Source organism: Lissotriton helveticus, chromosome 2_2, assembly GCF_964261635.1.
Source record: "Lissotriton helveticus chromosome 2_2, aLisHel1.1, whole genome shotgun sequence".
Classification (NCBI taxonomy): domain Eukaryota; kingdom Metazoa; phylum Chordata; class Amphibia; order Caudata; family Salamandridae; genus Lissotriton; species Lissotriton helveticus.
Genome location: NC_136060.1, coordinates 371,178,749 through 371,322,927, shown reverse-complemented (window position 1 = coordinate 371,322,927; position 144,179 = coordinate 371,178,749). Strand labels below are relative to the sequence as shown.

Here is a 144,179-nt window from a genome sequence, read left to right as displayed (position 1 = left end):
TCCTACGTGCCCTCCCTTCTGCATCCTCAGCGCGATCTTCCAAAAATTCCACTCTGTTGAGGAGGTCCTGCACATGCTTATCTGCCTGTGCGACCCGGGGCGCGAGGTCTGCGACCGTACCCTCTAAGGTGATGGTGCGGTCCGCCAGTTTCTTGTGATCAGCACGCAGATGCGTGAGATCAATAGCGACACCGTCTATCTTAGACTCCAGGGAGGTGCAGGTTATCTGGACCGATTCTTCCAGCCGCTCCATGGCGGCCAGCATCGTGTTGAGTTTGGATGTTGTCTGATCCATGTCTGCTGGCTTTGTTGCCTTGTCCATTCTGCCCTTCATCTGTGTGCCACCAGCGCCTGTTCTCGCCCTGGTACCCCCAGACATGAGTGGCGCAGCAGGCGACCAGCCGATGCCTCATATAGCAATGTCCAATGGTGTACGGGTTTCTGGCTAGTCCCAAGAACAATGAGAGAGGATGGGCTCCGGGGGGGGGGGGGGGTGTATCAGCAGGATGGAGCTGCCGCTGGATGGGACGGGTGGGCTGCGTCCCAGCAATCTGTAGTGAGGAAATGATGCAGCGTAAGGGGGGGGACAATCAACGCCACACCCCAAGTCATCTAGCGCTCCGCGCAGTACCGACCATGTATTGTTGACCATGCCACCGCAGGAGTCCTCAGCAGTCAGAGGCCATCGTCCGCAGAGAGTCGCAATATGTGGGGGCATAGGCAGTAAAGTGTAAGCCCTGCTCCCTCCGCACGGGCAGTAGTACAGCTGCGCGTGGTCCCAGGCAGCACCAACCTTATGCACGGTGCTATATCAGTGGCAAATCTCAATCCCGTCAAGGCGCCGCCTTTGGGAGCGCAGCGCCGCAAGCCAGGGGGCACACTGCGCGCAGCCCCCGGCACAGCCGAAAGTGTTACATCGGTCCCAGACTCGGTGCGGCGGCAGGCAGCAACTCTCCGCGGCTCCGCTGTTGTTGGCTGGTTCCGGAGAAGTGTGGCGGATTTATGGCCTGAGGAAGGGGAGCTTGGGCCGGAGCTCTACCCCAGTGCTTCCATCACCATCGCGTGCTTAGCCACGCCCCATCGATAGCATCTGATAATGGCGTAATCAGGAGGGATTAAGATGTCGAGAACAGGGGAGGAGGCATCATTGAGACAGGTTTCAGTGAGACTCAGTAAGTCTAAGTCTTGCGAAATGATGGGTTCCGAAATATCCGCTGCATGATTCACAGCTGATCTACAGTTGAGTAGCATCGATTTGATGTGATGGTTGGAAGTAATCACTTCATGATGCGAGGTAGTTATTTGAAGTAGGTTTCCTTTGTTAACCGATCTGTGGTTGACACTCGGTTCCCTGTCAGGGTTCCGAGGTGATGGTAGGGATGTTGAGAGTAGAGTAAGAGGAGGAGAAAGTCCTCGAGTCACTGTACGAGCATGAAAGAGCGAGAATGTCCTCCTCCGATAGCTGGGGCAGGAGTCTATAGGGCCTAGAATGATGGTTGGTTAGAGGCCTAGAATCCAGCTGGAGCTAATAGGGAGTAGAAAGAGGAATGATCGTTAACCGCGAAGAACATTTTCCGTGGATTGTATTTATCAGTCCTCTGGGAGGGGTGTGTATTCCAGAGCTTCTCCATATTCAAGGAGAACTGTAGTAGGTTTTGTATGATCTCTTTGACAGCAAGGAGATCCTGCTTGAGGTCAGCAATCTTCTCCTCAAGGCAGGGCCTGATAATGCCCTCTTCCGCTGAACCAGAATGATACGCTGGGTCTGACTCAGCTGTGAGAGGGGTATTAGAGGTTAGAGTAAGACCCTTACCACAGTAACAGGGGGAGATAAAGACCTGCTTGAGCCTGGTCTCGCAGTCCCCCAAGGTAAGAGGGTTAGCATGACGGAGCTTAGGATTAGGTGCAATGGTGAGCTGAGCAGATCCTGGAGTGGGATTAGAGGCAAGCAAGGTGAATTTAGCAAAGGCGATAGGGGAAGCACAGTAGGAGGAAGAAAGTGTGTGATGGTTACGGGTCGACGGACTGGAGACAGCAGATAGATCCAAAGCCCTTGAGTTGGTATAACCAGAGTCTACGGGTAGAGTAGCAGTGTTATCATGGTTGTTAGCATTGGTGTAGTGCCCAGCTCTCCTGTTGTTGAAGCGTGCAGTGGGTGACGAAGGTGACGTGAGATTCGAGGGAAGGAGGAGCATTACTGGGGACAACAGCTTGGTGGAAGGCACTCAAGTCCGACATACCATAGCCCAAGAGAGGCCTAATAGGGTGTAACCAGGTTAAGGGTGTGGGTTATATTCACATCCTCCGAGTTGTTGGAGAGCACAGTGCGGTGAATTGGTACAGATGGGGACACAGCCTTGGGGGAAGAGGAGGGGTAATGCACAGAGTGTAAAGATATTGTGAGTGGACAACTCTGATGGCGAGTGGTCAGGTTAGAGTTATTAAGTGTGTTCTTAATCCTCAAAAAGACAGAGTCAAAGCTCTTCAGGTTCATTTCCGAGGCTTGAATAAGGATGTTCCCATTATTGTATAAGGAGGCGGTCAACTCTGTCTTAAGGGCACAGGAGGATAGTGTGGTTAAGCAGAAACCGTGAAGTGTTTTGGTCAGCTGTTTGGAGCAAAGCTCGGAAGTTAGAGACTGTAGGAGAGTAGGGTCTGCTTTCCTATGGTCACCCCCACTTTTTGCTTCACTGGTTTTCGACTTAGATGTGGCTGTGGGCCTGCTAATCAGACCCACAGCCCTGCTGTTCTCTCTCTAAATTCACACCATGTACTTTAGGTACATCACCAATTGGGAATTGGGTCACTCTTGTGAGTCCCTGTACAGTGTACCATAGGTACCCAGGGCATAGGTGCACCCAAAGCCTACCAGGGGCTGCAGCATATCTTTTGCCACCCCTGGCTGGCCATCCAAACTGACACAACTGGCTGATCACTCAGCTGGGGCAAGGTCATGTAATTACCCCTTGCTTAGATATAGTATTCCTATATCTAACTTTATATCTAGACACATATACACCTATAAGTCACTCCTATGGCAGGCCTTAACAATCCTGAAGGCAGAGTGCTTGGTTTTATGTGAGATAGTGCTCTAGCATGAGCTGAGCCTGTCTGCAGCTTTCGAAACCATGTCCTTATAGCTGTTCTAGGATATAGCCATACCATATACTCTTAAGTGCATTATGAACCTCGCGGTTAAATGCTAACTTTGGTTTGGCTTTAACATGTTGTGTAAGGTGTCATGCGCTTTGGAATACTACCCCCTCGCCAGTTCTGGCGACGGGGGTAGCATTCCACCCTTCTAGAGGGAGAAGACATGTTGTTCCTACTAATCCCGGTTAAAGTTAACCAGAGCCTCAGCATCACAAAATGGTTGCTGCTGCCACAGACACAAGTCTGACCTCCTGCTGCTGGGAGTCCTTACAGCAAGGTAGGCCTGGACAATAGGTTTCCTGTCTTGGGAGGTGCTAGCACCACCCCAGACAGGCCATAGTGTATTGGGGCAGGGAGGGCTGAATGAAATGAGACACTGCCTGGGGTACACAAGGTGTCCCATGCATAGTTCAGTTCAAACCGGTGCTGGGGCACTCCAGCCCCAGCGCGAAACTGGACAAAGGGGAAGGGGTGTAACCACCCCCTTCCTGGGTCCCACCCATAGGAGGGACCTAGCAGGTAATCCAGCCCCTAAATTTGGTATATAGGTAGGAGCTGAGTCCCAAGACTTTAGATTTATCCTGACTGAAACTCTGAAACGAAACTCTGGACCTTCGACGATCTACTTTGCAAGAAGACGACTGAAGTATCTCCCCTGTGGTCAAGGAGTGACCACCCTGCACAAGCAGGCACCATCAAGCGATCAACGGTTTGCTTTGTCGATGCTCCCGCCGGAGCCCGAGCACAGAGCCTGACAAGACCCAGACTTCCAGACATCCAACAGTCCGATCCACAGTCACAGCAGAGCTGAGACCCGTGGAGGTGACGAGAGATGTGGGACTGGCCATCTTGGAAAGCCAGCGAATTGCTTTCCGTGCAACTTCTGAGGCACCCTCGAAGTTGTGCATTGGGGATTGAGAAGCCCTAGCCCCGAGCACCAACTGGGCCGAAGATCAGCCCTCCACGAGTTCTGCGTGGGGCCCTTCTGCATTTTCCTGCTTGACGCGTCTGTCCGGTCACTTGCCCGTTGGCTAGTGGCCTCTGTGACGACGAAACCTTTGTTTTACACTGCTGGTCTGGTTGCTCCAGACTGGCCCTTGCTTCCCTGAAAAAGAGAAGCCCCTCAGACCTTGCTGGTCTGACCACGAAGCCATCTTTGATTCCTGCGTGGGTTGCCTTTGCCAAGGCTTGTTGACTCCAATCCGGAAGCAGACACCGCCGACAGCGAGAGCCTTTGTGGGCCAGTCCGTATCCAGCTCCTGGTCATCGTCGGCACCTCTTGGTCCACGTGGCTGCAGAGACAAGCTCCATGACATCACCTGATCGCATCCCGACATCGCCTGGTTCCTTCCTGGTTCCTTCCTGGTTCCTTCCTGGTTCCATCCTGGTCACTGGCTAGTGATCCCAGACTCTGTCCCCTTTCAGGTACTCTTCATCCTCGATCCGCCCTTGGATCCAACCGGACACTTCTCTCCTGGTCGCCTGCAGCATCTTTCTCCAAGGCTCCATAGGAATCAGCGATGAAACCCGACAGACTTTGACACCTATGCACCCGCTTCCTGTGGGTGAGGTAACGCGAGTATTTTGGTACTCCTGTGGGTATTGACTATCCTAGTGTCCTAGTTTCAAGTAGCTTTTCCCTAGTCCATCCGGAAGTGTCCTAAAAGAACTAGTTTCCATTTCTTTCATTCCCATTCTAACTCTATGGTAACTCGCGTGCGTGTAAAGACACTGCATGCTGATCCCGTGGGCCCCCTGCTCCCTATCCTTTGGTAGTACAGTGTAGCCCTAGCGATTCTACAGGCCCTAGGCCTCTTCTTTGTTTGTGACGTGGTTCTTATACCACTATTTTAGTATATGGTTCGAAGTGCCCCTAGGGCATTACTGTATTTTGTGCAACTTATTGGATTTTAATTAAGTATCTTGTTATGTGCTGGTGCCTCTGATCTCATACAGAGCTCAGAGGATTGTGTTAGAAATAAATACATATATATTTTGATATACAACCGGTGTGGTGTCCTTTCACTTGGTATTAAAGGGATTGCATATGGTAAAACAGCTGGCTTCACATGCCCTCTTGAGTTTAGCCTAAGACTGCTTTGTCCATGCTACCACTAGGATAGCTGGTCTATAAGGTTGACTTTACAACCATCACCATAAGGGTTGTTTGGACTGGTGCAAGGTGCTCACTAGAATAGTGAACATCATATACCAGGCCAACTTCTCACAGAGACTTTCTCCACTGTGCTCAACAGGTTGGGGGAGGGGGGAGTTGATGATCTTAAAAGAGTTCCTGTGATGTATTCCTATAGGTACTGTATCGATTCCCCTATTCCTGACCCTGGTCTGGTTAATAATTAACTAGCAGCCATCTAACGGTGCAAAAACCGTTATCTGATTAAGCCACACCACGGCACAGAAGCGCGTTATCTGATTAGGTCATAACGCATGCCATCTAATTAGACAAGCGATATTCCTCCAGCCCCTGATAAGGCATAAGGAGTTCTCAAAACAAATCAAACCTACAGCGACCTGGGAAATTCCCATACCCATTGTTTTGATTTCGCAGAGAACTTCAGCAAAAGAATGTGCGAACGAGCCCGTTCATATGACATCCTTATTGACGTATATATGTCCATCCTTACGTCAATCTCTGCACCTTTCAGGTATAAATATTACCGACATTGCCTTAAGCAAACACATGCGGTGGTGACGAGATCGGAGCAGCGAGACGTGCCGAGGAGCCCAGCAGAGAGCGAAGCCCAAAGGCGCTGCCCCGCCTTCCTGACGCGCTGAGAACGAGACGCTGCCTTTCTCCTGCTGAGAAATCCAGCTCCGGCGCTTCCAAGCAGCCCTCGCAGGCAGCTGGAATATCAAGACCTGGGATAAGAGATACCAGCCCTCCATCATTCTAGATCTCAGGTACAGAACTGAATAACCCCTTGCAGAGAATTCTCGAGTCAGTCCCTTGGCAAACAAACTTAACTTAAACTGCTACTTATCTACTCCCGCCCACGTATTAGGCTTAGGTCAGGTACACTGGGGTAGGCGAGGTTAGAAGCACCAGTTGAGTATGATTAGTCAAATGTATATATGTATGTATCTATTTTATCCATTTTAAAGTATCATATGGCTCAGAAACCATATCAATGCTTTTACAGTATTATTTTATAATTCTGTCTTTACTGTATGCACTTTACTTAACTATAAGTATTACAATAATAGCGATTCATTTCTCTTGTATGAGAAAGGAGACTGATCAATAAATAATATCTTTTATTGAACACGCCCGTCTTTTCCTTTTCTCTACAATCTGGTGAAACTAAGAATGCACTGAACTGACTGAGTAAAATAAGTTGTCTTTTGTTTTCACACGACTCTAGAGATACACTCTTGATTAGGGGAGAGCAAAGTTGTCATGTTCTATGGTTGTCAGAAACTAAATCCCTTCTTGTCTATCCAGGGAGGTTAAAATCCTCCTTGCCTATTCGAGAAAGTTTCTAGTGAACTCTGAGCTAGCTGGCAAACACAAAACTTTAAGTCTAATATCGTCGGTAGAAGACCTAGTTAACCTCTACCCTAGGTCTATACTATTGAAGATATTATTCCAATGCGCAGAGCCTATTGGGATAATAGGCACTACACTACATGGCGCCCCATGTTGGGCGCCATGTAGTGTAGTTCCTATTATCCCAATAGGCTCTGCGCATTGGAATAATATCTTCAATAGTATAGACCTAGGGCAGAGGTTAACTAGGTCTTCTACCGACGATATTAGACTTAAAGTTTCTAGTGAACTCTGAGCTAGCTGGCAAACACAAAACTTTAAGTCTAATATCGTCGGTAGAAGACCTAGTTAACCTCTGCCCTAGGTCTATACTATTGAAGATATTATTCCAATGCGCAGAGCCTATTGGGATAATAGGAACTACACTACATTCCGACCTGCTTGAGCTAGAAGGTCAGGGGAGCAATAGGTGTGTTGGGCCATGATGTGTGTAAGATCAGAAGGAGAAGGTGAGAAAGACAGGTTCAGAGGAGAGCAATAGGAGAGAGGGGGAGGAAAGTTATTCCCGTAAAAGGGGGGCCCTAGGAAGTAGAGGGGGGAAAGTAGTCAATAAAAGGAGAGCACTTAAAGTGAAACAGAGGGGATGGAGCTCGTGATTCATTGAGTCATCAGCAGATGGCCCTAAGAATCCAAGAAAGCCAATTCATCCGAAATGGAAGATCTGCGTGCGGAATAGAAGGAGGGCCCTGGAGAAATACGTAGGCTTCCTGCACTACTTTAAACATACGAATCATGTAGGTATTGGTGCGCTGTCATTGCAAAAGCATTCAGAATTTAGACCTGCTTGTGCAAGGAGGTCAGGGAACGATAGGTGGGATGGGCCCTGATGTGGGAAGCTAACAGAAAGAGGAGGTGAAGGAGTCTGAGTTAGAGGAGAGAGCAGTAGGTATGGACCTAGTGATTCAGTGAGGCATCAAGAGAGTTCCCTAACAATCCAAGCTGAGCATCTCATCAGTAAAAGAAAGAGCTGAGCGCTAATTGAAAGAAGGCCTTAGAGATATCTGAGGGCTTCTTGAGCTTATTTAACAATTCATAATATGTAGGTATTGGTGCACTGTCATTTCAAGAGCGTAGAGGCTGGTCTCTGAACCATGCAGTGCAAGCATAGGAAGGAGCTGAGAAGATTGAATCACTGGTTCGAAGGTGATGTGCAAGTAGAGGAAGAGCGTGGGTCTTCTTCCCTGATTGAAAGTAATTTAAGGATCATGGATTCATCAATAGCGGCCATTTTGAGTAGGGACCAATTTGTACATAGATCAAGGATTGGGGATACATCCATAGCGGCCATTTTGGGTAGAGGCCAAGTCGGCAAGTCACGAGATGGTGGGCATGTTGGACGCTAAATCTGCGGCTTAAGTAGAAGCTTCCCAGAGGCAGCGAGGAGTTCCACCGTCGGGGCACCAGCGTCCGAATCAAGGGGGGGAGAACTGGGGCTCAGTAGGCCCTGCCCGCTGCGTGGAAGCAGGGCGCAGAGCCCCAACCCCACGATCCTGGATTCGGCAGGAACAGAGACCGATCCACACAGTCAGTCAGAAGCCAGCCAGATGCTTCTCTGGGGAGCCATGGTTTTGCCAAAATGTTACAAAAAGATACAAAAATGATTCTAGAATTTGTACCCCAAGAAACCAACTGTGACTCAGGGGGCAGATTCATAGTGGTCATATCAGGACACCTGCTATAAACAAAATGGGGGGACCACGCCCAACTTCAATGAATTTAATATTTTCTGTATTTATTATTACAGAACATGGTACACTCGGGGATAAGAAACCAAGCTCAAGTCTTCATTCCTTCTGTAGATAAAAACACTTTATTGTAGTAAAATCATAGACCGCGCATCCAAAGCATTTAGTTCTTTTTATAGGTATACCAGGGCTCAAATGATGTTGGCAATGAATATTTTATGATCTACACCAACTCTGAGATAAAGTCTTCATACAAGAATGTCCGTATAGACATATTCACAATGATTCAATCAATCAATCAATCATAACATTTGTATAGCGCACTACTCACCCGGAAGGGTCTCAAGGCGCTTGGGGGAAGGGGTCTGCTATTGCTCGTACAGCCAGGTCTTGAGTTGTCTCCTGAAGGCGAGATGGTCCTGGGTCAGCCGAAGGTGGATGGGGAGGGAGTTCCATGTCTTGGTCGCCAGGTAGTAGAAGGATCTTCCTCCGGCTGTGGCTCTTCGGATGCGTGGTACGGCGGCGAGGGCTAGGTTTGTAGAACGTAGCTGGCGGGTGGGCGTGTAGAAGGTCAGGCGGTCGTTGATGTACTTGGGGCCTAGGTCGTGGAGAGACTTGTGTGCGTGGGTGAGGAGCCTGAACGTGATCCTCTTGCTGACGGGGAGCCAGTGCAGGTCCCTCAGGTGGCCGGAGATGTGGCTGCGTCGGGGGATGTCCAGGATGAGTCGGGCGGAGGCGTTCTGGATGCGTTGGAGTCTTTTCTGTAGCTTGGCTGTGGTTCCGGCGTAGAGGGTGTTTCCGTAGTCCAGTCGGCTGGTGACAAGTGCCTGGGTGACCGTCTTCCTGGTTTCGGTCGGGATCCATCGGAAGATCTTGCGGAGCATGCGTAGGGTGTTGAAGCATGATGAGGAGACGGCGTTGACTTGTCTGGTCATCGAGAGGGAGGAGTCCAGGATGAAGCCTAGGTTGCGTGCGTGGTCTGTTGGCTTGGGAGTGGTGCCCAGGGTGGGGGGCCACCAGGAGTCGTCCCAGGTGGAGGGCGATGGGCCCAGGATGAGGACTTCCATCTTGTCTGAGTTCAGTTTCAGGCGGCTGTGCTTCATCCATTCGGCGACGTCCTTCATCCCTTCATGTAGGCTAGTTCTGGCGGTGGCGGGGTCTCTGGTGAGGGAGAGGATCAGTTGGGTGTCGTCGGCATAGGAGATGATGTTGAGGTTGTGTTGGCGTGCGATGGCTGCAAGAGGTCTCATGTAGACGTTGAAGAGGGTGGGGCTGAGTGATGATCCTTGCGGAACGCCGCAGATGACTTCGGTGGCCTCGGATTGAAACGGGGGAAGGCGGACTCTCTGAGTTCTTCCGGCAAGGAACGAGATGATCCACTCCAGTGCCTTCTCTTGGATACCGATGTTGCTGAGGCGTTGAGCTAGGGTGCGGTGGCAGACAGTGTCGAACGCTGCAGAGAGGTCCAGGAGGATGAGGGCCGCTGTTTCCCCGTTGTTGAGCAGGGTTCTGATGTCGTCGCTGGCTGCGATGAGGGCGGTCTCGGTGCTGTGGTTGGCTCGGAAGCCGGACTGCGAGGGGTCGAGGGATCCGTTCGTCTCGAGGAAGGCGGCAAGCTGTCTGTTGACGGTCTTCTCGATGACTTTGGCATTAAAAGGGAGAAGCGAGATGGGGCGGAAGTTCTTGAGGTCGGTGGGGTCCGCTGTTGGTTTCTTCAGTAGGGCGCTGAGTTCGGCATGCTTCCAGCTCTCCGGGAAGGTGGCGGTGTTCAAGGAGGTGTTGATGATGTTCCAGAGTTGGGGTGCGATGGTGGAGTCGGCCTTGTTGAAGACGTGGTGGGGCAGGGGTCGGTTGGAGATCCGGAGTGGATGGTGTTTATCGTGCGGGCTGTGTCTTTGGTGGTCACCGTGGTCCAGGTGCGGAGGGTGACGGTGGGGGTCGTTGGTTCGACGGTTGGGTGCGTGGATGGTGCGCCGAAGCTGTTGTGGATGTCGGTGATCTTGCGGTGGAAGAACGAGGCGAGGGAGTCGCAGAGATCTTGTGAAGGAGTGATGTCGTTGTTGCCGGTGCTGGGGTTGGAGAACTCCTTGACGATGCTGAAGAGTTCCTTGCTGTCGTGGGCGTTGTTGTCCAGTCGTTCCTTCAGAGATTTCTTCTTGGTGGTGCGGATAAGCTGGTGGTGCTTGCGGGTGGCTTGTTTGAGGGCGGTCATGTTGTCTGTGGTCTGGTCGAGGAGCCAGGCTTTCTCGAGGGTGCGGCAGTTCTTCTTGGTTAAATACATCTCGAATTGGTGTAAAAAGTCATAAATTAAGCGCAATAATAGGGAATACTCTTCTGCGTGATATCTTTCACCGCAACCAATCTGATCGCAGGTTCCTGTATGGATATTGAGAGTGTATAACGTGTATCCACACCCTCAAGCTCTTAAAGTGAATCTTCTCAGTAGAATTGTTGCATGACAGGCAGGCAGAAGAGAATCTGTTATTACTGATCTAAATGTATGAATCTTGACACCAGTTTGAGAAGTGTTTAATCATTGTGAATGTGTCTATAAGAAAGTATTTCTAAAATAAAGTGGCCCCACCAGAGGAGTGCAAGTCCTATACACCTACAGGTCTGTTGAATGCAAGCGTATGAACTTTCACCAAAGTACTCATGAAAATAGAAGATAAGATAATCCTAACAGTGGTGGAATTATCGAAGAGGTAGGCCATGTTAGGAACTAATTGGGTCCGGAAAACATAAGGAAAGTAGCACACTTGAGCAGAAAAACCAGGAGGAAGGAATCTTGCTCTCCTAGTGATCATAGCTGAGGGATAAGCATCTGAGAGGGTGAGCTGAGATTTCCTAACAGCAGTGATGATCATATTTGGAATGGAGGACACAATGTGAGTCTGGGTTATGGCTAACTATAAATCCCAGGAGGCGCCTAGGGTGAATGGGTCCTGCACAGACAAGATGAGATTATACAGATGAACAATACAGGGCTGGTCTCTGTTGTCTATTCTTTTTGCACTGAGCCCTCCTCAACATCATTAGGGCTGTGAATGGCATCATGGTGAAGGGATTTTATGATGGTAAATAGTATGATGATGTCTTTGCGGAAGAGAGCTTGGACTATAATTGACGTTTTAGGTGAGGTAAGTAGGTGTTGAAAGATTTAATCTTGGAGATGATTCAAGAGGGGATTGGGACTGGGTGTAAGTCTCTCGTATTGCCGCTATTGGTTCTTATCTTATTTACTCTCTTGAGGAAGAAGAAATTGATGGCACTGCACTTATCAACTGGGTGATCGATAGGGGGGTCTGGTATATGACTGATACAGGGTTTACCGGCATTGGAGAGTGCTTTGATTCTATTTGTGGCTTTTTTACGTTACTGTTGAAGAATGAGGTTTTGCTGAGGTGATGAGCGAAACTGCTTAGTGTAGTATTTTGAGTTGGGTGAGATCATCAAGGTCTTTGATCTATCTCCAATTTCTTCATGTCTGCACAAGGTAAATGTGTTCTTGATGAACTCCTAGGAGCACTAGGGTGCTGATTGTTTGAGTATGGAGAACAACATTTTTAGAGAAGTGTTTTTGAGGGTGGTGTGGAATATATTAAAGGATGAGTTGTCACCACTTGCTGCCTGAAGAGCTAGATGAGTTCATTCTGGAGTAACAACATGGCGAAAACTTTAAAGAAGCTATTGGTTTGTTTTTGGCATCTAAGTTGGCTTTGATGTTAGCTTTGTTGTGTTATTGTGGTATGGGGGAAGGTAAAGAGAATGGTGAGATGGTAAGTCCAAAACAAAGGGTATAATAAGCTTACATTGGCTTCAGCAAAGAGGAGATTGAAGTCCTTTAGGCATGTGTCGTAGGTGTGAGGCTTGGGAAAGAGGTCTGATATTTCCTTTGTGGAGTCCTTGTTTGGTCCATTGAGTCTTTAGATTAGATTGAAGATGGGTGATGATGAGAGTGGGAAGAGGCAGATTATGAAGCCCTCAACTGATGTTAGTGTTGTTGCATCATGTAGGGTACAGAGCCATGAGTATTTGTGAATAACAACAATGATATGGGAAGGAACCAGGGCTCAGGGATGAATAGGCGTTCCAGTTTGTGTTGAAATATAATGTCTGCGATGCCAGGTGTGTGAAAGAATGTTGACTGTGGCTTAATGAGTTGAATGGTGGGTGAGCAGTTTAGAGGGATCAGATTGGGCTTCTTGTTGTTTAATGTGCAGGTGTGGTGTGCGTGAGTTAATAGTCTGGGTAGGAGTATGAAAATGGGGAGTGGAATCGTGTGTGTAAGGGACATGGTAAGTCTCTCTTATGGGCAGGTCTTGGGCTCCAACTGAATGTCTTTTGCTTTCTTGCCCTAAGTGTGCCATGGGTCCCAGGCTCACTGTGACACTGGATTCAAGCTAGCCTGGCTGATAAGGGGTATTGCCCCAAAAGCAGTCCCAGGATGCTTATTGCCGGTCCAGGAAGGACCTGGCTTGGCAGTTTGGACTGGACTGTTCCCATGAGGTACAGGATCAAGACTGATTGCATATGGCTGGGTCTAAACTGGGGTGGCGTGGTGAGCAAAAGAATGATGGATTTAACCCAGATCTTTTGACTGGGGTGGTGAATGATTTTCTCTGCATTACGTCCATCATCTGTGTCTTTTACTTTCTCGCTCTAAGTGCGCCGGGTATGTCCAGGTGTGGGTCCCGGCTCACTGTGCCACTGGGTTCAAGCTAGCTTGGTGGATGAGGGTTGATGCCCTGAAACCAGACCCAGGACGCTAGTTTCCGGTCCAGGGAGGACCCGGCGTGGAAGTTATGCTGTGCTGTTCCCATGAGGACCAGGGTTAAGACTGATTTGCATTTGGCTGGGCTTAAACTGGGGTGGCATGGTAAGTAAATGAACAATGGATTTAAGCCATATCTATTGACTGGGGGTGAAAAGTTTGATTTGCTCTGCATTCCTTCCATCATCTGTGTGTCTTTTGCTTGATCACCCTCTGCCATGGTACTGGTGGTGGGATGCCCTTTTAGATCCACTGAAGAATGGAGTGCATCAGGTTAACAAGAAAAACAGACCAGACAAAGATTGGAGCTTTGTGGAGTGGCATGTACTGGGACCTCTGTCAGACGTAATAATGTATGGTCTCTAGAACAATGAATGGTCGTGTTTTGAGAGCATCTTATTGGTGGGAAAAGCAGGTTTGGCAAGGATTAGTTAAAGAAGTGGAAGGTCGAGCGACCTGTGCCTGCCATCACAACTTCTGGGGTGTTCTTCTAGCTTTAAAGATGATCATTGGCCTGGTTTTTAGTGCAGCTAGCTGGTGGAAAAAGTAGGTCAGACACTTATACATAAGATTTACCTACTCACTACCTCCCTTAAACCACCTCCTCATATGCAAACTCTTCTTATTAAACCAGCACCGTGTCCATTCCAATTAGGCCTCACCAAGCCACCATAAATTCAAAACATAACACATCTGTTGCCTTCCATGCACTATTCTTCTCCTTAAAGATCTCTCCTACCTGCTCTTTGATGTCCCTGGCTGCACTCCTGTCTTTTTCTAGTTGCAAGCATCCACCATGCTACTCCACAGTCCTTCCAGACCCGCAACACATGCCATTGCAATAGATACGTCCATGCTACATATGTACCTGACCACAAATGATGTCAAGATCAAACTTCATTACTTTCAAAAGCATCAGATTTGAAAGATTTACTAAATCATTTTCACCTAAGTGAATTAACAGGAGATTTCAGCATGCTCTGCAGGATGTAAAGTCCACTAACCTCTTTTCATTCCACTCTTACCCCACCATTCAACCAAAAGTCATCTGTTCGTAATCCAATGCATTTTTCATAGTCGTTTTCCTGCCTGCTTTGACACCCACTGAGCCAGTGAATGGACAGTAACGCAAATGGTCACCAACAATAGCCATAGCCCGCCACACTTCCTGAAAGAAAACAAAAACAGTAAAATTAACCTTGCAACTTTTATTCATCAACCGGTCTAATACACCTCATGCAACCACTAGATGACCATCTTCCAAACCTCTTTATACTCTCAATCGATACACCTATCCTACTGGCTTCTGTAGTAGCACCTATTTTGAATATCCTTCTCCTAAATTCACCAGCAGAGGGTTCAGAACACCAAAAACACTTCCCATAAAAAGGCAATTCCTGACATTTTCCCTGCTAAAGTTACTGCCGTCATATCTCTGTCAATCGTGACATAATTAACCATACTACAACTTTGCTCTACTCTCTGTTCAACCTTTCCTCTCAGTTCCCATATCCACATATTCTCTCCATGCTTGTCTGTATGCAGTGTATGCCATCCTAATAAGGAGCTCATAACCAAATGCAAGATCCTCACTCCCCTATTAAACAGACCTCCTGCAGCACCACTGTCTTCTAAACATCTTCTCCCGGTGCAAGTACACAGACTCTTTGCCTCTGTGAATGAGACAGAGAATCAGCTATCATTAACCATACTTGGCATGTGCAGTGCCTGAAAAGTAATCTTAGGCAGCAAGGACCACATTGTCACATAGTTAAAGTGTCTTACCCAGGCTGAAATACTCACCCTGTGGTGTGGTTGCTGTGCATGTGACATAGCAAAGCCAAGCCTTCTACTGGTGTTAACCATCCATACAAAATCAAGATGGCCCAGTAATCTCTGCACCTTGCACAGCTCCAGTTTGTGCACCATAACTGCTTCTTCCAACAAAGTAACCAATTGTTGCATGTTTGCCTGTGGCAATTTGACTTCATGGATATTGGGTCCAACTTGAAACCTAGAAATATTAATACAGTAGTCGGTTCTTCGGTCTTCTCTGACCCTAAAGAGGCACCCAACTCACCTTCCAAACTCTGAAAATGTGCAGTGCCTTACGCCTGTACCTGCCTCGCCAATGCCCACAATTTCGAGATCATCCAAATAATGTGTAATCCATTCATAACCAGAACTAGCCACAAAACACTACTGCAAAAATTTACTAAATGTTTCAAACAATTTGCAAGAAATAGCACAACCCACAGGGACACTTTGGCAACAAAGATCTGCCCTTGAAAATAAATCGCCAGCAAACCAAATTCCCCCAGGTGAAGTTGTAAGAGCCTAAATGCTGACTTAAAGTCGCACATTACCAATTCTTCCTTAACTCCTCAAAGCTTCACCCAATGCAGTGGGCCCATCCACTGATGCAGACTGAGCTATTGCATCGTTGCTAGCAATGAAATCATTCACTGGCTGCCCTTCTGTCAACAATAAATGGTGAATCATCCTAAACATGCTGGCCTCTTTCTTTGGAACAACGCCAACAGGGGAAAGTATCAAATCTTCCAATGGCCAGTACTGAAAGGGGCCTGCCATTCTACCTTCCATTACCTCTTAAACAGTGTTCCCATACACCCTGTGGTCATTCTTTGGATGATTATAGATTGTCCGCAAATTACCATCCCCTGGGACCCTGGTACCCTAATCTGAACTTCTCCTTAATCAAACATCTAATAACAAAGCAGCATCTTTGTCACTGGAGGAGCAGGGCCAATGAAACACTTTGAACCTTAACCAATGTAGTCGGCCTCACCTCCAGATTGTTTCTGCTCTTACCCTCTGCCCCAAGCCTGAAATCTGTCCAAAACATTGTGTAATTGAATACTTCCCCCAGATTTCGAATATTGTTTGTATTTACTGGGGTTTCTACTTCTGAATCCCTGTTAAAACCTCAATAGGTTTTGGAAAAGGGGGTGGTGATGGACAGAGTTTCTGAATGATGCAGAATACTCTTACCAAGTCAAGAGATCATGGTTTTAATCCATCACCTGTTTTTTAGCTCATTGCACCATCCCAGCTCAGAACCTGGCTATATGCAAATTAGTCTGTTCCTGTCCCAGTGCATGATGGGAACAGGGCAAACCAAACTACCAAGCCAATTCTTATACTGGGAAGGAGACAAGCTTCCGGGGAACGGTTTCTGGCATCACAGCCTTCGTCGGCCCGGCTTGCTTGAATGATTTAAACCATGATCTCTTGACTTGGTAAGAGTATTCTGCATCATTCAGAAACTCTGTCCATCACCACCCCCTTTTCCAAAATCGATTTTATCCACACTATGTGTGGGAGGGTATACTCAGACGTGAGTCCCTTGCTCATTGCACCATCAGGATTCAAGCAAGCCGGGCCGACGAAGGCTGTGATGCCAGAAACCGGTCCCCGGAAGCTTGTCTCCTTCCCAGTATAAGAATTGGCTTGGTAGTTTGGTTTGCCCTGTTCCCATCATGCACTGGGACAGGAACAGACTAATTTGCATATAGCCAGGTTCTGAGCTGGGATGGTGCAATGAGCTAAAAAAACAGGTGATGGATTAAAACCATGATCACTTGACTTGGTAAGAGTATTCTGCATCATTCAGAAACTCTGTCCATCACCACCCCCTTTTCCAAAATCGATTTTATCCACACTATGTGTGGGAGGGTATACTCAGACGTGAGTCCCTTGCTCATTGCACCATCAGGATTCAAGCAAGCCGGGCCGACGAAGGCTGTGATGCCAGAAACCGGTCCCCGGAAGCTTGTCTCCTTCCCAGTATAAGAATTGGCTTGGTAGTTTGGTTTGCCCTGTTCCCATCATGCACTGGGACAGGAACAGACTAATTTGCATATAGCCAGGTTCTGAGCTGGGATGGTGCAATGAGCTAAAAAAACAGGTGATGGATTAAAACCATGATCACTTGACTTGGTAAGAGTATTCTGCATCATTCAGAAACTCTGTCCATCACCACCCCCTTTTCCAAAATCGATTTTATCCACACTATGTGTGGCAGGGTATACTCAGACGTGAGTCCCTTGCTCATTGCACCATCAGGATTCAAGCAAGCCGGGCCGACGAAGGCTGTGATGCCAGAAACCGGTCCCCGGAAGCTTGTCTCCTTCCCAGTATAAGAATTGGCTTGGTAGTTTGGTTTGCCCTGTTCCCATCATGCACTGGGACAGGAACAGACTAATTTGCATATAGCCAGGTTCTGAACTGGGATGGTGCAATGAGCTAAAAAACAGGTGATGAATTAAAACCATGATCTCTTGACTTGGTAAGAGTATTCTGCATCATTCAGAAACTCTGTCCATCACCACCCCCTTTTCCAAAATCAAAACCTCAATAGGTGCCTCCATCAAGCCCTCACCCCTCCCACAGCTTCCATCCATAGGGCACTGGTAGACTGCTAGTAGTGTTCTTTGCTGATGCCAGTTAGGGGCCATCTATGGCAACCATAGCTTGCTGTCTACTTCTCCCCATGTCTTTTCTGGCTATTACTCCAATTCAGCTTTGAACTCCTCATGATACCATAGCCATGTCAAGCTACCAACATTTATTTGGGCCTTCCTAATTATGTCAACGTTTTTAAATATGGCCGCCGTCTACCCTGGAAACTTCTCATAGTCACTTGCATAGATAAGAGAGGCAGAACTCCAAGTCTCAATGTTAATGGGCACTTTAATCTTTTAGCCAATTCCCATTCCTCCTCATTAGATCCTTCAGTTCTGCAAACCCATGTACCTCCTTGCATCTTTCAACTCCAACCGCATTTGAAAACCTTTCCTTCCCATCCCTTCAACGCACGCTACTTTTTAGCTTCCAACCCACCTCACCATTTCAACCTTCCTTTGCTGGTGTTTGGTACCTACTGCTGTCATTTCTGCTGTCATGCAACCATTTCTCCAACTTGACTTCTCTGTTTTCCTTACTCTGCAAAACATCAGGGCTCTTGGCCAGTTTAGAGGTAAATCTCCCCCCTTTGTAGATGCCCCCGGCTTTTCTTATGCCGCTTGTAACCTCCTCACACAACATTTCTTCTGCATCTAGTGTAGAATATCATCCTCTTCCAAAACCTCCTCTTCATCCTCATAGTCTAATTAAATCTCTTCTTCATCAAATTCATCCAAGATCTTTATCTCTAGATCTTATCCCGAGCATTATCCATCCCCACCAGCACTGCTCCCCCTGATGAAGGTTTTACAGTACTAAAAAGTTGCTTACCCCCTGGCTCGCTGGTGAAACTGCTCTGTCATTTAAAAGTTTCTCATCTATACTTGTCACTAGTACGGTGCTTGGCACACCCCTTTTTAGGTTTCACCTGCACAGCGCTTGTCTTGTGCTTGAGAAATCAATTTTTTTTAATATAAACTTCAAAGGGACTTACTTCCCGTCTCCTCTCTTTCCTTGCTTCTCATTGGTTCCTGTGTATGCCACTTACCTTTCCTCCATTTTTATTTTATATCTATTTTTTTTTAATATAAACGAGATAGACCGAGCAAGGTAGGGTGAGGGGTAGCTGTAATATGCAAAGACCTGAAAAAAACGGCAGCATTAGATCAACTCAAGTGATAAAATTTAAATCTTAGTGTTCAGAATTGACCTCCACTCACAGCTGAGTTGGAAAGGAGCTCTTGTATACCGCCCCCAAGTCCCCTCCTCTACTCCATCACCCTATTCATGGACCTGATCTCCCCCTAAGATGATCTCATCTAATCAATTCCTACTTCTGGGAGACCTAAATGTCCACAGCGAGAACCCCGGTGACCCCGAGGCCTCCACCCTCCTGACAGAGCTATCTACACTCGGACTCACTAAAACCAATGATGCAGCCACGCATATTGCAGGTCACACCCTGGACTTAGTTTTAACCAATTCTCCTCACACGATATACAAATCTACCGGCCCTCTGTCTTGGTCAGACCACTCCAAAATGTTATTTTGCTTAGTGGGGCCCACTGAGCATAAATCCCAGGCAAAACTAACCCCACAATTCTATAGACAGTGGCACAAACTAACTCCTACGCTCTTTAATGATACTTTCAACTCCCCTCACATTTCAACCTCAGACACGGTTGAAAAGCGCCTAACTGACTTTCGGCATGCTTAAAAATCCACCATAGACGTGCTGATCCCCCTGAAAAGATCCCTTGCGACCCCCAAGTGCCCCCAGACTCCATGGTACTCAACAATCCTTCGGACAGAAAAGAGTCAGTGTAAGAAGTTAGAGCGACAATGGTGCCGAACCCATGCTCCCCTCGAAAAAGAAAAGTATAAAATTGCTAAGCCTCTTACCACAAAAACGTAAAACTCGCCCAGAAGAAATATATAGCCAACCAACTCGAACAGGCTGATAACACCCCTAAAGCCCTTTTTCAGGTACTCAACACTCTTATCAGTCCCAAAACCTGCAACCCGGAAGACGCACTAACTCAGTCTTTCTGTGATGGTATGGCAGACTACCTCTCTCAAAAAATTGATAACATTTACAATAAAATAACCACCAGCACACGCCCCAATCTCAGCGTCGAACCCCCGCCCCCCCCCCCCCATCACACCTAGCACTTTAACACATAAGGAATTTCCTTTGCTCACCATTCAAGACACTGAATCCCAATTGAAATCAACCAAATCTGGATCCCCTAATGATCTCATCCCAGCTAAAATTTCCAGAGGACTCGCAGCTCAGCTGACGGACCCACTCTGCTCCATTCTAAACAGTTCAATCAAGGAAGGCGAGCTTCTTAAGGAATAGAAAGCTGCCCAGATCATGCCTATTAGGAAAAACACCAAACTACCTCCTGACATGATTTCCAATTACCGACCCATCTCACAACTCCCTCTACATAGCAAAATACTTGAAAAACATATTAATACACACCTGTCTACTTTCATTGAATCCTCTGACTGCCTTGACCACTCACAGTCAGGCTATTGCCCGAGACACCGTACGGAATCAGCCCTGGTAAATGTTACAGATGACATTCGAATGCACACGGACGCTGGCCAAGCAGTAATACTCATACTGCTTGACCTGTCCGCAGCATTCGATACCATCTCTCACCAGATCCTGCTTGAGAGACTACAAGCCATAGGCATTCAGGACAATGCATTAAATTGGCTGACAGATTTCCTGAAGGAGAGAACCCAAACAGTAAACCTTAGTCCCTTCAAATCTTAGACCACCATGGTATCCAAGGGCATGCCACAGGGCTCTTGCCTTAGCCCCACAATATTTAACATATATGTTTCCCCACTCTCGTCACTTCTAAGGATCATTGGATTCACACCCATATCCTACGCGGACGACACTCAACTTCTCCTTTCCTTCGACAAAAACACCTCTAATAGCAAGAGCATCTTCGCGGAGGGTATGAAAACCATAACAAAGTGGATGAGCAGCAACTTCCTTCAGTTGAATGCAGAAAAAAATGAAATAATGCTATTCAAAGATGCAGTAACCAGTTGGTCACCCAACTGGTGGCCTGAGGAACCCCCAAAACCAGTGGTTAAGAATCTTGGGGTCCTAATGGATAACAAACTATACCTGGATGAGCATGTTGCGGCTATCACGCGGGTATGCTTCCATGCACTTAGCCTGCTTCATAAAGTCTATCACCTCCTCCCCTCTTCCACATGTAAAACCTTGGTTCATGATGTGGTTCTAAGCCGCCTGACTACAGCAATGCTCTGCTGATCTCTGCAAAGGAAAACTCCCTGAGCAGCCTACAGGTGGTTGAGAATACGGCTGCCTGCCTAGTAACTAGTGCTCCCCCAGAACACCCTCACTCCCCCTGCTCCGCAAATTACACTGGTTGCCCATATGCCTTGAATAAAATGGCACTGAGATATCTGGTGGACAAACTGGTCAGATATACTCCTTCGCGAACCCTCCGATCAGGAGGCAAGGATCTCCTTTCCGTACCTCGAATAAAACAAACCAGGCCAGGAGGCAAAGCTTTTTCCAAGCTAGCCCCTCAAATCTGGAATCAACTATGTTTGGACACTCGTCAATGCACTAACTTCATGACCTTTAGGAAAAAACTAAAAACCTCACTGTTCTGAGCCACCTACTTCGCTGTCTCGAATGCGGCCTTAGCGCGGAGATACCCCAACTGGGGTGATTCATGCGCTCTACAAATGACATCAATAAATAAATATTGGCTGTAGCATACATTCTTGCATTTACCAATGCTTGTTCCTCATCTGCTTCTCTTATCAGTTTCCCACCACCGAAATACTGTTAACATCTGATTTAAGGCAACTATTTTTCCATAAACATTTGCCTTTTACTCTTGCAGCATATTTATATTACAATTTACCACCCAGAGAGATTAAGTGATTTGCACAAAATCACAGGATGTTGTACAGCGCCGTTGAGACTCGAACTGGGATCCTCAGCTCTCAAGTCAGCAGCTCTGTCCGCTGTGCCACACCCTCACCACTCCTGTGGTATCTGTCAGGGAGCGCTTTCCTTCTCCCGGACGATGATTGACGAAAGCAGCTTTATATTCGTTTCATAGATGAAACCAATGCATTACCAATGCTCATTTAAACGGATAGCCACCCCAATTTTTTAACTGATTTGTCCCTATTTAGGCCTTCAGAATGCTCTTTGCAAAATTCAGGGATGCTCCTCAGTGGTATCTGCTGGTGGTGTACCCCACCGTGCATGTTCCTGCTGGCCCATTCCACTGCAGCTCCTTCCTCAATCTCTCTACAGCTATGCTCATACTTGTGACACAGTGGGCTCCTGCTGTCACACCAAATGGCACCTCAACAATAACTGCTCTGGTCCTATCCCCCCCATGGAAGCTGCAACCCCATTGGCTGGAAGACCAGACCTTCAAACCCACCATTCACGACACAATCAACTCCTATTTCACGCACAATCAATCAATCATTTGTAAAGCGCACTACATACCCGTGAGGGTCTCAAGGCACGGGGGGGGCGCTACTGATCGAACAACCAGTCTTGAGTATCCTCCTGAAGGTCAGCAGGTCTTGGGTCTGTCATAGGCTCAGTGGGAGGGTGTTCCATGTCTTGGCGGCGAGGTGGGAGAAGGATCTCCCACCAGTGTTTGTTTTTCGGATGAGCGGGACGGTGGCGAGTGAGAGGTCGGCGGAGCGTAGCTGGCAGTTGGGGATGTAGAAAGAGAGCCGTCTGTTGAGGTAGGCTGGGCCGGTCTTGTGGAGTGGCTTGTGTGCATGGGTGAGGAGCTTGAAGGATATCCTCTTGTTGACGGAGAACCAGTGCAGGTTTCTCAGGTGGGGGGTGATGTGGCCGTGGCGTGGTACATCGAGGATCAGTCGTGCCGAGGCGTTTTGGATGCGTTGTAGTCGTTTGATGAGCTTGGTTGGGGCTCCCGCGTAGAGGGCATCTCCGTAGTTGAGTCTGCTTCTGGCGAGGGCCTGTGTGACTGTCTTTCTTGTATCTGTCGGGATCCATCCGTAGATCTTGCAGAGTATGTGGAGGGTGTTGAAGCAGCAGGAGGAGGAAATGGCGTTGACTTGCTTGGTCATTGAGAGCGTTGAGTCGAGGATGATTCCCAGGTAGCGTGCATTGTCGGTGGGTGTCGGGGCTGCCCCCAGTGCCGTCGGCCACCCGGAGTTGTCCCAAGCTGAAGGGTTGAAGCCGAGGATGAGGACCTCAGTCTTGTTCGAGTTCAGCTTCAGACGGATGGTCTTCATCCAGTCGGCGACGGCCTTCATTCCTTCGTGGAGGTTGGCTTTGGCGGTGATGGGGTCCTTGGTGAGGGAGAGGATTAGATGAGTGTCGTCGGCGTAGGAGATTATGTTGAGGTCGTGCTGTCGGGCTACGTGTGCGAGCGGGCCATGTAAATGTTGAACAGGGTCGGGCTGAGGGAGGATCCCTGGGGTACGCCGCAGATGATCTCGGAGGCTTTGGAACAGAATGGGGGAGGCGGACGCTCTGGGTTCTGCCGGAGAGGAAGGAGGTGGTCCAATCCAGAGCCTTGTCTCGGATCCCTGTGGTGTGGAGGCGTGCACGTAGTGTGCGGTCGCAGACAGTGTCGAAGGCGGCAGAGAGGTCTAGGAGGATGAGGGCTGCGGTCTCGCCGTTGTCCAGCAGGGTCCTGATTTCATCGTTGGCGGAGATGAGGGCAGTCTCAGTGCTGTGGTTGCTGCGGAACCCTGACTGGGAAGATTCCAGGATTCTGTTTTCTTCGAGGTATCGGGTTAGTTGTCTGTAGATGATTCTCTCGATGACCTTGGCCGGGAAGGGGAGCAGAGAGATGGGCCGGAAGTTCTTGAGGTTTCTTGGGTCTGCCTTAGGTTTTTTTAGTAGGATGTTAATCTCGGTGTGTTTCCAGATCTTTGGGAGGATCGTGTTCTCCGGGGAGAGATTGATGACGTTGCGGAGGTGGGGTGCGATGGAGCTGTCTGCTCTGTTGAAGACGTGGTGCGGGAATGGGTCTGACGCAGAGCCGGAGTGGATTGTGCGCATGGTCTTGATTAGTGTCATCGATGCTCATGCTGGCCCACGGCTAGCAGGGGGGTCGTGGTCGATGGTGTGCGGAGGGTCTGTTGTGTTGCTGTCTGTTGGGGCTGTCTGGGTGTAGAAGCTATCCTGCGGTGGAAGAAGGTGGCAAGGGAGTCGCACAGGGCTTGCGACAGCGGGATGTCGTTGGTGTTGGAGCTGGGGTTGGAGAGTTCCTTCACGATTTTGAAGAGCTCCTTGCTATTGTGTGCGTTGTTGTCTAGGTGGTCTTTGAAGGAGGTCCTCCTGGCCGCCTTTATGAGATGGTGGTGGTTGCGGATGGCGTCCTTGTGTGCTTCATGGCTGTCCGGAGTTTGTTCACTGTGCCATTTCGTCTCTAGTTTCCGGCAGGCTTGCTTGGAGGCTAGGTGTTCTGGGGTGAACCAGCTGGCCCTCTTGCTGGTGTTCTGGGGTGAACCAGCTGGCCCTCTTGCTGGTGTCTCTGTGAGGGGGTTTCTTCAGCGGGACGAGGGTGTTGGCGCCGTCCTCGATCCAGCGTCTGAGGCTGTGGGCAGCGTCGTCAGTGTTGGAGGGTTCGGTGGGTGGGCTGAGAGCGAGGTTTGCGTGTAGTTGGTCTTCGGTGATTTTGCTCCAGCAGCGGCGGGGGATCGGTTGGGTGCAGTGGTGTGTGGTGGGCTTCTGGAAGGCGAAGTGGATACAGCGGTTGTCGGTGCAGAGGAGGTCGGTGGTGTGGCTTACGGAGACGTGCGTGCTTGAGGAGAAGACTGGGTCAAGCGTGTTGCCGGCATAGTGGGTGGGCGTTGTGACGAGTTATTTCAGTCCGAGGTGGGCAAGGTTATCAATCAGGGTTGTGGAGTTGTTGTTGGAAATGCATGTCAAAGCATGTGTTCGGCGGTGCTGAGCGCGTTGTCGGTGCTAGTCGAGACCCTGATGCTGTTCTTGTGGACGATGGCGATTCCTCCTCCGACTCTATTGGTGCCATCTCTGCGGGTGATCTTGTAGCCGTCTGGGATGGCTATGACGATGTCGGGTGCAGAGGAGTCGTTAAACCAGGTCTCTGTCAGGAAGGCGACGTCCGGGGATAATGTGTAGAGCAGGTTCCAGAGCTCGACGGCCTGCTTGCGTGCGGAGCGGGTGTTCAGTAGTATGCATCGGAGGTGGTTGGGGTCTTTCTTGACAGATGGTTCATCGGCTCTGAGGCTGGTGTAGCTGCAGTTCCGGCAGGTGAAGGGGCCGTGTGTGCGTTTCGGGGCAGCCTTGAAGCAGGTGTGGCTCCATCCGGAGTTGAGAGCGTGCAGAGTGCTGGCGTCGTAGTGGTGCGGTCGCCATGGCGGGTGCGTGGGCCAGGGGTTCTGGCCCTGGGCCTGAATATATGGGGAGGTGGGAGGGAGGAGCAGCTGGGAGGCGGGGGCAGCGGGTCGTCAGGGGGCGGGCCGCAGGAGACGCAACATCGAATTGGCGGTGAGGGACAACGAAGCTCTCTTATTTTTGACTCCTGGTGGCCCATAACATAGGCCGAGTCTCAGGGGTCATCAGGCCTCATTTTGTTGGAGTTTCCTGGCTGGCAGCAGTCAGGAGACTCACACCTGATGCAAATGCAGCAGAGGGGAAACAAAGGCTCGCACTTAAGAAAGGCATCTGTTCACTTTGTTCAGGCTCTGTTTAGGAGATATACGTGCACTGTTAGAACATCAGATGTGTTGATCTTTCCCAGTATTTGCACAAAATAAATAGCATTTATATACGCTTACTACCCTTGAGGAGGCGTTGTAATAATTTAAATATCACAATTTCTTTTAAGGCACTATGGCTAAAGAAAACTTAATGCCGACTAAAGGTAACATTGTTTTATGTGTAGCGTACAAAAGTGTGAATCTTCTGCCTAAATCAGGAGGGTTTGCAAATATACTCGAAATGTGCTCAAATGTACTCATGATAGACCTGCTAAACATATATGTGAGGGCTTAAGATCTGATATCAGTTCTTGTGATGCCAGTTCCTGTGATGTCACATGCTGTGATGTCATGCGCCATTTTGTCACACGCTGCAATGCCACGCGCTGCGATGACACTTGCATACTAATTATCTAGGTTAGTCCCCCACTTCTTTTTTGGACTTGTGACTTGCCTAGGGGCCTCCGAGAACCACTTGAAGGCCCCATTAAAGAACAAGAAATTAAGAAAGCAATGAGTGTCCTGCCTAGGGGCCAGGCCATGTTGGCCTACCCCATGACTTCTTTGCCAAAAACGCACCCTCCTTGGCCCTGCACCTGTTCCAGGCGGTGGGGGAGATGGGTGATCTTCCTCCTACCCAACAGGAGGCACAGGTCATGCCTATACCAAAACCGGGGTGCAACCCCGCACTCCCCTCCTCCTACAGGCCGATATCACTTCTCTCATCTAGCAATAAAATCCTCAGCAAAATCCTGGCGACCCGCATCCATCTCCTCCTCCCTGTCATGGTCCAAGAGGAACAAAATGGTTAAATGCCCCAACGCAACACTTCGCTGAACGTCCGATGCATCTGTGCCGCAATGGAAAGTGCCCCATCAATATGGCCCGAGTGGGTTGCCTGTCCCTCAACATCGAACAGGCCTTCAACAAATTGCCATGGAAATACATGTTCTGGATCCTCTGACGGTTTGGGTTCGTTCCACGAATGCTTGGCACTGGAACAGCTATTGGTGCAGATGCGCACTAAAGGCAAGGAAAGGGACATCCCCTTAGGCGACCACACTTGCGTCGTCTCCCTCTATGGCGACGATATGATTCTTTACCTCTGACACGTATATGGTGACATGACCGGTTCATCATCCATTCTGACTACCTTTGGGGAGCTATCGGGTCTCAAACTTAACTATGCTAAATCCCTGGTATTTCCATGCATGCAGCAGCTCCCAGAGAGACCGGTCCTGATTACAGTGGGATGCCTCATGAGGGCCCCACGCACCTTTTAATACCTGGGGATCCTAGTAAATCATGCATCAGGGGACCATCTGGATGGGAACCTTGGCCGAGCACTGAGATTCTTACGCTGTGACAGACCATATAGCCCTATCTTAAAATAGTGATGCTGGCTAGACTGCTTTATTACTTTGCCAACCTCCTGGTAACTGTAGTGAGTCCCACTCTGTGGCACTTCGATTCTATGCTCCTAGATTTAATCTGTGGCACCGGGTGGTTAGAGTAGCCCTGCACATGCTGCAAACACCCCCATTGGGGAAGGCATGGGAGCCTCAGACTTTACGGACTACTAGCTTGCCGCCCAGCTCCAATGGGTGGTCCGTAATTCTGGCGGGCCACCACACAGATGAGACCAGAGTCCCGAGAGTGGGTGTTCAGGGAGGCTCCTTGAGCCGGTCGTCCTCCCAGGATATGGTATGAGGGGCCCCTTGCTCCTCCACACAGCCCAAGAGTGTTTGCGGAGGGGCTTCATGGGGGCATCCATGGTGAGGCTCTTCACACTTTTCAACACTTACATGACGCCCCTGGCCAACATCACCAGAATCCATGGCCTCAACATCATATCCTACTTGACAGCATCCAGCTCATCTTCCTCAGGAGACCCCTCCTGCGCCAGGACAAATTTCCACCACTGCATGACGAGTGTCGCCAAATGGATGAAGTCTGCCTGAAGCTCATCATGTACAAGATGGAAGTGCTAATTTTTGGGAACAATTCCTCTCCGTGGAATGACACCTGGTGGCCTTCCAAACTCGTACCGGCACCCACTCCAACAGACCATGCCCGCAACCTCAGCATTATCCTGGGCAGCAAACTCACCATGAAACACCAGATCAACTCAGTCTCCTCTGCCTGCTTTCACACCCTCCACATGCTCCGAAAGATCTTCAGATGGCTCACTGTGACCACCAGGAAAACTGTCACTCAAGCTCTAGTCACCAGCCGGCTGGACTACAGCAACATGCTCTATGCAGGAATCACCACCCAACTCCTGAAGAGACTCCATACGATTCAGAGCGCAGCTGCCTACTCATCCTTGGCCTCACCAAACTGACCCACATGACCCCCCACGTCAGGAACCTCCACTGGCATGCTCCCTAGTGACATCAGGAATGGCGGGGCAATGCCTGGGGAGGTGGGAAGACACGGGTATGGCGAGAATGAGTGATCTATTTGCGGAGGGAGAAATGCTATCCTTCTGCAAACTCTGGGAGCGATAATACACAGGGTGTGCACTGTACGGAGCCTTCTCAACATCCACTCGTCCACACATTACATCTGTTGGGGCATGGGTGATACCTTGTGACATGAATCTACAGAACCTTCACTCTGGACAGACTGACAGTGCACACACGTCTGCCTTGCATATGGGAGGCCTTTATGGGGAGGGTGTTAAATGATTCAGACTGGCTCAAGGTGCTGGAATGCCCTAGCAAGTTGCCCAATAATCCCCTATTTTAAATACATAAACTTATTTCTCCTCCACAGGGCTTACCTAACCCCCCACTGGCTTAATAGCATCTATCCTGCGACCCCAGATGAATGCCTCTAGATGTAACATGGAGACACAGACGTGATCCACATGTTCTGATCCTGCGTACTCTTGCGAAATGTTTGGGTGCAGTACTTGCAGATGTAGCGAGAGCCACAGGCAGAGAGTGACTGACTACTGCTCAACACTGACTGTTGGGACTATACCCCTGCCCCGAGACAAGGAAGGCCACAACTCGTTTTAAGGACCTTTGCACTCCTCTTGGCCAAAAGGGCTATAGCGATGCACTGGAAATCCACTTGTCTCCCCTGTTGGACTTGGCCCTTCTGGCAGGTTCACCACTAAACTTTGTGCTTTTTATGGTGACCCAGTGTTAGTGATTTTTTACTTCTGCGCACCTTACCACTGTGTCCCAGGGTAAAGTGCGTGCGTGTAGTGAGGTTGGCCTGCCCTCCCATAGGAATGCATGGGGAATGTATGTGTCCATGTTAGTTCCTGATGCGTGGGGAGTGCAAGCTCGAGTTTGGTATGTGCGGACTCGTGTGATTAAATGTTGCGCGATGATGTGTGCGGCGTGAATGTGTCTAGTGTGGAAGTGCCACTTCTAGAAGTTGGTGTACCTGTGCAGTGAAGGTGCTGACTTGTGATTGGCTGAAGCTGTCTGGTGTGGCAGGCTCCAGGAGTCAGGTTGGGTCTGCCCCAGTGGTGAATGGGAGATCTGCATGTTGATGGCTGGGGAGGAGTGCACCTGGGACCTGAATAGGGCTGGGCTTTCCCCACACAATGCTGGCTCCGCCCCCTGTGGTGCGTCTAATGTGGAAGCGTGGCTCAGTGGTTAGAGGCGGCAGACCCGGAAGCTGAGATCAGCCGTGGACCAGGGTTCGATTCCCCGCCTCGGCGGGTCTCGGGCACAAAAATTCCACGGACTCCACAATTCTCGCTCCGGTGCCTACTCGACTCACGGGGTCACACTCTGCGACTCTGGGCAATAGCTTGCTTAATCTCCACTATGGCCCCTCGTGGCGGGATGCCTGGCTTTCACCTTGTGAATACCCTGCCGGGGTATCTCACAGGGGAATACCAGGACGGGTTCCCTAAGCAAGCGCCTTGAGACCCCTGGGTGATTAGTGCGCTATATAAATCGAAACACATTTACATTTACATAATGTCCCTAGCCTGGCCAGTGAATGGAAAGGGTGATTGAGCACAACAAAGTGCTCCAAAACTAGTTGCATCTGGTTTTACCTTCACCCTGCACCTGAGGACAAAGGAATCTTGTGTATAAGAAGGGGCTGTGACCCCATGTAAAATGTGCTCTTCTTGGATCCTTTCTGGAGGGGGGCTGCTGCTGCTGGGCGCCAGGAGGACCGCCACTGGGGACTGCCTCCCTGCCTGGAGGGCCCTGTGAGCTGGATCCTGGGCCCAGCCCCCCCCCCCCGGGCTCCCAGAAGCGATGGAGAGCCCTGGGGAGCGAGCGAGGATAGCGGAGGGAGAGAGCCCCGAGCAGCAGGAGCTCTCCTGCCGCCGCTGCAGCAAGACCCGGTGAGTGCCTACGTGAAGCGAGGGGGGCACCGGGGCACATTGGTGGTGCCCCCCTCTCCCCCCCCCCAGTGGTGCAGGCTTCCTTCTGGCTGCATTGTCCAGGGTAGAGCGGCCACGGCAGGCAGCGGGCCGCTCCCCTAGCGAGGCCCCATTTTAGTAGAGCCCACGAGAGGCTCAAGGCGGCATTTTGTATTTAGAGCCCACGAGGGCTACGGGGGCATTTCAGTGAGCTCGAGCCCCCAAAGGGGGGGCTCCAACGACGGGCCACCTGTTCATTTAGAGCCGCAGAGGCTCTTGGTGGCATAATTTCCTTTCGAGTCCCCCGAGAGGAACTCCGACGATTTGGGGGCATTTTGGCTGGTAGAGCGGCCCCGGCAGGCAGCGGGCCGCTCCCCCCACACTGGGCCTTCTTTCTTCAGAGCCCGAGGCCCCCCGCCCGCATTGTTGTTTGAGCCCACGAGGCTCCATCGGGGGCATTTTATCTACAGAGCCTGCCAGGCTCCCTGCTACAACTGCCCAGCACTTAGTGGGCAGCTGCTCCGTTTAGGCCCCTTGACATTTAGGGACACAGGGCATTTCAGCCCCAGAGAGGTCAGTTGGCCTGGGGACAGTCACAGGTTGTGGCCTCTGTGATTTTTGCACAAATGTGATACCTGCCTAATGTTATTTCTGCATCATGTGTAATGTTTTATACCTCTGAATGTATGTGATGCTTAGGAGGTTGTTTTTCCTAATATAGGTCCCACTAGTAAGTTCATGATTCCCTGCGTGATATTTTCCTAAGGTGGTTAGGGTTGCGTAGGTGGTACTTACCTTTCACCAGTGGTTTCTGGTTGTGTGCTACATTTTCTATTTGGTGCTACAGTGATTATTATTCTATGTTCTACAAAGTGCTATTTCTAACAAGCAAGTCTAAGTCCAAAAGTGCATATTCCTGAAAGTGGTCCTTGTGACCCTGTCCTGTACATATATCCCTTGTAAATTCTGCTTGTGCCTGTTGGCATATTGTAAAGTGTGTGTTTTTATCTAATGTGTTTGGTATAATACAAAGGCTATTTTTATACATAACCTTGTGTGGAGTTTCCTTTGTGGTGGGCCTTGGGTGTTGTTGCTGGGTGCGCGCGCAAACACTTAACTTACATAGCCTCCGGGATAAGCCTTACTGCCCGCGCCACGTTGCCTAGAGGGTGAGCGGGGTTTATCTTTGCCGTGTAACTCCCTTGCCCTGACTAGAGTGGTGGTTTCTGCCTGGCTTTGGCGCAAGCCTCAGCCAACTGGAAAGCCCATTTCTAAAATTGGTAGGCAGCGGAAGGGATCCGGATTTGTGTTTGCGCTGTACCACAGCAGCAGCTGACTGCACCACAAAGCTCTGCATTTTAGATAAATCACATTTTGGGGATTATTGTTTCAAAAGTGTTCTAAAAGTCATTTCTTGGGAAATGTGTTTCTTGAGCACTGTGAGTTAGGTGTCACTAGCTCTGGGTGGTTTCTATCCCCTAAGTGCAATTTGAATTTTCTGGATTTGCCAGAGGGTGGGATCCAGTGGTAGCAGCGTAATAGTGTCCAGTACATTTGTTCCCTACCCCGCTCCCAGAGTTTGATACCTGTGTCACGTGTGGTCAGGTTGAGAAATCAGGGGCGGTAGAAGCTGCCTTACCAGTCCGAGGGGGGGTTGTGTGTGGATGAATGGTGTGTGGCACTAGACTGGTGAGTGTGAGTTCTCTGGGATAGGGAGCTTGCTGAGTACTTTGTGAATTTTGTACTCTTGCTTCAGCTCAGACAGTTAAGTCCCCTGTGTTGCACGTGTCTGTGAGTATCCTGCCAAGATGGAGTCTGCTTTTAATGTCTGGGGTCTGTTTATGCATGAGTTGTTGGAGTTTTGCGAAGAGAGAGACATCGCAGTAAATGAGTCAGACATCCAGTCCCAACTTAGGGAAAACCTAACTCAATGGCAGAAGGATGACTGGGAGCGTGAGCACAGTGAGGAAAGGGCCCAGGCCACACACCAGGAGGGTGGTGGGTCTGAGGGGAGCCCTGAAGAGTCTGAAGAGGAGGGAGAAAATGATAGTACAGGGACGCCAGCAGATAGTGAAGACCTCATAGATAGGGAGTCCCTTGCTGTGTCCAGTGTAGGGGGCTGCACCTCATCCCTTTCCCGGTCCCTGTCCCCAGAGGAGTGGGTAGATGGGAGGGAAGAAAGTAAGCACCAGCTGGCTTTGGAGAAGCTCAGGTTAGAGCATACCAAGGAAATAGCGCAGAGAGGATGGCGGAGGCTGAGAGGGCCTTTGCCAGAGAGAGATTAGCTCAGGAGGGTAGCTTGTCCCCTGAGCCCGGTTATAATTTTCTGGACTCCCCAGGGAGGGTTGAGTTCAGTGGTGGCAGCTATAAAGAGCCCACTGCAAGAAGTCCCAACCCCAGTTCCCAGAGTATGGTACCTGTTTCCCAAGAAGAGGAGCATAGGTTGAAATTCAGGGGCAGTATGAAACTGTCTCACCAGTCTTGGGAGGAGTTTATGGATGACTGTGAGGATGCACTGACTGATTGGGTAAAGATTCACGCAGAATCTGATTTTGACAAACTGGTTGATCTGGTTCTCCAGGACCACCTGCTCAGTTGTTGTTTGCCGAGGTTGCGCCAACACCTGTTGGGGTGTGGATTGTCCGGGGTATTTGAGCTTGCAGAGGAAGCAGACCGCTGGGAGAAGGCCAGAGGTTCTGCAGAGTCATTGGTGAGTGATTCCAAGAGTAGTGGTTCAGGTAACTTCCAGTCCGGTGTGGGGGAAGAGTCTCAGTGTAGCCCAGCTAGGTCCCAGTATAGTGAGGAGGGGTGTAGGGGCTTACGGCCTGTGTCAGTGGAACGGGAGTGAGTGGGTTACCAAGAGTCTCCAGACGCCCGAAGCCCTGCCTCAGGGCCTGGATGGTTTCTTTAGGGAACACTAGGTTGGGGACCTAGGCTGTCCTGTTAGTCCATTTGAGGAGGATCTCCTAGTGTGTAGAGAACCTGGAGCATCTGTAAACAGAGCTCCAGTGGTTCTAGTGTCTGGCAGTGCTACTCCGGTTGGGAGGGCACAGGAGTCCGAAGTGAGGGGTGATTGGGGGATGAGTTCCCCAGTGGAAGAACCAGTGAGTCACGGACTACCCAGTTGGGCTAAGTTCCCGTGTAGTGACCATGGTGACACCACTTCTGTTCTGGGGGATCTTCGCGCACTGTCAGATGGACAGGGGACGGGAGATCTGCGCCAGACAGACAGTCACACGACATATGAGTCATATGTCAGCCTCAGGGGTATGGTGTGTAAATCCCCAGAAGTCCTGGAGTGCCAGGCAATTATTCCACCAAAGGTTCTAGACCAGAGGTTGGTAGGCCAGGTTCAGGATCCGCCTGACCTGAAGGGTAGGACGTCTGTAACCAGCGTCCTGACCGGTTCATCTTCCAGGGGTACCGCTCCAGTTGGGAGGGTGCAGAACTCTGGAAGGGGGTGCAGAGGGTGGGAGAGCCCGCCTCTGACCCCGGTGCAACCTGAGGGGTTAAACCCTAGGTTGGGAGAGTGGTGTTCTAAGGGTACCCCTCGCAGGAGGTGGAGGAACCCTCGAAGGAGATGTAGGGGGAGAAGAGCCTCCCCTGAGACGCCTGGTCCGCCTGAGGGTGTAGACGCTAGGCTAGAGAACCAGTGGCAGTCTAGCCCTGTCTTACAGACAGGAAGAGTGGAGAATGGCTACTATGTACCAGGGGTTCCTACCATCCACTCTGTGAATAGGCAAGGACCAGTGGCACCTGGGTAGCCTAGGGCCTGGTCCTAGCCGCGGACAACTTGGGAGTACCAGTGGGGTAGCCCAGTTGTGCCAGACAGTGGTTTTAGAAGGAACCCGATGGGTTCACCGTGGCGTAGAACAGGAGGGTGCCCCTTCAGTTGCGGGCCCGCGTCCGTGTTCTATCGCCCCAAGAAGGGAAGCCCATCACGGTGGTGATTGGTCTACCCTGCGTTTTGGCTGGAAGGGGGTTGTGTTGGACTTGGCCCTTCTGGCAGGTTCACCCCTAAACTTTTTGCTTTTTATGGTGACCCAGTGTTAGTGATTTTTTACTTCTGCGCACTTTACCACTGTGTCCCAGGGTAAAGTGCATGCGTGTAGTGAGGTTGGCCTGCCCTCCCATAGGAATGCATGGGGAATGTATGTGTCCATGTTAGTTCCTGATGCGTGGGGAGTGCAAGCTCGAGTTTGGTATGTGCGGACTCATGTGATTAAATGCTGTGCGATGATGTGTGCGGCGTGAATGTGTCTAGTGTGGAAGTGCCACTTCTAGAAGTTGGTGTACCTGTGCAGTGAAGGTGCTGGCTTGTGATTGGCTGAAGCTGTCTGGTGTGCCAGGCTTCAGGAGTCAGGTTGGGTCTGCCCCAGTGGTGAATGGGAGATCTGCATGTTGATGGCTGGGGAGGAGTGCACCTGGGACCTGAATAGGGCTGGGCTTTCCCCACACAATGCTGGCTCTGCCCCCTGTGGTGTGTCTAATGTCCCTAGCCTGGCCAGTGATTGGAAAGGGTGGCTGAGCACAACAAAGTGATCCAAAACCAGTTGCATCTGGTTTGACCGTCACCCTGCACCTGAGGACAAAGGAATCGTGTGTATAAGAAGGGGCTGTGACCCCATGTAAAATGTGCTCTTCTTGGATCCTTTCTGGAGGGGGGCTGCTGCTGCTGGGCGCCAGGAGGACCGCCACTGGGGACTGCCTCCCTGCCTGGAGGGCCCTGTGAGCTGGATCCTGGGCCCAGCCTTGCCCCCCCCTGTCTTGCTAAAAGACGTTTGCTGGACCTGGAGGGACTTGGGTGGTCTGCCAGTGCCTGGGGAGTGCTGGCCTCCCCCTCCAAATAGCGCGTTGCGCCGCTGGTTCAGGCGATTCCTCTAGAGGGATTTCCCAGCGTGGGGATCCCCCTTGATGCTGGTCTTCAAGGCCGGTGCCCACCCGGCATTTTCCCCGTGTTTTGCTGAGCTTTGCGGTGCGGGTACCCACCCCGCTCATTGCCGCATTTTTGCCGATACCACCGGTTGCCCACCCCGGATTCTGGCCATGACATGCTTCATCCCCCGTCCGGGCCGCCGCGATGCCCGCGATGACCCGGAAGTGCTCCTGCCCGACCCGGAAGCCCACTGGAGCCCACCCCACCCCAGGAGGGTGCTCTGGAAGTGGTGCTCTTGCCAGGGTGTTCACAGAGAAGTTCCGCTTCCCCCAGCGAGGTTCTCCCGAGGGAGAGAGCCCCGCCCGCAGCAATAGAGAAGCCGGTGTCGTCTCCCCCCACCCCCCGGGCTCCCAGAAGCGATGGAGAGCCCTGGGGAGCGAGTGAGGATAGCGGAGAGAGAGAGCCCCGAGGAGCGGGAGCTCTCCTGCCGCCGCTGCAGGAAGACCCGGTGAGTGCCTACGTGAAGCGAGGGGGGCACCGGGGCACATTGTCGGTGCCCCCCCCCCCCAGTGGTGCAGGCTTCCTTCTGGCTGCATTGTCCAGGGTAGACCGGATCCGGCAGGCAGCGGGCTGCTCCCCTAGCGAGGCCCCATTGTAGTAGAACCCACGAGAGGCTCAAGGCGGCATTTTGTATTTAGAGCCCACGAGGGTTCCGGGGGCATTTCAGTGAGCTCGAGCCCCCAAAGGGGGGGGGCTCCAACGACGGGCCACCTGTTCATTTAGAGCCGCAGAGGCTCTTGGTGGCATAATTTCCTTTCAAGTCCCCCGAGAGGAACTACGACGATTTGGGGGCATTTAGGGTGGTAGAGCGGCCCCGTCAGGCAGCGGGCCGCTCCCCCCACACTGGGCCTTCTTTCTTCAGAGCCCGAGGCTCTCCGCCCGCATTGATGTTTCAGCCCACGAGGCTCCATCTGGGGCATTTTATCTACAGAGCCTACCAGACTCCCTGCTACAGCTGCCCAGCACTTATTTTTATTTATTTATTTATTTATTTGCATACTTGTACCGCGCTGGGAATCGACTCCCGAAGGAGTATCTCCGCGCCTTTGGCAGCATCTGAGAAACAGAGATGGCCCAGTCATGTCACTTGATTACCTAACCGGGACATCTAATAATTGAAGAGGAAGGTTTTTAGCTTTTTCCTAAAGGGAAAATGTTCCCTACATACTCTGATTTCCTTAGGAAGTTCATTCCATAGCTTTGGGCCAGCTACTGATAAGGCCCTTCCCCCTTTTCTTGTCTTCATGGCCCTAGGGACACATAACAATTCTTGATCTCCCGATCTCAGGGATCTAGAGGGGACGTATGGGATGAATTTTTCGGTTAAGTAGCCTGGACCTTTTCCAATAAGACACTTGTGGATGACGCAGCAAGTTTTAAACATCACCCTCTGTTTCACTGGGAGCCAATGGAGTTTAGCCAGTAATGGTTTTGAGGGAGTACGAGCCGGGACATTAAGAACTAATCGTGCAGCAGTATTTTGCACAACCTGCAGTCTGGCAAAGATCCCCTCATTGGCAGCTAGCAGCAAACCATTACAATAATGCCCACTTAGTGGGCAGCTGCTCCGTTTAGGCCCCTTGACATTTTGGGACACAGGGCGTTTCAGCCCCAGAGAGGTCAGTTGGCCTGGGGACAGTCACGGGTTGTGGCCTATGTGATTTTTGCGCAAATGTGATACCTGCCTAATGTCATTTCTGTAGCATGTGTAATGTTTTATACCTCTGAATGTATGTGATGCTTAGGAGGTTGTTTTTCCTAATATAGGTCCCACTAGTGAGTTCATGATTCCCTGGGTAATATTTTCCTAAGGTGGTAAGGGTTGCGTAGGTGGTACTTACCTTTCACCAGTGGTTTCTGGTTGTGTGCTACATTTTCTATTTGGTGCTACAGTGATTATTATTCTATCTTCTACAAAGTGCTATTTCTAACAAGTATTCCTAGTCTAAAAGTGCATATTCCTGACAGTGGTCCATGTGACCCTGTCCTGTACATATATCCCCTGTAAATTCTGCCTGTGCCTGTTGGCACATTGTAAAGTGTGTGTTATTATCTAATGTGTTTGGTATAATACAAAGGCTATTTTTATACATAACCTTGTGTGGAGTTTCCTTTGTGGTGGGCCTTGGGTGTTGTTGCTGGTTGCGCGCGCAAACACTTAACTTACATAGCCTCCGGGATAAGCCTTACTGACCGCGACATGTTGCCTAGAGGGTGAGCAGGGGTTATCTTTGGCGTGTAACTCCCTTGCCCTGACTAGAGTGGTGGTTTCTGCCTGGCTTTGGCGCAAGCCTCAGCCAACCGGAAAGCCCATTTCTAACACCCCCTCTATCCTACACTGGCATGCTGAAGTATCCAAATGAGCACAGACAGAACAGAAAGCACTGCACTGCGCGGAGGGTATTACAGAAGTCTTGAAAATTCCCCATAACGGACCATTGGGATCTGACCATCAGGAACATGGCACCCTCAGAGTAACACCCACCCACCCCCCCGACAATCGCCCCGCACGCACCTCAGCCCCCTCACTACACACTGACATGGTTTTCACCACGCTATCAGCGTACTCCTACATTTGCTCTTCCATTTCCCTCCTCCTTGGCCGCCACCTTTATAACTTTTTCCCCAAAGAGTTTGATGGGGCATGGGGGAATGGGTTTTTACTTTCTGGGTTTAGTGTTCCTGTTACATCAGTTAGTACAAGAAGAAGCACTGAAGCGGACAACAACTGCTTAGTCTGGTGGGAATTGCACGGACGGTCCTTGCCCCGCCAGTGCAAAACTCTTCCCCCTTACATATTTTGTATAAGTGCATTTTTGACTGATACTGTCCTGTGTCTGCTTATTATTGTGTCAATAAAAATTGGATTGTCTCACAATGTGCTGCCATAGATGCCGCAACTTCACCTGCTGAGCCCCAGGTAAGCTGACCTCAATAGTCCCCTACATAGGCGCATGGAAAAAAAGTTGCACTTTGGCTTCAGCCCCCACACCAATGTCCTCAGCTGCCCTCTCCCCCTTGATTTGCAGCTAGGTGGAAAACAGGTCAGAACTGCGGCCGCCACTCCACCACCTGCAACTCTCCTGGGCCTAGCTAGGCCTCTCCATGATTTACTAAATAGTCACATCCTGCATTGCACAGTACGTGCAGGGACTCCTGAATTTCCATGCTGTCCTCCATCTTTTGCTAACTTAAATACACTTTACTGTCAAAATGTGCCGTGTTGTAAAACCAGTGGAGCAGCAGAACTCACTGGACCACACTGCACTTATGAATAAGGCTGCCCTACCCCTCACCCTTTCCCTAACTGCCATTAAAACCCAGCCCTTCACTAAAATCTTAATATCCCTGACCTACCAGCCCTGGGCTGCACCACTCACCCGAAATACCCCAGGTGAGATGTAATAGGCACCCCCCCTTTATCTCTCCCCCCAAATCCAAATATCCCTGACTACCATGTCCTAGACTGCTCCACTAACCCGAAATACCCTGGGTTAGTTGTCATAGGAACCCCCCTTTATCTCCCTCTCCCCCCCCAATCCAAATATCCCTGACTTCCATCCCCTGGACTGCACCACTCACCAGAAATACCCTGGGTGATAAGTCATAGGCACCCACTCTCACCTCCCCTGGTTACCGCCACTGGCATATATGCTGATGGACTTTGCCAACCTGCCTATGAGGAAAGGCTCTTGCATGTAGAGTGGGGTGGCCACTTATCCAAAAATACTGGGAGGAGGCCTCTGGGACCTTGCCTAAAGTAGATTTCTTTTGTAATTGAGGTGGACCCTCCCTAAAGCCACCTCAGTGGGCCTACTTAATGACTTGGGTCTTGCCAGAGGCGCTAAAAAGCCTCCTAACCTGGTCTTACTTCCAGCTCAATGATTCGTGGCTAAGCATTGCAGACCACTACTGCAACAATGTCTAAGAGGTATGGAGAAGTTGTAAATGCCTATGAACCAAATGAGGAGCTGCCCTCGTAAACACCAAAAGATCTGAGGTGCTTGGTGGGAATACTTTGGCATAGGATCACCATATTTGGCTCAGTTGGATGTGTGGTTGACTCCGATTGGTGTATGTACACCGCAATGATTTGTATTACTTGATAAATTACTGCAAGCAATGTCCGGATGTGACTGTGTGAGCTCTGTTGTTTTATTTTTTTCATTGTGTTTATAACTTGATTAAGTACAAATAAAGTCATTTATAAAAAATAAAAAAAATGAGAATATATAAGTGTTGCGATACAGCAGGTTCTGTATGTCATCTGATACATTAATCTAATGTGTGCTGGCATAATCTATATTAATTCTTTTTGTAGGTTTACATCTGGGTTTAGTTTCTATATTTAAAAGACTGCTTCTTGCATGCATCGCTTCTTGAAACAGACAAGGCAGCTGCGGGGGAGGGCAACTTAAAAGCTACCTCCCACCCCACCCCCATCCGCCCACAACAAGTTGTCTGCCTGAAAGGCAAGAGCAGGGCTGAAAAGAAATGGAACTTAAAAGTGGATCCTTGCCAGGCTGTAGAGACCTTTTTTCTATGAAACCTTTCTTTAAGTGTTTAAAAGCTTTAATATTGATGGCCTGTCAACTTTGTCCTGATTCCTTGGCTTTCAGTTAAAAGGTTTTTGTTGTTGTAGCTTATGCAGTTGCTCTGTTGCTATGGGAACCTGACATCGAAATGACGTTTCTCTGTTTAAAAGCTTTTAACTAAATTCCTGCCTGTCAGATGTAGGCCCCATTTTATGCTCTCAAGCTGTTGCAAAAAGGTTTCATATGTGCTGTTGCGGCTCAGTTCCTGCAGCCACACAGGCCTGCCTCCTCCTGCAAAAATCTAAAGCAGAATTCTTCCAGTGTATATTAAGAGCCCTCTTTTAAAACCCCTCTCAGACCAGCCAGAGATGGCCGCGGCCGACATCCCCAGTTACATGCTTTCTTCTCTGAATGAAAAGCACAGGAGGGCTAGGAACTGGACTGATGCCGAAATGCGAGGCCTGATGCTCGTCTGGGAGGAATATTTTGACGAGCTGAAGCAGACCAAGAGGAATGCCAAAGTTTACGAGAAAATGGCCAACAAACTATTTGAAATGACAGGGGAGCACCGCCTGGGAGAGGAAATTAAAATTAAAATCACAAACATGACGTTTCAGTACAGGTAAGACGATATTCACATACATTGATTTTTTGCAAGTGCTGTTCTGCGTCCGTGTGATACTGAGAACAAAAATATGAAAGAGAGTGGGCTCGTTTTGTGTATGACGCAGAAAGGCAGCATTGGTGTCACACAACTGCATCATTTGCAACAGAGGGTGTTTTCTGCGTTGGGTTCCTGAAGTGCTGATGCATGCTGCTGCAGGGTGCATTTTAGTTGATACCCTCGCACCTTGGAATGAGTGTGTGGGTGGGAGGGGCTGATTCACACAGTTCAGCGCGTTTTGCAGAGCAGCAGAGGCGTTCTTCAATAGACTTAAAAGTGAAAGTTCAGTCTCGAAATGGCGGCGGCCTCCAGTTTAAGATTTCCCGGGCTTTGGCCCCGCCTCGTGGAATCCAAATATTGGCGGGTGGGGGGGGGGGGGGAGGAGTGCGGGTGCCAGCTGTCACCGTCTGATCACATCAGAAGGGGGCACTAACTAGTAAGGGAGCTCGAACGCTGTAGCTTTTATCACGGTAGGGCACCAATGTGCACGGGGTATACACGCAGAAAGGAGGGAATAGGGGAAGGAAAATGGAACAAATGGCAGTTTTCAGGCAATTAGACTTCGCATCGATTCTGGGTGCTTTAAATGGGATGTCTTAAATGTGAGTCTTAGGGCTAAACCTGTAAAATCTGTATTTATTCAAATTACAAGATGATATAGGGAATATTAATTAGGGCATTCCAAACAGGTTCTTTTGTAATTCCAAGCAAGCAATATCCAATATTGCAGCCCACCATACTTGTAACTTAGCCCTGACAACACATAACCTCTCTTTAAACAATCCAGAAACTCGGGGGCAGATTTACAAGGCCCATGCGCCACGTTTGTGTCACTTTTAACATGGGAAAACTGACGCAAAAGTGGCACAAGGGGCTTGTAAATCTGCCCCTCAGTGTGCAAACATTTACCTTAAATAAACTACACATACACTCATTTAAATTAAATCATGTGTGTGTTATCACAAAGGCATCTAAGAGGAACAGTACACCGCCCTTCAAATGCTGTGTGTCAGAACAGTGTTATTTTGGGGACCCAGGGCAAGACATATTTCTGGACCCATGTATGGAAAAAAATAAAGTTTTCTTACCCTTATCCTAACAATTCAATCCATTACTATGCCAAACAATATTCAATGATATGTTCAACTTTAACATGGCAACACCAAAACAGTTGAATTATGTCCTTTCCTGGACCCCAAAAATTATTAAAATGACACACAGTAGCAAGGTAACGGTAGGCAGGGATGGAGATGGGTTTAGATATAGGAATAGGATAGATAGAGGTCAATTGGGTAGATAATTCCCTTTCCCGGTTTCCCCCTAGATGGTGGGGGCCCTGTGCAATTGCTCACCTTGACCATACCATTAAAACTTCTCTGTGTCACATCCTGTTCAGAGGGCCACAAACAAGCAGGAGCTACTGAGCCCAACCGTGGAGGTTGAGGCCATTTACTCCTGATGTCCGGGTTCCCGACCTATTATGGATCCGAGAAGCTCTCGTCCCAGGGGTCCAGAAACATATCTGGGGGATACAGCCTCGGCAGCCACTCAGTCAGGTCACTGGGAGTTGGTCGAGCTTCAGGGGGCATCTCTAAGATGCCCCCTGTCATGCATTTTACATTAAATTCCACACTGGCATCAGTGTGGGTTTAATGTGCTGAGAAGTTTGATACCAAACTTCTCAGTCTTCAATGTAGCCATTATGGTGCGGTGGAGTTCGTAATGACAACCTCCCAGCACCATATACTCTTAATTGCAGCACTGCACTTACAGTGAGTGCCAAGGAATGAACCAAGGTACTGTAGGGGCACAGGGCCCATGCACATGTACCCTCACCACTGGCATAGGGCACCTAACTAGAAGGGGGACTGATGTATGCCAGGGCAGTGTTTTGTGGGCATGGCACACAGGGATGTGTGCCATGTCTACTATTTGTTTTGTTCTGCATCAAGACACTCAGCCTGCCAAGGCAGTGTGTGTGTGTCAGGGCACAGTGCCCCTAAGGGTGGCACAATAAGTGCTGCAGCCCTTAGGGTTTTCTCTGGTCACAGTGCCCTGGATACCTAGGGTACCATTTACCAGGGGATGACATGTGGCCAGAGATACCAATTTGGTTTAGGCTTCAATGCAGTTTTAGGGAAGGAACACAGGCCCTGGGTACCTGGTTTGCAGGAGCCCCAGGCACACTGAGTCAAAGCTCTTCAGCAATTCAGCAAACAATGGGGGCATACCATGCAAGAAAGAGGGCACTTTCTCACACTTTGTGCACTGTATCAATGGGCGTCATGAAGGAGGCCAAACACGGAAGAATATTTGGAGAGCTGGAACAGGAGCCTGGCGGCAAAGTTCTGAACCACTTAAAGGCTGATCCTGGTCTTATCTGCTCCCAAATATAAAATGTTACCTTAAACTACCCTGGACAAAATCATGGCCTGGATGATGGTTCTTTGAGCAGGGAAGGAAATATCCACACGATCTTTTGAATCCATTTTTATAATGGTAAAGCATGAGGAGGCTATCTTGGTTGGTTGAGGCTTCATGGGCAGAGTGAAGTCTAACCAAAATTAGTGGTTCTTCACCTTGTTAGGGGGTACGGGAAGAGTCCCAAGCATAGAAGGCCAGAGTTGAGGATTCCTACCTAATAGCATAACCTCGGTTTTGTCACCAATCAACTTTAGAGAATTGTAATGCATCCAAATGGAGATAAGGCAGAGGCAGGAGTTGAGGTCTTCTGAGGAGGCATCCTGCTCGGATGACACAGAGAAAATGATCTGAGTGTCGTCATGGTATGAAAGAGGGTGAGGACACAGCTTTCCACTAAGTTCGGATTTAGTGCTATACTCCGCTCTGAATCCAGACTGGGAAGGATCAAAGGACTTCTGGGCTTCAACAAATGAAATGACCTGGGTGATTACATGCTTCTTCAGTATCTTGGTGAGAATGGGCAGCAAAGAGATGGACCTAAAATTGGGCCAATTGGATGGATCCAGGTGTTTTTTTTTTTACAGGGGGAGCACAATGGCATGCTTCCAGGCTTTGGGAAGAAGCCCCTCATGTAGAGAAAAGTTCTACAGTTCTACCAGGGAAGACATGAGGTGAGGACTCAAAGTGCTCAGTTTGGCTGGGGGAAAAGGATTGATCAGGGAACCTAATTTAACTGACTCTACAGGTTCAGAAATTCCAATAACTCTATAAGGGGGGCAGGGAATGTAATTGAGTCAGCGGCTGCCTCATGGCAGCGTGGATGTTTTCCTTTAAGGAAGATGGGGTGGGAGTAGGAGATGAGCTTGTGCTCCCGGGCTGGGGCTTGGCAGTGCTTGCTGTGGCTAGAGCAAGTTAAATATTTGTAACTTTGTCAACAAAATAAACCGCCAGCTCTTCGCATTTGGCTTGTGATAGCGCGAGGGAGGAGACTGTGTTACTGGGGTTGAACAGGTCTGGAACCACTTTGAAGAGTGTTTTTAGGCAGTTTTGGGCATTTGACATTTTTTCGGAGAACAAGAAGGAATGGACATTTCTACAGTTCATATGGTAATGGTTCAAGGTTATTTTATATTTTGATTTGGAGTTTGGATCGTATAGCTTCCTCCACTCCCTTTCGAGTCGCTTACAGAGATTCTTTTCTTCCAGTAGGGACACATTAAACCACGGGGCAGGAGGGTGCTGCCTGGACACAGATTTTAATGTGGCTGGTAGAATTGTGTCACGGGAGCTTTTGAGCCAGTTATCAGCTGTGGGCTGATCACGGTCAACCTGATGTGCCAAATGGGGAGAAGTATTAGATAAACAGATATTGTGGGAAGGAATGTTGAGTTTAGCCCAGTTTCTAGCCATAACTTTAGGACAGGTAGTTGAGCGGCAAAAAGAGGAGTAGTGGGGTATGAAGAAAGGCACTGCAAAATGGTCTGTCCACAAATAATGGCATAGGGAGGTAGGGAGTGAGACCAAAGACACTGGAAAAAATAGGGTCGATCATTTGACCCGCCTTGTGTGTGGGGGCGGAGTTAAATTAATTGAGATTTAGGGCGCCCAGATCTTTTTTAAGACTTTGACTAAGTTTGCAGGTGTCATCTTCAAGATGCATGTTTATGTCTCCTAAAGGTGTTTATAATCAAATGTATTGATTTCAGAACATATAAGCAGGTCAGCAAGAACACGGAAGACAAAAATTCTATTACATCTATAAAAATAAAGCATCCCACAATCACATCCCCAGAGGTACAAGTCAATAGAGTGGTTTAGCTAATCATTCAAAGTCCCCCACAGTGCCCAACCATTTACCCCACACCCTACGATATTTCTTAGGCTATCCATGTGCCACGTACAGGGCCCTTTCTTGGGTTGCGCACCAGTCCACTCCCTTGCGCCGCCTCCCCAGGGTCGGTGGATCGGGGCATTTCCATGCCACCGCTATGTCGCGCTTGGCTACAATCATGGCCTTGTTGAAAAATATCTTGTCATTTCTGGACCCTTCTAATCCATCTGTGATCCCTAATAGTGAGTGTCGTGGGTCATGGGGACCCTTCCATCCAAGGACTTCTGTGAGGTCTTCCTCAATGCCCCCCCCCAGAAACCGTCCAATTTAGGACAGGACCAGACCACATGAAAGAAATCTCCCGGGGTCAGGCCACACCTTGAGCATGACGCGTCGGGGCACAAACCCGTGCGGTGAAGGCGCAGTGGAGTGAGGTAGGCAGCATGCAAAAAATATAGCTGGATTAGCCTACGTTTGGCGGAGGCGGTGATTGTCTTGGGTGACATAAGGTCATCTCGCCAGTCTGCCTCGTCCAAGGGGCCCACCCATTCTACCCATTGATCCCTCAGCTTGTCCAGGGAGGTGGGGGTATTGTTAACTGAGGTACGATAAATGCGGGAGATGTTCCCCTTACCCAGATCTCCCAACATAATCTGAACCTCAGTGGGCCTGAATTCCGGGTGTCAGTGGTGATGTGTGTCCGGAGAGCATGTCTTAGTTGTAAGTACTTATAAAATTGGGAGGAGTGCAGGGAGTAACAGGTTTGCATTTCTTGGAAGCAGAGCATGTGGCTGCCGGCCCAAATGTCCCAGAGTTGTGTGAAACCTATAAGGTCCCAGGTTCCGAACCCCGGCAGACCACTCGCCTTCCGAAGTTAGGCCCCATGCCACTGGGGTGTACATTGCGTCAGTTTACCTGACCAGCCAGTATGACGTAATGAAGCCCGCCATGCCAACAGCACAGACCGTGTCACGTCTGGTAGTTGGGACGAGATAGCTTGGATTTTGGGCAGACCCAGTATGCTCAGTTCCAGCCGGTAGGCTGTGTCAGATCAACCCCCTTTGAACCAGTCATGGACCACTAGGAGACGCGTTGCTAGAAAATATAAATACATGTGCGTCAACTCCATACCCCCGTCGAAGGAGGGAACCTGGCACGTGGACAAGGCCAGGTGCTCCCGACCCCCAACCCACAGAAATTCGGTCACTAGGCTATACGGTTCCTTAAACCAGGACCTAGAGAAGCAGAAGGGAGTGTTTTGAAGGACATAGAGAAACCTGGGAAGGATCATCATTTTAAATAAAGCGACCCTGCCCAGGGGATTAAGGGGTAATGTCTTCCACTTCTGGAGGTCTTCTCTGGCTTTTTTAACCAGTGGGGTGACATTTAGGGACGAGCCCAGCTCCGGAAGCAGGGTAATCCATATCCCCAAATACTTAAAGGAATTGCGCCGAATATGTATGCTGGACTGCCAATCGTAACAGTCTCTTGATAAATGGAGTGGGACCAGCTCTGATTTCTCTGGGTTCAGTCGAAGATCTGAGGGTTGCCCAAATACCTGTAAAGTCTGGAGGCAGTGTGGACCAGAGGTGGCGGGGTCAGCCAGAAGTAGTAAGACATCATCTGCATATAACGCAATTTTGTCTGGCTCGGTATTCGGCCATTCTCAGCCCCTAATGCTCTCCTCAGCCCGCACCAGGGACCCCAAGGGCTCCATCGCCAAAGCGAACAGCAGGGGGGAAGCGGACAGCCCTGCTGCATACACCTCGCAATGGGAAAGGCCTTGGATAGAACGCCGTTAACCAGGACACGCACGTGCGCTGCTCGTAGAGGACCCAGAACAGGGCCAAGAATCGGGGACCGAACCACATCTCAGCCAGCACCTCGTGCAAATAAGCCCAGTTCACCGAGTCAAAAGCTTTTTCGAAATCTATAAGAAGAAGAGCTAAATAAGGGGTAAGTAAGTGTCGGTGGACCAAAGCCAGCGAAGACAGTGGTGAGTCGCACGTTTGGGCATAAAGCCGCATATGTCCGGGTGCACCAATAAGGACAGATAAGGCTTCAGGCGCAGGGCCAAGATGGTGGCGTATAACTTGATCCCCGTATTGAGGAGGGATATGGGATGGTAGTCTGCACAAGAACGGGAGGGAGTCTGGGATTTTGGGGATGACCACAATAGTGGCACTGTCCGTCTCTGACGGGAAGGAGCCTTTTTCAAGGGCTTCCCGGAATAGACCATCCAGGTGGGGCACAAGAGTGTCACGGTACAACTCATAGTATTCTTGGGGGAGCCCGTCTGGTCCTGGAGTCTTGCCCGATGACGTGAGGGAAATTGCCTCCTCGATTTCTTTCCTGGATGTGGGGCGGTCCAGGTCTTTCTAGGCAACTGTCTCCAACCGAGGAAGACGTACGTTACCTATTGCAAGGAGAACGTGAAGCGGTAGGTCAGGGGTTTGCGCTGTGTATAAACGCCGATAGTAAGCAGAGAATCTGCGGGCCATCGCCAATGGGGCACTGTGTAATAAGCCCCGGTCGTCTACCACCTCTGGAATTATACCATTTGCCCTGGGGTAAGTGGCCAGCCTGTGCAAAATCGTACAATTTTTGTCACCCGTATACCCTTGCCACCGATGACCTCCACAGAAGTTTGGCCACGTCCAGGGATAGCTGCCTGATCTTGGCCCGGAGGTGAGCGAGTTGCCCGCTTTGGGCGGCGTCTTCAGACTGGGAAAGTGATTGTTCCAAGCGAAGCGCCTGCGCCTCTCTTGAAGTAATTTTACGCAGCTGCTCCAATCTCTGCTTCTTAATCTTCCCCTTCGCGAAACCTATTATGGTCTCCTTCCCCGCCTCCCACAGGGTACCCGGGGAGGACACAGAACCTGCGTTGGTGAGAAAGTATTGCTCGAGCTCCTTCCCTACTACCTTCTTAAAGTCCTTGTCTTGGAGAAACCATGCGTTCATCCTCCACGTTTGCTGGGCCGAGGGGGGGGGAGGGAGGGGGCACCTGTACACAGGCGCACTGGAGAGTGGTCTGAAATTCCTCTAGGTAGGATGCGAGTGTCAACAATCACCGAGCAATCAGTAGCGGGGACAAAGATTGCGTCTTTGCATGCCTGTGTGTGGTGGGCTGTGGAAGTATGAGTGAAGTGGCTGGTGCGCGGGTGCCTGGTGCACCATACATCGATGAGGCCTAAAGATGCGGACCAGGTCTTAAGCTGTGTTGCTTGCGACGTGCGGGAAGCCGAGGGAGGGCCCGCAGTGTCTATGGCCAGGAAGGAGACTGTATTGAAGTCTCCACCAACGACAGTAGTTCCTAGAGAGAAAGTGGTTAGTAGGGCCGCGGTTTGTACAAGTGTGGGAGCGAGCATCGAGGGAAGAGAGTACATGGACACGAGATTGAGGGGGTGGCCAGCCAAGGAGCCACAAATTGCTACAAAAGTCCTTAGGGGTCGTGGGTCACCTGGGAAAGGACAAAGGGTAGAGTTTGTTTCATAGGGATGGCCACCCCACGGGAGCCTCTGGAGAAGCCAAAGTGCCATACTCTGTCATACCCATTGCGAGCAAGAAAAGGACAGCAATTACCCATGAGGTGTGTTTCTTGGAGCAGGAGGATGTCTTTGTGAAGGCGCTGCACGTAGCGCAGGACTGCTGTGCGCTTGAGCCGGTCCAGAAGACCTTTGACGTTCCATGACAGGACATGAAGTGATGTCCCGAAGGTGGTTTTCTCGGTCACGGCGGGAGCTTCTTGGGCCTAAGAGCTACCATCTTGTAAGGACACGTGAACCTGTGGGGAAGATGTAGATGTCAATCCGTGGAAGCTGAAACAGCAAAACAAGAACAACAACAACCTAAAATGAGCCCCCCCTCACCCCCCATTCCCTACACTTCGAGAACAGAAGCATCTGTCGACCCCCCATTTAAAAAACCAAACTAGAACGCTTGGGTTAGTTGCATGGAGGACCCCTCCAGAAGAACGGATCAGTAGTGAATCAGCAATAAGAAAGTGTAAATGAACACACAAGTCTACCAATGTCAAAGGACCCCGCACTTGAGGTGTCCCTCCCCGACAGTGGACATGCTGCAAACCTGGCCCTGTAGGTAGTTAGAGAGTAGGAGTGCAGGAATAGTCCGAGTCCATCTTGGGTGGGCCCGCCTGGGCCAGCAATGAGGATAAACCCGGTACGTCTTCAGTTGATTAGATCCTGTTGCGGGGTGGAGAGCCGGACTGGCTGGAGGAGTCCCGAAGACCCGGAGCCGCCACGCTCGAAGATCTGAATGCAGCTGTCTGAGACCGGTGCCCCCTACGAGATCCCGTGCGACGCCGGCGCTGACATCCCGGCGATCTTGGCCCCTCAGGTTGGGAGCCCACTCGCTCCGATGAGGGGTCGCGCCGAAGGCAGAGGGGGCGTTCCTTCGTCAGCCACGTCCATGCCACCTGGGGTGAGTCAAAGAATTGAGTCTTTCCCTGAAAAATGACCTGAAGGCGGGCAGGAAATTGGAGCTGGTACTGTAGGCCAAGGGTTTATAGTTTTTTCTTCACGTCGGTGTACGAGCGCCGGAGGTCCTGGACTTCCCTGGTGTAGTCCGGGAATATCATGATGACATGGTTTTGGCATTTGAGGGAGACCCGCTGCCCGTGCTGCCTGTAGGAGGACATCACGGTCCTTGAAGTTAAGGACTTTTAGGATGATAGGGCAAGGCGGGGCTCCGGGAGGAGGCCTGGTTGTCAGGGACCTATGGGCTCTCTCAACCACGAACCAAGTCGAGAGGGTGTCTTTAGGCATCCATGACGTGAACCAGTTTTCGACAAAGGTGACCGTCTGGTTTGTCTCAACCTCCTAGGGAAACCCCACCAGGCGGAGGTTGTTGCGACGTGCGCGTTTTTCCGCATCTTCAGCCCGCCTGTGGAGTTCCCTGGTATGGGTGCGAAGGTGGCCCACCTGGTCCTTCAGTTGGGAAATGTCATCCTCGGCCGTGGAGATACGGGATTCAGCTTCCGACATCCGCTCGGTAGCATTGCAGAGGTCCTGTCTAAGGAGGGACACATCTACCTTAATTTCTCCAATCTTCCCTTCCACTGAGGCTTGCGAGGCACTAATGGCTTGAAGGATTGTATCAAGGTCTCTGTCCGGGGGGGGGGGGAAGGAGAGTGAGAGCTTGGAATGTAGAGAATCAATGCGCGCAGGGAGGCTATGCGGAGGCAAGGAACACGCAGGAGCACTGAATGAGAGTTCACGGTCTGTAGATCACCCTAGGTGCAGGCGGTTGAAAGGCGCTGTCAACCGGGAATACGCGGCGTCGGCCACACCAACCACAGGTCCAGGTGGAGGCCGGAGGCCGGTCAATCCTTGAGGTCATAGTGGGCGATCACACGCCTCCAGTGCACCGTCCAGGCGACAGAGGAGCAACCAACACCAGGGCCACTCCTAGCAGACAGCCCAGAGGACACCCAGGGCAATACTCCCCACCACCACCCAATATGGTGGCCGAGACCGCCTGTCCCCAGATTGACAGAGATCACAGACGCACATCTTAAATTACTTACCTAGAATACAGTGGAGTCAATCTTTGTCTCTTATTAGTGTGAAAACTGACAGACGTGACCTATGTTAAATGATTAGCTTCTAATCACTTTCCATCATGTTCATATTGGATGCTCATGCACAGAAGTACATATGTGTTTACAAACATGCGGTCTCAAGTCATTACGAGTATGTAACTTTTTACATCTTTGCTACAAACATGTTTAAATATTTTTTAGCACTAAGGATGCATACACTAACCTAAGTGTAGTTGCTAGTAAATATTTTTTGACCTACAGATTTTCTTTCCTTTAATATTTTCAGTAGATTCTTGAGGAAGGTGAAACATCCAAATATAGTTCTACATGCATCACAGCAGTCACCATTTTAATTGTACAAGGGCCTAACACTTACAAGTAACCACCCGCGGCTAAGTTCATATTGTGTTAGCATATCTGGTTAGACGCCTCTGAAGTTTTTCCTCACCACCTGACAAATATCTTTCTCCTTTGCCTCTGACTACCACTTGTTTGATTGTCAAAGTTTTATCTTTTTGAATGCATTGCTTCCCCTGCGTGTTTGAACACTATACACTGTGTACTATACATTCCCAATTGGGTGCTAATTCTACTGTTATTCCTTTTATTGTAGATTATTCTGGACTTGCTGCATGTGTACTCACTCTTCAAACATACTTGATCTACCCGGATATTACCTAGCTATATTGTTGATTATTATTGATTATTTAGACTACTGTGTTGACTGGCTTGAATGATACGCATTAAAAGGTCTATAGGCCAATTCAATGTTAGTATTTGATAAATATACTCCAAAATCAGACCTCAAGCCCCAGGCTGGCCGCTGGTCCTCTGGGACTCAAGCTCAACCATGTAGTCCTTGTAGCAAATATTGCCAAATACATATTTCTTATTCTTTGTATTAAACAGTTGCTTAGTACACCATTAGAAATAATGCAGAGGTACAATTATTGCCAAATATTAAGCAACCAGAGGTTTGTAATTGCACACACATGGAGCATGAATCTAAATGAATGTGTTAGTCTTTCAGTTCATAAAGCAAGCTCTTTTTCCACTAGTGCCAAGGTAGGAATGCATTGTGGGTTCCTCAATTCTTAATATCTTGTACACCTAGTTCAAGGATTAACACATACTAGTATACGCCCTGACCTTCCAATTCTAGCACATTTATTTTCACTGTACCAAAAATTATTGAATTCACAGAAGACCACAAGGGCCTTCATTTTGTTACTCTTAACCATTTATTTTCATAAGGAAATTGTCGAAATTCAAGCTCTTAAAACCTCCTTTTCTGCTCATATTGCTCTCACACCAAAATAACAAACACTTAAAGAATATTTGACAACATTTATTTCGCTCCTGAACTATTCTGGGTGGGATCTCATCAGTGCCAGCCTTCTCTGTTCATTTTCTTTCAGAATATTTGCCAAGCATTAACCTACGTAAAATCCTGATACATAAAAATATACAAACATCTCAACTGTCTAAAGCTTAAAGGAATCTATCAGGAAGAAGCGGTTTCAAACAGCCAAACTTCCATAACATATCCAATATTGTTCAAAATTCTAAAGTCAAGGTTTATTACCCAGTCCAGTGGGGAAGGTACCCAAAATAAATAATTCTTGATCTTCGGAAATACGTGTAACGGAAATTGGGCAGCGTGCAGGTAGACCTGTATCTGATAAATATTGCTGTTACCACAGGAGTCAGGTGCTACTGTGAGCTGACTAAATTACTAAGTGCCTCCTTTTTTAGGTCTCGCCTGGCGTGTACAGCGCACATCCACTGCTCTTGCCATGCGAGGGCCTTTTGCAATCGATTCAGCCAAAGCTGAATGCACGCGTATAGATGGACAAAGATGGCTGCTCTCGCCATTCACAAAGGTAAACATGCACGCGTACGGACACAAAAATGCACCCGCATGTGGACAGCCCGATGCCATCTTTGTTTACTTTAGTTAGCGTAGGGATGTGCACACAAGCCTGCATTTATTTGTCCGTACACGTGCCTCGCGGCGTGCTTTCGCTTTCCCTCCCCCCCCCCCCTTCGGGCCCCTAGGTACCTGCACATGCGCGTAATGCTTTTATTTACTTTATTTTCACTTTCGCAGTAACTTAGGGGTCAGACCAAGGTACCGGCACACACGCCTAATGCTTTTATTTACTTTATTTTCACTTTCGCTGCACACGCACTTTATCTTCAGCCATGTTAAGCTAAAACGCAGGTGCCGGGATTGTTGAAAAAGTAAAGAAATAAATGTTTTTCTGTTTCTTTACTTTTGCTACAATCGCGGCACCCGCGCTTTAGCTGAACATGGCTGTAGGTAAAGCGCGGGTGCCGCGATTGTTGAAAAAGTAAACAAATAGAAAAAAATCTATTTCTTTACTTTTTGAACAATCGTGGCACCCGCGCTTAACTAAAGTAAAGTGCGGGTGCTCCGATTGTTCAAAAAGTAAAAAAATAGATTTGTAGGCCCCCCAGTGTACAAAAATTCATATTGTACTGACATCTTGAAATAAAAACACAATGCCTGTAAAATATGTCTTTTTGCACCCACACATATAATTAAATGACTATTACTGCTAAGTTACAAAAAATGTGATTTGGACAGCACACTTTGCTATACCCTCACAACGTTCTAAGCTGGCTGTACGGCGCATGCGTTTTTACATAGCACTGGGGATTTATCCCCACCCCTGCCTGTTTTGAGGAAGCCTGGCATATATATCTAAAGCAGCATAAAGTCAGTATTTGTCACCTTGTCATGAGTTGACTTGTGCATTCTAAAACTCATTTGGATGGAGTGTGTGTCCTGCGGTTGTTGTACTATGAGTAAGGTGTATGGTGGGCAGAACTGTTTAGCTTGGGTGCGCACTCTATGTAGGCAACACACACCATGTGTGTTAGTACTGCCACTCGTGTCGTCGTGCAGGAGTGTCCCAGAGTCTGCCTGTGCAAGTGTCACTGTGCATGCATTGGAACCAATGTGAGTGAATTAATTAATTGTGTGGCTGCCGGCAGAGAAGTTTCCCAGTGCACATGCGCTGCACATGTTGCAGATGGTGACTGTTTGCACATCAGTCTCACATGCGCTTGGCCGCCCGTGTGTCGCTACCTGTATCCGCGAACTTTGCAGTTTGTCAACAGGGGGTGAATCATTGTTGCTTCATGATTTCCACTGCTGTCAGTCACAGCATCCACAAGTACCTCAGTCCTATCTAGATCGCATTTTACGGCTCTTTTAGCAGCTGCAAAATTCAACTCTCTCAACACTTTCATTAAAAACAAACATAAAAAATGCAATAGGTCTCGTCTTTCATTAAGTTAAAGTCATTTGCTTTGCTATACAATACCAATAGCAAAGCAAATGGCTTTAACATAATCAAAGGCAAGACCTATTGCATTTTTTTATTTGACTTTCAGGGGGTAGCAAGATCAAACAGTCGAGGCTTACTCTGGAAGGCTGGTCATGATATATAAAATTGAATTTAATTAATGCATTTGCTGCATGGAACAATTATGTTGTCTAATCACTATTGTCTTTAAAAAAAAGAACTATTTCTTTATTTCTGTTTAGTTCAGTTGCTTGCATAAATGATGCTCCTTTCTCTAAGGCTATGGACTCTGGAAGCCCAAGCACAGTCTCTGGTTTGAGAGGGAGGCTTGCACCACACAATAGTTTTACTTTAGCTCCTGTGTGCACACCCTATGATTAGGCTCACGTGGCAGAAAATGGCTACCAGATATGAGTTTTTTTTTTTTTTCACAACAGATTTTATTGAATAATAAAGCAAGACAATGAGTGTGGTACCCCACAGACAGGAGAAACCACCACGCAGTTGAAAACATTACATAGAACAGGATTTGAATCTGAATCTAATATACTGCAAATTACATTTATTCAAACCTACCCCCCACCCGTTCCCATCCCCAACACCCAACCACCCTCAACCTATCCCACCCCGTAATCCCTCCCTAACCCCGTGCACATGCAAAGAAGGAACAGCCGTAAATACGTATAGAGTGGTCGGTCTGGCACCAGACACAAGCCTACGCCAAGGGGGAGGCCTAGAGTTCTTCCTCGGGTTCAACTGGGGGGTCAAGTGGCAAGTCTCTATACTCGGCCCACCTTTTCCAGATCCTAAAGTGTTTGCGGGGGCACCCACGTGCTTCAAAGATCGGGCGCTCCAGGCCCATACAAAAGTATAGTCCAGCCTTCCAAACACACAGGGGGGGAGCCCGTTCGTCCTTCCACGCCCGCCCCAGGTCTCTCTTGGCCAGTACCAACCCCAACAGCAGTAGGTGGCGCTTATATCTATTCCCTCCCACCCCCTCGAGAATATGAAGCAAACCTAATCGATGTGTTTGGGGCAGGTCCCATCCTAGCACTTCAGACAAACAACTCCACACACCTCTCCAAAAGCCAGCAAGCCTAGGACACAGCCACAGGGTATGGAGCAGCGAGCCAACCTCTACACCACAACGCAAGCATTCCGGCGATTCAATCAGTCCAGCTTTCCAGAGGCGTTCACGCGTAAAATAGGCCCTGTGGAGGATTTTAAATTGGATGAACCTGAGCCTCATCGCGATAGCCGTCCCACGCGGGGATTCCAGGGCCTCTCGCCAGTCATCTTCGTCTAGGGAACCGACATCTGCCTCCCATGCTGTCCGCAGGGGGAGAAGGTCGGAGGCGCAGTGGGTGACCATCGTCTGGTAAATGCGGGACACTTTTTTGTCCCCGAGCTCCCCCATGAACAGCTTCGCTTCAAGTGGGCTAAATTCGGGGAGCGATTCCAGGTCGGCAATGTACGGTGTGAGCGCATGCCGCAGCTGTAGATAACGGAAGAACTGAGTCCGCGGCAAGTGGAACTCCTCACTAAGGGCCTGGAACGGCTTAAGAGCGGCTCCAGACAGCACATCACCCAGCGACGAGATCCCGATCGCGTCCCAGCCACCGAAACCCGGCAAGGAGGCCAGGGCAGGCAGTCTGCCATTACGCCACAGCGGCGTTTCCGCAGTCAGCCTACCCCACCAGCCCATGCGTCCAGGGCCGGACTGGGAACCGAAACCGGCCCTGGCAAAGTGCTCGGCCGCCCCCCCCCTCCCCCCAGGGGGTTGGGGGGTGCGACCGCGCTCTTTGCTAGGGCCGGTTTTCGGCCGATTTTGTTACAGTGCCGTTTTTGCAGCTATGCTGCAAAAAACGACCCTGCAACAAAACCGGCCCCCTGGGGCCCAAAACCGGCCCCTACCCTCGCAGCCGACCGGGGGATTGCCCGGTGCCTGCAACGGCCAGTCCGGGCCTGCATGCGTCGCAATGCCTGACGCCATACAAGGAAGACCGTCTTCGTGACACTAGGCAAGCCCCGTCGCAGCCGGGCAGAGTAGAGGAGCATATGAAGAGTATTATCGCCCATCAGTGCGCGCTCTAATGCATATGCCGGGTCGCCTCTATCACCGTACCACCAGTCATTAAGGACGAGTAGGTGAGCTGCTTGATAGTAGGACAGAAGGTCCGAGGTGGCGAGTCCTCCACTGTATGTAGAGAGGAAGCATGTGCGTAACGCCACCCTGGCCGAACCCCCGGCCCACAGGAATTGCCCCAAGACCGAGTTCACTCGCCGAAACCAGGAAGCTGGAACCGAGTGGGGATAATTTTGCAATTGGTATAGAAGGCGTAGAAGCGCCACCATCTTAAAGATGGCGGACCGGCCAAAGATGTTAAGAGGCATCCGGGACCACGTTTTAACGTCGGTCTGCACCCGTTCCCACACTGGCAGCACAGAACGCTCCCACGCGAGGGTCGCGGACTCAGACAGGAACACCCCTAGGTACTGCAGGCCATCAGTCGCCACCCGCAGGTCCAGCGTCCAGGGGTCCGATACTGCGCCACCACCCAGGACCCACAAGGTGGATTTGCTGAGGTTGAGGTATAAGCCTGAAACGTCGCCAAAGACCCGCATAATTTCCAATACCCGCGGCCCGGAGCGACGCAGGTCCGTCAGGAAGAAAAGGACGTCATCCGCGTACAGCGCGATCCTATCAGATAGGCCCTGGGGCCATACAAATCCTCGGATTTGTGCATCTATACGCACCCAGGCGGCCAACGGCTCCATAGCCAGGGCAAAAAGATAAGGAGAGAGAGGGCATCCCTGTCGGGTACCCCGGCCAACACGGAAGGTCTCCGACACAGCCCCGGCAACACGCACAGCGGCCGTGATGTCCGTATATAGTAGTTTAATATAGGATATAAAAACAGGGCCGAGGTTGAGACGGGGTAGGAGCGCAAACAGGTAAGTCCAGCTCACCGAGTCGAACGCCTTATTAATGTCGGCAAGCAACAGAGCAGCCTGCTCGCCCATGGCCCCCATAGCCCCGATCGCAGCCCACGCACGCCGAATATTGTGGCGTGTAGCCCTGCCGGGCATAAAGCCCGATTGATCGGGGTGTACTAGTTCCGCTATGTATGGAAGCAACCGATTTGCCAGGGCCTTAGCCAGTATCTTGGCTTCTATATTGAGTAGCGAGATGGGGCGATATGAGTCGTGCCTATCAGGGGGCTTACCCGGCTTCGGAAAAACCACAATTTCAGCATGGCGCCAATCAGGCGGCAGCCTGCCCCGAGTACGCGCCGCTTCCAGAGCACACGGAAAATGGGGTCCCAATTGCGTGTAGAATTTTTTATAAAATTCACAGGGATAACCGCTCGGCCCGGGGGCCTTACCCGCATTGAGCTGTCCCAGGGCCTCCCCAAGTTCCTCCGCCGTGAGAGGAGCATCCAGAGATTTCTTGACGTCATCAGACACCATTTGGGGGGGCAGGTCATCGATGAACTTGGCGACATCCTCACCCGTCAGGTTATCACACGGGGCGTATTGCGTTCCAAAGTAGGCGGCAAAGCTCGCCGATAAGCAGACAGGGTCAGTAATAGCCGCGCCATCCTCCGCCAGAAGACCGGGCAGTGTGTCAGGTTTGATGCTATATTGGCATAGTCTATAGAGCATAGAACTCGACTTGTCACCCCACTGGCAAATCCTGCTCCGTGTGGCCAGCCACGCCTGTCTGGCCTCGTCCAGCAGGACTGACGCGTAGGACTGCTGCGCCTGGAGAAGCAGCCGCACACTAATATCGTCTCCCCCCCCGACTCCGCCGCTCCAATGTCTCCACCAGTGCCGCAGCTGCCACGATCGCCTCACGGCGTCCCCGGCGAGCCGCAGCGGCCCAAGCGATATCTACCCCTCTCACCGTGGGCTTCAAAGCCTCCCACACCACTACCGCGTCGATATCATCAACAAGGTTTTCCCGCCAGTAGTGATCAATGGCCTCCCGGAGGTGCTTAACATAGCTAGGTTGCTGAAGATGCCACGAGGACATCCTCCATCGAAAGGGCTGGCGTTTCTTGAAAAGTTCTATGTCGACCGAAACTGGGGAATGATCAGACAGCCCCCTAGGCAAAATCTCCACCGCGCGCACTCTGCACATGCACACCCGGGGAACAAACAAGTAGTCTAGGCGAGAAAAGGAACCATGTACAGCAGACACAAACGTATATTCACGTGAAGTAGGGTGCATATGTCGCCAAGCATCAATCCAGCCCAGGCCATCACACATCGCTCGCAGCTTAGTAGAGGGAGGGGAGGGGGGAAAAGGGGGGTCCAATCCGCCTGGCCCTCGGCGCCCCCTGCGGTCCATACAAGCATCCATCACCTCGTTCCAGTCACCCCCAACCACCGCTAGGGACTCCTGGACATCCCCCCATATCTGGAAAATCCTCTCAGCTAGGGCCCATTGCAGGGGGGGGGCATAAACACTCCCAAGAACGACGGGCTCCGTACCCACCTTGCCCCTGACAAACAAATAACGACCCTGCGGGTCCGCCCACGTCTTCTCATGTACGAATTGCACCCTACGGTGGATTAGCACAGCCACCCCTCTGGACCCCCTAGTAAAGCCGGCATGGTACACCTGTTGATAGCCCAATCGCTGCAGGCTGAGTGCTTTCGACCCCATCATATGCGTCTCCTGAAGCAGAAGCACATCAGCAGCGGCCCTCTTCCCCCAGCGCAAGACCGCCCCACGTTTCACCTTGTCCAACATCCCCCTGACATTCCACGTGACTACTCGTAGGGACTCCACCGGGAGCCTGTGCGTAGTATCAACCATAGTCAGATGGAGTCCGCCAGGAAGGCCCCTTGTGTCCACACCACCCACCACTCAACAACAACCGCATTGTCATAGAAAGCATGTGCATCTCCCCCTTACCACCCAAACGCCCAAAAACTGCAGGGGCTGCTAATGCCAGTCCCTTTCCAACTCCCCATACCCCCAACCCCCCTCCCCTACACCTCACAGAACCATGAAGCATCTGTCGCGGCATGGGCGATCCCAAGCCCAAAACAGAGGGCACAGGACCTACCATGCCAATGGATCCCAACTCCCTTAGGCCCATCCTCACTACCCCCCCCCAAAAACAAACTCCTACAAGGTAGGAGAGGGACAGCCCCCAATCGGCTGTACCCGAGCCAGTACCCACCACCCCACTCAACTTTTACAAACATAGTGTCAAGAAGACATCAAGGCATCAGGAAGGCGTCCAAGTCGCCGGGCCACCGCCCCTATTCTACTCATTCCCGGTAGCCATGCTACCCAGCCAGGGGCACAGAGTACCTGAAAGCACCAATGTCACTTCCCGGACAGGTCAGAGAGATATGAGTTGTTTTGACAATGAGCTGCACAGGTTAACAAAAGGATGAAGTAGCTGGCACGGTTGGAAATACTCGTGGTCACATCAGATGAGTTTGAGCCGCAGTCAGCAACTCATGTGAAAGGCCTCTTTAGTTTGCTTGGGGATTTCAGGCATCTTATAGCGTCCACTTCCATGTGAGCTGGAAGCTGTCAGTCTCCAACCAATCATGGGGCCTTGCTTATTGAGCAGAACAAGACACAAGATGCAGCGAATAGGCAGACAATCTGTCTCTTTTGTGTTGGTATGTTCTGGTAGAAATAGGTTCGGCCTCAGCTTTCTGTTTCGGTATCTCATTTCTCACATCACAGGATTATATTCTGGAACTGGTTTGATCAATGTAAAGGAGGCCCAAAGTCCTGCCGCTTTGACAATTATAAGTAAACAAAGTGGAATCCACTAAGGAGGTGGTGGTGGTCCCTACTGTGGTGGGGAGCACACCGTGTTGTTTAAATACCCCTCACACACCAACAGGCCCCTTGGTGTCATGCTTCATCATTGGGGTCTTCGCACCCCTCTATGGGATGCGGCGTGCTACTACCGACGACTACGTGGGAGCACTTGCTGTGGACTATGTGTGGATGTGTGTGGGGTATTCCACGTGAGTGGTGGAGTGGTGAAGGTGATAGTTAAAAAACACCTGGCTCGTGGGGAAAAAAAGGCTTTAATAAACCCCCTGGCTGGTATTATTAAAAAAAGGGTGCAGTGTGAGGTTACTGATGTATAATTATGTACATTAACCTCTGTAGTGCGTCGACATGAACATGTTTTGGAGTGTGAAACTCCTTCTTCAGGACAGGAAATGCAACAAAATTCCCCACCTTACTCACATGGATGTATATATAAAAGTGTATTATACAAAAACTGTGAACTATAGGTGTGTATGTACCTAAAATGTAGTTCAACACGAAGTCTCTGCGCCCAGTTGGCGGTTTATCAAGACCTGGAGGGTGAGAAGTACATAATCAATACCTTTCTCATTATGCATTTAGTAACTGTCATGTAGGTATCAGTGACCTTAAGGACAAAGAATATGCATATATATATATATATAAAGGGTTGCAGATTTCCTCCAAAGATCTTACACCCTGTGGAGAAAAGTGACAAGAAAGGACAAGGACACACATGTAAACACAGACATAACACACATGTTTGGATAGTTGTTGATTCCAAAAGTTCCTTCATGTTTGGGGATAAAAAACACATAATACTGCAGAGATTGTCTTACTTAGTGTTTTAGGTTACAATGCCTCATGAGCCCTTAGCGCTTTTTTGGGGGTTCCATCATGCTAGGATCAGCGATCTGTGGGCATGAGAAAACCTGGTTTTAGGATCCACTACTTACATCCATTGGTAACCCTGCTTTTTAGCGTGGTCTGCTTGTAACTCATTGTTGTGTTATGTCTGTGTTTACATGTGTGTCCTTGTCCTTTCTTGTCACTTTCTCCACAGGGTGTAAGATCTTTGGAGGTAATCTGCAACCCTTTATATATATATATATATATATATATATATATATTACCTACTGGCAGTCGCCAGTAGGTATATATAGTTAGGATTTTTTCTCTATGGGATTTTTGAAAATTCTATGTCTAATAACTTTGGCGTTTGTGGACGGAATTGGCTGAAATTTTCAGGAAAATGGCACATTTTGTTTCTGAGCAGCCCTTGAAAATTTGGGGGGGGTTCGTCAAGGGGGGCCGAGAAAAAAGGGGGGTCCCAAAACGTGTTTTTAACATTGAGTTTTCCATAGGGCGGTTGGCCTCACTTTTAGCCCGAACGGCTGAATGGATTTGCACGAAACTTGGCAAAATTGTAGGGACTGGTAGCCCGATGTGCCTTTTGTAGGTCTCAATATATGTGCTCCAGTGGATTTTGAGAAATTAACGTTTAAAAAAAGATATATATCTGTAACAGCGGACCGGGCAGCGTCCCAGGACGCGTACTTTTCGCGCAACGGAGCTTTGTGAAGCGAAGCTGATTGGTTCTCTGGCGTCTGTCAACATTCCAAAAAGTCCGTAGCGGCCGCCATCTTGTCTCTCGGTAGGATCGAGAGACAAGAGGAGGCCAAAACAAAGGGGGAAATAACCATAAGGGGGCATAGTAGATCCTCGCTGACCCCCTAGGTTTGATGTGGAGGTTTTAAAAGGGCCCCGCGGGGCAAAAAAAAAAAATAATAATAATAATCGAACGGCTGAATGGATTTGCACGAAACTTGGCAAAATATTAGGGACTGGTAGCCCGATGTGCCTTTGCTAGGTCTCAATATATGTGCTCCAGTGGATTTTGAGAAATTAACGTTCAAAAAAAGATATATATCTGTAACAGCGCTCCGCTTCGCGTAACGGAGGTTTGCGAAGCTGATTGGTCATTCTGTCACTGGGCTATAGTTGGGCTACATCTGGCTGATATTTGGGCTACATTTGTTTTTTTTGTGTCTGGCGGCCATCTTTGGGCTACATTGGGCTACATTGGGCTTCATTGGGCTACATTGGGCTACATTTGGGCTCCAACATATATATAGGCCAATGTAGCCCAATATATATTTTTCAAAGTTAATTTTCGTAAAAACCACTGGAGCATATATCTTGAGACATAGCAAAGGCACATCGGGCTACCAGTCCCTACAATTTTGCCAAGTTTCGTGGAAATCCATTTAGCCGTTCGAGCTAAAAGTGAGTCCAACCGCCCTATGGAAATGAAGGAAATGAATGGGTAATTTGTAATTAGCAAATAGCTAATCGCAAACTAGGAATGGTAAAGAATAGCTATTTATTCCTTAAAGTTCGCTATTTAGGAAATGCAAAAAACTTTGATGATACATATGGCGGTTCATCTCTAACAAGATAAGAAGCATAGGGATAGATTTATGATGACTGGCGCATCACCAGGGATGTGTTAGTCATTCTGTGCCGCTGTTCCGTCACCTATGGTGTGCTGCATTTACAATGCGGCGCATCATGGGGCAAAAACAGCACAGATGCGTGATGTATCTGTGCCGTAAAGGTGGCGCATTGCTGGAGTTGTATCGCAAGTGTGATGAAGCTCCAGCAAGGGTCGGGGGTGCCCCTGTCGCAGGGTTTCTGTTCTCACACAGAACTGTGGACAGAGGATTGGAACCTCGGCGAATTAGGGTGTCCCAAAACTCACGTTAGTAATCAAAAACCCCTTAGCAAGCTAGGTACAGTGTCACATTGGATATAACAAACTCTCAATGTTTAGACAATCCAGAATATGAACTTGTAGTACCTCAGGATACGTGGAACTCATGAAAAGTCGGTCGTTATATATTTCTTAGAAACCAGAACATGGAGTTAAGAAGAACACATGTGTATTTGAAATGTTTATTTACTAATGCCGTCTTCTCAGGCGTAGTATCTTAGATAATACAAGTACACATATTATCAGTAGCAAAATTACCAGCATAGTTACTAGTACATAAAAAGCGAATGGTGATAGTATGTTAACATGCTGTAAATGAATAAGAGTTAGCAACACTTATAAGCAGCCGCGGGCCGTGGAGGGAGTTACGGTGAGGCAGGGAGGCGGGGAGGGGGAGAAGCAGGGTGGAGAATACAAGTACACATATTATCAGTAGCAAAATTACCAGCATAGTTACTAGTACATAAAAAGCGAATGGTGATAGTATGTTAACATGCTGTAAATGAATAAGAGTTAGCAACACTTATAAGCAGCCGCGGGCCGTGGAGGGAGTTACGGTGGGGCAGGGAGGCGGGGAGGGGGAGGGGCAGGGTGGAGAGGGCTCCACCCTGCTTCTCCCCCTCCCTGCCTCACCGTAACTCCCTCCACGGCCCGCGGCTGCTTATATCTCACCCTCCCTAATACACATATTATATTATTTGCTAAGAAGGTCTCTTTGTGTTGGTTTAGGGCGTGCCCATACTTTAGTGTCTTAGATTTGAAGGAATCACATCAGCATACACCAGCTCTCTCTTCATGTGAACCGCATCAAGTGTTGTGTATGTGTGTTCGGCAAAGCAATATAAAACCCGCCTCATGCCCAGAATTGGCAGAAGTTGCACTTATGTTATGAGTATGAAGTCGTGGAGATCAGACCTCATAACAATTCTGTATCGTGTTGTTCTTGAAACTTTAGCACTCGCTGTACAGATATAGTTTAACAAGCAAAGCAGATAGTAGAGCAATAACATATTATTCTCATGTAAACCACGATGAACTACTAGGTTGAAAGCTAAAGCAACAACTAAGTGTCGTGTGCAGAAGTTGCAAAAAAGGAAAAATGGCGTTTAAACCGGTAATGAGCCCATGCTAACTTAACACGGTGTAAAGATATCCAGGACCTAGATGACACCTCCCCATGATCCGGAAACGAACTGAATAAGATAATAGAAGTGCCATCTCATGAGAGCAGATTGCAAGTTTATATGTGGACGGTCCGCAAGGTAAAGCATTAAAAACTAGGAAAATTTAATGCTAAAGAAAAATAAAACAGCCAAGTACTTTATCGAGTCTTAAGCCAATAGGCAAGGTAAATAATAAAAACTTGACAAATAAGTCAATGAATTGTCAATGAAATGCTAGTACTCAGCATATCAAACATGAAAAAGGTCTATGACATAACTGTGTATGCAAAATAAGCTGCAACAGCCTCCAATAGGAAGTCACCGTCTTCATCCGAAAACAGTTCAGCCATCCAATTTAAAAGCGGAAAAGAACATACGTGCTCTCCCAGCACCGGATCCTCTATCACCATCAGAGGACAGCTAGGTGGGTTTTCAAGAAAGCTCTGTTCCAAGAAAGACTGTGCTGCCGCCAGTAAATTCCAGGGACCAATTAGTCCATGCATCAATGCCACAGCCATAATCCTTTCGCCAGGACAAACCAACTCGTGAGTAATGATAGGAGTCATCAGCTGATTAAAGTCGACGTCAGGAGAAACCGGTCCGCAGAGACACAAATCAATGGCCCAATCGAAATCACAGGTCAGGCAGTGAAATACAGGCTGGACACAGGTGAAGTAGGAGAATCGAAAAGATAATCCATATGCCGTGCTTAATATCGCCAACGGCATTGTGCCATAATATTCTAGCATGCGATTGCGGAACAGTGTCAGCAGCTGCAGGGCGGGAGGTTGCATAGGAGGGAAATCCATATTTAAAAATGTAAAAAAGCACAAGAGCGTCCGCTGGTAATGCAAGTAAAAATGGCAATCCACGAAGCAGAGTGGAGAAAATAGAATGAAAGAAAGCAGGGATGACTCCAAAGATTTTCTCAAATGAAGTCACGAGACCACTGGTAACAACTTTAAAAAAGTGCGCCAGGGCCTTTGTGGAGGATGCGTTAAAGATAGTCCGAACCATCTTGCTGAAATTGAAAGGCAAATCTGAATTGAAAAGGGTCTGCACCTCTGTACGGGTGTTCGCTATGTGAAGCACGAAAGTTTCACGGGCCGAACTCAAGGCCACCTCTCTCTGAGACAAAAGAGCTCTTATTCTTGCCATGCCGTTGAAATCTGCTCCCAAGGTTGGTATTTGTGGCCAGATTGAAAACTCCCTATGTTCATGTGTGGGAGGAAATAGAACATTTCTGCAGCAAATAACCCGTTCACTTACTGTTACGATAAAAGGAATACTTTTAATTAACCCAGAACAATCTTCATTATTGAGCATCAAATAACTACCATTTTCCAACAACTTGAACGTGGGGATGATAGCAGGAACTGGCGTGCCTTGCAACACGCAAGCCATATTTGGTCGGTGTTTGTTGCATGAACCGTGTAACTGTATGTGCCTACACATTAGTGAATGATCTGGCGTCTCAGTGCATTCCTCTCCATTCAGATAAACTTCTTGATCATCTTTGAAACATCTGTATGTGTATGGAAGCGACCAGACCTCATGAAGAAAAGCACTACCTAAAGGTTCATAACGACCTATTGGTATATATTTCATACAATTTGAAAACTTATATAAAGCAAAAGGCAGCGTTATTAAACCGTGGATAAGGCACGTTGTCAAAAAACCCGCAATCCTCTGCTGATGATGTCACTGAGCATGTCATGAATGATGTAATATGTGACATCATCAGCAGTGGATTACGGGTAATAGTATCTCTAGTTTACTCCCCTATAGCTGTCTTTCTTTTAACATAAGTCTCTGTTTCCTTCCCTTATACTTACTGTTTTTGGTTCGCTTCCGGTTCGCGTACCGGCGAGCGAACTGGGAAGCGAACTAAGAGAAATAGAGGTTGGCACAGTTCCAAATATTGTACCAATTTTTTAATAACGGGGAGGTAGTTCTGAAAAGAACTTTTTTTTTATTGTTTTTGTTGTTTTATATTTTTTTTATTATTTTTCGGAACATTTTTTTACTTTTTTTGAATTTTTCTGAACAGTTTTATATTTTTTTGGGTTTTTCTTGGAGGGGGCAATGAAAACGATTCATTGTAAAGGGCTCAACAGGAGCAACAAAACAAAAAAAAAGTATTTATTATTTTGGGCGTTTCGTACAAACTTGCATATGATAGTCAATAGCTCTGTTGATCAGAGTGATGCTTCTTTCTCCGTAGCAAATGAATCCATCGCAAAATACGCAGATGTGTTTTACTTCACCAAATCTCATTTGTATATTTGGCACCATCTCCCTGCCCTCTGGTCCCGTTACTTCCGGTACAACAGATCTTCTGGCCATAATAGGGAGATTATCTAGGTCGTTCCGAAACTGTGCAGCACTGTAGTTGTTAGGATGCCACCTAGTCGTATGGCGATGCATTGTGTAGTTTCCGAAACTGTATTTTTTCTCGGTTCCTCTGGACAGTCTATCTTGACATATAAGGCAAGTTACGTATCTTGCATTTACTTTTTTCTGACCTTTGGGAATTTTAAAAAATTGCCAAATGAAGTTTTCTTTCCGGTGAGACGTCCTGGGTTCCTCAGGCAAAAACTGCCTCTCTTCCTGCTCTTCCTCGTCTTCCTCTTCTTCCTCTTCTTGCTGAATTATAACTTGAGCAGGTGGTCCACTCTTCCTTGGATGTGGTGGAGGTGGTGGGGAAGCACCAGCTGAAGCTACTAAAGAAGCCATTGCTCAGTGATCACAAAGGGTCTTTCTCTCACAATGATGAAAGTCAGAGTGAGGAAAGAAGGAGGGATTTTCATCATTTGGGAAAAACAAGAGTTCTCAACCAATGAAAAGTGTTCATTTTAGATTATATGACCTAGTCTTACATCATTAGGAAACCAAAAGTGAAATGAACCAATGAAAAGTGTTATTACCAAGTCACATGACCTGCTGTGTTTACGTTAAGCGCTTTGCAGGGCCTCCCGGTTTGCTTCCAGAAACCTGCGCTTTGCGACTCGCTTCGCGTACCAGTTCGCTAACGTAGCACGTCATATGACGTATCACGCGACAACGTGAAACGTCATGCGGACGGGAGGCGTCACGATGTTGTTTTCTAACGCGGCACTTGCGGTAAAGAAACGTTTACCGGCTCGCGGTCTATTTCGCGGCATCAAGGTCAGCTAACGGGAAGGTTCCCGATTCGCGAAGCGGGAACGAAGAAAAAAAAATATTTTAAAAAAAAATTATTCATAAACATATAAAATATATTTTTGGATTTAAAGAAGAATACATTTTACAGCTACAGATATTAGCTGTTAAAAAAACAATGAAATTCACGAAATTCACTGAAAAAACCATAGGTTATAGACCATATATAGTTAGGAATTAGCATTTACAAAACCTTGAAAATTCACTGAAAAAACCATAGGTTATAGACCATATATAGTTAGGAATTAGCATTTAAAAAACCTTATTTTACTCACACAAAACCATTGAAATTCCATATACAGTTAGTTGCACTAACTATATATCGCGCACCCGCAATCCACTGCTGATCATGTCACATATTACATCATTCATGACATGGTCAGTGACATCACTGATGACATCACTGATGACATCTCAAATGACATCACTGATGAGATCACTGATGACATCTCATTTGACATCAATGACCACATCACTGATGATATCATTCATGTGACAATACAATGCATCTCCTCACATTTTAATATAACCTCTGTTTCACCCAGTGTTAAATACAGAGTATAATTTTTGAAACCATTGACACACCAATACTAGTTACTACATACGTACTCACTGATTCTTACGTCTACACACACATTCACTCATTCACCCATACAATCATTCATACATACAATCACTCATCTTTACAACACTATCATATGCACTCATACACCTATACAGACACTCACACTCTGCCACTCATCCATGGAGTTACTCACACACCTAGTCAGTCCTGTAAAGAATCAATCACACTTCCATTTTCTTGTCTATACAGTTAAACATAGAGCACCTTACATTTTCAAACATATACTAACACATACTTACTTTCTTATACAATCATTGATACAAGTACACATTGATCTGCACAGAGTCACACACCTCCCAGCCAGCCACACACACACTCAGTCTCCCATACAAATACTTGGACAATCAATCAATAACCCATATAGTTAATCATATAGCTACTGATCAACACATGCAGCAGTTTACAGAACAACAGACATAATGATGCACAAATTAAGACAGTTTAGTCACTAACCCATGCACTCAGTGAGACACATTTAATCACTCACTCATACATTCAGTCATGCACCTACTAAATCCTTCGTCCAGACACTTATACATCTACTCATTCTTCAATATGTAAAACATATTTAAACTTTACAGAAACACACAGTCACTGGATGATGTCATCAGTGATCTCATCAGTGATGTCATTTGAGATGTCATCAGTGATGTCATCAGTGATGTCACTGACCATGTCATGAATGATGTAATATGTGACATGATCAGCAGTGGATTGCGGGTGCGCGATATATAGTTAGTGCAACTAACTATATATGGAATTTCAATGGTTTTGTGTGAGTAAAATAAGGTTTTTTAAATGCTAATTCCTAACTATATATGGTCTATAACCTATGGTTTTTTCAGTGATATATATATATATATGCATATTCTTTGTCCTTAAGGTCACTGATACCTACATGACAGTTACTAAATGCATAATGAGAAAGGTATTGATTATGTACTTCTCTCCCTCCAGGTCTTGATAAACCGGCAATTGGGCGCAGAGACTTCGTGTTGAAGAACATTTTAGGTACATACACACCTATAGTTCACAGTTTTCGTATAATACACTTTTATATATACATCCATGTGAGTAAGGTGGGGAATTTTGTGCATTTCCTGTCCTGAAGAAGGAGTTTCACACTCCGAAACATGTTCATGTCGACGCACTACAGAGGTTAATGTACATAATTATACATCAGTAACCTCACACTGCACCCTTTTTTTAATAATACCAGCCAGGGGGTTTATTAAAGTCTTTTTTCCCCACGAGCCATGTGTTTTTTAACTATCACCTCCACCACTCATATAGCATACCCCACACACATCCACACATATTCCACAGCAAGTGCTCCCACGTAGTCGTTGGTAGTAGCACGCCACATCACGTAGAGGGGTGCGAAGACCCCAATGATGAAGCATGACACCAAGGGGCCTGTTGGTGTGTGAGGGGTATTTAAACAACACGGTGTGCTCCCCACCACAGTAGGGACCACCACCACCTCCTTAGTGGATTCCACTTTGTTTACTTATAACGTTCAGGGAGACTGAATCCACTGTTTCTCTCCCTCCCCCCTATGTTATATAGATGCTTTGACAATTATGTCATTCCAACACCAGGCATATAGACCAGACTTGCAATGGCTGCAGAGGACAGGGTTTGGAAGGCAGCACACAGAAAAATGCAGGACATTTTAAACAGCAGACTTTTGATGATCCTTAAACCTTTGACGCACCCTATGCCCTTTGGGATTCCATATCATGCTGGAGGAACCCAGACTCTTCATGTATTTAAAAACCTTCCCATACACTTCATACACTCAGGAAGAATTGAGTCAGTCCAGTTATGACAGATGACACTGATTTATTCATTATTACAAGATGTGTTTTTTTTAGAAATATGAAAGTGTTCTCAATTACTTTTCCCTTGTTCCCACTTTAACTTAATTTTCTTCACTTATTTCTTCTTTTTTGTTATGTAGAAATCTTAGTAAAAAGTATAAAGGTTTAGTATAAATACTGTTCATCATTCGCTAACAATCCTCCTGTTCCTTTTTTAGGTCTCGCCTGTCGATGCGCATGCGCATCGAGCAAGCGAGACTATAGGGGCTCATCTACACTTTATCTAACTTGCAAGGAATCGTGGCGATTCCTTGCAGTGCCCATGACTTTTAAGCTCAATGCGCATGTGCATTGAGCTTAAAAGCGCGTGCACAGCCGCCCGCATTCCTCCGACACCTTTGAAGTGAAGCTTAGCTTCACTTCAAAGGCCCGGTTCTTCACACCCACATGCCGCTCTGCCCTGCTCCGCCCCCTCCCCTGAGTCATCCTGCCTGCGTGTCGCATTTCTCCTCCCCCCTCCCCCCTCCCCTCTCTTCCCTCCGTCTTGTTAAATCCATTTCTCCATTCCACTAACATTCTTTCCAGACACTTCTCTTCACAACCGCCCAACTTCAACGCCCGTCTCCTCACTCTATTCTTTTTACAACCAGTTTACTCCCCGTTTCTCCACTACCTCTTTGCTGCTCTCCCTCTCACTTATCTTCGTTTCTCTTCTCTCTCCCTCCTCTTGTTGTCTGTGCGTCTCTGTTTACCCGCTTGTGTGCCGCTCTTACCTGTGTGTATCTCTGTCTGTTGTTACTTGTTTTATGTCCTTTGCTCTTTCGGTCTCCGGCAGGCCCCCTCACCCCCACCCTTGCACTCCTTCCCCAAAGCACGATATGACTAATAAAAATGAGTCTTCCCAACCCTCCTCTTCTCTCAGCCCTACTACTGCTCCTTCAAAAACGTGTGCTTTTTTCTTGTAACGTTTTGATGTTTCCGAACATCGGCATACTTTCCTAAGAACTCACATGGCAACGCGGAGACCCACCCACTATGCCTGGCAGTGGGGGTTAGGGTTATTGCTCTTCAGACTAATGATAAACACACTTCCAATTGAAAAAAAAGTCTCAGCTCATCCACTGCCCTGTTGTAAAATTTAAATTCTGTGGCTTTATACTCACTGAGCAAAAACCCGTGTGCCGTCTTGTGTCCATAATAAACAAGCGCATTTCCCCGTCGCAGCAAAAAGGGTTCGATTGCAACGAAGGACAGACTGCTAATTTTAGGCTTGCACTCCGACTGTGTCCATATTTTTCTCTCATAGATATGATCACAATAAAGCGTCTCTATAAACATTTATTTCTGTATTTAAGGGATATAAGATTTTGCCTTTCTGCCCGTCTTAATTTGCTGCTCCCCATGGTCACTGTTTGCGTGGAAGTCCCCAGTCACTGTTCCTTCACGAGACCGTCCTCTGGGGCACAGATGGCTCCCTCCGAACTCCAGACACAAAGGGCAGACGGCACTCCTAGAGCAGAACGGGGCGAGGGTCAATTTTGTTGGTGCTTTGGGATGTTTAAAAAATAAAGAAAACAGTAAACCAGTAGAAGGGTAGATGTGAAAGAAGGAGAGGTGAGGAGTGTTAAAAGCACTCTGTGCCGCTGCATTTCTACGTAGGGCTCTGCCTTCGCAGAAGTTTTCATGGCTCTCGTGGACACCCTTGGTGTGTGTGTGTTTCCTGCCCTTTCCTGTGACCCTGTTGCTTTTCTGTTGAAGTGTTTTCTGGGGGCCTACTGGGGGAAGGAGTGGGATGTGTCAGCCTTCCTGCACCCAGCACACTACTCGCACTAACTATCACACTCTCACAGACTCTCCCTCTCTCACACTCTCACAAACTCTCACTCTCACTGACTCACTCACACTAACTCTCTCTCACACTGACTCTCACTCACACTGACTCTCACTCACACTGACTCTCACTCCCACTGATTCTCTCACTATCATGACAGACTCTCCCATTCTCTCACTCACTCACTGTCACTACCAGACTCTCACTGACTGACTCTCCCACTCACTAACTCACTCATTCACTGTCCAGACTCTCACTGACCGACTCACCCACTCTCTCTCACTCACTAACTAACTGACTCACTCACTGACTGACTCGCCCACTGACTGACTCGCCCACTCATTCTCACTCACTGACTCACTCACTCTCAACACATATTGCAGTACAAATGCAATAGGTGTCACATTTGCGAAAGTTATGACTATTGGCATTGTCATACACAATGCCAATAACTCAAACTTTAATGCTGCGAGACCTATTGCATTGTAAATGCTTGTTTTTTTAGAAACTTTATTTTTCAGTTTTTTTGTACAAACATATAACCCCCCCCCCCCAAATGGCATCAAACCAGCATGTATTCACAACGTTTGACTCATTAAGGCACATTTGTTCGCTAGGGTCTCCACTGAGCCACATGATCACTTCGAAGGCATAGCAGAATAACATACAAGAATTGCATCACTGTGAGTACATAACCAGACCCTACACTACGCAATATACTAACTTCACTCTAGGGGACTCCCTCAGCCTCCTCCTCAGAACCCGATTCCTGCGGTGAGACTAGCTCAACACTCGCCCCTTCAGAATCGCTGTGGGAAGTGTGTCCCCGTCCCCCCAACCCTGCAGCACACATGACACACCAGGCCAGTAGGTCCTCTTGCATATTTTCATCCCTCCTGCTGCTCTGCATGTGTCTCTTCAGCTAGGGACCATTCCCTCACATCCCTGAGCTACGTGGGCACCTCCGGGGCCCTCTGCCCCATCCAGGTGATGGCCACCCTGCGTCTCGCCAGTACCAACATCAATTGCATTAGCCTATAGGACAGCTTTCGTTTCTTCGGCCTAGGGACCAGTGCCAACAGGCAGTGCAAAGGCATCAGTGTGATACGGATTCCTGTCGTGGCCACTATGTGTTCTACTACGCTACTACGCTCGCCCAAAAGCTCTGGACCAGGGGGTAGTCCCAAGCCATGTGCAGGAACCCCGGCCCTCCCACTCCACATCTGGGACAAGTATCACCCCTATCCGGGGAATAGCGCTTCAATAAGATTGGAGTGAGGTAGGTGCGGTGCAGGAAATTAAAGTGTACTAATTTTATAGCGTGCGTTGCAAGATACCTTCCGCGTAAGGGCCCCTATTCGCTTACGTTGACCCTGGTTGAGCGGTGTACCTAAGTCCGCTTCCCAGGCCGCCCATGTCGGTGGCACCGGCGGGGCCGAGTCCCGACGCATAGCATTGTATAGTAGGGAAATAAATCTACGGTCCCTGCCACAAGACAACAGGATATTCAAGGTGTGAGTCATTGGGGCGCCTCTGGATATTGTGGCCAAATCGACCGCACTACATCCCGCAGCACCTGATAATGCAGGTACTGCCCTCTCCGAAGGTCTCCTCTGCTTGTTCGTAGGTCAGAAAGGTCTCAGTGGGGTACAGATCGGCCAGAGTTTCACATCCCCCCTCCCTCCAGTCTCGGAATGACATATGTTGTGCCATCGTCACCATGGGCACCAGGATCCAAATCGGTAAGTCCCTGTGGAAGGGTACTGTCCGCAACACCCTCTCTACAAATCGGTGCCAAATGCTCGCCGTGTGCCTCACGATGTAGGGCAAAGTCTCACTTGCCCCCCTGCCCCGCATCAAAGCCTCCCGTAGCTCCAGCACCGTTGCTCTACCTGCCAACAGTTGCGTCTCCCAGACGTCGGCGCCCGCGAACCATCTAGCAGTCGGTAGCAGTTGCGCGGCATAATAATACAAATCAAAGCGCGGGGCCTCTAGGCCTCCTTCCTGGTATGAGCACACCACTGTATGAAGGGCTACTCTGCTACGCCTGTCCGCCCAGAGCAGAGACGTAAGGAGCATATTCAGAGTCCGGAAGACCCTAGGGGGAAGAGGACATAGTGTGTTCTGAAGTATGTAAAGTGTCCTAGGCAGCATCACCATCTTAGTGACGGCCAGCCGACCCATGAGTGATAACGGCAGGGAGTTCCAGAAGGACACAGAGCGCTGCAGGGACTTAAACACCCTATCAATGTTACAGGCCAGTGATTGCGCCTCCGTTGAGGCCACATGAATACCCAAATAGCGAAAGCTATCTCTTTCCCATCGCAACCCGAGCTCCGGCAAATCCTCCCGGGGCAACAAATCGAGCCCCGACAACGGATAAATCAGGGACTTGTGCCTATTGAGTCACAGTCCCGACGCATCTCCGAACCTATCCAGCTGATGGAGGAACTCTGGGAGCGCCTCCCTCAGGGCCCTCAGATAAAACAAGGCATCATCTGCATACAGGGAGATAATATTACAGGTGTCTCCCACTTGTATGCCCCATTGCGTCATCTCCGACCTGATCCGGACGGCCAAGGGCTCTATAGCCAGGGCAAAGAGTAGCGGCGAGAGGGGACACCCCTGTCGTGTACCCCTTCCCAATTGCCACTCCTCCCAGTGTGCAGTCCCCAGACTTATATAGGATTTGGATCCATCAGCAAAAATTGGGCCCAGGCCCATCACTCGGAGGACCTCCTGCAGGTAACCTCAGTCCACCGTATCGAACGCCTTGGCGAGGTCAACGGACACGAGTACTGTCTGTTCTTCCGACCCCCTGACTTCGTGTGTGATGTGATTTAAGCGCCATAGGTTCATGACGGTGTTACGCCCCGGTCTAAAGTCGCATTGGTCCGGGAGGTCCAAATGCGCCATATGTGGTGCCAGCCGAGTGGCCAATAATTTAGTCAAGATTTTTTTTTTTTTTTTTTATAAAATTTTTATTTTCAATTTCAGAGGAAAAAAAAACATCACACAGATGAAATTCACCAAGGTGCAATAAAACTCCCTCGAGGAGAACCAGTCCTGTAGCAGAACTGCATAAATGCCGAATCCACAATAACATAGGCAAATGTCCGGCATTGGCTAGTGTCCATGGCTGCCACGTCCATATTACGGCTGAACTAAACAGCCGGCCATAGGTCCTCGCTAGGTACCTTGGTGAACCATAACCCGATAAACAGAACAACCCCCCCTCCCACCCCTCCCCCCAAGGTGGCGACTCAATCAATCAAAACACTTCCGAACAACCAAGTTACACCTGAAACAAATGGAGTGACCTCAAGGATGCTGGGCAGACAGCTGACGGCAAGCCCTTAGACAGGAAATTCACCAATGGGCCCCATTGGAATTGGAAGTTCTTAAAATTACCAAGGAAAATGTCCGCCATTCTTTCCAAACTCAAGAGTTTCCACAGCCGGGCGTGCCACAGTGAGATGGCCGGTGCATCTTTTTGTTTCCAGGCAGCTGCCAATGTAATCTTGGCAGCACCCAGGCAAAGCCACAAAATCTTCTTGTCCGCCCTGGTTTGGTGCTCCAGACCGGGTTCTCGGAGGCCTAACAGGACGGAGGCCATCGAGTCCTCTATAGGATACTGCAGAATATCCCTAATATGCGAAAGGATCTCTTCCCAATAAGGCCGAATCACTGGGCAGTCCCACCAGATGTGGCGAAAGTCCCCAAGAAACCCACAGCCCCTCCAACATTTATCGGAAGTGGCCGGGTAGAAGCGATGTAGCCTGGTCGGGCATAAATACCACTGCATAAGAGTCTTGAGGTGGGCTTCCCTGAGGTGAAGCGAGTGATTAAACTTCGCTACATCCCTCCACAAAGCCGACCATTCAGTGTCTGAGATATCCCGCCCTAGCATCTCTTCCCATTGGCCCATATAACGAGGCCTAGGCGAGATCGCCGATTTAAGCAAAAGCTGGTACAGAAAGGAGATGACCCCCTTCATTGTCGACGTCCGCAGCAGGAAAGCCTCGAATGGAGAATGCGGTCTCGTGGCCGCCTCCAGTACCCCCGGGGACGTGGCCCAATGGAGCAGTTGCGCATGACGGTATTGGTCATTCTGGGGAACCCCATAGTCCCTCACGCAATTAGCAAAAGTGAGGGGGACCGGACCATGGAACAGGTGGGCCAGAGCCCTACATCCTCCCTCCCTCCAGGCATCGAAGTTCCCGTCCCGCTGCGCCGGCGGGAAGGCCGGATTGTAATGCAGGGGTGTGAAGGGTGAGGGGAACGTAGTCCAACGCTCGTCCCCAGCGAGTGTGTCCCATACCTTCAGGACAGTACTCGTAGGAGTACTTAAATATGCGTTCAAAGGGCGGTCCTTCTTGGGTTTCCAAGCCAAATCCCACACGGACCTCCCCGCCACACTCCGGTCCATGTGCAGCCAATGCTTCTCCGATTGTTGCTGCGACCACTCCACCAATATCCTCAACTGCGCCGCTTTATAATAAAGCTGGACATCAGGAAGACCCACACCGCCCTCAGACCGCGGTTTACGTAGTAGTGCAAAGGACAAGCGCGATCGGCCACCCTGCCACACAAATCGCAATATCTGCGTCCTAAGGCGCCGAAGATAGTCGCAGTCCAAAGAGATGGGTAAAGCCTGAAATAAATATAAATATTTAGGAAGAAGAACCATCTTTACAGCATGGATCCTGCCCAACCAGGACAAAAATTTAGGCTTCCACCTGTCCAATTCGGCTCGAGTCTTGGCCAATAAAGAGGGGAAATTGGCCGCGAATAATTTGCCCACAGTAGGAGTCAAGTGGACCCCCAAGTAGACAATCGAAGCAGCAGCCCAGGCTAAGGGTGTCAGAGTGCGCACTCGTTCTACTTCAACCGGCGAGAGAGTAAGATTCAGGATGTATGACTTGTTGTAGTTAACCTTGAAGCCGGCCACCGCCTCATAGGACAGCAGGGCCTCCCTAACACAAGGCAGCGAACGTTCCGGGTCCGCCACGGACAGAAGGACGTCGTCCGCGAAGAGCGTGATTTTGTGTTGCTCTCCCGTGAACGGAATGCCCTGAATGCCCGCATGTTCCCTCACCGCCACCGCCAAGGGCTCTATACTCAACGCAAACAGAAGCGGGGACAGGGGACAACCCTGCCTAGTGCCTCTGGTATGCGGGAAAAAAGCTGACAGGTGACCATTAACTCCCACTCGAGATCTAGGGCTGCAGAAGTTGGCTTTCACCATGGTAATGAACTTCTCCGAAAAGCCAAAAGCCACCATCGTACGAAACAGGAAGCGCCAGTCCACCCGGTCGAACGCCTTTTCGGCATCCAACAGTCAAGATTTTTAAATCCATATTAATCATAGTGATCGGACGATATGAGGAAGCGTCGAGTTTGCCCCCGCCCCGGTTTAAGGATCATACAAATCTCCCCAGTGGACATGCTCTTCGGGAGGGAACCAATCTCAAAGGCCTCAGCAAAGACCTGTACCAGGAGTCGCGACAATGTGTCCCCGAACTCGTGATAAAACTCCGGTGGGAATCCATCACTTCCCGGCGACTTTGCACGCGGCAGGCGAGCCAAAACCGCCCGCACCTCACTCAACGTCAGTGCCAAATCCAGGTCCTCCTGGTCTTCTGTGGAGAGGGATGGCAGGACCAGTCCCAGCAGGTAAGGGGAATAAGAAGCTGCAGATATGCCAGGGTCCGCAGTATACACCTGCTGGAGATGGGATCTGAGGGCCTCAAGGATAGCACCCTCCGAATGTACCACGTCCCCGCCAGAGTCCCGGAGAGCCACAATATGTTCCGGGGTCTGCTCTTTTCGAAGGATCCAAGCCAGGAGACGCCCCGACTTGTCGCCTTCCCTTTGGAGACGCTGCCTATATTGGCCCAGAATATACTTATCAAGGCGGTCCAGAATGTCATGAACCTTACCAAGGGCCGTATTCTCCTCCTCCCTCTGCAGGTCGTCAGGAGACGCCGCGGCTTGAAGATGTAGTAGGTCTTCCTCTGCCGCCTGCAGCTCCTGTGCAAGCTGCTTCCAGACCTCATATGTGAGACCCATGCAGGCCCCCCTCACCACCGCCTTTAGGGCCTCCCACTTGGTGGCCAGCGATAGGCCCCCCTTCGCCCAATTAAGATCTACATAGTCACAGAGAGTTGTCTCCACCTTCGCCTTCCCTACCTGATCACGGAGGATATCCACCGGAAACCTCCAAGTGTGCGGCCGGGAAACCGGGGCCCCCCACCTCACCAGACATGCCGCCGGGGAATGATCGGATAAAAAGCGCGCCTGGTGTGTCACTTCTATGGACATGTTAATCTCCGGGTTTGCAACTAAAACCCTGTCGAGGCGACTATATGTATTATGCGTGGGGGAAAAACAGGTGTAAACTTGCAGTGTCGGGTTTGTCTGACGCCAAATATCTACGGCCCGAATATTCTCCATGACCTCCTGAAGCTGCGCAGTCATTCGGGGTTTTGTGCCTTCACGTGGCGGGGACCTATCCAGGACCGGGTCCAAAACACAATTGAAATCCCCCATCCAAAAAATTGGAGCCCCCAAATCGTAAATCAGTACGTCCTGGAGAGCCCGGAAAAAGCCTGTATCATCTACGTTAGGTGCGTATGTATTCAAAATGACTATGGTCCTACCATCTAATCTGCCTCTGCATACTGGACTGCGAATGGGACCCCAGGCGCCACCCAAATCAACACCCTCCTAGCATACGTAGAATTAGAGGAGTGGAATATCTGACCCCGCCACTTTTTACCCAATTTCTGTGCGCCCTCGTCAGTGAGATGGGTCTCCTGGAGACATGCAATGGAGACCCCGTGCCATTGAAGCAAAGAAAGGACTCTGTATCTTTTAGTGCAAGTGCCTAGTCCTCTCACATTCCAACTCATAAATTTGTACCCCATTATCAACTATGTGTCCCGCCGCCCCCACATACCGCTCCCCTCAGTATCCCCCCAGCCCCGTGCCCGAAGTGTCATACATGCGATGCCTACAACAATCCCCTTCCACAACCCCCGCCCAACCTCTCCCCCACCCACGAGCAATATACTAGCAACAACACAACCAGCCGATATGCCCTTCCCATGCTGGTGCCAGGACGTGCACAGCCACCCCATCTACCAAACCTGGCTTAACCTCCCACTAAAGAAAGAAACAACTCCTCCCCCCCCCCACTCAGCTCCCAGCAAGGCCGCTATCATATCAGGAAGGCAGGACTCGGGCCTTTACAATGATGGATTTAACTGTGTGTCCACCCCTTTGCTCTGTAACAACCCGCCCCATCTCTTGAGACAATAGACAGAGAATTGCCTCCCCGTAAATAGTAGCCCCCGCCCGGTCAGCCAGCCACCAGTCCCAGAGTCAAGCAAGCCATGCAGTACCAGTCCTGTTCCTCACGATAGTGCTTACGATGGCGGCCCCTGCGCCCCAGCCGTCTCTGGAATTGTAGTACTAGTAGGCGAAATAATATCCGTGGTGGACTGCAGCGTATCCGGGACAAGTACGTCTCCCGGCAGGGGAGACCTCGATGCCGTTGGCAAGTGGTCAGACTCCGTCAAATCCAGGTGGAGGGCTCCATCCTCCCCCACCGTGACTCACCGTCCCTCCTCTCCTTCATTCGTACGGGACCATCTTCTTCGCCTGTTGGTGCGTCTCCTCCGTGGTCTTGTGCCCCATATGCTGCGTTTTCCACCCCGCTCTCCCGGCGGCAGGGCTTCCCCCTGATCTCGAGCCACTCCCAGACTTCCTCCGGGGCTTCAAAGAAGCGCGCCTTTCCCTGGGAAATAACCTTAAGTTTAGCTGGGTATAGCAGCATATATTGTAGCTGCAACTCCTGGAGTTTTTGTTTGACCGCCGGGAAGGACTTCCGCTGGTCTTGGACTAGTTGGGTGTAGTCCGGAAAAATGGAGACCTTTGCATTTTCGAACCTCAGGTCCACAGACTCCCTCGCCACTTTAAGGATGCAGTCCCTATCGCGATAATTAAGGATCTTGACAATGAGGGCCTGCGGCGGTGCTCCTGGCCGCGGCGGCGGCGCCAACGCTCTATGGGCCCGTTCAATGACGAATACATCTGACAGCCCTTCAGGACAGAGCGCCGTACGAATCCAACGCTCCAGAAAACGTTCCAGGTGGCCTGCCTCCGCCCGCTCCGGAATTCCCAGGACCCTTATGTTACTTCGGCGTGCTCTCCCTTCCGCATCCTCCGCTCTCTGCTCCAGCGCCTCAGTCGTGGCAGTAAGTTGCGAGACCGTTTTTTGAGGGACGCCACCTCCCCCCTGTAGTTGCTCGATATTTCCCTCCGCATCCGTCACCTTATCGGCCACTTTGCGCAGGTCAGTCCGTAGTAAATTCACATCGATGGATACCGTCTCAATTTGGCGCTCCAGAGCAGTATGGGACCCCTGAATTGCCTTTAACAGTTCAGCCCGAGAGGGCTCCTCAGGAGGCGGGTCCCCCTCATTCTGTCCCAACTGGCGCGTAATCCGCTGTGAGGGGAGCCGCTGCGTAGTGTACTGTGTTATGGTGTTGGGCTGCGAAGCCCAGGGCGTTTTATCTTTACGCATCGTGGACATCAGAGATAAAATCTCCCTCAAGGCTCCCCTTGCGGCCAAGGGAGTCCCACGTAACAACCCCTGCCGAGGAAGGCTACACCCGGGCACCACGCCAAAGTCCAATTCACGCACTGTCCGCCTTGACCCTCCACTGCAGACCTCTCCCGTCGCGAAGGCCCTTCCGGAGCGTCTACGATGTCAGGACTCAATGCCAATGCCGCGTCCAGGCTGTCCCACTGCTCACAACGTTACTCAATCCGGGGGCCCCAGCAACCACCCGATAGTCCACAGGTACCAGCAGTAGCTCCTGCTCTGTCCCAGCAGCGCGTCCAGGCTCTCCCCACGCTAGCCCTACTCCCAGGGGCTCCTCCGCCGCATCATGTCTGGCAGCAGCTTCGTACCTGGTAACTCAGGGCGACCCTCCACAGCAGGCCGCAGCCTCAGTTCCAGGATGTGCAGTCTATCATGGGGTTTCGCCGCCCCGGGACAGCCCCTCCGCCAGTCCTACGCTGAAGGTGCAGTGGGCAAACCTTATCACTATTCACCGGGCTCTCCTACCAGTCCACGGAACCAACGTCAAGATCCGCCGCAGTCCGCAGACCACCGAGGCCCGCCCCGATAACGGGTGTCTCCCGGGATGTACCTCCACTCAAGGGGCCTGCCTGCGGGACCACGGACTACAGCCCTTGGCCCCTCCATGGCCCGCGCAGCTAGCTCCGTCGTCAGCCTGGAGTCCCTGTGCAAGAGCAGGCGGCCTCAGGGGACTCCCTCCACGCCGGGGCCCCAGCTGGCAGCGGGCCCCGGGCCGCTTCCTTCACTCCTTCCGCCTCCGGGTGCCCAGATGGCCCAGGGCCCCCGGGGGCAGGCTATCCACTTCCCGCAGGGGGGAGGCCGCAGACCCGGCCCCGATCCCCGGCCGCTCTGTCTGTACTCAGGCCGGGCCTATTCCTCCTCCGAGGCGGCAGTCACCGGCGAATCCCCGCGCCTCGAGGCCCCCAGACAGTAGCAGGCCTCGTTTCCGCTCCGGCACTCCCCGTGCCACAGGGGGCCCCGATGGCAGCGGGCCCCCGGGCTCCTGGCCGTTCTCTGCTTGCGGGTGTAGGCCGCAGACCCCGGCCTCAGTTTATGGCAGCCCCCTCTTCCGGACAGGTCGGGTCAATCCCTTCAGAGCTGATCCAGAGGCTCCAGACCACACGCTTCAGTGCGGGGTCCCAGCCGGCAGCGGGCCCCCGTAGTCTCTGTCTTAGCTCTCACTGCGGGAGGCCCCAATGGCAGTGGGCCCCCCAGCGTAGTCCCCGGCCTCCATTGCTTTCGGCCCCGACCCCGGACCGTCCGGGCCGACTCCTCTGCTTCTCCGGCAGCCAGGAGCCCCAAATTAGGTCTGAATACAGCCCGCTGTAAGCCGGGCTCTCGGACACCTTCATTCCTCGCTCTTGAGCCCTATAAGGATGATTTTATCAGGATTAAAGTGGCGGCCTGTCGGCCATGTTGCTTGGCCACGCCCCCAATCCTCCTGTTCCTTAAACTTGAAAGCACAACAGATTTTGCAGATATTCACAGACACACGTATTACAACATTTCTATATTGTCCACAAAGAGAATCATACCCTCAAAACTTAATTTGAAAAAGTGTTCACAATTAAATAATTAAAGTTTCAATGTCTCCTGTTTCAATATTTGCCACTTCACTTGTTTAGATAGTAACATTAAACCCAAAAGTTTCTTATAGTGCCTTACTCATTGGCCTTCTTCAGAATCATTTTTTAATGATCGAATAAAAACGTTTTTCAGTTTTTTAGTAGATAGGAAAAGATCTGAAGGGATGATGCTTGGTTAGAGGTCAAAGAGAAATCCCCCCACTGAGGTGCATGTAGCTAGGCCTGCACCCAACAATTTGCCGTCTGCCATAAATTGTTTCATAGTCTGTTCATGGAGACAGTAACAACCAATAATACGACCCAAAGTTTAACTGCCAAATAATTTCGAAAGTATTTAACAATATTTAAAGTCAAATGCTCAACATTGTTCAAATGCAATTTGAATTTCAGAATAGTTGTCCATATTTTTGAAATAGTTTCCCATTAAACTATCATGGAAACAACTCTTCTTCCAAACCGAAATTGTGAATCCACGTAATCCAAATAGTGTGAGAGTTAAAGGACTACTGGGAAATGTAGTTTGCTGATGGTGCGCGCTGCCATGTGGAGCGTTCTCCACGAACGCAAAGCCTTACACAAGGCAACACTGACATTCTTTGAACACTGCCAAATCTTCACTTGGCATGAGTGAGTTTTGAGTAATGTGCTATAAACAGTAAGCCATGTCTCCTGACATGAGGTAGTGGTAACAACCATGGTTTAGGTGAATGGGTGTGGGAGCAACAGTTCCATCATGGATTGATTCTCATTCTATCTTGTTGGTATTCCCTGTGTGTAAAGATGGACTTCTTCAGATCCTTAGTCATCCCCATTACTTTTGGAGTGCCTCAGGGATCCATTCTGGTGCTCTTGCGCTTCAACATCCGAATCAAACCATTGTACATCTCAATCGACCAGTTTACTGATAATTCCCATCTCTAGTTATGGATGTTTCCCCCCACATGAACATTCTTAGTGTGAGGGACTGCCTTACTATGGTCAAGGACAAGATGAAATGTTACCTCCTCAAGATTAACCCCTATAAAATTAAGTTTTGTCATATCTCTAATTCCAATTTTGCGTCCTCTGTATCATCATGGCTTTCCTTTCTGTCTGTGTGTAGTAAAGGTTTACTGAAGGGCCTGAGGTTCAACCAGGACTCTGCACCCATTCTGCCTTGGATAACCAATCACCTTCTCAGGGGGTGTTTGTTGCAGGGTCTGACCTATGTTAAATAGTTTAATAAAATGCTGGGCTAATATAAACTCCTTTAAATTTTAAAGGTCAGGTTGTTAATAGTACATATGTGCTTGACAGCATAAGGATACTCCATCGAAGTGTGAAGAGAAAACAAAATGGCATGGGAAATTTTATTGCACAGCCATGAGCAAGGCTCACGCTAGGCAAAACATGTTGCAGTTATATGTCTATCGTGAATTACAAATATTTAAAACCCTGAATTTCATTGCACCTAGTGAGGCTAGTTATTTCTTGTTTAGATGGTAAACAGATGGTATTTTGAACATATATGTATGTGTATATATACCCATGTCGCGCCCCTAACATGCAAAGTGTTGGGTGAAAAGGGGCGATATTTACAAGCACAGGTAAAGTCACGCATGGTGGCTTTACGTGTGCTTGTAAATATCACTCAGGAGGTTGCAGCGTGACGTAGCGGCGGCACAAGGGGCTTGTAAATCTGTCCCTCAGTACGGAGAGAATTAAGTCACGATAAAAGTATACACACCAAAGACTGCAACAAAGCAATCTTCTATGTCTCGTTAATGCTGAGTCTCTGCAGCAATTCTATTCACACTCTAAATTACTCTGCATTCTATGTCAATACACTCTACGCCACTGCGCTCTATGCCATTCTACTCTGCATCACTCCACTCTATGAAACTACACTCTGCAGTACTCCACTCTATGGCACTGTACTACTACTATGCACCACTATACTCTGCACCACTCTCTGCCACTGCACTCTTCTCTGCACCAGTGCAGTCTACGTCACTCTACTTCACTCTGCACCACTGCAGTCTACGCCACTGCAGTCTACTATGCTACACTCTAATCTACACCACTACATTGTACGTTGCTGAATTCTATGCCACTGCCCTCTATGCCACTACACTGTACGCCATTATACTCTGCAACAATCTTCACCAATGAACTCTACACCAGTTCACTCTACTCCACGCCACTTCACTGTACTCCACTGTACGCAAATCTCACAGCCGGACTGGGAGCCCAAAGCAGTCCCGGAAATTTTTGATAGACCAGCCCCGGTACGGTGCATAGTGAATAAAGTGAGCGAGCCTGACCACTACAAGGAGGGTTTGGGGTGGTTCTCCCTCAAGAAAATATGGGCAAAAAAGGTGCATTCTACAGCACATATTTCATGATATATTCAAGTGTATTAGCTTGTAAAGCATAGTAAATGCTGACCTTACAGTGCACCAGGACAGGACAATCTTTGTTGGGGCCCTTCAATGATTCCCTAGCTATCACCTTCCAACAGTGTCCACGTCCATAGCCCCTCTCTCATGTATTTATTTTTATATAGTGCCTCCCATACCAGTGTAGCACATTACATCATACACAAATAGAGAGACAATGAATCATACGTGTGTAAATCAGTGTATAGAAAATGTTACATAAGATAAAAGGGACAACAAGGTGTAGGATTCATGTCATTGATCCTTGTAAGCATTCTGTAAGAGTGCTTGTTCTTGAAAAGCACAAACTCAAGATTCAGAACGTAACGCAGTGGTTAGGGTTGGCTTTACTAATAAGCATTTATTTCTATCCAAACAACCCCTTTTTAGCAACATTAGGATAGTTAAAGGCTCGGAAAAACATAACTTTCTAACCTGTACCATGTAGTTTGCATGTAGCTCTTTGATGACACTTCATAGCTCACGGGTCTAGATTATGATTGTAACTTATGAACGCACAGTAACTAAAGGATCTGCGTGACAAAAGCAGTAACCCCATTAAACTATGAACATAAAATAATGTTCTTTGATATGCACAGTACACGTTCTTTACAGCAGACATATTAACCCTCTGCGCTACCTTAGATGAGTCAAAACTGGCTCTTGACTAAACTCAGATCTCTCTCCAGCAGGTTCATTAATCACCAGAGTTATCGTGACATTTTTATTGTTGCCTGAAAACTACTGGATATAGAAGGAACTCTGCAGCGGTTGCTTTTAAAGCTGCTGCACTGCTATGAAAATGGCCCCCAGTAACAAAACCAGCTGCCCAGCCTTCCGGGAAAATGCCCGGTATGGCAAGTCTGGCCATGGTGACTCCACTCTATGCCACTCCGAAACACAACACTCTATGCCACTCATCGCCATTCCGCTCTATGACACTCCACGCCACTCTTCCCTATGCCACTAACGTTTAGCCATGCTGAACAGCAGCCACACTGGTGTACATTATAAATAAAATACATTGGCAAAGACAGTAGCTCTTGCATTGGTGCAACCTATTGGTTTTGCCAATGCTTGTTAGACTTGAAGGAGACAAGGAGATGCATGCATCATCAATTTTGAAGTTTAAATGTATTGGGATGAGCTTGTTTATTTTGCTTTGATAAGATTTGTTTTATAGGTGGTGTGTTACTGGGGCTCATATATGTTTGTGCCCCTTTTTATTAGTTATTAGGTCTCGCTGAGCCAGCGCATGCGGTGCTCTCTGAGAAATTTAGTGAGTGGCTTTTGAAAGTGCCACCACAGGCTTTTCCTGGCCTCAAGCTTGCGTGCACGGGCTCGTGCACGCGCGCAGCCGCCATGTGGGTTTCTGTCAAGGCTCATTAAGCCTTGGTGCCTCTCTCTGCGCTTCAATTCCCTCCTCCTCCCTCTCCCCCACCACAGATTGCGTCACTCTGCTGGCCTCCACTCCCCCCTCTCTATACTGAGCGTGAGGCGCGCGCGGTCAATGCTTGTTTAAGAGCTGCATCGGAGTACGTATTTTTTGTTTTGCGTTGTTTTTTTGTATTTTTTTTTGTTCTCATACTTGTTGGGGCAGCAGCGTACTGTCTGTAAGGTCTATTTTCTTAAATGGGTTCTGGTCCTGCAGGCTCGACGTGCATCGCTTTCACTGCTGAACACTGCTCCAGGAAGGCAGACGTGGAGGGGTCCAGAGACTGCCTCATGCCCAGTCCCCAGAAAGCAGCCATTGCGTGTGTGCGCACAATTTAAATAAACAAACAAACTTTTGAATGTGGCCTGAAAAGAAAGCAGCCCTTGCGCATAAAACATGAAACTTATTTTTTTTGTTTTACAAAGTTTTACTTTTTTATTGTTTATAGTCCCACTGGTTAAAAAGACATGCTTACTCACTCTTAAGTGCACCATTCAAGTACAACTGCAAGTTATTTGCCGCCCCATCTCCCACAGGTATACAGTTAGCATTTTGCTTTGTCTCTCGTATCTCTAGTCCATTCACGGCCCCTTTCCTCATTAGAAAATCACAGTCTGGGGACGTTCCAACACACCCTAGCTTTAAAGAATGCACCACCACGTCCACCAACACGTCCACCAACACCACCAAGCCCACCACCACCACGCCCACCACCATCACCATGCCCACCGCCACTTCTACCACCATGTCCATCACCACCACCACCACGTCCACCCCCACACCATGACTACCACCACCAGGTCCACTACTACATCCACCACTACATCCACCAACACAATGTCCACGACCAACATGTCCACCACATTCACCAACACGTCCCCCACCACGTCCACTTCCACGTCCACCACCACCACCACTACGTCCACCACCACCACGGCCACCACCACCGCATCCACCACCACCATGTCCACCACCACCACGTCCACCACCACCACCACCATGTCGACGACCAACTCATCCACCACCTCCACCACATCTACCACCACCACGTCCACATCCACCACCACCACGTCCACCACCATGTCCACCACCACCACATCCACCACCATGTCCACCACATTTACCACGTCCACCACCATCACATTCACCACCACCACGTCCACCACCTTCACATCCACTAGCACCACCTACACGTACACCACCACCACCACGTCCACTACCACCACATTCACCACCACAAACACCACCACCACGTCCACCACCACCACATCCACCACCACAACGTCCACCACCTCCACCACCACCACCACCCCTATGTCCACCACCAACACGTCCACCACCACCACCACCACATCCACCACCACATCCTCCACCACCACCACCACGTCCACCACCACCACGTCCACCACCACCACATCCACCACCACCACCATGTTCACATCCACCACCACATCCACCACCACCCACCACCTTCATGTCCACAACCACGTCCACTACCACGTCCACCACCACAACCACCACCACGTCCACCACCACGACCACCACCACGTCCACCACCACCACATCCACCATTTCCACCACCACGTCCACCACCACCACCATGTCCACCACAGACACGTCCACCACCACCACGTCCACCACCACCATGTCCATGTCCACCACCACCACCATAACCACCACCATGTTCACCACCACCACCAGGTTCACCACTACATCCACCACCACATCCACCACCACGTCCACCAACACAATGTCCACCACCAACATGTCCACCACCACGTCCACCACCACTTCCACCACCACTTCCACGTCCACCACCACCACGTCCACCACCACCACTACGTCCACCACCACTACGTCCACCACCACCATGGCCACCACCAACGCATCCACCACCACCATGTCCACCACCATGTCCACCACCACCATGTCCACCACCACCATGTCATCCACTGCGTCCATCACCACCACATCCACCACCACCACAATGTCTACGACCAACTCATCCACCACCTCCACCACATCTACCACCACCATGTCCACATCCACCACCACCACGTCCCCCACCACCACCACGTCCACCACATCCACCACGTCCACCACCACCACATCCACATCCACCATGTCCACCACCACATCCACCACCACCACCATGTCCACCACAAATGCGTCTACCACCACCACGTCCACCACCACCATGTCCATGTCCACCACCACCACCATAACCACCACCATGTTCACCACCACCACCAGGTTCACCACTACATCCACCACTACATCCACCACCACATCCACCACCACGTCCACCAACACAATGTCCACCACCAACATGTCCACCACATCCACCACCACGTCCACCACCACTTCCACCACCACTTTCACATCCACCACCACCACGTCCACCACCACCACCACTACGTCCACTACCACTACGTCCACCACCACCACGGCCACCACCAACGCATCCACCACCACCATGTCCACCACCATGTCCACCACCACCATGTCCACCACCACGTCCACCACCACCACGTCCTCCACCGCGTCCATCAGCACCATGTCCACCACCACCACCATGTCTACGACCAACTCATCCACCACCTCCACCACATCTACCACCACCATGTCCACGTCCACCACCACCACGTCCACATCCACCACATCCACCACGTCCCCCACCTCCACCACCACCACATCCACCACCACGTCCACCACATCCACTACGTCCACCACCACCACATCCACCACGTCCACCACCACCACATCCACCACCACCACGTCCACCACCTTCACCTTCACCACCAACATATCCACTACCACCACATCCACAACCATCACCACCACGTCATCCACCACGTCCACCACCACATCCACCACGTCCACCACCACCACATCCACCACGTCCACCACTGCATCCACCACCACCACATCCACCACCACCACATCCAACATCCACCACCTCCAGCACCACCATCACTATGTCCATCAACATGTCCACCACCACCACATCCACCACCAAGTCCACCACCACTACGTCCACCTCCACGTCCACCACCACCACCACATCCACCACCATGTCCACGTCCACCACCACATCCACCACCACCACCTTCATGTCCACCACCACATCCATGTGTTATCCCTTCCAAGTATCCTAGGGAGGCCTGTTTTGGTAGGTGTTGCCCTGCATTAAGATTGGCGTAGATTCGCGAAACGCATGGGCTATTTCCGTGTCATTCACAGACCGTCACATTGTGGACCGTAGTAACAGTGGCTTCCTGGCTCTGCGTGCGCAGTTTGTGGGCCAAAAGGCACCCACATCTATCCCCCCCAATGTAAAAAGAATGTCTCAATCTCAGAGCAGCGTACTTTGCCCTGTCTAGGTCTAAGCCAGCAAGTTGTGAGCGCACTGCCTCTAGCTTCCGCCACACCCTGGGTACCCCTGTCCAGTTCCAACAGCTGCTTAGTGAGGGCTTCTCTCTTATCTTTGCGGAGTTTGTTATCCCCTGAGGAGGTGGCGATGAGTTCCCCTCTAACAACTAACTTGAGCGTTTCCCACAGGGTGACAATTGAGGTGTCAGGGGTGTCGTTGAAGGCAAGGTATTCCTGCAGTGTCTTGGTTACGCATGGTACCACTGCCGAGTGGTGTAAGAGTGTGTCCCGGAACCGCCACGAGTAGTGTGGCCTATGTGCGAGGAGAATTGCTAATGTGAGTGTCAGTGCAGCATGATCTGAAAGTGACCGGGTCTCGATGTCCGAGGCGAGCGCCAAAGGGAGTAGCGACCGGGACCCAATAAAATAATCAAGCCTAGCATAAGTTTCATGCTCGTGTGAATAGAATGTATAATCTGTAGCCTGTGGGTATATGGAGCGTCAGACATCTGCCAGTCCCAGGTCATGCAAGCCACTCCCTCCCGCTTCGTGATAGGGCGCCGGATTGGCCCTTCCATTGGGCCGAGCAATCTAAATGGTTATCGAATACCATATTGATATCCCCCCATAAGGATCAGCCGGTCAGGATAGGCCATCAGTTCCAACACTGCTTTGCGAAGGAAAGCCTCCTCCTCCTCATTAGGCGCATATACAGAGCCAAGGGTGAGGGTACTAGCATTGATGGTCACTGAGAGTGCCTGGAGCTGCCCTCAAATCTCAGCTAATTGCGCCCACCTTTCCTCTAAAGGTGCGAGAAAATAGAATGGCTACTCCAGCCGTCTTGTTCGTGTGTGAGGAGAAGTATTGGTGCAGGAAAACCTTTAAACGGAGCCTATGGAGATGCGTTTCCTGCAGCAGACATTGCCCCTGATTGCTTGAGGTAGGATAAAATAGCTTGTCTCTTAATCAGGTTGTTCAACCCCTTCACATTTAATGTGAGGATTTTAGTGTTCGCTACCATAGGGGACTGGACCATGACCAGGAGCTACTTGATGGCCCAGAGTACACCAGGGAGCCCTTCCTTTCAAGTTCCCCCGCATGCCCAGGTGTGAGAACGGCCGGAAGGCAGCTGGTGATATAGGGTGCCAGGCATGAAGGAGCCCAGGAGGGTAGACAACAACTATGAAAAAGAAAAACCCCAACATTGTAAACTTGAAACCCAAGAAGTGTCATTGTAGGACTGACGAATGTCCGGAGCATCACGCTCCTAGGAAGTCAATGAAGTGAAACCAGAGTCCAGTGTCTCTGCCCCTCCTGCCCGAGCCCAGCCTCATGTGTTCATAAAAGCGGATCAAATGGCAAGTGAAGGGGATCAGCAGTATGGCCACTACCGCTCGCATAGCTCATGGTGTCAGCGATCCAGGAGTGTCCCCGGCTAGAGTCGCCAGGTGCGCTGGCCTTCTTTGGCCATAGAGTCTGGATCAGGGTGCAATCTGTGAGTTGGAGACTTGATGGTGGTCCACCCATGGCTGCTCCGCCGAGTCCTGCTTGGCTTGTCTCGTGGCGGTTCCATCGCCGCGGGTGCTTCGATATTTAGTATCTTGCAGGCCTCAGCCACAGAGCGCATTTGCCGGATTTTACAGTTCAGAGGAAAGATCAATCGAAAGGGATGTCCCCATGAATATGAGAGGCCAGCTGCCCGCAGATGTGCGGTGACAGGCCGGAATGCTTTGTGTTTCAACAGCATAGCGGCCGCCAAGTCCTGATATAGTGTAGGTTTCTGGCCTTTGAATTGGAAAGAGGGGGCATCCCTGGCGGCCCTGAGTATGCGCTCCTTGAGCTGAAAGTCATGTACACAAGTCAATATATCTGTGGCTACACTCTGTTCGGTCGAGCTTGATATGGAAGTGCGGTGCTTCGCCTAGGAGCGAGCGAAAGAGATCAGCTACCAGGGCCTCAATGTTTGAATCCTCCGTCCCAGTCGCTATGCCTCGGATACAAACTTTACTGCACCGGGACCTATTTTCCAGGTCTTCTCTGTGTACCTGGACGTCAAGGTTTTGCTCACTAAGTCTAATGACCTCTTGTTGGAGGCCATTCTATCTCCTCGTCCCTGCTAGTTTTGTGCTCCTCCAGTGTATTGATCCTTTCTCCCATGGAGTCCAGGTCCCGGCGAACATCCCGAAGATTGGCTGGTAGATCGTGTTTCATAGTTGACAGATCCTCTCGGAGGGAAGAGAAAAGCGACTCCAGGAAGGAGTGGCTGACCACGTCCTTCCCCCCCCGCACTTCACCGTCGACCTCCTCTGGCGCTATTGTGATCTGTTGAGAAGGTGGGCCCTCGGCCTGTGAACCGCGCGGCTTGGTGAGCATATCTTGCATGGATCTATCCTTCCTCCCTTTGCCGGAGGCCATCGTCAAGAGGTTGATCCCTGTGCTGTGGAGCTCATCTTTCTAGCCGTCCCGGGCAGAGCGACAGCAGGGTGATGGTCCACACCGGGAGCTATCTTGGTCCTGTAGTGGCGCCACTTTCTTCAGCTGCTATTGTCCCCCCATGTCTCCGCGTTGGATTCACCGGTGGTCGAAGGGGAGCCCTTAGGAGGGGGGAGAGGTTGGTCCTCCAGGCCGTGCAGTGAAATCCGGCCCTGACTCGCCTTCCCCTGTTCCCGCCTCACTCAACTATGGCCCCTCATACTCTTTGCACACAATCAGAGGCAGTGTTGCAGCCCCCCCGATTATGTTAGGGGATCCCAGCCCCACAAGTTGCTCCTGAGTGGTTCGTACCCGTGGAGGGGCTGTCACTTGACATTGAATTGAGGGGAACAAACGGGGGGAGGGACCCACCGCTGTTGAGCTTCAAACCTTCAGGCTGCTGCTGTCTCTCTACGCCCTGTTTCCGTCCCCCCGCCGCTACCGCCCCTCACCTCCTTGGCCTTGCGATGCCTACTCTTTGAGATTGCAGTATGAAGGCGATAAGAGCCTCCCGAGCGCCCGCCGAAGCCTCAGTTGCTCCGTTGCTCCCCCCGGAGAGTCAAGGCCTGGTGCCCCCTCGGCTGCCGCAGGGCCCCATGCTGTTGGCGTGCCTTTTCGCCTGTACTCTGTGCTGCTTCGTAGACAGATGCAAAACAACAGTTGATGGACAGAATGCAGAACAATGTCATACATTCACCCCAGTACAGAGATCTGGGCCTAAATCCATCGTTATTTTGCACTCCACACCACCCCAGTTCAGACATGGCTATATGCAAACAGCCTTGACCCTGTGCCTCATGGGAACAGTCCAGCTCGAACTGCCAAGCCATGTCTTTCCTGGACCGGAATCAAGCATCCTAGGACCGGTTTCTGGCTATCAGCCGTCTTCAGCCAGGATAGCTTGACTCCAGTGGTGTGGAGAGCATGGGACTCACGTCTGAGCATACCCATCCCACTCGGGGTGACAAATGCAAACCAACAGTTGATGGACAGAATGCAGAACAATGTCATACATTCACCCCAGTACAGAGATCTGGGCCTAAATCCATCGTTATTTTGCACTCCACACCACCCCAATTCAGACATGGCTATATGCAAATCAGCCTTGACCCTGTGCCTCATGGAAACAGTCCAGCTCGAACTGCCAAGCCATGTCTTTCCTGGACCGGAATCAAGCATCCTAGGACCGGTTTCTGGCTATCAGCCGTCTTCAGCCAGGATAGCTTGACTCCAGTGGTGTGGAGAGCATGGGACTCACGTCTGAGCATACCCATCCCACTCGGGGTGACAAATGCAAAACAACAGTTGATGGACAGAATGCAGAACAATGTCATACATTCACCCCAGTACAGAGATCTGGGCCTAAATCCATCGTTATTTTGCACTCCACACCACCCCAGTTCAGACATGGCTATACGCAAATCAGCCTTGACCCTGTGCCTCATGGGAACAGTCCAGCTCGAACTGCCAAGCCATGTCTTTCCTGGACCGGAATCAAGCATCCTAGGACCGGTTTCTGGCTATCAGCCGTCTTCAGCCAGGATAGCTTGACTCCAGTGGTGTGGAGAGCATGGGACTCACGTCTGAGCATATCCATCCCACTCGGGGTGACAAATGCAAAACAACAGTTTATGGACAGAATGCAGAACAATGTCATACATTCACCCGTAGACAGAGGCTGCTCTAGCCGAGGTCCCTTACTGGCCGTGTTGCTGCCCCCACCGGCCCCTCGTGATTGCTTCCAGGTGGGGCTGCAGGGCTGTCCCATGGTTCTCGTCCAGGCCCGTGTTGCGGGTGCTCAGGACTCCCGGCCCCTCCCCAGCAGGAGAGGTGCAGCGCCTCGCCACCGCACATCCGTCGAATGTTCATCGCCCAGGCCTCATCTAGTATGCCCGCCGGCCTCGCCGTCCCCCATCTTCGGCGTCTTCGTGGTGCTTCTCCACCGAAGCGCTGCTCTGGCTCAGCTCACACAGGAAGCCTTGGATCTCGAGGACGCCCGCACCCAGCCCGTCAAAACCTTGCCATCCTCTCTCCAGCCTCGGTGGGCCGCCTCCGTTACGAACACCTCTGTGTGGATGCCTCTTACCATGCACCTGCTCTGGCGCCGCAAAGTTGAGCCCTCAAGCAATCGAGAAAGCACTCTCTGGCTTCCCCAGCTCTTGGGAGGCGTTTCGCTCGGGGAAATGATCCCTGATGGCCCCCTCTCTGCCGCCAATAGTCGAGGCCGAGCCGGGTGGGAACGGAGAGAAGGGAGGACACGTCCAAGCGAGCTGCCATCTTGGCCACACCCGACTTATAGGTTTTAAGTGCAGTGACCACTCATGTTTGGTATGTTTGGTATCAAACATGTTGCAATCAAACCCGAACGCCGATTCCAGTTTTGGAAGTATGATCCCATGTACTAGCAGGCTCCCTTGGGGTACCCCCCTGTAGTTCCGATTACAGCCTTTAAGAGTCTGACAGCAAGCTAGTGCTGCTGCTGACCACAGACTCGATTCTGCTGTACTGCTGCTGAGCCAAGCTCAAGCAGGGGAAGGTACAACAATTGGTTTGCTGTCGCAGGGAGGGGTGACCACTCCCCAGACAGGACTTAGTGTATTGGGCTGAGGTGCGGGGCGCTTGCCAGTGCCAACCGCCTGCTTTGAAGGGCACATTTGGTGCCCTGCTTGCATAATCCACTTTGGGCCTGTTCAGGGAGCCCTTGGCTCCCGCTCTTGTGAGAAACTGGACAAAGTAAATGGGAGTATCCTCCCCTCTGTCCAGCCCCTCCTCTGGGAGTGACCCTTGAGTTGTTCCAACCCTTCCCTTAGGGTACTTAAGGACTTACCTGTGGGTGGGTCCTCCGATGTGTTGTGGGACAAGACTCAACACTGAAACATGTCACTCTTCGACTGCCTGGATACTTTAACTTTGACATTTATTTATTAATATTTATTAAAAAGTAAGGTTTGGGTCTGGTAAAAGCATAATTTTGCCAGGTCGAAATGGCAGTGTAAAAACTGCACACAAAGGTTACAGTGGCAGGCCTGAGACATGTTTAAAGGCGCTACTTAAGTGGGTGGTACAATCAATGCTGCAGGCCTACTAGTAGCATTTAATTTATCGGCCCTGGGTACAACTTTTACAACTTTACTAGGGAATTATAAGTAAATTAAATATGTCGGTTGGGGGCCGCCTCTCTTAGTTCTCCTGATATCACGGGTAAATCATTCCTTAGAATGCAGTCAATGGGCATTTGGCGACTAACTATGACCCTCCTCTGGGTCACCTCCCCACCTCAAGGATCACAAGCTCTCCCCAGAAGTTGTGATCCCTGAGGGTGTTAGTCATCACTTCCACCAAGTGAAAGCTACACTGCCACCCCACATAAATGATCTAAACCAATTTGAGTTTTTTAAGATTCCCCTTGATAAGCTACTTTTGTTTTTCCAAATCTGCACTCTTTGCTACCTGACTGCCTGTGACCATACCTGCAGTAATGGAATTCGAGCTGGCCAACTTGGTAAATTACACTGTGACTTCGCCCTGAAAAGAATTGTGGTTGTTGTTTGAAATTGGTTTTACCCCCCACAGTCAATAACACATTTTCCTACACTTAGGTATTGAAGATATTAGACATTCTTATTGGACAGCTCAGTTAATATCTATAAATGAATTACTGCTGATAGGTTAGGCACGACTATTTGCCTTCAAATGGAGACACTCGATATCCCTCAACTTCTGTCAATAATGCTTAGTGGATGGGTCACTCACTCCCTTCTGCAGGTCACAAGCATTCCCTTAGATTGTTGGAACAGTCCTTTAATGGGAATGGGCTGGCACAAATATATTACCAATTTGATGCCCTATGGCACGGTACTTCGTTGCCATCTGCAGCAAAATTCTCGGGATTCAAAGCCTGGGATATGATAGAAATTTCCTAACTGGAAGATGTCTGGGAGAGGAGCTCTTTGAGGTAATTTGACCAGCTGCAAGCGGGCTTCAACCTCCATAACTCACAATTTTTCTGATACTTACAAACTTAAACATGCTTTGAAGGATCACAAGGCAGAGATGACAGTGGACCTCACCTTCAGCCTGCTTCAATCCAAACTACCTTTAGGTAGAATCGAGGCCAAAGGTATCTCCTCGATATACTGAGCACTGGTGGTCAGCACTCTTAAACCTAAAATCCCTACTAGATAAATGGGAAAAGGACTTGCATGCATTGGAGGAGGAAAACTAGGTGGAGGCTGAAATGGCTGCTCGTCAGTTGATTATCTAATTCTGCCTCTGCCTAATACACTTTAACTATTGCCAGTGTATCTATTATATGCTATACCTTCCGCATATGATGGGGAGGGGTGTGATCGGCCTCTGCCTGAGACGTCAAGTGTCTGAAGGTTCCTTTTTCGATACTGTAGGACGCTGGTTCTCAATATAGTGTACTAAAATGAACTACGCTGTACAGAGAGCCCAGTTAGTCCCCAATTGGTTTACAGAGGCAAATGTAGATAATAATGATGCTCTCTTTTGTGGTAGTGTGGACAAGCAGTTAGGCTTATCAGCGGGTAGAGCTAAGCATTTGTTGTACTCACAGAGGCAATAAATGAGACACACATTCAAAGAATAAATTCAAGACCAATTTAGAAAAAATAACGCTTATTTTTTTTATTATATTTTATTGTCACGGACTTCATGTGTACATCCCCCGGCCTACAACCTCTAGGGCCGGCCTCATTGTTCTCATTTCCGCTTATACATTATACACATTTTCACACAGCCCATCAGCCGGCAACCCAGGGTTCCGGGGGCGTAGTCCACAAGGGAGCTGATCAATACTCTGTTATTATTATCAGTAGAATGAGGGGATGCAGGTATCATACACATTGCCACTGTTGACTTCCAGTTTAACCTCCCTACTATTCCTCCCCCTAGTACTACGGTGTGAAATAATAACTCATGTGCTCGCGACGTATCTGAACTTCTACTAACTCCAAACAAACTTACTAGCCCTGTCTCCCCCCTCACTCCCTCCCTCCTTGCATTCTCCTTGTATGCTAAAGGTGTAATGTCCATTGGGTCCGTTTCCCACCCCCCACTGCACTCGACGCTATCCCAAGCAGTGTCCACACCTCATCTACACTAGCCCATCTAGAATGCCCGTCTCCAGTGTAGCGACCCATCCCTCCCTGGTATGAGCATTGCAGTCATATGTCCACCCCGCTTATCCAGGCAGTACCCGCGCCTCTCACCGCCCCCGTCCTACCATATGGTGCGTCATCTGGGACAGGTATGTAGCCCTCCTAAGATGTCACGTCATTATCTGCTGGGTGACTCTGCGGCTCCCTCCCCAGACTGGCAGATTCATCCCGCTCCCTCCCATTTCGATAGGTTTGGTACAGTGCCCAAAAGTTTTTAGGGCGACTCTTGGGGGGGAGCAACTCACTGTATATCTCCACCTGGGTGCTACAGTACATCATGTCTCGTACCCACCTGTGTCTGGTTGGGAGCGGACCTCTCATCCAACAGTGTGTCACTACCCTCCTAGCCATTAACATCCCCATGTCCGCAAGCCTGCAGGCCGCTACTGGGAGTCGCTTTGAATTACCTATGAGTGCCAGTCCCGGCTCTGGCACCAAATCCACCTCCAGGATCTTGCTCATTTCTGAAAATACGTCACACCAGAAGGACTGGACGCCCGGGCAGCTCCACGCCAGATGCATGAAATCACCATCAGCAGCGTGACAGCGTTCACAGTCCGCCGTTTGTCTCAGCCCATATCTATGGAGTCTCTCCGGGGTGTAGTACACCCTTTGCAGGAACTTGAAATGGATTAATCTGTGCCGTCCGTTGAGCGATATCTGCTTTGTGCTTTCACAGCAGTATCGCCATACTGTGTCATCTAGCGTAAATAACGCTTATTTTTATATATATTTTAAACTCAAGAACTTAGTTCAAAGGTAACTTCAATTTTCGATAGAAATATACACACTAAGTAAAACATTCAAACCTGTGTGCTTTTACACACAATGAAATCCTATGGGAGGAAAAGTCAAAAATATGCATAAAGGTAGGTACAGTCAGTTTCAGGGGTTCAACATCGGGGATCAGAATAGTAGTGGGCCAAGGTTCAAAGTACTACCAGTAGTTCTTCTGGAACCACCCCTGTTGTACCAGTATCATGATGCTAATGAGGATAGTAACTCATGCGCTATGGAGAAGGGGGGGGCCACTTAAAAAGAGGCTACACAGGGGGACGTGCAGCCAAGTCTGAGGACTCCCACATGGGTGCTCAGGTAGCATGGGGTCTTGGAGCATGGGGGCACAGCCGGTTCATCAGGCCTCGGGCTGGAGGGTTCTGGTGCAGAGTGCTTAGTTCGGTTAGGCTGGGATGCTTGTTTCCGGTCCAGGGAAGACATGGCCTGGCAGTTCGGGCTGGACTGTTCTCATGAGGCACATGGTCAAGACTGATTTGCATATCGCTGTGTCTGAACTGGGCTGGTGAAGTGAGCTAAAGAACGATGATGGATTCAACCCAAATCTGTGACTGGGGATGAGTGTCTGAAAAGTTTCAGCTCTCTGTCTATCTTCTCCTTGTGTTTGCTTTGTTCGCCCTAAGTTGGCCGGTTATGCCCAGACATGGGTCCCTTGCTCACTTTGCCACTGGATTCAAGCTAGCCTTGCTGATGAGGGCTGTTAGCCCGAAACCGGTCCCAGGATGCTTGTTTCCAGTCTAGGGAAGACATGGCTTGGCAGTTCAGGCTGGACTGCTCCCATGAGGCACAAGGTCAAGACTGATTTGCATATAGCTGTGTCTGAACTGGGGTGGCGAAGTGAGCTAAAGAATGAGGATGGATTCAACCAGATCTGTGACTGCGGGTGAGTGTCTGAAAAGTTTCAGCGCTCTGTCCATCATCTCCTTGTTTTTACTCTGTCGCGACTGTCAAGAGAGGGCTGAGGGGAGCAGGATTTGGCGCCAAAAAACAAAGTTCTGCTGCATTTCTCCCCTAGCAGTGACTCTTCTTTGTCCTTTTTTTATTGATCTGTCGAATCTGAGTTATTGAGTTCAGGAGTGCCACCTAAATACTCAATTCAGGGGTGTTTACGGGGAGTGACAGGTAGTAGCCAATAGGCTACCTACCTTTAGGGAGTCTACACCCTCTATGTGAGCACTTCCTATGGGTAGTGGGCATAACCCTGATCCTAGAATGCTAATTCCGTCCAAAACAAAATGGAGGAATCTGAAAAGTGAGGTCCACATCGCTGACCCGCCCTAGGGGTGGTGCTGGCTGAATGTGGGTACACATCCAAATCTTAATAATTTTCCCGCCAGTCTTGCCACCAAAACGTGGGGTCAGGACAGAGGGGTGGGCACATCCACTACCTGGAGAGATGTGGGGTTGCATAACAAAGGCGGCAGGGCCTTTGAAGCTTCCTGCTCTGGAATGCCCATTTTGCTTGGAAGAGGTGTGCACACCTCGCCAAGAGCAGGCTTTGTTCCTGACCTCTGAGAGCGAAGGCTCTCACCTCAGGAGGTCAGAAACTTGTCTGTGGTATCTGCCTGGTCAAGACCAGTCAGTCAACACACAAGAAGTCAGTAGGTTTTCAGGGGGCACCTCCAAGGTGCCCTCTGGGTTCATTTATTATTAAATCCAGCACTGGCATCAATTTGGGTTTATTAAGACGAAGTGTTTGGTACCAAACACCATGGGGTACAGTGAAGCCATCATGTAACTGGGGAACTCGTGATGAAGAGTGTCCATCATATGTACTCGTTATGGCTACCCTGTGCACTGGTATTATCTTAAGGGTGAACTTAGATATCACCGGGACTTATCCAATCCTGCAGATATGCCGACACATGGGTATAGTGCACCTTGCCTTAGGGCTGTTCGGTCTGCCATAGAGCTGACATACCTCTGCCACATGTAGTGCTGGGGATGTGTAACTCTAATGTGTAGGTCTTGCACTCCTATTTTAGAACAAAAAGCACTCTATATCAAACTACATGCATGCAACACTGAATCGTGTGCTGCAAAACATACGTTAACAATATAACTCATAGAGGCCAAGTTCCACTGGTGACTTGGACTTAGTGTGCTCAGCAGTCAAATTTAACTTACATGATTACACATGTAAGACAAATCCGACTGGATTGCACACTGAGTTACACAGGGATGTGTGCCATGTCGACGCTTCGGTTTTCTCTGCACCAAGACAACCATGTTGCAGTGGCAGTTTGCATGAGCTTTGTGAGGGGTCTCTTAAAATGGCACAATTTGTGCTGCAGCCCTTAGGGACCCTCTTTATTTCTAAGGTACCACTTACTAGGGACTTACCAGGATCCTAATGGGCTGCCAATTGTGGAACAATCCTGGTTAGCAGGAACCCAGTACACTCTCATTCAAAGTTGCACCACAGGGCAGATTTACAAGCCCCCTGCTCCACCAGTACGTCACTTTTTGTGACGTACTCGAGGTGCATTTCACTTCTCCATATTTAGAAGGAGAGGAAAATCCATCCTGTGTGACTTTTCCTCTCCTTGTAAATATGGCCCCTTCACACGCAGCACTTTGCGTGGAAGGGGCGTTCCATGGGTGTTTTACTGTGGGTGTTCCCACGCAACACCCATGGAATGAGACACATTTCCAGATTTACGTAAATCTGGAAATGCGTGTTAATGCTACGCCTCCCCAGGGGAGGCATAGCGAGGCGCAATGAGGAGAAATGTTTTAATTTCTCTTAGTTTTCTCCTCTTTCAAAGCGTGTTGCATTCTACAGCACGCATTAAAAGAGGAAAATGCCTGTAGCGATTGTTTTTGTGCAGGAAGGTGTCCCTTCCTGCACAAAAACAATCTCCCCATGACGCAGGCATCCTTGCACTATGGTGCAAGGGTGACTGTGCTGGCGCATGGTTGCAGTTTGTGCGCCAGCGCAGGCAGGGGAGAGCACAGGAATGCGACATATTGTAAATATGTTGGATTCCTGTGCTTCGGAAGTGCCGCAGCGTGGCGCAGCGAAGGGGCTTGCGGTGCCGCCCTGCGGCACTTCCTTGTAGATCTGCCCCCTGATCCTATTCAAAAAGTGTGTGGGGGTACTGCAACAAAACCCAGTTTCCTACACATACTGTTAGAGGGTATATCCTGCACTTGAACTGGTCACAGGGCATTCCCTGGTTCTTAGTCCAAAAACTGCCCTGCTTGGCATCATATCAGATGAAGTAAGAAGTAGGGCAAAGCGTAGACACACAGGCATGGTACTTGCTAAAAGGGACATTGCAAAATATTGCAGGACTGCCCTTGTTCAATTAATTTGTATATTTTGTAATCCATTTTATTTTGTGTGTACCTTTAATGCAGGAAACTGAAATGCATGACAGATGGCGAAGCAATCCCACCTGACTGGCCTTACTATAAAACTATTGATCGGATTCTGTCAAAGGTCCCTGAAAACAGTGATATAAAGATGCATGATGCTCAGCAAGCTGGTCCTTCCACATCTCAGACTGAGGCTTCTCTGTCCCCATCAACCAAGTCGACTCCCCTGTACTTACCATACAACCAATTCACATACGAAGGGAAGGAAGAGTGCTTTGAAGATGAGCACTCAGAAAGTTCGTCCAGCTTACACTCGTTTAAACTAAGGTATGGATTTCTTCCTCTGGCTTGCATTTACTAAAACGTATTCTGGTGGACACATTATACCAGGTAACTATTTGAAAATGATGTTAGTTTCTACTTTTGGGGTAACATGTGATATGTGAAATGCTTAAGACAATATTGTTCTGCTATTTTATGGCATCTTTTTGTGTACATTTTCTTATGACTACTACAACAATAGGGCAACTCCCTGTTTATATTCTATTTATTATATTCATCTGTTTACTCAGAAATATGCACTGTTATGCTAACTTCCTGCAAGAACACAAGTCTACTTTGTGCAGTGTGGTGGTCAGTAGCAGGATTAGAGGTAGAAATCGAAAGTCTGCACTTATTAAAAGCTCTCTCTAGAACTATTATACTCTCCCTCTAATACTAATAGCTAACCAACCCTCATCAGTTACACAGTGTAACGTAATAAGTCCCCAATGGCTCATCCGGTTACTCGATTTCGAGATCGTACCTTCTCCTTCCTTTCTGCATGTGCTTCACACACTTTTCCTGTCACTTGCTCTGCCAGATGCCAATTGATCAGCCATAGGACTATTAAGGTCAGTCATCTCCTTCATGCATCTTTGGTCTCCTCCAAAGGTAAGCATTGCCTTGTCTCTTACCTTTCTGTCTCCTAATTGTAGCTCTGTTTCACCAGATCTGGAGACCATTAGGCCTGCAGGCTTGGTGGTTGCTTTGAGATCAGGATGGGCTGCTATGATCCAACCGGGCCCATATGACCCGATTCTGATTACAAATACCTGCAGAATAGGACTGCCTTGAACATTTTTGCCAGGGCTGACTTTGGTTTCCAGTCTAGGTCTGGTCTTCACCACTTGCTTTATGTTATGTTATGAAGATTTGTAGAGCACACTATCACTCGCAAGGGTACCCTGGTGCTGAGCATTTGTGAGTCTAGCCAAACCTAGGACCTATTGGGACTGTTCGAATAGCCAGGTCTTCAGCTTCTTTAGGAATTTAAGAAGTTATGAGGAAGCTCTTATGTGTAGTGGCAGTTCGTTCTATGTTATGGAAGCGATATAGGAGAAGGCTCGACTACCGGATCTGGTTTTCCGTATGTGTAGAATGTGTGCAGATAGGAGTCCAGATGTGCGGAGGTGTCTAGAAGGTATGTGAAAGCAGATGTGATTGTTGAGTTATTCTGGGCCAGTGTTATGTGGTGCCTTGAAAATGTGGGTCAGGAGTTTCATTTGTGTATGGGGAGCCAGTGGAGCTCCTTCAGGTATGTTGAGATGTTGATAGTGATTCTGTCTGTCAAGTTCTGATTGGTCTGCAGCCTTCTAGTGAGTTTTTGTTGATCCCTCTAAGGAAATGTCTCTTTTTTGTATGGTCCCTCCCAAAGTTTTGGACTGATGAGCCAGGTTTTCCAACTCAGAGAGTGCACTGAGACCTTCTAAACAGACGTCAGTGGGAGTGCCCTGACCCTAAAAAGTGTATGTCAAATTGGCTTATACTAGATTGGCATAGCTTAACTTACTGGCAAGCTCCTAGTATATGGTACCCAGGGCATGTAAGTTGGAGTGTCATCCCAGGGTTTGAAGCACTGGATGTGGCACCCTGAGTGTGACCAAGGTAAAACCTATCTCCCAGCCCAGCATCGCAGACTGGAAGAGCAGTTCCGAACTGCTAGCCCAGCTTTGCCATTTAAAGCAATTGCAAAGCCAAACCTCCCTCTGTAATATGTGTTAATCACGCCTTTGGCAGGCCTACTGAGCCGTAGGACAGGTTGCAGCATATTTCACGGGCAGAACATGTATTTGACATGTTCTGCAAGTAAAAGTTTTAAACTGTCGTTCTTACTGTAGAGAGATATTGGTAAGTACAGAGATGTACACTGACCACTCAGCTGTGCTAACGCCTGAACTGTGCGACCACAGTTGATACTCTAAGGTATCAAACAACTTGTTACATTACCCTCAACTTAGCATTCAAGTCGAAATGAATGTAACATGTGGTAGTGTGTAACTTTTACAAAATTGCCACTTTTCCTTTACATCCCCTGTGCCATTAACGGTTACACGGTGAGCCTGTCCTCTAGACAGCTTTCTGCACTCCTGGAGAGATGTGCTAACAACTCCAAGGAAAGAAGACAATAGAGGCCTGCACTGGAGAGTGGTGCTACCTCCCTCCCTCCTGTAGGAAGCCAGATGGGTGTTGGACCAAAAGGTAAACTTTAAAGGAGAAGCTGTCTTTGAAGGGCAATTAGGTAACACTTGGGAATGGGCAGCTCCATTCTATAGGTAGATAGGCTAACACTAGGGACAGGGAAAGAGAAACCAGTTGGAAAACTGATTTTTAATGGGTGTGTAGCCACACTTCTGGGTTGAACTAGGGAACCCAGGGCACCAAGAGAGGGGTTCTGTCATGTTGGAAGAAGGCAGTGTGGTTCATCATTGGATAGCCAAATGCCACCCTTCACAGAAAGTGGTCATGAGGAGGGAGGGAACCTGGTAGCCCATTGGCTACCAACTGTATCCTAACCTGAGGGCATTTTTTGAGAATAAAAAGGGAACCCGTGGCACTCTGAACTCAGATCTCATCTGGACTGGAAGAAGGACCAAAGAAGGACTGTCCTGCTGAACTGTGGATTCGGCAAAGAGAGGCTGCACCGGCATAGACTGCAACTGCTGAACCTGGTGTCTAGCAAAGGAGAGGGACTGTGCCTGCTGCGTCCTAGTCGTGGAGAAGTCCTCTCCAGACCCCAGCCAAAGCACGAGACTTCAAGGTTCAGTTGGTTGACCTCCTGTTTACAGCATTGGATCACAAATGCTGAAGAAGCTTGCTCGGGTGAGTTGGTAACCGAAATCTTCAAGTCACCATCTCTCCTTGCCATGCAGCATAAGCGACCAGGACCCAAGGCTCAAAGTTGCACCTAAGTCTGCTGGACGTCGGAAAGTTGTGGGAGCAGAGCTTGTTTGCCTTGAAGGCAAGTTATTGTTCAAGGAAGGATTTGGCTGTGACTGTGATATCTGGTGACTGGAAACCTAGTGGCGACTGGACTTTGTGTGTCCATGGACTGAGGAGTAGCTGCAGGAAGACCTGCCCCATCGCATCTACAGCATCCTTGAATATCTTCAGCATCCAGCATCCCTTGCATCTAGACCACTTCCATAGGAACCTATTCCTGATGACTGCTTCTACCTTTAAGGTAACTGTTTTGGTGGACCTTGCTGGTCCCCATGACTGGCCCCTTGCCGAAGTCTGTCTTCTAAAGTAACCACATTGACACTTGCCCAAAGTTTTCTTTAAAACGTTTCTCTTGGGGGGGTGTGGCCAAGATGGCGGAGTGAGCAGACGTCCTGCTCTCAAGCTCCCACCGACGACCTAAACAGCACCGGCCCACGGGCCGTTACAGCCACGATTGGCTAATTTTTTAGAGGCTGGAGAGGTCCCGGTGCCGGTGGGGTCTGCCTGGAGCGGAGACGGTGCCTACCTACGCTGAAGTTCAGGGCAAACCCTCCTGTGAGCGGACGGCGCGCAGAGCCGGCAGGGCCGCGCCGGTACACCTGGGAGCTGCAGGCGGGAAGGCGAGAGTCCGTTGCGGCAGAAAACAGGTCCCTGAACTGCCTGGAGAAAGCGGCGGCCTTAGCTGGGACACCGGTACGGCAGGTGCCGCCGAGCAGAGAGACGACGGCTGCAGGAGCCTGGTGAGGTGCCGTGGGGTGAGGCCTGCCCGCCATCTTGTGAGAGCGGCGTACCGGACCTTGGGCCCGCGCGGCGGCGGTCTCGGGCCCAGCAACAGACCTTCACGCTCCCCCGCTGGGGACTTGCACTGGGGGCCCGGCGGAGCCCATGAGTGGGGACAGGGCTGCGACCGCCTCCCCCCCCCCCCCCCGACCGGGCCTAGTGGACCGTGAGGACCCAGAAGATGCCGGGCCTTGCGGAGCCCGGATGCTAGGAGAGGAGCGGACTACGGAGCAGACCTGGTAGCTGCTGCAATTGATTGAGGTGAGGCCGCCAGCTTGCTGACAGCTGTGATTGGAGCAGAGGCCTGGTCCCTGAGAGCTACAGAACGGTCTGGTGGGCTGGCTTGGTGGGCCGGCTTGGTGGGCCCTGTGGGGATACGGCCACGAGGCTAGTTGGTGGCCCTGGACTGGTTCTACCAGCTTGTGCAGCACCAGAGGAGGCCTTCACTTGAGGGGGCAGGACAAGCACACCAGCGGGGTTTCCAAGGAGAGTCCAGGAAGAAGGGCGCCGGGCCCGCCATTTTGAGGCTGCAACTTCGCTAGCTAACGGCGGGGGTCAGCATCGGCCCATAGGACCTGGCATAGACCCCGTCGGCGTGGCGAACCCCGGGAGATATTGACAGAAGCGAGGGCTGCGCAACCCATAGCAGTCTCCGGGTTCACTGTGGCACCCTGCCTCCTCCGCTCTGTGGTTGGGACATTGGTAGACACTAGCCACTGAGGGAGAGTCTGACGCGGCGGCACAGAGGCCCTTACACAGCTTCTTTGGGTCAAGTCAGAGAGAGCTATGTCCTCCTCCAGGGGACGAAAGGACAAGACCCTTAAAGACTTGTTTGCCAAAGCACAAGCTGGACAAATGGCTTCCGACATGGCAACGGGTGCCTCTGGCCAGACATCATAGCGGGACGAGGGCGCAGAGCCCATCACCAAGGCGTTCCTCTAATCTATGTTTGTGGTGCTGAGGGACGACATTCACACACTGAAACAGGAGTTCACTTCGGAGATCGGGGAGGTCCAGCGAGACGTGGACGGCATTGGAGAAAGGGTCGCTGATCTGGCAGGCAAGAGCACGGGAGGGACACGGAGATAGCGGCACTTCAGCAGGAGATCCTCAGGATACATGATCAACAAGTCGACCTCCAAACCCAGCTTGAGGACCTGGAAAACCAATCCCGGCGGCATAATATCCGGATCAGTGGAGTGAAGGTGGACGACGACTTCTGAGTAGACCTGTGGAGGCGGAACTGCGAGTGGACCGTGCGCACAGAGTGGGCTATCCGCGGGCACCAACGGCTCCACCATCGGACATATTAGTTTGTGTCCAAGACTATCGCACCAAAGAAGCTATCCTCCAAAAAGCGCGTCAAATGCATTCCCTGAAGTTTGGTGCCCAAACGCCGGTGTTGTATCAGGACTTATCCGCCCTCACCTTGCAAAAAAGAAGAACCTTCAAGCCTATCACTATGCACCTCCAGCAGCACAATATTCCTTACAGCTGGGGCCATCCATTCAGATTGGTGTTCCGCATGGATAACAAACTGTACCTGGGTGTGGAACTCCCGGAGGCAGAGAGTGGGGATGAGAACCCTAAAGAAGAGACTGATGACTGCAGACCCCTCTGGCGCCAGGAGGGCCGCAGACGCCGTCCCAGGATTTCCCCGGCTGCGGAAATTACAAAAAGCCAGAAGTGGGCTCTGGAGGCTGTCTCCGCAGAACTATCTAACTCCCAACCTGGCTGACTTTAGGTTCTATCTTTAGCCAGCTGGATGCTTTATTAATGTCCAGGTCGTTGGCGGGAGGTGGGTTCTTTCCCTGTTGGTAGACTTACCCCAATGCTTTTTGCCGATCACCGATGGTTGATGGACTATGTGTTCCTATTCATTCCTTCAGATTGTTCTTCATTTTGGGTTTTATTGGGGATTTTATGGGGGGGGGGGGTCCGGTGTTCCACTTTCCTCTTAGAGTTAGCGTAGCTCCACGCGCCCGCAAGGCCCTCAGTCGTCTGACCACCCCGCAATCTGGCGGCGCCACGTTTGGCACCTTATCTACACATTCGATCGTACTAGATACCAGTAATGTCTACCACCACGCTTAAGATCTTAACCCTCAATGTGCGTCTTAATAACCCAGTGAAACGCAGGGTGGTCATGTCATGTCTGGAAAACACACAAACAGATCTCTGCCTACTACAAGAAACCCACCTTCTAGCAAGAGACTGCCACCGTCTTCGGTCCTGAAAATTTTCCACTCAATTCTTTTCCCCAGGTTCTACTAAAACAGCTGGGGTGGCGATTTTAATGGGTCAGGGGTTTAAGGGGGAGGTCCTACATAAGGAGGCCGAGATTAAGGGGAGACTCCTGCCATACCGCTTTGCCTTAGGTGGCCTGACATTCACTATTGGCTCCCTGTATGCCCCAATGAGGGCCAGGAACTGTTCTTACACTCCGCTCTCACCGAAACCACAGCCACGACAGACCGCAATGTCATTCTAGGGGGCGACCTGAACCTAGTTTTTGATAAAATTAAGGACAGATCCAGCCTGCGTACTCATCAGTCAGGTGCACTCGCTACAGAGAGGCTTGTGCGTTTCAATGACCTGGGGTTATGCGATCTATGGCGCAGCTTTCACCCTCTTGATAGGATAGGGAATACTCCTATTACTCCAATGCACACAAGACCTATGCGAGACTGGACCATTTCTTAGTATCTGCTCCTGTGCGCGCGCTCACGACCGCTGTTGAGATAGGAGTGGCCTCCCTGTCGGATCACGCTCCAGTACTCGCCACTCTCACCCTTCCACCCATATCACGGCCCGCCAGGGTATGGCGTCTTAGGGACACTCTCCTGCACAGGGCGGAAGTAGTTAAACGTATACAGCACTCTATCGCCAATTACCTCTCACATAACGCTAACTCGGACACAACCCTCGCAACGCAATGGGCGGCGCTGAAGGCAGTCATTAGGGGGGAGTTCATTGCCATCTCGGCTGCAGATAATGTGGAGCACAGGCGCAAAAGGGAAGAGCTCACGCAACAGACCCGGGACCTGGAGCAGATGCACCAGAGGACGGGAGCCCCGAGGGTGTGGCGAGAGCTTAAAGCCATGCGCCAACAATTAGCGGCGCTTGACCAAGATAGGGCGGAATTCGCAGCACTGCGACTGCGGCATGCCTACTATGCCGGGGGGGACAGGTGTGGACACCTCCTCGCCCACAGGTTGAGGGAGGTCCGCCAACGACATGGGGTCAGGGAGATCAATCGAGTGGATGGTAAATGCGTGTCGGAAGATGACGCCATAGCAGAAGCATTTTGCGACTTTTATGCCGCTCTCTATGCTGGGGCCCATTAGAAAGCTCTGAGGGAGCTGCCTTCTTGGACTCTGTTACCCTGCCAACTCTGACCAAGGTACAGGCTGACCACTTTGATAGAAAAACATTCAAACGGAGGAGGTCATTGCCGCTATATCTTGTCTCAAGCTGGCGAACGCACCTGGGCCGGAGGGCTTCTCAGCTATTTTTTACAAAAAGTTTTGCACCTTGCTCGCCCCGCTCCTCACCCAGCTATTTAATTCCTTTGCCGACCCGGGGGCGATCTCGAGCGATCTCTTAGAGGCCTCCATAGCGGTAATCCGCAGACCAGGGAAGGATAGATCTAAATGCGGAGCATATTGCCCAATATCCCTCCTCAATATAGACCTTAAATTGTACACAGGGATTCTCGCCGCTCGTCTTGCCCCTCCATATGCCCAGCCTCATTGACCTGGACCAAGAAGGATTCTGCAACTCATTTAGAAGGCTACACGGGTGCCGGGGGAATACATAATGCTAGCCATCGATGCCGAGAAGGCATTCGATCGTGTTCACTGGCCCTATCTAGAGCAGGTGTTAGAAAGAGTGGGGATGGGGGAAAGATTTCACACATGTCTTTAACTGCTATAAGTTTCCCACAGCTACGTTCCGAGTGAACGGATACACTTCCTCCCGTTTCTCTATTGAAAGAGGCACGAGACAGGGCTGCCCATTGTCGCCCCTTAACTTTGCCCTCTACATGGAGCCTCTACCTCAGAGAATGCGGCAGAATCCAGTGATCACAGGGATCAAATTTGGCGGCTATGTCCATACGATTAGCTTATACGCGGAAGACGTGTTAATATCACTTGCTAACCCAAGGAGCGCACTGCCAGCATGCTTAGCAGATTTAGACGCCTTTGCTCGAGCTGCTGGATTTAAGGTAAATGTGGATAAATCAATGGCCCTGGACCTGTCTTTGTCACGTCCCACCCGGGAATATTTGCTAAACTTGCTTCCCATCCAATGGGCGGTGGACACAATCCGCTGGCTTCCTCCCTCCCTGTAGTGATTAATACCAATTATGCACTACTGCGTGGGAAAATCCGCTGAGAACTCGACCAATGGAAGCATTGCCCCCTTTCATGGCTAGGCAAAATTGCGGCGGTCAAAATGACCATTCTACCACAGATCCTCTATCTTTTCCGCACCATTCCTCTCCGACCGCCTGCTGGGTGGATTCGGCAGACACAATCTGACCTAGCTCAGTTCATCTGAGTGGTTGGAAACCAAAAATGCGACGGACGCTGGTGACGCTTGCCCCGGAGGAGGGAGGTCTGGGTGTCCCTGATCTCCAGCTCTACTTTCAAGCAGCTCAACTGCTGCACTTGGTTGAGTGGAGCAGATGGGAATTAAAGAAACACTCATTGTGTCAGGACCAGGCGGTGGCGGCTCGTCCCTTGCAAGAAATTCCTTTCCTGTGCAAGCCCCATAGGCCCCCTAATTTGTATGCCTCGTACATTATACAGGTTCCCCTGAAGGTGTGGGATGCCACTAATATCAAACACAAACTCACAACCTTCCCATCTCCACTTACCCCGTTAGTCGACAACCCTGATTTCACCCCGGGTAGGGATATGGTTGCTTTTGCAGATTGGAGGCCCGCTACTTGCCGTTTTCTGTATCATGTGTTAGCGCCGTGGGGGTCACCCCGTTCTCCCAATTAAGGCAGGAATATGGGCTCCCGGAGACGGAAAGGCTAAGATATTTACAAGTAAGACATTGGGCGCTTCAACCACAGGTCCGCTGTGAGGCAGACAGACACCTTTCCCCTTACGAAAGATGGCTCATCACCCGCACGTCAGATAAGAAGCTCATCTCTGATCTCTACAAGATGCTACAGGTCAAGCACACGCACACGTACAATGCCAGCAGAGAGCGGTGGGAGAGGGAGTTGGGCAGGTCACTGAGCCACAAGGAGTGGGATGGGATATACTACAGGGCCCGACACTCTGCATATCACAAGGGGCTTACGGAGACACTCACGAAGATCGTAACATACTGGTATTATGCTCCGGAGCGTTTACATGCATTGGACCGCACCCGGGAGGCGACATGTTGGCGTGGCTGTGGCCAGGTGGGCAATCAGGTGCATTTGTTATGGGAGTGTTAACATGTTCAACATTACTGGACTCAGGTGCTAGATGAGGTGGACAAGCACTTTGAGACTGAGATCCCACGCTTTCCAGCATATGTTCTACTGGGTCTCCCCAATCCTTTGACTTACCCACTACGATCTCGCAGAGGCAGACAGATGGCCATTGCACTGGGGTCAGCGACACAAAACATACTTACACACTGGCGCACTCCCAACACCCCAACCTTTAAAGGCTGGCTGCACCGTCTGTGGCATGTACTTGGTATGGAGAAACTGGCACTTACCATGGCGGAGGAGGGATCTAAATATGATGAGCTGTGGCAACCATTTCTGTCGCTCTTAGCTACCGAATTCCGAGAGGTCACATGCCCCCGATATCTCCGGCTGCTGTGCCTTACAGATACACAACCGGCGGACTGCTGAGGGAGGTCACTGGGGGTTTAGCATAGCTTAGGTAGTGGACATGGAGCACAGGGGAGGGGTGGGTCTGGATGGGGGGGCGAGGGGGAGATCCCAGGGGTTTTCTTTTTTTCTTTTCTTAATTATTATTCCATGTATGTGATATTAGCCAGATATGCGCCCAATGTTGAGTTTGCGCCTTTGATCCGCTTTGTCCAGTTGTAATGCTACAGCACTTCTTGATGATAGCTAAACCTACGTGGTTATGTTTGTGTGTTGCAAAATGAATAAAGACATTTAAACCATAAAACTTTTGTCAAATTTGTAGAATTTGCCCATGTATGTTCACAGTTGAGTGAAAAAGTGTATATTTACTGTATCTTGTAAAACCTATAACTCCGGAACCCTCCGCAGGATCTTTTTAGTTGTGGTGTCTAAAAATACATAACAATACAGTCTATCTTAATAAATTGGTCTTGGTTTTCTGGAGACTCGTGTATTCCTTCAGTTGTTTTGGTGCTAGTTAAAAGCTTTCCTCTTCTTTCTTCGTATAAGCCTTGCTGCTCAGAGCCACAGCTACCCAGTGTTGAGCTAGAGTATTTAACAAACTCAACCTACTAGTCCTAAAGGGGTTGGTAAGTATATTACCCGGTGAGGTTACACAACCACACCATATAGTACACCCCAATTCCTCACATTCCCAATATAGAGGGTGTTCCCGTAGTCCAGCCTTCTAGTGATAAGGGCATGCATGATGGTTTTCCATGTGCTGACTGGGAGTCATTTGAAAATCTTCCTCAGCATCTTCAGGGTATGGAAGCATGAGGCGGAGACGGTGTTGACATGAGCATCATGCCGAGTTTTCTTCCAATGACGATCCTGAGGTTCTTGGCGTGAGTGGTGGAGGTGGATGTTGATCCTAATTCTGTTGGGCATCAGGTGAATTTCCATGGTGAAGTGCTCTTCCCAAACATCACAATTTCTGTGTTGTCGGTGTTCTGCGTCAGACAGTTGGTCTTCATCCAGTGGGAGATTTCCATCATGCAGGCATTGGATTGGATCCATGTACTGGGCTTCTTGTCTGTGAGGGAGAGAATGAGTTACGTATTGTTGTCATAGGACTGGGTGTTGATGTCATGAGAGTGGTTTATGCCGGCTAGAGGGATCATGTACGCATGGAAGAGGGTAAGGGGGGATCCTTGCAGAACTCTGCAGATGAGATTGTGGGCATCTGAGATGTATGGAGCCAAGCTGACTGACTGGGTTCTTCCAATCAAAAAGAAGAAGAGCCATCATAGTGCATGTCCTTGGATTCCAATGTCATGTAGGTGTTGGATGAGGATGGGGTGGAGTGGGAGATCACATGCAGTCATGCAGATGTCATCTGAGGCAGCGATGAGGCCAGTTTCCATGCTGTGGTTGGGTCTGAAACCAGACTGAATGGTGTTAAGGAGTTGGTGGTCGTTGAGGTGTCTGTTGATTATCTTCTCTAAGACCATAGCCAGGAATGTTAGCAGGAGATCGGTCTGTAGTTGGTGATCTTTGAAGGGTTTTTTGAGCAAGGGTAGGAACATTGCGTGTTTCCATTGTCTGTGGTTGAGCCTTTGATCTGCCTTAGCTCTGCGTGTGTGCCAGGGCACCAGCTTTTTCTTTAATCTGAAGCATTCCTATCATAGGCAAGATTCCTCTCCGAGCGTTACTCATTGATAACTTGTTTAATTTCACTGGCAGACTAGCCAGATACTTCAGTCTGACATTTACTTCTTTAACAAAGGGTGATCCTTGTCCTTTTCAGCTGCACTTCTTCTTTGGTGCCAACTCTGGGGGGCAAGGCAAGCTGGTTTTTTTTTAGGTTTAGAATGGGCATGATTTACAGCTGCAAATATAGATATCACCTGACAGTTTACATTAGAGAAAAGTTTATATCTGTCTGTAACAAAGTAGAGATGGTGGGTAAATTAATCAGTTTGTCATATTACGTTGCATATTTATAGCAACAAAGCTGCAGGAAGGGTCCGGGTCTTCCAACCCAGGTTATGTCCTGGACATATTCTGAGTAATAGTTGCTTGTAAGAGGAGCCTTTTTCACCGTGGGGGATCTTCATCATTCTGTAGATAAGTGCTAAGTGGCTCTATACACCCATTGGATTTGCCACTGCAGCTGCAGTCCATCATTTATCTCAGTATTTATTTAAGTTACACCGCGTCACGTCTTGAAACCAATGTATTACCATCCAGGCTGGGACTTTGCACAAGTATCTTGCAGCTTTGAGGTTGGCTAATAGGACTATAATCTGCATGTAGTATAATGTATGCAGGAACTTGAAATGTAGAGGTTTATGCACTTAATTTATAAATATAGTGGCCGTTTGGGTACAAGAGAATGACTGTTTTTCTTCAGTTAACTGGCCCCCAATAACTACCTCCCATTGTATCTTGGAGGGGATAGGTATGTCAGTTCTTGCAGTATTAGTCATATTGCATAGCCTAGCTACTAAGCATCTGACCTCTTTGAACTGCATTTCCCTAGTCAGCAGGTCAGGAGGGTTGATTGGGAAAATAGGAATATTGCAGTCTGATAATGTGTTGTATTCTGAAATAAGTGAAAATGTCCAGAGGATTAGTTGTACTATTTTCTCTGAATTGGTCAAGAGGTACACATTCTTATCTTAGTATAAATGCCTTACACAGGTCAATCACCACAGTCTCTAGATGTTCGCTACAATGCCTTCAGTAGAAATTGGGTTAACGGGAGTATTCAGAAGTGGAAATTCAGGCAAGTACATTTGAATATAACCCCAAGGTATACCATTGCCTGTTGGTATAAGAAGCAGTGTTAATGCTATCTCAGGGATAGGGCAATCATGTTGAGAGCACAGCTTGTAGCAGGCCATAGTCTATAGGGCCAGTTATGTGTATTTTATGTGGCATAAGGTGTGGTGAATAGTACTGGTACATTGCAAAGTGGGCGGGAGCAGCAAGAAAATATTGCTCCAGGCCGGGCACCAATACCCCCTTCTGTAAGGTAATGTCAGGATGTCCCACTTCAGCTGAGCTTGCTTCCAAGCTCATACCAGATGAGTCATTTGGTATTTAGGTTGGCAAGAATTTGCTATTGTTTTCTGAGCACATAACTTTAAGCCATAAGGCATCATAATAACGGATTAATAGGGCTCTTTTTAACCATCCTGACCTGACCGTAGAGACTTTGCTCATGTTGTATAATATTAGCTAAGGGACCACAACCAGTTCCCTCTCACCCACTCTGATCAGGCAACAAACTAGAAAGTCCTACAACAATTATAAGTAAAAAAAAACCAGCAGATACCTTTCCATATATTAGCTTACACGCCATGTTGTGTGGTGTAGATGCTCCCAACCTCCACCCTTCACATCATAAAAATAATTGTTTATGTATGTGCCGGGCATCACTGAAAGCGTTCTAAGTCCCATTTCGATGCTGGGACTTTTTATCCCTCGCAGAACCTCAAAAGGAGTAAGTAATACATTGTAAGAATGTTAATTAGGCACCATCAATGGCTTACCCTTTGCCAATTAGGTCAGTATCTCTATGCGATCGACTCAATCATTATCACTGAGCTCTGCCAAGTCTTGGTGGGAAGATTCCGCTTGCCATGTCTTGCCCTTCATAATGCATGTTTTCCTCTTTTTCTGATATGTTTTTGACAAACTTGAGAGCCTGCTCAAAGGTTGCGAAAATGTATGCCTTGCTGTCTCAGCACACTCTGGCAGATTACAGTATCACATATTGCGCCTTACTGGTGTGTAACTGTTTCTTGATCTCTCCGAAAGCTCTTCTTACCTCTTGCACAGGGGATGTGAAATACCTATAAAAGGATATTTTAGAAATCCCTATAAAAGTATATTTTAGTCCCTTGAAATTGTACTTCTTCTCTATGGCCTTTCGATACTGCAAGAATAAGTTTGTCTTTGGATCTCAAAAGTAGATATTGTTGGTACCACTGAAACCTACAACTGAAAAATGATGATGAGCTAGGATTGAAGATAGTTCTGTGAACCAAATGCATTGATTAGTTGAATCTTGTGAGAAAAAGAGAAACGTGAAGAAAATGTTTTAGAATAAACAATTGGGAAAAAACAGGATTTAACTACATTGACCTGAGATGTCAGTGTTGAGTTGAATCAGGCTGAATGCCCAGGCTTCTCACATTCGGGACTGGAATCTGTTTTGGACCCTGTGACGTGGGTGCAGTAATGGACTGGAAACTTTTGCGGGTAAGATAAGGCTTTATTTTTGGTAAGCTCTTTTGCGTGCGGGATGTCAGTCTTTCACGAGCAAACTCTGACGGGTCCGTTGTGGCACAGGTCTTTTCCACCACCTTGACTGGAACGTCCACCTTCCTTAGATCCGCTACGTAGAGCATTCACGTTGGTTTCCCACCGGTGGCTCGCCAAGGAAAACAACAAAACAAAAAAAAGCCCGTCAGGACTCAAGATCTCTCTCTAGAGGCCCAGAGGAACCCGGAACGTGAAAGGACACCGCTGAGTTACGCGTGCTATTTACAGTCAAGGTCGTGCCGAGGGTTTCGTGGTGGGGAGAAGGTGCAGGGTAGGGGGGGTTAAGGACGAGGTAAGAAAGTTAAAGGAAGCTTTACAGGAGTTTTTACAGGCTATTTACAAATAAGACAGGAGCCGTCTGCAGCGCTACGGAGGAGGGTCTCCCCGCCCCCCAACCCAGCCTGCCAGCCGCTGACGTACCTGTCAATCAATCAATCAATCAAGACATTTATATAGCGCACTACTCACCCGAAGGGTCTCAAGGCGCTAGGAGGGGGGGTGCCGTTACTGCTCGAACAGCCAGGTCTTGAGCTTCTTCCTGAAGGAGAGGTGGTCTTGGGTCATGCGTAGGTCGGTCGGGAGGGAGTTCCAGGTCTTGGCGGCCAAGTAGGAGAAGCCACACTCCTCCCTCGGGAATGTGGCACGGTGCTTCACAGGACTGTTGGCCTCCTTGCTCACCTTCCTTCTCTCTTCCTGGACTCCGTACGCCGCTCTCGTCACTGCCAATTCTCCACCACGCTCTGGCTCCTCTCTCGTGGGTGTCGTCATCCGCCGCTTCTCTCTCTTCCGGGGTTTTCTCCACTCTGGAGATTCCGACGTCACGGGTGGGGGTGTCCTCGTTCTCTGTATATGCCCAGTTAAAGGCGCCGTACTCTTTCTCCTCCGTTTTGTCTAGAAGAGGCCAAGATGACCAGTCGCCCTGAAGGGAAGGAGGGTAGGGAGGATCAGTGACCCACCATTCTTCCTGTGGTGTAAGTTCTTCTACCCCCCGGCCCTCTCTTTTACAGACCAATAGAAGAGGGCAAAAAGGTTGGTTCCAGAATTGAGAAGATTTTAGGAAATAAAGTATCTCTGTTATGTTCCCATTCAATTTTAAGTGATTAAAGGTCATCTATTGATCATCCTTAAATAGGCAAACACAGAGAGTCTTAGCCACGAAATAAACATAGGATTAAATAAGATGGGCTAAAGGTGTCAAGTTAAAAAGCGGTGACAATAAAATTGAATCCTTCGGTTTACCAAATGGATAAGTAAGGTAGAAGCAATACTTGGAAGGATTTATTTGACAGGTAGTCAGAAAACCAGGACAAAGCACTGTCTGTGATCCCAAAGTCTGAAAGTCTTTCCATCAGTATTTTATTACTAACTTGCCAAACTCCACTGTACTGTCAGGGATGTTGACATTAGCACAGCGGCGAAGGTCATCTAAAGCTGAAACTACCATCAACTCAGTACTATGACCAGTAAGAGAAGCCATCTGAGCCGGGTGTCACAAATTTTTGACTTCCACAAATAAGCTAAGCTGACAAAGACTGCTTTTTCCAAAACCTTTGCCTAAAAAGGTAGCTGGGAAATAGGCCCGAAATTAGACAGATTATCTGGGTGGAGTGAAGGCTTCTTCAACAAAGAAGTCACCGTAGCCAGTTTTAGAGAAATAGGGTCATAGCTTCACAAAAAAGAAACATTAACAATCAATCTAGCCCAACCTGGGTCTAAAAGAATGAAACTTTTTGGAAGGATAAAGGATCAATCCGTGATCCTGAATTGCTAGTTGCTAGAAGATTGCTAAACTTCTTTGGACTCACAGGATTCAAATGTATCCAAACGTCTAGTTAGGACTACAAGAAGACTCGACAATGGGAGCCAACTTAGCCCGATGTTCTTTCAGGGAAATCTGGGTGGAAACAATCTTGTTATGGAAGAAATTGACAATACTATTATATCTAACTGTTGATATATTGGTACCTTTCAGCTTAGAAGGACCACATACTTCTCTCATAACTGAGAAAACAGCAGCAGTGAGATTTGGGGAGCTCAAGATTTTGTCAGAACAAAGAGCCTGCTTCGCTTTCCCAATAGAATTTTTATAGATGTAGTTATCTTTTTGCCATTTCAGTTTTGTCAAAAGGTTGTAAATTTGGCACCAATGGCATTCAATTATATATAACCAGCACTTGAGCACCCACAAGGCTTTAGTGAACCAATTTAGATATTGGTGTGCCTTATCACCGAGTTTAGTTGTGGTGGGAGCAATAACATCAAAAGATGTCTGAGTTCCATGGACAATTGTTGTGAACTAAGTTACTATCAAAATCTTTATGATGTCTGTAACCCTGTGTAGACCTCAAGAGGGCTATTGACCTTGTCAATCGGGAGAAGTTATTGCTATCACTACATGAGTTGGTCCTTGAGAGCTTCTTTTCGAAAACAATAATCGAACTACGCACTAGTAATATGGCCAGGGTCTGTTATGGATCACTAGTCCAGTGTAGAAGTTCCTTCTCGGTCGACTAAGAGGTCAGGCAAGGCTCTGTGCTGGCCCCACTTCTTTTCAACTTATTTCGAAATGAAGTGGCTGAGCATATGCTAAAAGATGACCGTAATGTACCAACTATACCAGGACATGAAGTTCTGAATGTTCCTAATGCAGAAATCTCTGTTATTAGCTACTACCAAAACATCTTTGCACAGTTCACTGGAGTGCTTACAGGGTACTGCTCTGAAAATTTCTAACTTTAAACACTAGTAAAACCAAGTTCATGGTGGTTAAACCATCACCACTTCTCAGAAGGAAGCCTAGGGACCATAGTGACCTCTAGAGTTATTATTAATATTATAGAATATTTGTAGAGAGCACAACTACCTATGTACGGACTTCCCAGTGCTAGCAGCAAACAAGTGAGAGGCCGTGAAGTATTTACTCTGCTTGGGTAAAAGCTGAGTTTTCAACAGTTTCCTGATGCTGAGTAAATTTTGGTCTCTCCTTAAGTGAATGGGGAGAGTATTCCAGAGTTTTGAGACGGGGTAGCCAAAGGACTAACCAAGTAGTCTATGTCTTATTTTGATGATCTGGGCATACTTTTTAAACATCAGCTGAGGTGGAAAGCCCAGGCAGATAAGGCATCCACCGGTAATTTATAATCTTCAAAGTATGTTCATGACTTCAAACAAAATGTGTGTGGCCAATCTATGAATATAAACCTGCAAATCTACCAATGGAAAGTGGTGGTTGGTGCTCTATACGGTGCAGAGCTTTGGGTGTATGTTAATTTAAAGAAACTCTAGGTGGTAGGGAACAACTTTCTAAGGTTTCTGTTGTTGCTAGGCCGTGGGACCCCATTAGTGTCTCTACACTTAGCGCTAGGCATTTCCCCTATAGTAGACCATGCTGCACTGAAACCTGTACTGTATTGGGCACGTTTACATAGGATCTCCTATGCAGCAATATATATCAGAAATCAGTTTCAGAAATGGCTACGTACATAGGGAGCGGTGGTAAAAACTGGCTGAGCTGTATTAAAATCTCCTAACTTCCCTCCAGTGGGAGGGCACCACTCAAGTCATACCGGACTCGACTGAAATGAAAACAAGCTGAATTGGTTCCTTTAACTAGAGGAATGTTTTATATAAAGTATGAGATGGTTGCCTACAAGCAAGGTATCTTGTAAGTAAAATTGAATTTGGGATTGAGAAGAAGAGAATCCCCCTTATATATATGTCATATTTTGGGGATCATCCCAACAAGTGAATATTTAGTTAGGCGTGGAAGAGGCAGAAAAGGGAACGATAACTGTGACTTCCTATTTGGTGAGAAAGATACTGTTCAGCACTTTTTGCTATTTTGCCCCAGCTCACCCAGACAATTAAGTGATGATTACTTCTGTTATTCAAGCTATATGGTACTTGGTCTGTGTCAGAGGCTTTGACACTGTGTCTAAGGGCAGATGAGCAAACACTATTTTGCTTTGTGTCCTCTAATCTATGGGCAGTATGACCAGAAATCAATTATCAGGGTGTTTTTGTTAGATTAGGCTGATATGCTATCCAATAAGAAAGTAATATTTGTGCTACTATTTTAAACAGAGTTGTGAGTTCTGTCTTATGTTTCCTGGAATTGTTAGTCGTGATGCAAGAGGAGGCAACTAGGCTTTTATGATTCGAGCTTTTGTATTTACGAATTTTTATTTGAAACTGAAGTTGTCTAGGGGCGTGGTATCCTATCATAAATGTGAGTGCATTGTGTTGGGAAGTTTTTTTAATAAAGTCTTTTACATCATTTATCCTGCTATCAACTAAATGCAGATTTAATTTTGCAGCAATATTTTATATTGTAAGTCAAATGCTGATTGCAATAAACACATTGATTTATTGAATCTGACAGTCAATTTATACCTTTATTATTTTGTAAATGTGCCTCAAAGAAATTGAGAACAGGGAACACTTTAAAAACGTGTTACAGCATTGTATAATCTATATTGATACACCTTTTTAGGATATTATCTCCATAACGTATGTCTGAGTACCCTTTAAGATTTTTGTGACCTAGTCTACTCTCTGAACCTTTATCATGTCAGTAATCTGAGTGGTATCTCTAGTATTGAGAATGTGATATTTATCTAATTTCAGGGAATGCTCTGCAGGTATGGTTTGAGATTATGACATCTCTATAACCTTTCATTTTACCACCTCACCTATTCCAATTAGATCATTAGTCATAATATATGACTGTCAATTTCCTTTGACGGGTAAGAGAATAAAGAATGACCCTCAATAAAGTTTGTAATTTTTTTAAGCCATTTCAAATGCCATACCCAGATGATTTTAACTTCCTTTAAAAACTAGAGATTTCAACTATATTTATAGAAATTAGGCGGAAAAAAATGCACCCATGTGTATACTTAAGGCTTGCTTAGTACACTATGAAGATGTTGGAATAATTAATAAATGCACCTTTAGAACTGCCTTTAAAACCTGCTGCTTGTTGTAAAATGCGCAAATTGGTCCCATCTTTATATCATAATTTTATTGAGGGTCAAAGGAACAACCCCTTTATCTTGTCATGCTCATGTGTTGTATTTCAGACCTGCTATTTTTGCTGCACGTTCAGAAAGCACCGCTGCAGATAATGACTTCCAGTGCTGTAGTAGCTGAGCTATGCAAAGATGTTAAGTTCACAAATTAATTCACCTTTCAGTCCCATAGAATACCATACCAGCCATAAAAAAAATCATGATAGTGTAAGATAAGGTTTAAAAAGAAAAAAACACCCCACATCAGTGTATATTAGGTGACTAAGAGGGAAAGGGAGCATGCTCAGTACATTGCCCCCAGATGTAGAATTGCATGGAGAAGGAAGGTCAACAGGATCTGAGTGGCAGCTGTGGACAATTATGGGTTGAAGTGCTGTCTTAGTTATGACTACAGTGGCATAAGAGCTTCTGGGTGGTGTTTTTTGTCCGGAGATGCACCCTCAGGACCGCCAAGTAGGAAAGTACTCCTTTTGGCGTGGTCCCCCCTCAGTTTTTGCCTGACTCTGACGAAGTGGACATACAATGGGTGTAGTCACCCTAAAGTTAAGTATCCCATTGGCTACTGCCTTCTAGCCCCTGTAATGCCCCTAAATTGAGTATTTAGGGGCGCCCTTGAACCTCAATCCTCAGATTACCGACGACTTATGAAGAAGAGGACAAAGAAGAGCCATGTAACATGAAGACTGAAGATACCAACTGACTTGTCCCCAACCCTACTGGCCTGTCTGCAGCCCTCAAAGACCCTGCTACAGAAGAACGACTTGTCCCACAGCCCAGCAGCTTCCAGAACCCTGCCTGGCTTCTAAAAAGATTCCTGATCTCTTGTGGACAGTAGACCTGTCCAGAAGAAAACCAACTTTAAAGATCTAGTGCTCTGCCTGTGTCCAAAAGCCAGCCAGTCCAGAAAAGGTTACCCAGCAATCCTGATCAAGAGTCCTTCATAGGTTGATCCCTGCCGGACTCCATGTCGACGCCTGCAGCCTCTGCACAACAACCCCCCCCCCCCCCACTGCGACCTGCACTGGTAACCTGACTTCCGAAGCCAAAGGACACCCCTACACCCAAAACCCCTGGGTCTTGGGGAGATCGACTGATGGTGTCCTGACGCTCCAGCACATCCAAACTTAGCTGTGCAGCTGTAGGTTTCTTTCGTCCAGCTTCTTGGACTGAGCCTGCAGCCTTTTTCCAGGTTGGACATTCTCCATTGGTTTGCCTTGGGCTCCCAATGCTGTGTTGCCACTCTGCACCCTCCGCCTCTGTGCGACTGGAGGTGTACGTCTGGTGCTGCCTTGTGGCCCCACCTGTGCTTACCCTATCCCCCGGAGATTGGGTTTTAAAACCGCGCTACTGACCTGCAAGTAGTACCACTTTAATTGCCCCAGTTCTCCGTTGGACAATATTGGCACCAGACCCTGAGTTTGACCTCTGCATCCGGCCGCCCTAGTGCTGCTGGTGGTATATTGAGGTCACTTACTTGAACCTTGCCTGGTACTGATTCTTCATCCGAAAGCTCAATATCATGAATGGTTAACTTACCCGCATATTGTTGATTGTGTTTCCCTCCCAAAGCATAACACTGTACTGATTGAAAAATGCAGTGTCCACTTTTTACATGGAAAAGCAGTGATATTGCAAAATGTATATTACTGCAACAAAGTATCTTTGGTTCTAAGAAATAAATGTGCAAAAAGTAATATTTTTACAAACCATTGGTCTCAGATTTAGTCATTGAGTGTGCCCTCTGATAGCCTAACTGCTCGCCCACACTACCACAAAAGAGAGCATTAGTATTATCTACTTGAGCCTCGATAAAGCCTCTGGGGATCCACTGGCCTCTGTGCACACTATACCTTAGTTTGGTATAGTATATACTGAGCCAACTTCCTACAAGCACTTTCCACCATTTCTAAAAATCCCCAAAATATATATTCCAGGACTGGAGTTACAATACTAAATAAGCCTCCTGGAATAATTGGGGTAAAGTTACTCATTCCCCAAATATTCTAGGACTGGAGTTAGAATAGTAGTTTTGACCTTCAATTGTCCACGACGCCCACTGCTGCCCTGAGGGAGCAGTTCAGGGCAAGAAACACGAATGAGCCCAACTGTAAATTCAGTACGGAAACAAGACAGGCAGAAGGGCACTGGTTGTTGTTGGCCTTGCCATAAATAGAATGGATTGTTGTGGTCAATACTGGGAATAAGAAGGCAGAATCTGAAGATTATATAGAACTTCCCCATTGGATTCAAAGTGAAGAGGCAATGAAGGTCATTGGCCCTTGAGGATAGGCTGTGTTGTGACATGTTAAAATTACCAAAGCAAATGCTTGGTATCTGATGGCTTCATTCGGACTATGGATGTTTCGATGTAGCGTCTAAGGACTGGAGAAAAGGCATTGCTTGCCCCCAGATATGTATAAGCCATTCAGTTCACCTGAAGCAAGAACTTGAGAGCTGCAGATACACTGTGAATTGAGCAGGAACACAAGAGAGTGAGTCGGGTGATGACCTGTCAAACCCACAGTGGGGAGGCCTCAAGCGTCCATTAAGAGTACACATACATTTTCAGAGACATATGTTGGTGTTTTCCTGATAGATTTAATGACAACTTGCATAAGAATGTTGGCTTATTGTGAGAAAGGTCCCCAAGACACTAACTTGTAATTGATGACCAATTTAGATTTTATCACAGAATTTGAACATATTGGCAAAATTCCTCTTAAAGCTGAATCAACTCTTCTGTTGAGGTGGAACAAAGAGCCACTAGCACATGATTCAGAAGTAACTTGCTAACATATCAATTCTTCGCTTGCCCTGATGTGCCAAATCTGAATCCAGAGAGTGCCCTGTAAACTATGTTTTGTATTTAGGTCATTTGTGATCGAATTACAGAATGTCTCCATGCTGTTATCAAAATAAGATCTCCCATGGCCACTCTCAGTTTAGCATTTATAGCTTCACAATAAGCAGAGCACCTCAATATTTTTGAAAAGCTAAGTCCCAAGTAACAATATTGGGAGACCACCACAAACCTTAAGCCATTAAGAGAAAATGGCTCTCCTCAGGCCTTCTAAACATTTGTAACACTTTTACTTATATCTTAGCGAATCTTTTAGAGCATATATGCAGTTTTGTCACTAAGCATTGCATAATCCCCATATCTGAGTAGACACATTGTCTGAAAATCCATTTCTTATGGATAGACGTTCAGTAGTGCCAGACTCTTTGAATTAATGATGACATCAAGACATCGCTGAACTTTTTCATTTAAATTTGTGGTGCACTTTACGGCTGTTTTTTTTGCACATGTATAACGGGCAGCTGTATGTTTAATAATATTCTATGTAATTTTAATTTGTAAATTTAAAATTGCCTGAATCCTTTTAATAAACCGTTTTAAGGTTTGGCGGCGATCACCTGGAAAGTGCTTCCGTCGTGCTGAGGGGGGTTTGCGCCCCAGTCATAGTCCAGCGGCGCCTATATAGCGTCACACTGGAGCGACCGTGCAGCAGACACGCGCAGCGGGCGTGCCGGCTGCACGCCAAAGTCAAGCCTGTCTGCGCCCGTCAGCGCACCGGTAGCGCCCAGCGCAAGCCACCATGCTGGTATATATGAAATTACCACAGCAACCCCTAGCTATCGCTACACTAGAAAGCAGTTGTATGATATAGGTGAGTGGGGCAACGTACACAGAGTATCGGCTTTGGATCGCTTAGAGGGGAGCGATTTGGATTCGCTACAAATGGGTAATCTGAATTGTGGCCTTGTCAATGTGAGGTCTCTCCCTAAACACCCCACAGAAATTCAACTCCTGATCGAAATGCATAAGTTGGATGTCCCGTTCATGACCGAGACATGGACGAATGCAGGTCTGGATCTCGAGTTGAGGTTAGCATGCCCTGCAGGGTATAAAGCATTTCATAAAGCAAGACCCAGTGGCAGAGGGGGGGGGGACCGGGATCATATTTAACGATTGCTGGGACTTCGAACCTCTGGATATTGATGAATTTGCACATGTTGAAATTCTTGGTTTCTTGCTGAAGGATGGGAATGGGTATATCCTGACGGGCATGGTCTGTTATAGACCCCCGGGGGCAGTGAATGCTCAACAGCAGCAACAGCTAGTGGAGGTGATTAGCAATCTGACGTTTTCCCATCGTGGACTGCTGCTACTGGGTGATTTTAATCTTTGGCCTAATGGGAAGATGGACATAATGTAAAACAATTTTATCCAGTCCTGTGCTAACTTGAACTTGGTATAACGGGTCAAAGAAGCTACCCACAAAGCGGGACATGTCTTGGATCTGGTATTCTCTGAGGATGATTTGGTCATAATGGGTAATATCCTACCAGTTAGCTGGTCTGATCCTTACCTGGTCCAATTTCGAGTGAATTCTGGTAGAAGGACCAGGCCCACCCCTATGGAGGAAAGGTGTGTTCTGGGTAGGGATTGGAAGGCCCTAGCGAGGAAAGCTAAAATGTCCCCGCTCTTCCATGTGGAGTCTCTGTTCGACCCGGGGAAGGTGGTGGATGAGAATTATACAACTCTCTGTGGGCAACTAACTAGGATAATCGATCAGCTTGCTCCCCTGAAGAAGATTAGGAAACGGGGGAAACCCTCTGCCCCGTGGTACACGGAGGAATTGAGAGCCTATAAGCTACACTGTAAACGGGCCGAAAGACAGTGGATATTGTACTATGCTGACGGTGACAAGGTAACCTGGAAGGAATGCCTAACAAAGTATAAAAAAGAGATAGTAACTACTAAGGCAGCATACTTTGCAGATCTTATTTTAACATCTCCAAACAGTGCCAAATGTGTTTTTACTATACTGAGAGATATGGCAAATCCTGATTGTACGAGCAATAAGATCACTCCGTCACAAGAGGTCTGTAATGGCCTGGCAAGATCACTCCGTCACAAGAGGTCTGTAATGGCCTGGTAACTTTTTTTCAGGATAAAACTAACAGGATCATTGAGGGGTTGAGACCAGACACTCCACTAGGCACTTGGGAAAGGGGGGAAATGGGAATAGCCAATCAAATGGGTACTGGGAATGGGGGGCCAGAGCCAGGGAGGCCAAGGGCTGCCCTTGACCACTGGGATCTGCCTACGGAGGATGAGTTTGTCAGGGTGGCATTGGGTATCTCTTCTGGCTCTCCGCTGGATCCCATCCCCCAAAAAATGTGGAAAGAGCTGGGCCTCGAGATTTTCCCACTGCTTCACCAGCTCTGTAACCAATCACTTAGTAGTGGGGTGGTCCCACAATAGTAGGCAATAGTAACCCCCCTGCTTAAAAAACCTCATTGGACCCTGGCTGCCATGGGAATTACAGACCTATCTCCCTTCTACCGTTCCCGGTAAAGATTGTGGAGCGCATGGTTAGCCGAGCTCTCTCTGGCTTTTTGGAAGGTAATAACAAGCTGGCGGAAGATCAATTTGGTTTTCGGCCAGGGCATGGGACTGAGACAGCGTTGGTCACGTGTGTTGGACAATCTTCGAATGCGTGCGGACAGGGGGCAATCGGCGACTTTGATTCTGTTGGACCTGTCCGCCGCATTCGATACTGTGAACCACGCTGTCATACTGGCAAGACTGGAAGAGGTGGGGGTGACAGGCGTGGCTCTGCGGTGGTTTCAGTCTTATCTGATAGGCAGACGGCAGGCCGTCGCTTTGCCCCCCTTTCGATCAGATTTTTGTGTCAGTAAACATGGGGTCTCTCAGGGGTCCTCAATCAGCCCCATTTTATTAAATGTTTACATGCGGCCATTACTGGATGTTATTAAAGCCAATAATATAAGTGTAGTTAATTATGCTGACAACACTCAACTGATTGTGTCCTTGGATGGCGACCCTGCAGACTCCCAAGAAACATTCCATAAGTGTATGCGTGAAATGGCGTCTTGGTTGAGAAACAACGTTCTGCAATTCAACAGTGACAAGACGGAGATCTTGCACTGTGGGGTGGGTAGAGTGCCATCAGTTTTGCCCTCTGACTTCTGGCCCATTCCTACAGATACACCTTCGGTTCCCGTGAGCATGATTCGCAACCTGGGTGTTAGCTTCAATGAGAAGCTTAACTTGGAATCACATGTAAACAAAGTAGTTAGACATTGTTACATGCTCATCAGAGGACTACGTAAGGTACTACCACTACTGCCGCCTCAGGTCAGAGGTTTAGTGGTTAGGAGTGTTGTTCTCAGCCGCCTGGATTACTGTAATGCTTTGCTACTGGAGTCTCCGTGTTATCTGATCATCCAGAGTATCCAGGCGGCAGCAGCAAAACTGGTCCTTAGGAGAATGCGCAGGTCTTCTACATCTAAAGCCTTGGCTGACCTGCACTGGCTACCAGTGAGACAAAGGATATTGTTCAAGTCCTTGTGTATTGCCTTTAGAGCGCTTCACGCACTTGGACCCAAACCGCTTCAGGCTAGGTTTGGAGGGTATGTACCAGCACGTAGTTTGTGTTCTTCAGCAGCTAATCTGGCAATTGTTCCAAGGATTAAAAGATCTACAATGGGGGGACGAGCTTTTGGCGTAGCTGCTGCTCACTTATGGAATAGCCTTCCCCCGGAGCTGAGGCAAACGCAGGATCTGCTGCTGTTTCGTAAGAAAGTCAAGACCTGGCTTTTTCCCAGAGTTTAACAGCCGGCCAGTTAGTTCCTGCAGTTGCACTTCTATTCTTAGTCTACTGTGTCTCAGCGCCAGGATGCCGGAGGGTTACAGAGCGCTTTATAAATGTAAATACATACATATATACAGCTTTACATCCAATTTAGACGGTGTTCACTCCCCCTGAATTTGTTAACGCATTCATGGCCATGCAATGCAGCTCGGATCAAGGACTGTTCTTGCTGTCCCGCACCAACTAAATCCCTAGGCCACGTTTTTTTTGGTTTTTGGTTGCCAAGCATACTCAGGCCCTAGAGAAAATGGCTCATTACCATTTGCAAACGGCTGGGAACTAGAGATCATGGTGTAGCTTTACGTATTTTAAGATCAGACGCAAGATCCCTATATGCTTCTGCAAAGTTCCTGGGCCATATGTGGGGAATCAGAAGGAAAGCCCAAAAATCAATTCTGTTGTTCCATCAAGTATGAACCTTTTTAGGCATTGCCAGTGGAGACACCTTTTTGTGTATTCATGAAGACTGGACACTGAGTGGTTTTATATACCAGAAAGTCAGGTCCACTGTGTGGATTGATGTTTTACTACATTAATCAAATGATACATTTTATACGGTATAGTTTTAGATGGTTGTATTTTAGTAATAAGTCATATGTATCGATTAGATATTACTTTTGAAATGAAACCGAAAGATTTTGTATATTGTAAACTTTATTAATCTGTATATATGCAATTGCACTTTTATGGTCTGCTGACCGAAATAAAGTTTATTGATTGGTTGAATGATGAATATTCTTGGGGGGACAGACAGGAAGGAGTTCCTGGCAAATGGCAAATGGGAAATGCTTACTATAAAATGGAATAGCCTTAGAATGAGGTAAGGAGTTGTTAAGGGAGGATTATGGAAGGGCTTAGGGAGGGGAAAACACCCACCCACAGAAGAGTTAGCCCATTTTTTTTTTTATATTGCACTAGAATCGACCCCCGAAGGGGTATCTCTCTGCTAAAACGGACTGGGAGACGAGGCAGTGGTTCTTAACAGTTTAACAAATACCGAACAAGAAGGTCTTGAGCAATTTTCTGATTCTCAAATGTTCAGAACACTGTCTGAGAGAGAGAGAGAGCTCATTCCAGACAGAGACGAGGGCCAAGATAGGAGAGAGCTTTCCCTCCTAGTCTAGCCCTTCTTATACAAGGCACTTCCAGGAGATGTTTGCCACTGGAGCGGAGAGATCTTGAGGGAACATAGGGCAGAAATGTCTACGAGAGTTAAAATCCACATTTTGTAAAGCGCACAGTCACCCGCAAGGGTCTCTAGGCGCTGGGGGCCATCGGGAAGATTAAGCAAGCTATTTCCTAGAGTCACATGGTGCTGGGATAATCTGCCGCCGGGGATCGAACCGTGATCCCCAGATTCCGGAGTCAGTCGCCCTAGCCGCGGCCCCACACCTCTTACACCAGATAGGAAGGGCACAGGTTCTGAAGTGCTTTGTGTATAATGCAACAGGTTTTTAACTTGATCCGCTAGCGAATGGGGAGCCAATGGAGCTTTACAAGGAGAGGCTGGGAAGGAGTCCTGGAGGGAGCATTCAGTACCAGCCGTGCTGCTGTGTTTTGAACTACCTGTAGTCTGCTGAGTGAGCTTTCATTGGCCAAGATCAGCAGACAGTTGCAGTAGTCCAAGCGGCCCAATACCAGAGCCTGGACTAGAGTTCTATGGGTAGAATCAGGGAGCAGTGGGAAGACATGACGAAGGAAGCCTATTGCATGAAAGCATGAGCCAGCAGTGTGAGTAACATGCTCCTTTAGGCTAAGGGCCTGATCCAGATGAATGCCCAGATTTTTAACTATAAGCTTAGGAGCTGGGTAAGAACCCAATTCAGTTGGCCACCAGTCTGGAATCCATAATAGCGGAGCTTCTCCAAAGAGCATTACCTCCGTCTTACCCACATTGCATTGTAAGAAGTTGTTTACCATCCATTGGGATATGGCCCTCATCCCATTTGATAAGGCCAACGGAACTGCAGCCGTTAGTTTGTTAAATGGAAAGAGGAGCTGCGTATCATCGGCATACGATATGGGAATAAACCCATATGTCCTTAGGAGATTGGCCAGAGGAGCAACATATATGTTAAATAATGTAGGGCTCAGACAAGAGCCCTTAGGTACTCCCTTGGTCAACTTCATAGGGGCCGAATGATACGTGCCAGGTTAACACTCTGGGACCGGTCCGAAAGAAAACTCTTCATCCAAGCTAAAGCTGATTCTCTTAGCTCCACCTCCTCCAATCTTCTGAGCAAGACACTGTGAGAAACAGTGTCGAAAGCTGCGGATAGGTCTAACAGCATCAGAATCATGGATTGGCCCTCATCTAGGGACATTCTGATAGTATCTGAAACTGCAAGTAATGCAGATTCGGTGCTGTATCTAGGCCTAAAACCTGACTGGGAATGGTCTAAACATCCAGTCTGTTCGAAAAAGTTGGAAAGATGACTGTTAACAGTTCTTGCGGATGGGCCTGACCTGGGCAATCTTCCACTCAAGTGGAACTTTACCCTCAGTGAGGAAGAGATTAATGAGAGATTGAACCACAGGTGCAAGCTGTTTAGTCAGAGATGGAATAACTTTAGCAGGGATGTTGTCAGAGGGTGATCCAGACTTTATCTGATGGATCCAGGTTTCAACCTCAGCCACGGAAATAGCTGGGAAGTTGGTAAGTAAAGTAAGGTTGTCCGGTTTGATGCTATCTAAGGCCAAAGGTTTTTGCTGCTCGTTACCTGCTGCCATGATTTTGCCATATATGAGCTCAAACTTCTGCGAGAAATATATCGCAATATCATCGCACAGCACAGCTGTTGGGAAGGGACCTCAACACTTTCACACGCCTTTGGATTGATAAAAGACTGGTGGATTTTATACAACGATTTTGAGGAGTTCCCAGCCTGAGTTAGCTGTGATGCTATATGCAATTTGCGTGCAGTGTTTATATTTTTGTGGTAGCTGGTCAGGATGGAATAATAATACTGGTTTCTGTGCACCTCGTTGTATGAGGCACACCAGAGTCTTTCCAGCTTCCTACACATTTGTTTTTGAATTCGCAGATCCTCTGTGAACCAAGCTGCCTGAAGGCGATTGGGGTGGCTCACACAGAATTTCACAGGCGAGATCTGATCAATTGTCTTTACAATTGCCACATTGTATTTGAGTAGTGCCTCCTCAATATTGTCCGCTTCTGTGAATAAGGGTTTTTTAAAAGCATTTTGAAAATTCTCCACTGAGAATTTCTGCCATTGTCTACGTAAGTAGGCTGTGGCTGAGTGAGAGTTTTTAGGGTCTATAAGGTCCTGCATATAGAATTTGATAATTGAATGGTCCGACCAATTAATTTGTTTGGGAGGTTCACACTTGATCTTAGGAGAGTTTGAGAATATAATGTCTAGAGTATGGCCGGCTATATGGGTTGGCCCTTCATTGAGCTGAGTTAGGCCCAGTAAAGATAGATGAGCATCTAAATTGGTATTACTTTCACTATGGACATTAAAATCTCCTAGCAATAAAAAGTTTTTACCTGTGTTCATGTGAGGAGCTCGTAATTCAACCAATTGTAGAGAAAAGTTAGCTATGGGTCCTGGAGAGCGGTAGATTAATGCCCCTTTCCAGCTAGTGTGTAATGGAGCGTCTATCCTAAAAATTAGTACTTCCATAGTGGCATTACTGCATTGGTCTAAGACAGAGATGTTAATCCTGTCTTTATGGACAATCGCGATGCCACCCCCAGTTTTAATAGGTCTATCCAGTCTGGTCATTTTGTATCCTTCTGGGATCTATAGTTACGACACCTAAAAAAGGTCCCCAACCAGTCGTAAATGTACTCCAGCTCAGACCTGGCGTACGTCCTGCACCACTCAAGGCCAACCATTGGTGCTGCACCAACTTCCCATTGAAAATAATGGCGGCAGGTACTTAAAATATCACCACATAGGGAATAATGTTGAAACGTATTTATTTATTTTGAGGTTTACAAATATACAGAAATGTAATTTAAGGTTAAAAAAATAGAAAGTGAATATTATTTTATCATGCAATAAGTTTATTGACATTTCTTTCTAAGTTAAAAAACCAATTACATTAACTTAAATTAATTCTATTCATAACTTTTAGTAATTTTTGCTACATATTAAATTTACACATTTTACTTTGGATGACAATAGGTTTGAATACATCTTTAAAAAAATGACTAATGTAAAATACTTAATTTCATTTAATATTTAATTCAAAATTAAGGTAATAGTGCTGTAGCATTTTTGAGATTTTGCTCTACATTTAAAATATATAAAAATAATTTGCATTAATATTTAACATAAAAATATTCTCACTAAATTTAAAAAAAATGTTAATACATTTTTAAAACTTCTCTATACTTTACCATAGGGAGATCTCCACCCTCGTGGTGTAAACATTGGCCTGCATGTGAAACGTTACTTGTAGTAAGTAACATTACACTCCTAAAAGTGGCTCCGCCCCCTGGTTTCAGGGGATGGGGACATGTAAGTCTACACTTTGTAGTAAACTTGCACTCTTAAATGGCAAATAGTATTTAATTTACTACAAAGTATGAGAATTAATTTAGACGTGTAAATTTACTCCTGTATACATTTTCCTTTGAAAATGTAGCCCCTTTAGAGTTGATTTATTTTTATATTAGTTTAGTATTTAATAATTGGATACCTGAATTTCTGAAATATGAAGACAGGTATAGAAATAATTCATCGATTAAACTAATTAGTTAATCAATAGTGCTGTTACCACAAAAACATACCATTGTACCAGATAATAGAAATGTGCATGAAACATAATTCACATCCTTGAAAACATAACATTGTACCAGATAGTAGAAATGTACATTTTGTTTTTGCAGACAAGCATTTCCTGTAAAAAGTATTGTCTCCAGTTAGTACCCTGTTGACTTTGATGTTCTTGTTTTAGGCCTGAAGAAAGACCAGTCAAGAAGAGAAAAATTCAAACTGGAAATTATCAAAAGAAAAAACTAAAAGTAATGGAAGCCATGTTGGAGGAGCAAAAGAAATTAAGCCGAGCTATGGAAGAGACCTGCAGAGAGGTGCGGCGAGTCCTGGACCAGCAGAACATCATTCAAGTCCAAAGCCTGCAGCTACAAGAACGGATGATGAACCTCCTAGAGAAAATGATCTCCAAGTCTAGCGCTTAGACCCTGTCGCAGACGCCACTGTGTAAAAGATAGCGACCCACAGGCACATTTATTTTGTGTTTGGAGATGTTGTTTACATCGAGTAAACTTCTGGAAGTGATGCATATTCCAGTGGGAATGAGACAGGAACTCAAAGCAGGACTTGTCATTCAACCCATGCTGACCTGCCCATAGTAAGTTAAGAATGGTGCAGTTCTCCAATGATTTGCACACTTGCTGTGGTTGTCTGCCTACAGAGTGTGAGAGACGCTTGACACTGGGAGACGGGGACTGATGGCACTTTACTTTGCACTTCATGGATGTGCAGGCTGTACAATGCCCTCCAAGGACGTGTTTCTAAATTTCACGATGGGATCCACCTGAGAGGTCCCAGTCCTGACCTTTTTTTAAGATTGAATGTCACCTGTAAATGTGTTCCATAGAATGGTTATTACATTTCATGACTGCCAAGCACATATTTTGTATGTGTATGTGTATACGGTTTGTGTACGTCCATATGTCGCTGATAAGATAAGAGTGCTGCAAGGACACTTTGGGTCATCTTCCCGAGTCACAGCACTCGGGAGGAAATAGCAGAAACAGGTCGATTTTGTGAGTAGGCAGAATTAAACTGAGTTATAACACTTCTTTACAATATATTGAACTCTTCCCATGTAGGAGGGTCAATATGGTAATAATAACTTTGCTTTTCCATAGTGCCCCATGCCACAATTCTGCTTTTTCTAAGCGATGTACAGAACAGCTATTATTATGAGCATCTTTATGGTACTCATTTATCAACCGCAGGGGGCTGCGTTTACCCTAAAGGGATTTGAATTAGTGACCTTCAGTTTACCAGATTTTTCAGCAGCAAGAGTTCAACTCACTGAGCACTCCTGCCAGGTTTTTTTTTAAAGCTGCACTGGCGTTTCTTGTCACTTGCCTGGTGGGTCTATATGATTGAGGTAAAAGGGCAATGCATAGTGAAATAGAATGCCAAGCTGATCACAGTGCCCTTAAATAGTGGTGTATTCTGACACATGCAGTATGAATTTGGCTCGAAGGTGATGGCTGTGTGCGAGGAATTCATTGATTGGTGACCGGGTGGGAGAATAAAGGTTTTGAGGGGTATACTGATGCATGCTGCATCTGGGTGCAGCTAGTCAAGACAGAGAGAAGAACATAATAATGGCTCAGCTCACAATTTGGTCAACCCTAAGCAACTATCAGGCAGGAAGGGATAAGGTGAAAAATGTATTGCAAAACTGTTCACAATAGTAATATATATATATATATATATATATATATATATATATATATGTATATATATATATATATATATATATGTATATATATATATATATGTATATATATATATATATATATATATTGACAGATAGAAGAAAACCTAACAATTAGAATGCCCTGTCTCCTGGTAAAAGAAACCAATAATATAGTAAGCAGAATAAAAAATAAACCCACCACTATAAATTGAGTATTGTAGCCTTAAAATAAAATATATCCTAGGATGCTATTACAATAATTTAATCATCCATACGTTTCAAAAATTGATTGAGCAAGAGAAGTATCTAGCCAGGGAAAGGCAGAGGTTCACCTTACTGAACAAAGTTGCATTCCTCCTTAGTGTACATGAGATGTATAGATCATTCATTGCTTAATAGTTTAATCAAATGTTTGCTCCCCTGATATCTGCATGACATTGAGACAAAGTCATAGCTTCATCCTGCCTTAAGAGTCCACCTTCCTGAGGATTCATGCGGTAGGGGTACAAGATCAGCGCTTGTCCAACCTCCAGCAATTAGAAGACAATGCCCTGAACCTCTTGTTCCTCGGTTGTCCTTGAACCCTCAATCTTTGCCTCAGTCACCTCCCGCAGCAGTATTTGACCCTATCTGACTGAGGACATCTTGGACCTGCAGGGATGCTTGGCAAGGTGCTGGGACCAAAGTTATGCTCCCTGCTTCTCTCTTAGAAGTCACTCCTGGCAACCTGGCACAGCAGGTTTATAATTTGGACATTTACTGCGATGAACCTGCCATGCATCGAAGTACTGCAAATTGCCTCTCCTGGAGACAAGATGGTCTTATCTATGGTAAAGACCTTTTTATAGCTCTATTTGCAGAATGGGAACAGAGCAGCTGAGAGTTTCGTTTTGTCCATCAGACCAGAAGCATTTAAAGTAGAGTTGAACCCACAGATTGGCGGAAGTAACAGTCCCTTGATGTACCTGTGATGGATATGCCTAAAATTGAGTATAATGTCCTAGGCAGAGGGTGGACAAAATGTGATTACTACAAACAAATGCCACTCACTGGTCTGGTAATTGCAGTGTGCCATCCAACTTTCTTCTGGGTTTTTTGAGGTGTACAGTGGAAGGCGTAGATTTTGACTAAATCCTTCTATTCTACAGTACAATTTAAGATGATTACTCCCTGAATGATGTCAAAATGTCATTCAGATGTTTAATGCCAAGTGCAGACCTCTTTTCTGTTTGTAACTTATGAAAATTTGAGTACTTTCAGCATCCTCCAGTTCAGTTAAATTCGCATCTAGGCATTTTTGACAGTTTAAGCATATTAAGACATTGTGCCTAATAATGTTTTCCCATACAGGAATATGGAACTCACATGGCCTGGGAGTTTGTATGTAATTTGAGGATAAATCTATTTTTCTCCTTCTGCAAAATTCAAAATGTAGAAGAGATCCTATTCCCTGAGACAAAAAGCAAGTCAGGGTAAACATTTGTAAAAGATGAGAGCTGCTACTCTTTTTTAAACATAGTATTGGATAGTATCTGAACAAGAATGAAATGAAAGTGGACAATGCATTTGATTTTCCTAACCTGTAGTTGAATCCAACATACAAGGGGTGATTTGTCTAACCACTGGCAATCACTTGGGGTACCATTCCAACCCTTTGTTATTTAGCCCACTGTGCCACCTCAGTTTGGACCCAGCCATTTGTGAATCAATCTTGACCCTGCTCTAATAGCAACAGCCCAGCCGAATTGTCCTCCTTCAACTGAAACACAAACAACCCAACACCAGTTTCACTCTGATTGGGGCTATCAGTCGGGTGTAGCTTGGTTCCAGGGGTACACTGAGCATGGGGCCCACGTCTGGTCATAGTCTTGCCAGTTAGGGCAGAACATCCGACACAAGAAAGGTGCTGAGAGGAATGCTTGCAGCTTATCTAATGACTAGCAATTGCTCATGGTAGCAGTCCAACCAATCTGTAGTTGGTCTGAAAATGTACGTGTGGTTTACCGCTGTTGGTGATGACAGAGGAAGTGATAGCTACATGCATTTTTTTTGTGTTGGAATTCTTAATGAATTATTTTGCAATTAAATTACATCTTGAAGACAATAGCATCAACCACACATTTATAATGGACAAATAAACAGGTTAATGAGAACTAGTACAGTTCTATGCCTCTTAGATGTTTGAGGAAAAGCTAATTCAATATTGATATGTGTTAAGGGGAGGAAGTGAGAAAATGTTGGCCAAAAACATGAGATATTACATACGGGTAATCTTGATCATTTGTTTGTATTTTTTGGATAGATCAAGTATTGCCTAGTATTCAGACATGGTGACTTATGGTCATGGTGAAAGGTCTCCCTGATCTCGGATAATATTATAAAATTTGATGATGGAGGGACATCAGGACTCTAAAAGGAAATTATTCTATCTTTCCTATTGCAGAATTCCTTTGCGACATCAATGTATGGCTTAATTCTATTGAGTCTATTTTACTGCATTGTCACATTTTCTGCAGAGCCATGCCAAGGTGCCAGGGTAGGATAGAAAATAAGAGGGGAGAAGGAGTGTAAGGTGTATAGGTGAATAAGATGGAAAAGGAAAGGAGAGAGTAAAAATTATATAAGAATGGAAGAAAGTATTGAACTACGCAACTGAAGTCACAAAGTGGCTTAGAATGTGGAATATACAGTAAATAAAATAAAATACAAGATGAGCGGTTTAGACTGAATCTGGTGTAGCTACAGGCGTTTTTTAATAATTTGTTAATATTGTTGTTGTTCTTTTAAAAATCTGCGGCCTTATGTAGAGATCACTTTGCTCATCGACTTTTTGCACTCTGTAATTTTGTGATACAACCCATGTACTAATACATTGCATCGCAAACTCTTGAGTCACAGAGGTTTGCACTATGACCTGGCTAATGCATATTAATTAGGCAGGTCGCTGTTTGCACCCCCCTAATGATTGGCTATAAACACTGGGATGGTGACCTGTAAGAAAAATAGACCACCATCCATAAACCTGACTACACGAGGTCAAAACCCTGCTACTATGCTCAGGATCTGTGAGCAACCTAATCATATATATATATTTAAACAAAACATCCCCAGTTGAAGACGCACTCAAACGGCAGAATCATGTGTTCCATAGCCCGCGGTCGTTACAAAACAAAGCAGGCCACGGAATAGCGGAGATTCGAACGAGCGCGAAGGCGGCTGCCAGATTTCACCGCACTGATTAAACGGGACGGTTTTAGTCCGCACCCATGCTCCCATAAGAAGGAAGCATTGGGAACATCATCACACGTGAGAGAAGCAGCTTCACGAGGAATACAATTTAGATGGCATCTTTTGAAATTCACTAGATGTGCTGCTCTAGGCTGCGAATTAAGCTTTGAGGTCCTGATGAGAACCCCGGGATGTGAGGGGGTTTGAAACGCGTAGACCTTCATTTTTTGGCCATAAGAATTGTGAATCATTCTGATTGGTTGAATCATTGGATAATTTATGTAATGTGTTTTCTATGGCTTGTATTGAACAAAATTGAAATTTTATAAAGTTGTTTTGTTGGTTTGAAAGGACAGTTTGAGTGTGAGTGTTGTATGAAGTGGTGATTGTCAAAAAGGGTAGATTGTGTATTTATGGAGTTGTATGATGATGGTGGAATGGGTGATAAAAGGTGAAGAATGTTAGCAAAAACTTAGAGTTTGATAGTGTCGGTATGTGCAAGTGTTTCAAAGATTTTTTGATTTTTTTTGGGGGGGGATAAAATTATGAAAATAAAGGAAACTCTTGATTAACTCAGACGGAGGAAGAGGTCTATGGTATATGTTGTTTAATGTCAAGATGCACCCTCAGAAAAAAATGAGAGTGAATAAGCATCAGTACTGGCAGCTCTGCTGTTCGTTGTTCAATTGAGGCTTGGCCTTACTGATTAGAGCCCAAACCCAGTTTTGGTATTGGTTTCACGTTTCAGAGCACAGCTCCTTGGTCATAGGTTCTGTGATACTGCACAGAAATGGTTCGGCATGTCCATTTAATTAGCCCTCAGTAGGCTTCACAGGTGAGTTCAACTAAGTGTTGCATGCTGGTATCAGTAGTGCACTTTCAAAATTCCTTTACCTTTAGTAGGTTTCTGTGCTGTAGCAAAAAGGTCATTTAATTTAAAAGCCCTCCAGTGGGCCTCTAAGAGGAAAATGTTCATTTTCTTTTTTCTTTTCCACTAGAGTAGTTCCATGTCCTCGTGGCCCCCTAACCTTGACCTTGAGGAGTGGTGCAATCTAGTTGGACTGCCGGTCATAAATCTTTAAACAAAACATCCCTAGTTGAAGACTACTAGAAAAACAGATGAATTCCAATGATTCTTTTAAAAAATAGGAAACTGGCATTTTCATTCAGATGCATTGCATTGCCTTACGTGTTTCAGAGCACAGCTCCTTGGTCACAGGCTCCATGATACTGCACAGAAATGGTGGAAGGCACTCCCCTCTGCATGTCCATTTAATTAGCCCTCAGTGTTGCATGCTGGTATCAGTAGTGCACTTTCAAAATTCCTTTACCTTTAGTAGGTTTCTGTGCTGTAGCAAAATGTTCATTTAATTTAAAAGCCCTCCAGTGGGACTCAGAGATGAAAAAGTTCAGTTTATTTTTACTTTTCTGCTTTTCCACTAAGGAAGACTCGGAATAGTTCCATGTCCTCATATCATACATACTTTACAGAGAATAAAGAAATGGGTTGCACTCATGGGCAGCTTTCGATTCCTTTAATGCAATATCTTAATTTCTTTCAGGAACCAAATGCTAACAATGTCCCAACGGGTTTCGGTCTCGCAGAGACCTTGTTCCCAGATATACGATCAACATATTGTGCACATTTTAAATATGTCATTCATTTCATTTACTCATTTCCTGTTTACATCTCTATGGAATCCTGGGAAATGGTAGTTTGTTGGTGCACATATGTTTTCTGTTCTTAAAAGTGAAACTAGTGAATGAATATAAACTTTGTATGATCTATATTTTTCATAGTTTACAACATTCAACATACATATGGAAGAATTATTTTCAGCAAAACATAATACATTTATTTTGCTTTCTAAACTATTAAATTCATAGGGCATTTCTTTGGAGAAATTGTATATATGCTATACTATCCTGGCATTTCCAAATTCAAATTAAATCACCTTATAGCAATACCCTCTAGTGGGTTTATTGACATATTTCTAGAAATTCAATTGATAATCAAATCAAATGCTTTCGGTGATCTAATACACCAATTTAAACACAATCACACGACACAAGCACATAATTATTTGTATGAAGCAAGAGGATTAGCCTACTAGAGGTCATAACTTAATGTGGAGGGAGAAGGGCATATGATTCTTATGGAAAGATGAAATGACCAATGTGAAGTATTAGTTTGGGATTTCTGATTCAAATCACCAGATAGTGGTATCAAACGTAAGATCAATTGGTGTATTAGATAACCAAAATTATTTGAATTGATTTTCAATTGAATTTCTAGAGCAGGCCTTGGTACTCTGGACAACTGCCAGCTCCCTCCTGGACCACCTGACACAGTTCCAATAAGAAACTCTGCCAACAAGGACAGCTTACCCTTTACATATGAATTACCAACACCTTTGAGGAGTTATTGACTTTTCAATGGTTTCGCAGTTATGTTCACAAGCTATTGATACATCTCATTGTGTTTTGTGGTTAGGGGTGGATGTCCCCGTCAGCCCCGACCCACCTCTTGATAGCAATTTAGAATGAACCGGTAAACCCAGTTTGCACTTTGGAAAGGTTTCTCTGAATGGCAAAATTGGTTTAGTACATGGCAAAAAAAAACATTTTGCAGTCGCAAACCCTGTGATTTTGCTAATTGTAGTGTGAATTATCGCAGAGTGGTTTGTACGTTTGGCCCATATCACAGTTGTCGCAAATAAAGAAAGCCACTGATCCTGTTGTAACCTCGAAGTTATTAAGTTTGGTTATGCTCTACAGTTCTTTTGGATACTCATTTTGTGCAAGAGAATATTGCTTTTTTCTCTTAATTATTGCTTTTCTTCACCCATGCGGTGTTGGAACCATTATATCCTGTCGTTTTCCAAATAAATTTAAGTTTATCTCCTTTATTTAGTCCTGAATAGTTCTCCATTAACAACAAGTGTAGAGCTTTCGGCTGGACAAACCTTAATGGTGACTAGTCCTGGATTATTTAGAAGTAATGTATGCTTCACGGTTTAACCTACAGTCAGTGGTATATAACATATGATTACATGCTGCTAATGTATGTATTATGACAGTTGTCTAATGTCTGTATTTTTCCAAGGGTTGGATGTTTTTTGTTGGAGAGCAGGGCTGCAGCTTCCAATGACTGAAAGGTAGTGAAAGAAGGATCTGTGAAAATGGAGTGTGTAAACTAAATAATTAAATACATGTGAAGTGTGCAGTCAGTAGAGTTCTCATTTTGTAAGGTTCAAGAGTCTGTGCTGCGTCATATATTTGTATAGCTTAACAGACAAATAATAGAACTGTCCAAACAATATCTTTTTATTAGAGAACATTTTAAATGCAATGCAAAATGTAAAAATAGCAGCAGCTAGGTTAGAGTTGTAGTCTTTGCAACATAAAACACCATCTCAATATAGTGCATTCAGAATATAAAAAAAGCCTACTTTGTATAAAAAGTGTTTTTTACCATGACTGAAACTCCATAACATTAATTATGATTATACAAATAGTGTGGTCGCATATATTAAAAAACCTCATTGTTTACATTAAACTCAGGAGGTCAAATGAAAAAAGAACGTCATCCCAAGCTCTCCTATAGAACTCAATGTTAACACACTAGACTCCTGTTTATCCATCCCGTGAATGTAGTACAAACTGTCTGAGCTCCTAGTGCTACTCGTTGTACCGATATTAGATCGGCCAGTATGTATTGTCTCAAACTAAATTATGTTTTAGAAGTGAATAAATGTGCCAACGTTAAAGAAAGTAAACAGAGACATCAAATACATTGATTAAAACTGTGGTATTGTGCAACACAATCACTATTTTTATGAGTACTGCATTGTCTGCATAAAGAGAACTGGACTGGCTGCATTTAAGGGAACTGCACTGGCTGCATAAAGAGAACTGCATTGTCTCCATGAAGAGAACTGCACTGGCTGCATAGAGAGAACAGGACTGGCTGCATGTACAGAACTGCACTGGCTGCATGTACTGACCTGCATTGTCTCCACGAAGAGAACTGATCTGCATGCACGCACATACTTGTATTGTCTGCATGAAGAGAACTGCACTGGCTGCATATACAGACCTGCCTTGTCTGCATGAAGAGAACTGCATTGGCTGCATAAAGAGACCTGGACTGGCTGCATGTACAGAACTGCACTGGCTGCATGCAGAGACCTGTATTGTCTCCATGAAGAGAACTGATCTGCATGCACGCACATACTTGTATTGTCTGCATGAAGAGAACTGCACTGGCTGCATGTACTGACCTGCATTGTCTCCATGAAGAGAACTGATCTGCATGCACGCACATACTTGTATTGTCTGCATGAAGAGAACTGCACTGGCTGCATGTACTGACCTGCATTGTCTCCATGAAGAGAACTGCACTGGCTGCATAAAGAGAACTGCACTGGCTGCATGTACTGACCTGCATTGTCTCCATGAAGAGAACTGCACTGGCTGCATAAAGAGAACTGCACTGGCTGCATGTACTGACCTGCATTGTCTGCATGAAGAGAACTGCATTGGCTGCATAAAGAGAACTGGACTGGCTGCATGTACAGAACTGCACTGGCTGCATGTACGGACCTGCATTGTCTCCATGAAGAGAACTGATCTGCATGCACGCACATACTTGTATTGTCTGCATGAAGAGAACTGCACTGGCTGCATGTACTGACCTGCATTGTCTCCATGAAGAGAACTGATCTGCATGCACGTCATGCACGCACATACTTGTATTGTCTGCATGAAGAGAACTGCACTGGCTGCATGTACTGACCTGCATTGTCTCCATGAAGAGAACTGCACTGGCTGCATAAAGAGAACTGCACTGGCTGCATGTACTGACCTGCATTGTCTCCATGAAGAGAACTGCACTGGCTGCATAAAGAGAACTGCACTGGCTGCATGTACGGACCTGCATTGTCTCCATGAAGAGAACTGATCTGCATGCACGCACATACTTGTATTGTCTGCATGAAGAGAACTGCACTGGCTGCATGTACTGACCTGCATTGTCTCCATGAAGAGAACTGATCTGCATGCACGCACATACTTGTATTGTCTGCATGAAGAGAACTGCACTGGCTGCATATACAGACCTGCCTTGTCTGCATGAAGAGAACTGCATTGGCTGCATAAAGAGAACTGGACTGGCTGCATTTAAGGGAACTGCACTGGCTGCATGTACTGACCTTCATTGTCTCCATGAAGAGAACTGATCTGCATGCACGCACATACTTGTATTGTCTGCATGAAGAGAACTGCATTGTCTCCATGAAGAGAACTGCACTGGCTGCATAAAGAGAACTGGACTGGCTGCATGTACAGAACTGCACTGGCTGCATGTACTGACCTGCATTGTCTCAACAAAGAGAACTGATCTGCATGCACGCACATACTTGTATTGTCTGCATGAAGAGAACTGCACTGGCTGCATATACAGACCTGCCTTGTCTGCATGAAGGGAACTGCATTGGCTGCATAAAGAGAACTGGACTGGATGCATGTACAGAACTGCACTGGCTGCATGCAGAGACCTGTATTGTCTCCATGAAGAGAACTGATCTGCATGCACGCACATACTTGTATTGTCTGCATGAAGAGAACTGCACTGGCTGCATGTACTGACCTGCATTGTCTCCATGAAGAGAACTGATCTGCATGCACGCACATACTTGTATTGTCTGCATGAAGAGAACTGCACTGGCTGCATGTACTGACCTGCATTGTCTCCATGAAGAGAACTGCACTGGCTGCATAAAGAGAACTGCACTGGCTGCATGTACTGACCTGCATTGTCTCCATGAAGAGAACTGCACTGGCTGCATAAAGAGAACTGCACTGGCTGCATGTACTGACCTGCATTGTCTGCATGAAGAGAACTGCATTGGCTGCATAAAGAGAACTGGACTGGCTGCATGTACAGAACTGCACTGGCTGCATGTACGGACCGCATTGTCTCCATGAAGAGAACTGATCTGCATGCACGCACATACTTGTATTGTCTGCATGAAGAGAACTGCACTGGCTGCATGTACTGACCTGCATTGTCTCCATGAAGAGAACTGATCTGCATGCACGTCATGCACGCACATACTTGTATTGTCTGCATGAAGAGAACTTCACTGGCTGCATGTACTGACCTGCATTGTCTCCATGAAGAGAACTGCACTGGCTGCATAAAGAGAACTGCACTGGCTGCATGTACTGACCTGCATTGTCTCCATGAAGAGAACTGCACTGGCTGCATAAAGAGAACTGCACTGGCTGCATGTACGGACCTGCATTGTCTCCATGAAGAGAACTGATCTGCATGCACGCACATACTTGTATTGTCTGCATGAAGAGAACTGCACTGGCTGCATGTACTGACCTGCATTGTCTCCATGAAGAGAACTGATCTGCATGCACACACATACTTGTATTGTCTGCATGAAGAGAACTGCACTGGCTGCATATACAGACCTGCCTTGTCTGCATGAAGAGAACTGCATTGGCTGCATAAAGAGAACTGGACTGGCTGCATTTAAGGGAACTGCACTGGCTGCATGTACTGACCTGCATTGTCTCCATGAAGAGAACTGATCTGCATGCACGCACATACTTGTATTGTCTGCATGAAGAGAACTGCACTGGCTGCATATACAGACCTGCCTTGTCTGCATGAAGAGAACTGCATTGGCTGCATAAAGAGAACTGGACTGGCTGCATGTACAGAACTGCACTGGCTGCATGTACTGACCTGCATTGTCTCCATGAAGAGAACTGATCTGCATGCACGCACATACTTGTATTGTCTGCATGAAGAGAACTGCACTGGCTGCATAAAGAGAACTGGACTGGCTGCATGTACAGAACTGCACTGGCTGCATGTACTGACCTGCATTGTCTCCATGAAGAGAATTGATCTGCATGCACGCACATACTTGTATTGTCTGCATGAAGAGAACTGCACTGGCTGCATGTACTGACCTGCATTGTCTCCATGAAGAGAACTGATCTGCATGCACGTCATGCACGCACATACTTGTATTGTCTGCATGAAGAGAACTGCACTGGCTGCATGTACTGACCTGCATTGTCTCCATGAAGAGAATTGATCTGCATGCACGCACATACTTGTATTGTCTGCATGAAGAGAACTGCACTGGCTGCATGTACTGACCTGCATTGTCTCCATGAAGAGAACTGATCTGCATGCACGTCATGCACGCACATACTTGTATTGTCTGCATGAAGAGAACTGCACTGGCTGCATGTACTGACCTGCATTGTCTCCATGAAGAGAACTGCACTGGCTGCATAAAGAGAACTGCACTGGCTGCATGTACTGACCTGCATTGTATCCATGAAGAGAACTGCACTGGCTGCATAAAGAGAACTGCACTGGCTGCATGTACTGACCTGCATTGTCTCCATGAAGAGAACTGCACTGGCTGAATAAAGAGAACTGCACTGGCTGCATGTACGGACCTGCATTGTCTCCATGAAGGGAACTGCACTGGCATAGGTTTATTCCAGATCTTCTTCATGATTGAAGTCATCTATGAAGTTGTGAGGGCATCAAGATGGCAATCGATCTCACTCCTGATTCCTGATTGAGGAGCAAATTCTGCAGTTGGTCCTGATGTGCCCAGAAATCCCAGGGTTATCAACGATGCCACAGCAGGTTGAGGCCTTTAAGGAGGCCATGCTTCACATATTTGGCACTCTGGCTCCTACTGGCCAGCCTTTGCATCCCAAGGTTCTGCCGGGGACTCCATTCAGGTTACTGCTGCCAGATTCATCCTCTGTGCCTTTTAAGCCTCAGAACCCATCTTGGCTTGTGTACCCACTCTGTGCTGACTTCCATTCTGGCTCCAAGACCTGCACCTGACCCGCTTTCAATGACACTAGTCCCGATGGAGCCTGTTCTGAAGGAGGCCTGGTGCCAGTGCCGTTGTTCCACCCGATTCTGGCTCCGCCGGACTGAGCTTCTGCTCTGACTTCACTCCATTGCACCTGGTTCCCGTACAGCCTGGCTCAGATACTAACTTTCTCTGACTCCTTATGCCTATTAAATGAAGCCCTAACTGATACTCTGATGAGAACTTGGTACCTCTTACCCACCTGTGAATAGGTAGGTGGCAAGATGCTCCAGAGCGGTCCTTGGTGACCCTGATTTTCTTACACAGAACCCTGCCTCTGAGAGTTTGGTGGTACAAGTTTCCAACAACAAGGTGAATCCTAATTAATTCGCCAAGACCCCATTTCACACCTCCCCCCAGACAGAGAGTCAAGGACTGAGACATTTGGAAAACGAATGTTCTCTTCATTCAGTCTACCCTCGATGTTGGTGAAGTGGTTTGTTCTCTAGGCTGATCTACACACTCCCTCTGGGACATGAACTGCGAGCACTGGACAGAAAATAGGCCTGGGTACCAAAATACAAGTGGCCCCTATTAGCGAAATAGATGTGCCGCATGTATACAAATATGGCAGTTTTTGAACTTGTAAAGAGATGTTGTGTTAGTGTCTAGGTATGGAAGAGTGCATGGATTTGAATTTACTACTGTTAATGTTTGTATTACTGTTAGGAAAATTAACAGTAAAAACCGACCCAGCAGACTTTAAACCAGGCCCACTAATAGCCAGGCAAAAAAAACAGCCCACACACGGACCTCTCAGACCAGCCCGTCTGGCACTGCCTGATAGCTCTATAGCGATACAAAAGGGGATGATGGACGGAGCGCTTGAGTAAATCAAACACTCACCTCCAGTCAACTGATCTGGGTTTAATCCATCACCGTTCTTTAGCTCACTCGGCCACCCCAGTTCAGACATGGCCATATGCAAATCAGTCTGACCCTGTGCCTCATGGGAACAGTCCAGCCCGAACTGCCCCCTTTTGTCCTGATAGCTCTATAGGCCAGTCCAACCCTGTTAGCGAGATCTTGCCCGTGGTCTCGAAATAATTTAGGGCCTCCCTGGCTCAGACCATTCAGGATAGTCAGGATGCAGCCAAACACATCTTTCATGCTGGCCTGGACACTTTGATTGCTTGGAGCGAGTTGTCACAATGTGTGGAGGCGGTTCACAGGTTTTTTCAAGAGATGCCTTGGCCCTCCTTATGGATATGCCTTTTGATGGATCCTGCCTATTTGGTTAAAAAGTTGACTCCGCCTTA

At 48.0% G+C, this 144,179-nt stretch overlaps 1 protein-coding gene across 1 annotated transcript; it reads left to right on the top strand.

Annotated features, from left to right (window-relative positions):
* Positions 1 to 39,376: 39,376 nt before the first annotated feature.
* MSANTD1 (Myb/SANT DNA binding domain containing 1) lies at positions 39,377 to 131,720 on the top strand. Its single transcript, XM_078679004.1, has 3 exons — positions 39,377 to 39,780; positions 99,456 to 99,740; positions 130,262 to 131,720. Exons 1-3 carry the CDS (start codon positions 39,527 to 39,529, stop codon positions 130,500 to 130,502), a joined length of 780 nt encoding a protein of 259 aa, XP_078535130.1. The 5' UTR covers positions 39,377 to 39,526; the 3' UTR covers positions 130,503 to 131,720.
* Positions 131,721 to 144,179: the final 12,459 nt, after the last annotated feature.

Coding starts and splice junctions, on each gene's coding strand:
- MSANTD1 (XM_078679004.1), top strand. CDS start 39,527: ATGGCCGCGGCCGACATCCCCAGTTACATGCTTTCTTCTCTGAATGAA. Junction 39,781..99,455: donor AACATGACGTTTCAGTACAG/GTAAGACGATAT, acceptor CCTTTAATGCAG/GAAACTGAAATGCATGACAG. Junction 99,741..130,261: donor TTACACTCGTTTAAACTAAG/GTATGGATTTCT, acceptor TTCTTGTTTTAG/GCCTGAAGAAAGACCAGTCA.